Raw genomic sequence first — 144179 nt, 5'->3', positions numbered from 1 at the left:
ACCAGCATGGCTTTGCAGTTTTCGGTGAGCGCCACCACAATCAGTAAGAGACCAGCGCCAGTCACTCCGCTCAAAACCGCGCCGGTAGCCAAGCTGATTACTGTCAACATTCAATAATATTTTGTTAAAATCCTGGGGTAATCCGCCCCAGTAGGGCGGAGTGGTTAGGCAAAACACGAGGTGAAAAGCTAGAGGCCATGATTACAAATTTTTACTCATTATTATTTACTAACATGGGACTTAATCGCGTAAAATTACGCTTGTTAATGACGTTTTGCGTTGTTTTCTCCGATACCACGGGGACGTCGGACATCACCGTCCTCGGAGGTATTAAAACTTAATTTTACGCAATTAAGTCCCGTTTTAGTAAATAGGTAATAATAAGAAGACAATGAATTCAGTTTATCCATGCAAACCGCATGCAAGTTCTTGAACCGTCTAAATGGGGCTTTAAATAATGTATGGAAAGAACCACGTGACTTTTCGTAGCATCTATCATCCCGATACAATAAATAAATGGCCAACAGCGCTTATTAACAAGGATTTTTGTATAAGTGATAAAAACATTATGAACTAACGCTGTGTAGATTGTGTATGGTGAATCTCATCGTATTGCCGACCGTGAGACGATAGTAGCGTCAGCAATACAGCTCCCACAAGTACCTGCCACAGATAATAAATTGCTAACGCATATAAACCGCAACTTTGGGAACAAATCAAATTATTTTATTAAATATTTCGATTTGTGTTTTTTTAAGTAGTCACACTACTATATATAAATTATAAACTGTAATAGATGTCATATATTAAAGAAAAAGTCACGAAGCCCTCCATTGGTGAAGGGCGGATCGCGCGGGCGGGTGGTCAGTGGAGAGCTTCGTCACTTTTTCTTTAATATATGACATCTTGCAATATATTAAAGAAAAAGTGACGAAGCCCTCCAGTGGTGAAGGCCGCATTCGAACCGGCGTCTTTAGCAATCCGGACTAACGTCTTGAACCCCTAGGCTACCCCGCCACGGCGGAACCCGTCCCAATTTCTCGACTATAATTATGCCATCTTACTAAGACTAGGCGTCTTTGACCAACTCTAAGGGCAAGCAGTACGCGCTTGCATCTTCTATACGAATTCCATACGCTAAAGACGCCGGTTTGAATCCGGCCTTCACCACTGGAGGGCTTCGTCACTTTTTCTTTAATATATGACATCTATTTCAGTTTATAACATACGTATAAACCGCTTATTAAATGTGGCAACAGTCCCACACGGGTAAATCGGCCGATTTTTATTTTGTTGTCGAATATTTGACGGTCTGTACAAAATAATCGCAATTTCATGGTAAGTCTTAAAAAATCTTACACTAAGTTACTTACGAAAAAGTATGGCAATTAGGTAACTCAATGGAAAAGTAAGTATATGTACATTTTTGTCGGACAAGCTCTGATCCCTGGCCTAAAAGGGAGAGTATTACCTGGGCAAAGGCGATGAGAAGCACCCCCGGGAACAGGTTGCAGACCCCGCAGCAGCTCTCGAAATGGCAGCCGGGCTTGTGCACGAGGAAGTGAAGAGGCTGCGATTACATTGTAATGTGGTTAGGTTAGGGTATAAAGGGGTCTTCCATGGGTGTGGGACTTTCCATCGGTGTGGGTACTCTGGCGCAAGATAAGGCAGGGCTGCCGGAAGGAGTCACGGTAGAATCTCAGGCATCCCATGGCTCCTTCAAAACGGTAAGACGGGTGACGCCGGAGTGGCTTTTAGTGGGTATACTTCCTCTATTCCTCTCTTTAGGAGAGGATGGCTGCAGGAGGGAGTCCCACATATCCCCCAATGGCTCTTAAAGTCGGAGTTCTTATTAGCTCTAAGTATCTTAGGCTTGGAGCGGTACTAACACTAAATATATTGATAAAGCGTGTTTGTTCCTATCTGAATTAAACTGCTATAATCTAGTTGTCACGAAATCATTTTTTTGGAAAAGGGTTTTGCGAAAGAAGGACTTTAGGCTGCCTTTACATTGAGGCGGAGATGAGAAACGTGCGGGAATTAACTAATAGCATTAGACGTTATTCACATTTCTTCTCCGCTCCGCTGGGTTACAATCACTGTTATTGATTGATTCCCGAACGCTTCCTTTCATTTCCGCTCGTCTCTGGCACAGTGGAAAGGCAGCTTTATACAAAACGGACATAATATGAAAACCAAATATTTCGTAAAGAAGGCATATTGTAGATAGGACGTTTCGCGATATGGCTATTTTAGAAGAGGGGTGTTATGCAAAAAGAATAAAGAGCCCTAAGAGCGTTTTCCGGATGATCCATGAAAAAAAAAACACCTGCTTAAATAATAAGAAATAAATAATAGAGAGTGCCCTGTGGTATTTAAGCCTTCATTGAAAGTTATCTTTTGAACAGTAGGTAAACATATAACCAACTGATAGCAATTAATAAATAAATATAGAAAGGTCCTATGAACGAATCCCCAATGTCTGTCGCACTAATGTGGAAGAACGATAGAGAGAGTACGGAGCGTAAACGATTGACATGTTGGCTAGGCACCCTCCATACCTGAACAGTGCTCTGACTGCTGCTTCTTTTCTTGTCGCTGCTTTTCGATAAAACCTCCGTGGCGCTCTTGTGCATGATGAACTGTTTAATATCTTCTACTGCTAATCACTAAACTGTTAAAATATTATCCTAAAATACTTCACTAAATAAATCACAGGCTGTTTTGACAGCGAATGACGTTTTTGTAAAGTTCTAAGGCAACCTTGGTTTGGGCCAGTATCAAATTAACCATTAACCATGAAGATTGGGTAGAAAATGACATTGTGCGATGGTTATAGTATTGTGGGTATGGAAGGTAATGAATCTTCATGTATCAAAAAGTGACCGTAAAAAACAGTAATTAGGCGGCGCCACCATACACTGAAGTACCTAGACCATACACCTTGTATTTTATATAGATGTGCACCCGTGCGACCGTGAGGGACAGAACCAGAACATACGCAATGCGACAAAATTAAAAACACGTTTTAACATTCCTGACAACATACCAGAAACAACCTACGTAATTTGGGCGGGTTATTTGCTGCCCCTCCCCCATTTCATCTACATTATTATACCTCTATGGTTCATGTCATACAGTCTCCTATACATATATTACAATAGCGCCACCGGAGAGATTAGGAACTATTATTTAAAGCTGAAAGCGGTCACTTTTGCAACAATTCCGCCATAAGAGATTGGCATCCTTTCTATACCATCCCTAATTGTCGGGATGAATTTATATTGACAGCGATGCATTGCGCCCGCCACCCGCAGGCGCAATGAGCCCTTAGAGACACATGTCAAATAGCATATAATCACTATGTTCTACACATGTGTTTTTATTGCTGTTATGTAAAATTGCATTTAAAATAATTTGTATTTTAAATAATTGTTTTGCATTCGCTTTCGCTCCTTTTCCTATTTTGTATAGATGTGTATTGTGCCTAAACTGTTAACTCAATAAATCGGTGTGTACAAAGCAAACGTTTGGTGCCAAATTATTCCTGCATCTGCACCCGCTTACCTCACCTAGCACAGCTTCAAGGCAAGTTACCTTCCACATCTACAGTATGAATTATCTCAAATTATTTTCTCGCCCAAACCCTACGCCGTTAAACAAAAGCCCGCCCGGCCGCTGCCTCCATACAAAATACTACTCCAACCATATATTTTGTATACGGCAACTATCCTAGGAAAACGGACCTTTATAATACGAACTATCTCAAATATTTTTTTCGCCCAAACCCTAAGTTGTTAAACAAAAGGCATTGTTTCTTTTGTGCACCGCGGTGGCTACCTCATTTCTTATTGGTGAAAAGGATCACGCCCGTTTTTAAGGCAATTTTAGCGTGCTACACATAGGGCTCAAATTTATGTAACAATTTTTACATTACCCAAACGTGTTAACTCCGAATGCTGTTATCTGAATTTGAACCATAAAAGTAGAACGCTAAAATTGCCTTTTAAACGGGCGTGATCTTTTTCACTGATGAGAAATGAGGTAGCCACCGCGACGCACAAAAGAAACAATGCCTTTTGTTTAACAACTTAGGGTTTGGGCGAAAAAATCATTTGAGATAGTTCGTATTATAAAGGTCCGTTTTCCTAGGATAGTTGCCGTATACAACATATATGGTTGGAGTAATATTTTGTATGGAGGCGGCCGCTATACGACGTCACCGCTAACCTAGGAAACGAACTTTACGGATTCAAAAGTTACGAGTAGATGGTAGAATAAAGAAACACACTTTACTTACATATATGTTTACAAACGTGAACCTTGAATAAAATACACTCTTTTTAGCCTCTCATGTAAATATAGAATAAAAGGATTCTTTACTTCCTTCTTTTGACATAGTGGTTACAAATAGAGTTTTGAATGATTCACGGTTAGTTTCACTAGACTTATATTGACCGGGATATAGATCGTGATTAGCTTTTGTATTATTTGTGAGCTCCCGATATTTCGACGCAGTTAATCGGGAGCTCACAAATAATACAAAAGGTAATCACGGTCTATATCCCGGTCAATATAAGTCTAGTGGTTACAAAGTTTCTGAATTTAGCATATTTATTTAGGAAATACCTGAACAATTTATATTTGTTCCGTATTTACCTGCACGCAAGTAACATTCAATAACTGATATTGAATATTTTATGCAAGCTCATTAATTTCGGCGTATTAATAGTTATTTGTTATACAAGGGTGCAAAGTTGTATTTTACCCGCGAGTGTGGAATTGAACCACGAGTAAGCGAAAGGATTCTATAGTTGAACCACGAGCGAAGCGAGTGGTTCTAAAATAGAATCCTGAGCGTAGCGAGTGTTTTAACACACGAGAAGTAAAATACATTTGCACCCGTGTGTAACACAAAACTTTTCCCCTCACTATAGCGAGGAAAGTGCAACATCCACAGGCGTTAGATCATCTTCATCAACTGGAATCACTCATTTTTTTACGATATTATAACAAAAAACTCTGGAAATTCTGTACTTTTACGTGAGAAGTTTTAAGTAAAAATTTTGTTGACAATGTTGACATTTCTGACGTATGAAATGTCAATGATGCGTTTTGAAATTGCATCGACTTAACTTGTGCGTGCGTTCTTCCGGTTCGAGCGCCATCTTGATAGTTAGCATCGTGATTAATTACTTTGTTTTTTGCTTATTAATATTGTTTAAAGTGTAATATCGATAGCTTATTATACAGTAAACTAATGTGGTAGTGTGCAGTGAATGGAGAATTAATTTTGAAGCGCGTTTAACCACCATCTTGGAGTCAACGGCCGGTAGTCCACGTGCTTCTTGTAAAGTCTAGCTATCGATTTACAAGAGCTAACAAATCACCGTACACTGTCTTGTACAACCGTACAATTTTTGTCGTTTGTAAACCTCTCAATACCTTGATACTGGCGAAATAGTCCCACTGGGCTGAAGCCATAATTTTAAAAGAAGAAGAAGAACTTGTGCGTTCAGAATTATTATATTTAACATAATTATTAAAAAACAAACGTTTATTATGGAATTTTAAGGTTTATGACTTAAAATCATTAAATAAAGCTAAATCTGGTGTTTTTTATTAGATTCTCAAACCATTTATTTAATGATAATTAATATCGAACGAACCATTATTATGATCGTTTCACAATTTGTTATCTGTCAAGCTACTTAAACACGCTCCATTCAAGGTCAAATTACTTTCCCCACTAGTGGATAAAATGCGTTTTTCCCCGCTTGTTTTAAAGGATAAAAGACGGCTTTCCGAGCTAGTAAGGGGAAAAATCTATTTCAGTCCCTATTATAATAATACTCGGAGTTCCGTTTTCGCACTCTGATATAAAATACGGAGCGAATTCGTAGAATTTAATTTACATATTTATTCGAAAATGGGAAGGATGCCGATGATTCCCTTCCTGTTTTAAAGCGGGTTGCGAATTTCACACATTTACATTCGTAATTTTTTGTCATTACGTTCGAGTTACATAAATTAGTTGGTGATTCTGAGGAAATTTATCATAAGTTATGACTTACGAGCAAATATACAATAAAAATCCAGAGATAAGCTTGAGGTTACAAATCGGGCAGTTTTTGCGGGAAAATTTTGAAGTAAATTATAAGTTTTGACCATGCTACATTAGAAAAAAGTGCACAGTGCACTGTCTTATGTGGGAATATACTCGTAGTATGTTTTTTGGCATAGTATAATATTGGGTTTCCAAAACTGCCGGGAGACATTATTAATAACAATTAAAAAGATTGAGAAAAAAAAACTGATAAAAAAGCATTGGTACATTTTTGTCCCAAACAAACTGCGCTACCTATGTTAATTATTTACCACCATATTAGCGCCACTTGCACCATTTCACTAACCCGAGATTAACCCGTTAAACCTGGAGGCATGGTAACCAGTACAATTTGACACTGATTTAACGGTTACCTAACCTCGGGTACACTAACCTCGGGTTAGTGAGATTGTGCAAGTGGCCCATAAAGTCGTTCAACTGTCCTTAACTACCATTTTCCGCACTAAGCATATCCCTCTACACCATATTTGCATTCCAAAATTCATCCCATTATATAACTTATTGCATGACAATAAGATACACAATTGAACGAGAACAAACAAATACGGATATTCCCCAGAATTACAGGCGTAGGTATTGTTTAGAAAATTACGTACAAATCGTCTGCCTCGTGGATTCGGAAGTGCGGAGCGGACGAAGCTCGAATTACTGTTAATGAGTTCAGTGGGCCTAATTCCTTTCTGTGTAACGGTGATAAGTCCAGTAGGCATGCAGTCCAGTTAGGTATAGTATTAATTATCTCAGATGATTTTTTCGGGCTCGGGCCTTAATCTGTTAAACCTTAGTTTCTTTTAAGAGCGGTCTTCAGCACGTGCCAAAGCAACCATGTCACTTTTAAAAACAACTATCGTGATAGTATTAAGGTTCAAATTTATGTGACAGCTCATTCAGATAACAATTAGGGTGGTATTTTATTTGCAGATAACAAAACGTGTTATCTCCGAATGGGCTCTTTCATGAATTTGAGCCGTATAAATAGGATGGTAAATTTGCTTTTTAAACGGGCTTGTTCCCGTTACTTATGTCTTGGCTATTGGCAGTAAGCAGTGTAACCACTGCATAAAGGAAACGATACCTTTTGTTTAACAGATTAGGGCCCGTGCCCGAAAAAATCATCTGAGATAATTCATAGTATTCATACTATACCTATTGATATAATGGGTGTTCATTAGATTTGGTTAGAATTTGGCTGGCTTGAAGAGCGAGAGAGTTCATCCTGGGAGGAGGAAGGAGGAAAATCACAACTTCTCCCAAAAAAATGTGTGTAATTTTTCGTTGAGTTACGAACATCAGTAATATACCTACCAACCTTTTTCATAACCCAGTCAAAGATTTTGAACATACGGTAAAATTGGGCTTAAAATTGTACAGAATATAATATATGTTCTAGGTCAACAAAAAGTAGCTACCCTATACATGTTGATTCCCTTGAGAGTGTAGAAATATACGTTTTTTGCGGCGGTTTTAATTTCAGCTCTACCTTCACGCATTCCGGAGATAAAGAGTATCGATAGATAGACAGACAGACATCAAATTGATCCTATAAAGGCTTCAGCTCTACCTTCACGCATTCCGGAGATAAAGAGTATCGATAGATAGACAGACAGACATCAAATTGATCCTATAAAGGCTGGCGTCCACTAGACTCGCCGAGGCGAATCGAATCGAATCGCAATAATTCGCCTCCTATATTTTCTAATGCAACTGCGTCCATTGGCGAAGAACCCGTCAACGCCCGCCAGCCTTAATGGTTCCGTTTTTTAACCGACTTCCCAAAATCATCTTCCCAAGGTCATCAACTCGACTGTATATTTATTGCCTTTTAAGGTACGTATACTTACTAAGTTACTATACTCTTTGGTACGTACGGTACGGTACGTACCCTAAAAATGACTCATCTAGTCATCTACCACCTACTGTCTATTGTGTCAATGTTAAATGCAATGAAATTCGAAACGTTGGTGCCGCAGACAGCTACACTGAAGCCAGTAACTAATCCCGCTGATGAACGGTGAACGTGAAACAGAGCCAGAGTTGAATTGAAAAATTACTGGGTTTATTTGCCATTCGAGCATTTAGTATCTTTATGTGGAAATGGTTTTGGGCAAATTTTCAGTTTTGGTACAAGCTTTTATCACTGGCTGTACTTTTCTTTCCACAGGCAACTAATACTCATCGAGACAATTCTAACAAACCGAAATACTGCTGTATTTTGCAACCGGAAATCCTCTATTTATTATAATTTCAGATGAGCAGATGATTTTATAAATAATGTATATTTAATACCATTTAATAAACACTTAATTCAGTCGCCATTGATATAGTAGTCAATTTGATTATTATACCTCGCATTTTAATTTTATGTTTGTGCTATGATGCTAGGAAATGGTTCGGTGCAGTTTAGGTTTATATCGCGTTATTTTTTTCATCTTATATTTAGAAATCATTTTGGCAGCGGAATCTGTAAGTGTTATTTTGTACACTGTAAACATACACGTACCATTTTTAATCGATTAAAAAAGATGTTCTGAGTTTGTCAGAATCTTTTACAATGTTTATTTCAAAAACTTATTTTTAGTCTAATATTTCCCAGGGTCCATACATTTCCACGTTGGTACGAGCGGGGAAATGCAAGAAGCCGCCGACGCCGTACCAAAAAGATTTGTCTATAGATGTGACAGTTCAAATGTTTAATAAGAACAAGAGAACCTATCTACGAGGAAATTATACGGCGTATAAACCTGATCCAAATCTTAAGGTTAGTGAAAGTGGCTTTAGTGTAAAAGCTTGTAGAAATAGAAACCCTTTCGGCCGCGTATGTAACCGAGTTTTGTAACCAGGTACAAAATAAGATTTTTTTCTCTTTTATCGTAAACCAGTTACAAACTAAAATCTTCTCGGCCGCCTTTGTAACTATCTTTTGTAAGCGCTGCGAGGTTACAAAAGAAGAAAGTTTTATCTTTTCTCGTTACCAGTTACTTAAGTAGAAAGAGCCCCGCTTCGCGGGTCTCCTATTTCTAGGCGGTTTGCCCTTCGGGCATCTGAAGCTACCTAACGAGCCTACGCTTTTATCCCCAAAGTGTAATTTTTTCACGGACTTCACACTAAATCAGTAGGTAGGTAGGTTAGGTTCGCTAGGTAGCTTCATATTTCCAAAGGGCAAACCGCCCAGAAATAGGACCCCGGCGAAGCGGGGCTCCGTCTAGTTACTTAAGTTGTGAAGGAAATGTTTTTTGAAAAAAAAACAGTCCAACGAATTTAAAAATATTTCTAAGTCTTTTAATATTTTTACTAGTTTGTAACTGGTTACAGTGGTTAAGAGAAAAGAGAAAATTTTCTTATTTTGTACCTAGTTATTAAACTCGGTTACATATGCGGCCGAAAGGGTAGAAACCATAAAATAAATATATGGAGTATTTTTCTTAATAGAGTTTTTAAATTTAATAGAGATCTTCCCTAATATACACATGTTTGTTGGCATAAATATGACGAAATAGATACAATTTCTGCAAAAGCAAATTTGGAGCACAATCAATGAACCTAACATAATAATGATTGATTATTTTGATAAACCTTTGTCATAGGTGTACAAGGTCCAAAAATAAGCACCACACTGTATAATATAACCACCACTTTATTTACTACATATTTACACTACTACACACAGGGGAAGGGTGGCTCCCTGCCAAGCTCGGTTCTCCATACAAACGTAGTTACGCTCTCATTTTAAAACGAATAGCTAGTTTGCTCTGTAACTTTGTACGTACAATAGGATAAGGTATATCTATGTCTGTAACTAGTTTATTTAGCTTCAGATACCATAGTTAAAAAAATACAGCGAATATAAGTTTTTCATACAAAACTTGTTTTTGCTCTATTTTGGTTGTTTTACAAACTGGAGCTATATACACTAATTACAGACCTAGATATACCTCATGTCATTGTAAGTGCAAAGTTTCATTACAATCCAACACGAGGGAATGCTGCAGGCATCATGGGAACTTTTGAGCCGGGTACGATGCAGGGTGGAGGCGCATATTAGACGTTTAGTTTATTATAAGGTTTAATTATAATGTTATTTATTATTAATACCTATTGTATCTCTAAATATATTCATCATCATCATCATCATCATGTCAGCCGATAGACGTCTTCTGCTGGACATAGGCCTCCCCCAAGGCTCGCTCTAAATATATTCATTTATAGATTAAATTATCTCGTAAATTACATTAATCCAACACGTGGTTTTATAATGAGAACGAAACTTCGTTTGTTTTGAAAGGTAAAATTCAGCCGAGCTTGCCGGGGACTCATAAGGGCAAGCGAATGATGATGATGAGAGTTATGCATGTTTATGCCCTATTAATTGTTTTAGCTGACACTCCATGACTACAATCTGATGAACGGTACCTGGCAGCAAACTTTTCATATCAGCGGCATGAGTTGCCGTGGTCATATCGTGAATATGTTGGGACAGATATTCGGCATCAAGTTTAATAAGAAGACATGCTCCGTTGCGAAAGTAAGCTCAGCCAACTCGGCTACAGTTATGTATATCGAAGCACAACAAAGCCTCTTTTATGTAGACGTTAAAGTGCATGTTCAAATATTTTATAGCACTTTGGCCACAGAATAAGTAATAGTATTATCATACAGAACGGCAACGCACCGCCCCTCCCCGACTCAAATCACCTCGCCCCGCGACAGCAGATTGACGGCCGTTTGCCGGCCGCTCAGTACTATTTTTAAGCAACTTACTCACACTATGACGCATGACGCGTGAGCAGACATACATCAAAATCACTTTCGTTTCTATCTGTGAACGATACGACGCGCGTCATACGTTATTGTGTGAGTAAGTTGCTTAAAAACAGTACTGAGCGGCCGGCAAACGGCCGTCAATCTGCTGTCGCGGGGCGCGGTAATTCGAGTCGGGGCGGGGCGGTGCGTGGCCGTTCTGTATATGTAATACTATTATTTAGTCTGTGCTTCGGTATTGCACGTCCTTCTAGTCTATTATTACACCTTCTAGTATGTCTGTCGTAGTTGTAGTTACAGCTACCTAACCCTAAACTTAAATTTCAGGGTGTCTACGTTTTCAACAATATAGATTACGACATCGTGGATCACGTATTCATGATGAGCAGGGATTACGGCAGAGTGCTGAGGCAAGTGGTGGTCACCAGTAAGACGGAGACTGCGGTGTGCTTAGAATTCGAGTCTGTGATCACCGCGAAAAGCTAATGAATAAAGTGTTGTTAGCTGAGCTCAGTGCCGGCCCGAGTCCTTGATCGGGGTAGAGCGAAATCTGGTTTTGGCGCCCTTCGTTGAAGCTTTTTACCCAAAAGCAAAACGAACCCTATTTTGGCCCCGCGTCACACTCGCGTCTATTAAACCTTTTTTTTCTCATTTGCCATTTTGGCGCCCCCCTTGCCATCCGGCGTCTAGAGCGGCCGCTCCACTCGCTCTACCCTAGATCCGGCCCTGGCTGAACTACTTAAACTGCGTTTGAATTATTATTTTTGAATTTATAAGTTCCTTCAGCATCATTCGGATTTTGGTCGAACTTTGATATTGTACATTTGTAGATCTGTGTGTCAGGGAGTGAGTGTTTTAAATCGACACGAAACACTACATTGTTTAAAAATCACATTAAAATTTAACTTATACTGACGGTTTTCATAAAATATTGTAAGTATGTAACTTGGTGCAAATAAGCGGTAATATTTGCTGTCATAAATAAGTTACTTTTTTCACTGCACTACTACCGCAATATATTAGCGTAATGTATATTTAATAACATATTATTTATTCATTTAATTGAGTTTCTGCCGGCGATCTCGTTTGATTACATACACATAATATTGCGAGAGCTGCCCCACGCTTCTAAATGGTTCGCAGCGAACTATGTATTTTATTATTTTGTGGCATTTATTTCATCGCAGCAGGAAGCATTCTCTCTACGAAATCGGTAAGTAATTTAATTCCTATATTCTGCTTACTTACTTACTTTGCTGGCTCAGCGACCCGAAGTGGATCTTGGTCTCCGATACTATACTCTGTATCTTTAGGTATTTGAATAAAAGTAAACAAGATATACCCTCACATGGCTCCTTAAGCCAGTTGAGGGTAGATGATAACATTACATGATCAAATAATGTAGGTTAAAGTCAGGTTGTTCAGTGACAGATCCAGGCGGTTTTGTATTTGGTTGGTTAACCAATAAATATTATAACTACCCGAAAATGTACAAATTGTTTGTTTACCATTATATAAATACCTAAAGATACAGAGGAAAGCTAGATTTCTCCATTCTTTCCTGTCCTGTGCGATCCGACGCCATTCAGCCGCTCACATCGGGTCACATCCACATTCCACACACTACATTTCACTTCATTCTGCTTACTACTTTAAAATTCTTTTTTGTTTTGCACACTGTTAGTAGATATTTCCTTATTCCTAAATCAACGGGAAACTCAAAGTTTAAATTTTAAATTTCTGTGCTTACTTACCTTGCCGATTGAAAGGTTAGAATTAAATATTAAATATAGTTTGACCCAGGACTGTCTCATTTCAAACATATAGAGAGAAAGTCAGTCTTTGTCTTAGCACCCAAAAGGAAGGGGTGAATAGGGGAGAAGGGGGGAATTGGGAACGGTGGGTAATTAAAAACAGTGAGATATAATTGCTTCTAATTGCACAAAAAAATCTTGAGTATGTTTAACATAAACATAGAGGCCTTCATTTTACATCTTTATAGAGCGTTTGAAGTTAAGTGTTCCCAATTCCCCCACTCTCCCCTATAGTTTTTCTGGTTCTTACTGACTGTCAAATTGTGTTTGCCAGACTATACTTCATATATATGATTTCAGGGTCCTTTTATCTCCACTTTAGTGCGAGCGGAGAAATGCAAGAGTCCGTCGCCACCTTACCAAAAAGACTTGTCTGGAGATGTCTTTTTTGAGTTATATAATACGAGTAAGAAGGCATTTCTACGGGGAAACTATACTGCATACAAGCCAGATCCGGGTCTGAAGGTGAGATCTAAGGCCCTAAGCACACGGCGTCGTAACGTAAGAGATGCGTAAGCGTATCGTAATACGCGCGTAGAACGAGACCGCTACGAGCACGAAAAAGTTCAAAGTTCAAACGCACACGAAACGTCGTCGTAGCGTAGCGTATGAGATTTCTGTCGTCATTACGATAGTCGTAGCGTAATACTGGCGTAAAAAACAAAGCGCAAACTAATGAGATTTCACTTATAAAACGATTACGCTTACGCGACGCTTCGGGCGCAGAACTCTGCGCGTCTCGTACTCGTAACTTTTTTATGATATGCTTCTAAAATTTATAAGCTACTTTCCGTTGATCTATAACTATGAAAGGGTTTATGTCAGACTTTTTATTGCAGCTCACACTCCAAGATTATATTCTGGTGAACGGCGAATGGCAGCAGACCTTCCGTATCAGCAGCATGAGCTGCCGAGGCCGCCTCGTGGCCATGGTGGGACAGATTTTCGACATCAAGTTTGATAAGAAGACCTGCTCTGTCCCGAAAGTAAGCCCTAATTGTTAAGTCCCCGGCAAGCTCGGTTCTCCATACAAACGTAGTTACGCTATCATTTTAAAACGAATTTCTAGATTGCTCTGAAACTTTGTATTTACAATAGGATAAGGTATATCTAGGCCTGTAATTAGTTTAAGTAGCTTCAGATACCATAGTAAAAAAAAACCGGCCAAGTGCGAGTGGAACTCGCGCACCGAGGGTTCCGTACTTTTTTAGTATTTGTTGTTATAGCGGCAACAGAAATACATCATCCGTGAAAATGTCAACTGTCTAGCTATCACGGTTCATGAGATACAGCCTGGTGACAGACAGACAGACAGACGGACAGACGGACAGCGGAGTCTTAGTAATAGGGTCCCGTTTTTATCCTTTGGGTACGGAACCCTAAAAATACAGTGATGAATTTAAGTTTTTCATACAAAACTTGTTTTTGCTCTATTTCGTTTGTTTTATAAACTGTAGCTACATAAACTAATTACAGGCATAGGTACCTCATGTCATTGTATGTGCAAAGTTTCATTAAAATTCAACAATTAGTTTTAAAATGAGAACGAAACTCTGTTTGTATGGGAAGGTGAACTTCGGCCGAGCTTGCCGGGGACTCTTAACGAACTTTTTCAGATCATCCTTTTAAACATTTGGACAAAGTTTTGTCATTTTAGTACAAAAACAGAATAATTGGTTAATAAATTATTAGATATTAGTTATTCTTAACTTCTAAACTAAACTTGATTAAAATAACAATGACCTAAATTATATAGTCCGACAAGAAATTGTGAAACGAATTAATCTAAAAAACCTAAAATAAAATAAAAAATCTCCCCGCGGTAAGGTGCCGTAGATGTTGGCAGCATTACCGCCCGATTGCAAATATTGCGATACAAATGCGCTGTGCGAGGAAACGGTCAAATTAACCAAAATTAGCGAGTATTTGTCCAGTCGAACTATCAGTTTAGTAATATTATCAGTTTACTTCATTCCGGTCGCTAACGAAACGGCTGGACCATGGTGCAACGAGGCCAAAAAGTTGGTCAGGGAGATCGGGCGCCGGTTGAGGGACAGAGGCTGCGACCCCCGTGCTGGATCTTACCTGGTCCAACAAATATCCTTAGCCATTCAGCGTGGCAACGCAGCTGGCATATTTGGAACATTTGGGCCAGGTAGGGAACAGTTCGGGACTTAAAAGGTAATTTTTGACGGGACTAAGTTTGTTTTTATTAAGGTTAAATAAAGAATAAAAAAAAAAGTTTTTATATACTAAGTGTATACAGTTTAGGTTAGTTTTTATTTTATAATATATTGTATAATTATATATATACCTTTTTTGTAATGTTAAAATAAATATACGTTGCGTTTGGATTATATAAACAAAGATATGTCTTTTCAGGGTGTCTACGTTTTCAACAATATAGATTACGACTTTGTGGACCACCTGTTCGTGATGAGCAGGGATTACGGCAGGGTGCTGAGGAACATGATAGTCGCCAGCAAGACGGGGACATCCGTGTGTCTGGAGCTTGAGTCTGTAGTCACCCGCCAGCAAGACGGGGACATCCGTGTGTCTGGCGCTTGAGTCTGTAGTCACCGCTAAGATCCAATAATCCAATTTAGGGTTCTCAAGGGTCGGCAATGCTTAAGTGGCTCCTGTGATGTTGCTTATGTCCATGGGCGACGATGACTGCTTCCCATCAGGCGGCTCGTCTGCTCGTTTGCTATCACATAAAAAAAACCGAAATAGTTATTTACGATACAAGCACGGAAAAGAGGAAATTCGAAACGAGTGGCGATAAATTAAAACACGGCCGCAGGGGAGCGTAAAGTGCATTTTTTGTGCATATGTCGAAAGTTTAAAGGGCCATATGTACTGTAAAACGTTGTTACGTGCGAATAGGTAATTCGCAACTCGTGTCGATTTAAAACACTCCCTGCGGTCGTGTTTTAATTTATCTCCACTCGTTTCGAATTTCCTCTTTTCCGCAATTGTATCGAAAATAACTATTTTCAGATCACCTTTTCGGAATAGGGCTTTTTCTTCCCTACTAGGAGGGATCAAAGTGGCACTTTTCTTCCCTGCTAGGAGGGATCAAAGTTGCACTTTTCTGTTCAAGGAGACTATTTATATGCATACTAGCTTTTGCCCGCGACTTCGTCTGCGTGGACTTAGTAACCGCAGCTAGAGTAAGAATAGCGCCTGGAAAAAATTTCATAGCAATCTAAATTTGAGCATATATTATGCACACAAATTAGCAGGCACATCGTTAATTATCTCAATTCCACCCCGCTTTTTACTTTCTTAAGGGATGATTTTCGGGATAAAAACTATCCTATGTCCTTCTCAGGGACTCAACCTATCTCTATGCAAAATTTCATCTAAATCGATTCAGCGGTGTAAGCGTGAAGAGGGAACACACAGACAGACAGACAGACAGACTTTCGCATTTATAATATTAGTATGGATTTTTTTGACTAAAATAATATTTTGAAACGTAATAATTTCCTCATAGATGATGTGAAAAGCAGTACATGTCACATGGTAGCAAAATTATTTCCACCTTGGGCGTTAACACTTGAATTGAATCCCTCACTAGTTAGGGTGGGTCAAATCTTGTAAGTTAAATTTGACCGGGTAGTGACCCGGTTTCCGATTGAGCTGAAATTTTGCATATGTAAATTGGATGACATATGATGGTGTTGGATGGTTTATGATGACATATATGGAGCTGATCTGATGATGAAGACAGAAGGTAGCCATAGGAACACAGTCATAAAACAACGCAAACTAATTTTGCTTGGGGTTTTTTAGAAGTGTCTAGATGAGGATTAGTTGCCTGTGAAAAGAAAAGTACAGTCAGCGACATAAGCTCGTACCAAAAATGAAATTTTACACAAAAACTTATAAATGTGATAGGTATACTTACCTAAATGACCTTCATAATTAGTTTTAAATTAAACCTTCGTTTATATTTGCGTCATATTTTGTGTACTTTTCTAACCATTGTGTGTAATTAGAACAATAAACGTTTTTTTCTTATAATTACGCCGTTTCTATCATTTTAACTGATGCTTTCGGACTCACAGCCATATTTAAATAGAAATAAGGAACTTTCTCTACCCCTTACTCATACCCAAAGAGAATTGAATGTAATAGAGAGGTAAAGTCTAAAAAAAGAACGTATCCCTTAGATTGACATCCAAAACAGATGGCGCTGTACGGGGCCATATGTTTTGCTGTCACTGAATTGTCAAACGTCAACTTTTGACAATCAGTTACTGCCCCATGTATGGAGCAGTACAGCGCCATGGTTTACCTGTCAAATTCGAAGCACAAATTGTCTTAGATTTTACACATCTCACTCAATAAATGTATCTTTGCTCATACCTTACTCTGTATTTAAGAAGGTCATAATCAGGATATTATGACCTTCTTAAACACAGAATAGTAAGGATACTATTGCAACAAAATGTACTCCCTTTTAAATGGTTAGGTTTTGCGTGTGGGAACAGCAAGAGAAATTTATTTACATAAAATAAAACTATGAAAACGGATTATATCGCGTATATTGAATTTATAATACATCCCGATGATTCAATCAATCATAGAATGATTGTTCATTATTTTAGTATGTGGGTATTTTTGCACTTTGTAATTTTTCCTCAGTCACCCGTTGACCACGAACGCTGTAAAGAGTTCGAAACGTCGGGATGTATTATAAATTCAATATACGCGATATAATCCGTTTTCATAGTTTTATTTCATGAGTAACTATCGCGGTAGACATTATTTACATAAATTTTAAAATTTCGCCGCGACCTTAAAGTCAGAACTCGGGTTATTTTTGGTAGGGATGTCCTTTAGGTTTCGGAGTTTTCGTATAAGTGAGGACATGTTTTAAGTTATTTTAATGACTAGGTAGGTAGGTACAGTCGAAGGCAAAAATATCGATCAAGACAAATGGCTCAAAAATATGTGAACACGACTTTATTGTCTAAGGTGTAAGAGCGTACACATATTTTTAAAACTTTGGAAATGTATAATATATTTAAGCTTTTGACTGTACCTACGACTATAATGAAAAATGTGCGCAATATTGATATCACAATGGCGCGTGTTATCACAAGGAGCCTGATTAACAATTAGACCAATAAATAAGATCATTTATTTCAGGACATGTCTATAATTAGTGCAAATACAAATACCTATCACCGTCAGCAATCTGTAGACTTAAGGATGACTCACGTTAGACCGGGCCGTGTCCGGGCCGGAGCTTCTGGCGCTTACTTTTCTATGACATGACAGGTGATCACGTGATGCCTTCCATAGAAAACGAAGCGCCGGAAGCTCCGGCCCGGACACGGCCCGGTCTAAAGTGAGTCATCCTTTATCCTTGTAAGCTATTTAGAAAGACCCTGACATCTATCTACAGTCTACAATCTATCTGCAATGGTGTTTGGGCTGCCCCGAAACCCTATTTAGCTTAAATGGCCTAAATTATAATATTATGAATAACATATAGGTACCTAAAAGAAAGATCTTTTGTAAGATCCTGGGACCTATCAAGAGAGATAACGGCACGTGGAGGATACTGAAGAATGCCGAAATCGCCGAAGTTGGTGGGTGGACCCAATATGATCGGCGAAACGAAATCCCACAGACTTCGCTGGTTCGGTCACCTATTAAAGATCAAGAAGGAGAGGATCGGGCTGCCAAAAGGGCGTACTTGGGAAGACCGACTGGTGGCCGCCCGGTAGGTCGGCCCAGATACCGCTGGGGGTAGTGTAGAAGCGGATCTGCGACAGCTTCAAGCCGATAATTGGCAGGAAACGGCGCAGGGTCGGGAAAAGTGGAGTGCTCTCGTTTCGGAGGCCAAGACCCTCTTTGGGTCGCTGAGCTGCTAGCTGGGTCTAATCTGGTTTTAGGTTTCAGTCCAAACTGCCGTTATCCGACACTATACCAGCTCATTCTTGGCAAACTGAAATTTGCAACGAAATATTCACCGATTTATGTCATTCTGTCGGACGTATTTATTCCCCGGCTAGTAAAATTTAAAGAATAGAGTTTTGAATGCAAAATGTAGCCGGAAATTCAACGGTGAAAGAAGATTTATGCATCAGTGGTTATTATTAAATAAGTAAATAAATCTTATAGGTATGATATATAATTCTTCCCTATATTAAATGTAAATAAAACAGGCTAACCTACGGTTTAAAAAAAACATGGTTTTTGAGTTACAGATAGCTCCTTCGGGGTCCCGTTTTTACCCTTTGGGTACGGAATAGTTAAGTCAATGCATTGTTTTGTAACTTCCGGTGTATCACCCACTCTTGGCGATGGCGCTCATACGAGTACGTGAGATGGTCTCGCAAACACAATTTGTCGGTGTCTCGGCATTTGCATACATATTGGAGTGTTTCGGTGGCATTGAAAGATTGCCCGTTATCGAGTTACGGGTTTAAAAAAAAACCGGCCAAGTGCGAATCGGACTCGCGTTCCAAGGGTTCCGTACATTACACAATTTAAACAATGTACTCTAAGAACAAATTAAATTATTTTCTATGAAAATATTTTAATTTGTGGTTTTTCAAGTAGACACACTACTATTTAAACTATAAACTGAAATAAATGTCATATACGAAGGAAAAAATGACCAAAGCCTCCAGTGTCCAGAGCTGGAAACGAACCAGCGTACCCCGTTTACCGGACAGGTGCCTGAACCGCTCGGCTATCCGGCCACGGTGGCATGGGTCGAAATTTCCAAGTATATGACAATTCCCGAAGGCTTGTGGCGCCCCCTGGCCATCTCTAAGGTAGAACAGTATGGTTCGACCTTCTAACTGAATCAACTCAGGTGATTACGGGCTAGCGAAGAGAGATGGCGCTGACATTAATACTCTAAGAACAAATTAAATTATTTTCTATGAAAATATTTTAATTTGTGGTTTTTCAAGTAGACACACTACTATTTAAACTATAAACTGAAATAAATGTCATATACGAAGGAAAAAATGACCAAAGCCTCCAGTGTCCAGAGCTGGAACAATGTATTTTTTATGTGAAACGTGAGTGAAATGTCTTTAAAAAACCCGTAGGGGTCGGATTAAAAACTAAGTAATTAAGTCCGACTCAAGCTTGACTGCAATCTCTAATGGGTTTTCCTGTAATCTATAGGTAAAGATCTATTTAGTGTATTTATTTTTTTAATTTTAGAACCAGTAGTTTCGGAGATAAAGGGGGGGGGGAAGGTCAATTTTTGCCTATTTTCTTGAATAACTTCTAAATTGTTTATCCTAAAATTATAAAAAAATATATTTGAGATTCTCACAATAAGCTTTCATTTGTTATATATATAACACGATATAGTTTGAAAAAGACCAAATTTTAACTTAATTGGTCCAGTAATTTCGGAGAAAATAGGCTTTGACGTGACAGACGGACAGGCAGACAGACGCACGAGTGATCTTATAAGGGTTCCGTTTTTTCCTTTTGAGGTACGGAACCCTATATACAGTACTTACTTACTTGAATTTAAAGCAATGGGTAAAATAAAGAACTGAATGCTAAATGAACGCAGTTCATCTTGGGTGTGTTTTAAAAACCCTTTTTCTGGCCGCACCAATCTACAAGGTTTTCCCAAAGATGTATTTCTGAAAGTCCAATCTAATTTGAACCTTAAAACGGATTGCTAAGGTTGAAATCCAATAGAATTAGGTCAATAAACCGTAATAACTGGAAAATTGTTAAAGTATTCAGGTCGCTGTTATAATTTTAACCCGGTCTTATTAAATATGATGGTTTAAACCAAATAGTAATGTTTTCTGCAAAACATTAAACGAAGAATAGAAAATAAATAGGGTTTCGGAAATTGTTTAACATTTTAATAGATTAGATTAGATATATTTATTTCTTAAAGAAAAAGGCACAGTATTTTACAAAAAGGGATAAAAAAAGGCTTTCACTAAAAGATCGTCAACTTAAGATTAGAATAGAAATCAAATAATAGAATATAAAATTAATAAATAAAACTAATGTCACAAAAAAGAGATGTCAATGTATACATAGCTAGGGCCAACCTAGGTATTGTCGTATGTCAAGAACAAGAAAAAAACAACAAAAAACAAAAATATTTAAGTACAAAAAAAATACTAAGTTATAAAATAACTTCATTAGAGTTTGTATCAAAATAAAATAAAAATATATTAAATGTCAACGGTCTTAATAGCTAGAGTATTAATGGCAATGTCAATTCATATCAAATAAAATTAAATGTCACAATAATAAAATATAGGTATAAAATCAATATATGATTATGACATAATAAATTATTTCTGGCTATTATCTTTAACTCAATATAGCGACATTTCTATTTAAAGTTCTTTCAGTTCGTGTGCAAACTTGTCAATGGAGGTTTTGTTTTTGCGGCTGGCTAACCTTAATTATTAAAATATATATTTATTTATTTAACCACATGCAAGTACACAGTGCTGAACCAAAACACTTACACATTAATTACATAAAAAAAAAAATTAAAAATTAAATAACGTCATTAAAAAACAGAGAAAATAATATCATCAAATTAAGCTTATTCTAATACAAATGTCATATGATAAATAAAGATAAAAGTCAACAATAAATAATAGTCAAATACAATATAATTCAAACAATATCATTCTATGTCATTTAATGTCAATCAATAGTATGTGTTAATTGTTAAGATACAGCGCCACAAGCCTCACAAACGTTTAGATCACTACGGTTACACTCACTAGTATTTTTAGTTGGCGCCATGTTACGGACCCGTCGGGAGTCCTTCCTCAGGCTCGCCAATAGCGACTAATAATACTAGTGAGTGTACCCGTAGTGATCTAAATATTTTGAAATATGTCTCACGATAGTTTAATTTCGATTAACCCTAATTATAATGTCGTTGAGATTATATTTCCTGGTTTTAAAGATTTATTTTGTAACTAAGTGTATTCGTTACCCATTTTGTACGAGACGATGCTCTCACGTGAGACGGTCTCGCAAACACAATTTGTCGGTGTCTCGGCATTTGAATACATATTGGAATGTTTCGGGAGCACTGAAAGATTGCCCGTTATAGAGTTACGGTTGCGGGTTTTAAACAAATTCAGTTCTGTGTTCTTTAAATTTAAAGAAATGACCGAGCAATGGGGTCACAGAATTGTATTTCATGCTAACATGGGAAAAAATAACTACATCGGTAAATTTGCATCGACTAGATTAGAATAAAGTGAGGAAGTGCCATATTTTAACCATCATATTTTCATAGAAATTTGACATTAATGATGACATCGCCACACTTCATCATTGCAAATGGCATGCAGAGTTAGCTTGGTCCGACTCTAAGCCCCTACTATAATAGTTATGTAACCTTAGTAGATGCTTGTTACACATTCCCTAGTATACTATTCATCTTTCAGTAACAAATATTAAAACTAAAATAACTATTACAAAGTAAATCCATTGCAAACTGTCGCCTAAATAATGGCCGAATAGGGAACAAGTAGTAATCTTTATTTAGTAAGAACCGAGAACTAATGTAGTGCCATTTATTAATCGGAGTTCCGAACTTGTGCTATTGGAAATGGGGTAGCTTCTGGAGATACACATGGAGAAGGGAACAGTCGGACAAAAAATACATCTTTGCTCTTGTGTAGCTCGACATTCGGCTTGGCATGAAAACGCTCCGCCATCGGACGCTTCGGTATTCGGCACTATACGATGCTCCGCCTTCGGCTTCGCTCTAATTTGGTCATTGGTTCAATTGCAAGTTCTGCTCTCCCGCAACTCAGCCTTCGGTCTCCCAGGTAATCCCAGCCTTGGCCCTTAGGTGGAACACGGCCTCGCCTTATAATGTCACGTCTGACCGAGCTCAGCTTTTCTGAAGGCCTGGTCTCGTATGAAAATGTCCCTTCACTGGAGCGCTGGACCAGCCATATCTAGGCAGGTATTTATTGGCTTAACTTTTTAACACACTTGGCTATCGGTTCATGTACAGTAAGCTGCAGAGTTAATGCAACTCGGTGATGAGTACTGAGGGGACGGCCGTGCTTGCCCGGGAACGCTGATAATTGATATTGTTATTGAATGCTTACTTTTAAAATGTATTTTAACTAAAAAAATAGTTATCGATAAAATAAGATTACTTACGCATTTTTAGAAGCAATGGTAATTAGCTTTTGTGTAGTCAGGTTTCGAATCGATGAACTGTAAAAAGGCCTTAAAATTGCTATTTATATTTTTTGGGAACAAAAGCGCTACGATTTTTTAAAACCTACGCTGCTGGCTGAACGAAGGCCGAGCTTGAACGCTAAAAATGTTTCATACGTTTCAGATCGTTTTGAGGCCGAGTACCTGATATAAATTACCTACTTTTTATGTGAAAAGTCGCCTGTTTAAACTGTCTTCAGTATTCCTTGATTCCTAGTATTCTGAACTAATGTACAGTGTGTCCCAGCTTCCATGAGCCATAAATCGGCTTGTGTAAGTTTCCCTGGTTTATATTCCGCGTGTGCAGCCGTGATAGCATTATTACTTTATAGGAGAGACCTTTAAGGGTTGACCTTGAGTCTTAAGGAAAATTTACGCTTCCATTCTTTACTCTGAATTGAGGGGGGGGGGGGGGGGTGATATTGTTAAATTCATGTTTCTGACCGCAAGAGCTCACCGGGTCATTAACAAATACTATTTAACTCAATTATCATGAAATTATCGTATCTCTTTTTGATTATTACAATTTTCCCTACATGACTTTTGTTACCTATTGACCTTTGTTGCTCAAAAGTCAGTAAGAAGACTTTTGAGCAAATTAAATATGCATCAAAATAAGTTCAATTTAATCTACGTTAGTTAAATATTTAAAAAAATGGTATAAAAATCAAACCTGGTAACCAGAACCGACTTTTAATTAAGTACTTAATATTGTTTTATATTTATAACATACTTGGTCGAACCAAATTGGCAGTAAATAAGAACCAAAAAAACTATACTCATCCTTTTCTTTTGGGTGCTAGTACTAGTGTAAGATAAAGATAGTATGATTATCTGTCTATGTTTGAAATGAGACAGTCCTTTGACAAACTATAATACCTAGTGATATTATAGTAAAAGAGTTTAGCCTAGCCCGAAGTACGAGTAGGTATTTGATGTGGCGCGCTGCGATCGATTCAATGACGGGCGCCGCTTCGGTGCACTCATCCCAAAATTAATATAATTATTAAAGCCGTGTACTAAGCAAGTTACTTTTTATAGTAGGCAATGCAACCGGTATATATATATATAGTACGAGAAACACCGGTAAGTTACCGGTTGTTTCTATGCAACTTTTACCAGGTTGCATTCCCTATTTTTAAGCCCTGCCTAGATCCACTCTCAACATCTGTGTACAGCGTCACGTACCAACTTTATGCGAGAAGTTTTGACTAAAAATTTTACACAAAACATGTGCAGAAACGTGAGTGCTTGCTGCCTCGTTATGGTTTCATACTTTTCAAGTCTTTGTATTCAACATTTTCGCTTAGAATTACGTTGCAATAAAAATTCGTGTTTCTGTGGAAGACATTTTTAGTAGACCACAATAGACCGCGAGCCAGGCGCAAATTTCGTCAGTCATCGCCTTCCGGGTGAAAACTCGGCTATGTACGTGTTACGCGTTTCGGTGGCTGCCATTCCTCAACCCACCAACGGAGCGGCAGCTGACGTTCACGAGGGTTCATCATACATAGCCGTTACCTACTATACGATTTTTCGCCCGGGAGGCGATTGGTCATGGAAATCTGTTCCTGGCCCGCGGTCTACAATTTGACTAAGTAGTAGCCGTAACTGGTAGCCGTCCGGTGGGTCGGCCCAGGTATCGTTGGGAAGACAGTGTGACGGCGGATCTGCTTTAGCTTCGCGTCAGTAACTGGCAGGATCGAGAGTTCGGGACAGGTTCACATCAGGTTCGCACGCTCTCGTTTCGGAGGCCAAGATTCTTTTTGGATCACTGAGCCAAATCCCTTAATTTTAATTCCTTAAAAATTTCAAAATACTACGGTATTAGGCGTCTTTACCTCATTTAAGATTATCCCTAGGTCTGCAGCTAGCATAGCCTCTAGTTTGTAAATTTTTGCAACAGTTACGTACCTACACAATGAAACTCATAAAATTTAGATTCAAATGTAACCTGAAGGCTAACCTCACCTAGCTTAGTAAAGGCCTAATTTGGACAGCACCTATATGTCCTATATACAATGCACTGCGCTGTAATTTGGACCTCATCTACTATTTACGGTACTGCGGTCCCGTACTGTTATTAGCATACCCTCCGGAATTGGGTGCTGAAATAATAAATCTTAAACAACTTTGGGAACAAATAAAATTATTTTATTAAATATTTTGATTTGTCATGAAATAAAACTATGAAAACGGATTATATCGCGTATATTGAATTTATAATACATCCCGACGTTTCGAACCCTTTACAGCGTTCGTGGTCAACGGGTGACTCCGTTAACCACGAATCCGTATAATCCGTTTTCATAGTTTTATTTCATGAGTAACTATCGCGGTAACCGAAGACAATATTATATTTTGATTTGTGTTTTTTAAGTAGTCACACTACTATATATAAATTATAAACTGTAATAGATGTCATATATTAAACAAAATATCATGTCATATATTGAAGAAGAGCTTTTTCTTTAATATATGACATCCTTATTATAGGTAGGTACTTATTACTTGATTTCATATGGTCTATTTATAAGCACACATTTTCAGACAATTAATTAGTGATTTTAAATTTTATCAGTTGGTTAAATATGTATAAATAAAAAATGACAAATATTATCGCAAATTTTTTAATTTATTTTTGCAGTTGATTAGAATTTTCTTCGATTTTAATTATGAACCAAACTACAACTTTAATTAATAATTATCTGCAAACGTATAAGTTAAATTATTTTTTATTGTTTGTTACACGATAACTGATTTTAATGATTTAGCTAAAACTATTCGTTACTAGTTACTAGGTACTAATGATCATGCAGGGGTATATAATAGGGACGCCAACATTTCAGTGTACATTTCAATGAACGTTGGTGTGAAATTTACCTAATTTAATTACGTGAAATGTTGTTTGACAAAATATGTTTCAGACAAAGTATGTAAATACGAATTTATACGAGTATGGTCAAGTGCGTACTAAATATTTTTGTTTCTATGGCAACGTATATTTATGATTTTAACTGTACCCACTACACGACATATTACTACAATAGTGATTTGCCAAGGGAATTGTATGACGAATCACCTCATCAGGGCAACGTAATTTGGAATCACAAAGAGGCCGGGAAAATAAATAACCAAACTCGTTTAATAGGGGCTATTTTCTAAATCAGGGGTGTTTTTGTTGGTTAAGTAAAGTAAATAATAGGGGTTATTGTTGCTTATTTTGGATCGAAACGTACAGTTAGGAGGTACAAAAACGATGATTTTGCGTACTTACAATCATTGTTTGAATCTGAATAATTGATTGAACGCTAACGGAAAATGTTTACCGTAAAATGGGGTGAGTAGGGTTCGCGGGGAGAGTTGGGTTATGAATGGGGAGAGAAGGTTTGAAAGGGGGGTGAGATGGGTTTTTAGGGCTACTGCTACAAAAATAATGTATTCCAATTTAAAATGGAGCTATAGTAATACTCATTAAAAAAAAAACAATTCCAAAATCACCTTTGTATGAAAACCCATCTCACCCCAATTACGAGGGACTACGGGGTGAGGTGGTTTTTCCTGTTTATCGTCAAAATAAAATAAAAACTAAAATACAAACGTCCGGAACACTTATTATATACACCATTCAGTTTGCATATGTAAAAATAAAATGTTATTGAGGTTTGAATGTCAGTTTTGCTCCTACTCACCCCATTTTACGGTATTTTATTAACCTATATAAGAAGAGAAGAAGTATATTTGGTCAAGGACTATATGGCGCGTCGTCACTGGTAGCTTCTCTTAACTTGTATCTTGGCAGCTGTTCATGGGTGAAAATCAGAGTAGCCATCACGAACGAGAATTAAAAAACAAACCGTCTGTTGTAAGCTAAACATTATAACTTCAACCTATTTCTTGTAATCTCACTCTCATTTGAAATTATCCGTTAAAATTCTCATGCTTACACCTGGGGAGCTTTTTGTAATGCTATACCTAAGTAAAAATCAAAGTATAAGCCAAAAGGGTTAGGCTAGGTTAGGAATTGTTGCGCGCCCCTGGCGCTGGGGAATCTTTCGAAGATTTTTCCTGGGCAACAAAAAAAAAGGTTAGGAATTGTAGGACTCCACTTCGTAAAAGGGTTAGAATAAAATCGTAGGCTATTCGGTTGAATATTGATGCTATAAATCATAAATGGCCGGTCGTTAGTCAGGCAACAGATGTGGATTAATGTGCTTGAGCCGCGGTCAAATGAATCTCCATAAAGACGGAGAGCTATACTATACATACCTCGTTTTTAGCATTAGAAAAGAGTACACGATCTTTACGTGTCTTTTTATTGAAAAACGCTATAAAAAATAGTAATTATTACTTATATAATCAAAATAATTTAACATATGTTATGCATTATAATAATTGTTATATGTTTGCTGTGACTTATTTTTCAATAAAGAGATACGTCAAGATCGCGTAGTCTTTTTCTAATGCTAAAAAAAGAACTAGGTATAGTACCGGAAAAAGTGTATTTCTTTTTTTTTAACCCCCTCATCAAAGAAATATTAATAGCAGAAAAAATGTGGGCTGAACACGGCAGCTGAAGTATTTGTCACTGTAAATTAACGTTTGAAAGTCATCTAGTTTAGCTGTCAAACTTGTGGGCCCCAATAGTTTTCTTTTGGAAATTTTATTGAGTTTTAAAACTACAAAAAAAAGGATACAAATTACAATTATTTATAAAAATAAACTGCTCCCTGCCGTTCCCGGTGCAAAGGTGCCCATGATGCAGCATTTCCACGCTGGATTACCACGGACAGCGACAAGCACAAGGAACGACTCGGAGCGGGAGCCCCCCCTTTCTGTCTGAGTCGACGTCCTAAATCGCGTGTGAAGCGTATACCCGCTGTTTCTACTGTGAAAGGGATGATTATAGATAGCAGAGAGGACTTCTTTAGGCGCGACTAGAGGGTAACTCAGATTTTTTTTCTGACGGAAGTAATGCTCAGTAGTAACACACGCACAATAGGACATCCGTCAAAGTGCCAACATAGCGATAAACGTCAAAGAAGTTTTACTTGAATCGCGCAGAAAGATTACACGCACACACTTTTTTTTACACCTTTAGTGTTGTTACAAAACTTTGTACTTAATCAATGTATAATCAATAACTTTTTGCTCAAAGGGGTACTAATAAAATCGTAGGTCGGTTGAATTTTGGCGGTATAAATATATCATAATGGCCGGTTGTTAGTCAGATATTTTTTAATAATATTATTCATTTTGTAGTAAATTTTTATGTTAACACAAACAGAAACATACCCAATATCAGTATCACTACATAGTATAAAATAAAGTCGCTTTCCGCTGCCTGTCCGTCTGTCTGTCCCTATGTATGCTTAGATCTTCAAAACTACGCAACGGATTTTGATGCGTTTTTTTAAATAGATAGAGTGAACAAGTTTGGGAACAAATCAAATTATTTTATTAAATATTTTGATTTGTTTTTTTTTTTTTTTTTTTTTTTTTTTTTTTTTTTTTTTTTTTTAAAGTAGTTCGGTTCGAATCCGGCCTTCACCACTGGAGGGCTTCGTCACTTTTTCTTTAATATATGACATCTATTACAGTTTTTAGATAGAGTGATTTAAGAGGAAGGTTTATATGTATAATTTGTATAGGTTTTGTGTAAATTAGTTGAACTATCCGTGCGAAGCCGGGGCGGGTCGCTAGTTATAGCTTATACCAGCGACCCGCATGGGTGCAATGCTGATGTAATATACATATAAAGCTTCCTCTTGAATCACTCTATCTATTAAAAAAACCGCATCAAAATCCGTTGCGTAGTTTTAGAGATCTAAGCATACATAGGGACAGACAGCAGTAATCGACTTTATTTTATGCTATGTAGTGATTACCATAATTTTAGGGATTAAAGTGCAGAAAATCATTCAAAAGCATTTGTAAATTGTTTAATCTCGAAACAGTAATTTTAACGCCTTTATTGCGGCGCCTGATTACTGCAATCCCGCTCGACAATTAGCCGAGGACATTATCTGGCGGCCATTTTACTTCCTGCCTGTGTATTCATCTTGCTTGGCGAGCGCAGGCAACTATTTCACCAATTTAACAATTGTCATCTGACACTGACAATTTCCTGTACATTCCTGGATCGCTAAGTACCTAGCAAAGTGTCACAGAACGAATGTTTACTTGATGAACCTGCAATGTACATTGCAGTACGGTGAAAGACGGTGAATTGTTAATGTCAGGCGTATGTCAGGCGACAATAGGGAATATTACGCGAAACTCTGCGTAGAGGGCGCCACTACCACAATCTGAGGGTCTATCGCGAAATAAGGAAATCGAAATTTCGTTATCTAACATCTCTGTCACTTTTGCATATTCGAGCGATAAAGAGGCAGATAGCGAAATTTCGTTTCCCGGCAACAAGCCGCCTTGGTTCATCAATGTAATTATGGATGGTATAGAAAGGATGCCAATCTCTTATGGCAAAATTGTTGCAAAAGTGACCGCTTTCAGCTTTAAATAATAGTTCCTAATCTCTCCGGTGGCGCTAGTTAGGCTCTGGGACATGAGTATAACATGAACCATATAAGGCAACAAATAACCCGACCAAATTACGTAGGTTGCTTTTGGTAGTATTTCGGTGTATGGTGGCGCCGCCTAATTACTGTTTTTTGATGGACACTTTTCATACATAGAGATTAGGCTCCTTTATATAGTCTCCATGAATGTAATATTTTGTTGTCTCTGAAAACTTGTCAAAAACTGTTAAAGGCACAGTATGTATAAGTTACTCTATGGTTAAGTAAAGGGGCTAGTACTGCACTCTGGTGGCAGAACAATCCAGTAATACCACCATGCATTGTCAGTTTGGTGTTAACGGGGGCCAGGAGTCGAATGCCACTGTATTGAGATTGCGTCACACAATCCCTACTTAATATTATACAAACACTAGCTTTTGCCCGCGACTTCGTCTGCGCGGACTTACTAACAGCAGCTAAAGCAAGCATAGCGCCTGGAAAAAAATTCATAGCAATTATTCAATTTGAGCATATTTTGCACACAAATTAGCAGACACTTCATTAATTATCTCAATTCCACCCCGCTTTTTACTTTCTTAAGGGATGATTTTCGGGATAAAAACTATCCTATGTCCTGCTCAGGGACTCAACCTATCTCTATGCCAAATTTCATCTAAATCGATTGAGCGGTTTAAGCGTGAAGAGGCAACACACAGACAGACAGACAGACAGACAGACAGACTTTCGCATTTATAATATATATATATGGATGTATATGGATATAAAAAATAATTCAGCCTATATACGTCCCACTGCTGTGGCTATGGCACGGCTATAGTCCCCACGCTAGCCCAATGCGGATTTGGGACTTCAGAGAGAGAGAGAGAGAGAGAGAGAGAGAGAGAGAGAGAGAGAGAGAGAAAAATTTCACATGCACCTTTGAATTCCTTCGCAGATGTATGCAGGTTTCCTCACGATGTTTTCTTGCACCGAATAGCTGTGGTAAATATCAAATGATATTTCGTACATAAGTTCCAAAAAACTCATATTGGTATGAGGTCGGACGTCATATCCACTCGGCCACCAGTCGCCTCAATCAAAAGCGTTTGTAATAACACCAGAACTTTTGGCGCGAACGGAAAATTATTTCCAGTGTTGCCACTCAGCAATAAATTGCCATTATCTAGGTACTCTATGGTCTGTGTTGCTTTGTTGTTAATTAAGCTTTAATTAAATTCTGTTTCGTAAAGCCTAAGACTGCTTTAAAGTAGTACGCGAAGTTATTTTTAATTGGATCTGGATGTAGACAAAGACCGTCTTATATTTTCCGATAAAATAGGTTACCTAGTTACAACTTTGTCGTTTTGTGTCATTATAATTTTAACAAGACATCTATAATAAATTGATAAAGGAATATCGTAAGCAAGGAAATATTCATTTAATTATTTAAAAATACGCACTGCTTGCCCTTAGAGCTGGTCAAAGACGCCTAGTCTTACTAAGATGGCATATAGTCGAGAAATTCGGACGGGCACCGCCGTGGCGAGGTGGCCTAGGGGTTCATGGCGTTAGCCGCGATAGCTAAAGACGCCGGTTCGAATCCGGCCTTCACCGATGGAGGGCTTCGTCACTTTTTCTTTAATATATGACATCTATTACAGTTTTAGTGTGACTACTTTAAAAAAAAACACAAATCAAAATATGTAATAAAATAATTTGATTTGTTCTCAATCTTGTTTATTTGAAAATGATTTCGAGTGATTCGTGAAAATAGAGGGATCGAGTAGAGTTAGACCTAGACCAAGTTTAGTCTGCAGCGATTTTGATAGCTCAAGAATGAGTGTCGTAATTTCTAGATGTTTGACGTTGAAAATAACACTTGCACTGCGTATGCTATTAAAATCGCTGCAGACTTTTCTTGGTCTAACTCTAGTAATTTTATGCGTAAAAAAAATAATTTTTTAACGTAAAATGCTTGAACATGGCAACAATTTAGTATGGAATTTTTTTAGTTCCATTTTATTAATTTCTCATAAATTTTAGGTCTGTGTAAGTGTAAGGCCTGAGTGGACGCTCGAGTTGGGCGTGCAGCGGGGCGGGGCGTGCGGCGTGCATGTTAAACAAATGCAAACGTATAGGAGCGGCCTTAGTGCACGCTGCTCAAATCACTTGTGAGCCCGACGCCACGCTGCACGCCCCGCCGAACGCTCCGCTTCGAGCGTCCACTCAGGCCTTACACAAAGTTCTACTATTTTATGTCGCACTATAACAGCGACACGACGCCCTGCAAAGAGTAAGATAACAAAAAGTAAAATAAGTATATACTACTGTGAACTTGTGAACCTGTTGGATTGATGTTTTGCAATCCTTTAGCCCACTCCACACTCGTGCGCGAATCGCGGCGCGAAGCCGCGAACGCGAGTGTGGAGCGGGCGTCGCAGATCTGCGAAATCGACTCCACACTCGCGTTCGCGGCTTCGCGCCGCGATTCGCGCACGAGTGTGGAAGGGGCTATACATATAAAAGTAGCATGCGCAAAAATACATAAAGAAGTAGGTAAATACCTAGAAATAAATTTAAAGTGGAAAAATTCACTGTCTTGGGTGGGACTTGAACCCACGACCACTGGATCACTAGTACAGTGCTCTACCATGTGAGCCACCAAGGGGTCCACCCAAGACAATGAATTTTTCCACTTTTAATTTATTAGCATTGTTCCCAGACGTTTATGCTTGATACAAAATTAATTGAAGTAGGTATGAGTTGTTCTCGCCTATTGGCTAGTGTGTTATTAATAATTATTTAGTGGAGTAAGGAAATAGGTATTTTAGTTAATATTTTGTCTCCAGCAATATCAAAAAGGTAAAAGAAAAAGAACATTAACTTTTTACTCAAGATGAGTCCCACAGATTTATAAATATAGGACATAAACTCAAAGAGCATATAATCACTACGTTCTACATAAACTATCATTTCGACATCAAAGCGTCAAATTCTGGAATCCCAAATATCTTACAAAATTACAATATAATGCTTAGTCAGAATTTCTTTGAAGTAAATTTTGCGCAGCGCGTCACAGTACCGCAACGAATTGGTGATTCAAAATGTAAAATTACAAATGAGAATTTCCAGCGAAAATGTCCTTACAAAGCTTGTAACAAGGCAGGTTGCCGTAAGTTCTGGCACACGCCCTATGCGGCATATGATCCCGGATTTGTGGGACAGCTATGGCCTACGGTGTTGGCCGTGGGGATAGCTGAGATTTTTTTTGGTGTGATTTTGATATCAATTGTGATCGCTAATAGAGAAAAATATGACAGCATATACGGAGCTGACGCGGCTAAGAGTAAGTGGTTTTGAACGTTTTACTGTTGGGCCTCAGGCCGCAGACTAGACGCAAGCGGCGAGCGGTAAATCAAGAATAGAATAAATTCTTTATTTCGCTTTAAAATGTGGTACAAATGAAGACCTGCAAATAAAGATCTCTATCTCTACAAGAGATGTTATAAAAATATATTGTGGTCACACACATCACACATTCCACCAGAAACAGGCATGCAAAATTTAAAGTACCTAAATATTAAAAGAAAGCATGCAACGGTACGCATTTAGAGTACTTAAAACTAATATTCTAGTGCTCTTAAATCTAGCGTATTACTAAAATGTCAAAATAACAATTATATTACCAATATATGTCATAACTACAATACAGATTCAATAACTAATTATATCATAAAATATCAAGTTTGATGTCTAAATATTGTCTTCGGTTACCGCGATAGTTACTCATGAAATAAAACTATGAAAACGGATTATATCGCGTATATTGAATTTATAATACATCCCGACGTTTCGAACCCTTTACAGCTTTGCAGTTTTTTTATAAATTCAATATACGCGATATAATCCGTTTTCATAGTTTTATTTTTGATGTCTAAAGTTATCGAAATATTCTTCAACAGAGTAAAAACATTCTTGAATGAGCCAGGCCGTTCACACAGCGTTATATAACATGTGCCTTTTGATTTCGCAGTAATAAGTCTTACAAGTATTGTTGGACTGGGGACACTTATGGTGTGTGGGGTGATGCTGCTCGTGGCGCTTATTCTGGATATGCGCAGAATCATGTGGGTAAGTAGGTCTTTAAAAAAATATATTAAAAAGCAGGTGAAATAAAATGAGAACGATAACAAACTCCCGGGTGATCCCGAAATTACTGACGGCTTAGAACCTTTGGAGAGATGATGGCTCTGTAAGCCTGTACCGTCTGTACAATGGGGAATGCTCTGAAAAACTGTTTATCGGTTCCATTGTCTCGCTTTCATCATCGTACCTGCCGCCAAAGGAGCAAAGCTCATTCACACTTCCTTGATATATGACACACCAAGAATGAACAGGCATCTCGCTCGTTTTAGTCCCAGAACGTGCAGAATGTGGAATGAAATCTCCCGAGATTCTTCGTGTTACGACATGGGGTTCTTCAAGGAGCGGAATTAAGGGTTCTCAAGGGTCGGCAACGCATAAGTGGCTCCTTCGATGTTGCTTACTCGTGTGTCCATGGGCGACGATGACCGCTTCCTGTAAGGCAGCTCGTCTGCTCGTTTGCTGACTATCACATTAATAAATACAACTAATGGTATTTATAAAACTTTGTACTCTGTTTCAGATCCGCATTTTGACCTCTACGGGTTTGGGCGGTTTTGTTGTGATACTTTCAGTCCTTAAAATGCATTTCGCTCTTCTTGCCAGTGAACGAGGTAAAATTTAAATTAATTGTCGTCATTATTATTATCCTAAAATCAAAGACGCAACCAAAATTGGAATGATGTCGTAAAATTAAATGTCTACAAATTAATAAGTAATGTATATAGAAACATAATTTAAATACATTCTGTAATTAAGGATATAAACTGTAATTTTGACTGCCTCATATCTATGCAATTAAAATAAATATAAATTGGATGTCTTGTATTCCATATGATTTGATGGTAGTTCAGCCAGTCAAGATACAAAATTGGCTTGGTTTGTAAGTTTTAAGTAATTGTAAAAACGTAAATTTTCTTTTACAATTACTTAAAACTAACAAACCAAGCCAATTTTGTATCTTGACTGGCTGAACTACCATCAAATCATATGGAATACCTATATTTTGGATCTTTCGCGCTAAACTAAAAGTAAAGTACCTATGTCAAATTTGCCTAGGCTAATTAAGTCAATGCTAACAAATTCGAACAAATCAATTTAGTTTTTCTTCATACGTACAGAAACATTGTTACCTATTTCAAATATGCTTGTGATTGCGTAAATTATTTTGCATTTCTAACAGTATAAATATTCCAAGACATAACTAGTAGGTACTGCTCAACAATTTACAACGAATACTACAAGCAGGAGTTGAAAATAGAGTTTCGGTTCATCCGGTTATAATATTAACTGAAAATCGTTGAGCATAGACTTTTCGTTCGTCGCGACATCTATTGTCGAGTAGCAGTACTGATAATTCCGCTACTTAACGCTAGATGTCGACTACGAAAATAATAGTAGTTTTGTTAACAAAACTGATGTATGAAGTGAGCACTCTATATCGTGATATATGAAAGAAACACTCCAGCCCTTTCTCATATATTTATTCCACTAGTCTACTAGGTTAATTTGCGTAAGATTGCCACAAATTTAATAGGTACTTTTTTTCATCTAGATCCTTCTGCATCAACTTCCCAAACAATTATATTGAGCGACGCGAGCATGCTAGAGGTTTTTACTCTACTCGGAGCAGGTAAATTCCCCACTTAAATAGGTCCTCCCCCCCAGTCATCAGACGTAAAACGTTGACTGCTAGCCTCCCAAGGCTACTCGTATCTACAATGTCGACCCTCATCCAGGCAGTCATCGTTATCGGCCACCTATGGCGTAGAACCCACGTAGCAGTGTGGCACCCGCTGCGGAGGCATGGTGTAATTTTTTTTATCATGGTGTAAGTAGGTACGAGTAATACGCTTAGACCGGACACGCGGCGCCGCTGCACCGCGCGAAACGGCGGAGGAGGTGCTGTGGTCTTACACCGCTATTTTTCTTCGCCTATTTCACAAGCTTGAAAGCTGACACTTGATGTATACTTCTGGGTCGGTAAGTAACAACGGTACATATCATGAACATTTGCTTGTTTTTTTACACGACTGCCCAAAAAAAGGAGTGTATTGTTTTCAGGGTTCATGTTTGTATGTGAGTTTCTTTATTCCACCATAATTTCTAAATGCCTTAACCGATTTAGATGTATGATATATCATTAGAATGCTTACGTCATCCCGGGTGACATAGGCTATGTGACGTCATAATAAAATCAACATGGCGGACTTAATACACAATAACGCGCGACATTTGAAAAAAAAAACTTGCAATTTTATCGAGTGGGGTATCAAAATGAAGAGCTTTGAGAGACGATTAAAATTCCGCAGTTGTGTTTTTAATTGTTTAATTATAATTATGTATTTATTTACTGTGCGATAAGTTTAAATAAATAAATAAACAAAAATAAGCATTGAAAGTTTTCCGACTTTCGCATGTTAAGGCCGTTCCATTGGTTTGCCGCTGTCACTGTCACATTTCGCAAGAAAGAACGGGAGAGAGCATGCGTGCGCAATTTTGATCGAATTTTGTTAATTTATATTTATTTTAAAAACGTTACCTTACAATATCGAAATTCAAAAGCTATGAAACTACTATAAAAGTTAAGATTGTTTTTTCTTCTTTTTTTGTTAATAGTATCACATAATAAATAACCGAGTAAAGTTTGATTAAAAGTCCGAGTTAGAGGTTACTTTGGGAATTAATTGTATCGAGCGAAGTGTCATAAGTCGTGTATCGGAAGCTATGTTATTAAAGAGAATATAGTCAAGAACTACATATATATTTCCACCTCAGCAGCTCGAACAAGCCTACTTTCGTCACTCCCTGGAGTGAGGAAAGTGCGACTTTCCTCACTCCAGGGAGTGAAACAATGTAGCTTTTTAATTTAGTGAAGGCCATGAACTTCATACTTTTATTACATTTTTTTTATGGTATGGTACGGTACGGTACGGTACGGTACGGTACGGTACGGTACGGTACGGTACGGTCCGGTACGGTACGGTACGGTACGGTCCGGTCCGGTACGGTACGGTACGGTACGGTACGGTATCGTATCGTATCGTATCTTATCGTATCGTACATATTATAATACATTTTTTTTCTGTTTATTCTGTGTAATTCGAAATACATTTTAACCTTTAATATGTTCTCACTACTGAGGTGAAAAATTATGTGTGCAACACGAGAGCAAAGTTATTTTACATCTCGTGTTTTTGAGTCCCTCGCTACGCTCAAGATTCTACCTTAGAATCACTCGCTTCGCTCGTGATTCAATTATAGAATCTTTCGCTTTCTCGGGACTCAAAATAAACACTCGCAAGAAAAACCAACTTTCCTCTCTTGTTGCACAAATAACTATTTCCACGTCTACGAATATCAACGCCTCTTAGAAAAAGAGCTTTCTGGCTCAGGGTACCGCCTTAACGCTTGAATCAGTAAATTATGTTAATAAAATAATATGATTTGACAATGAATAATTCAAGTGCCTACAGGTGATTTTGGCTCCTTTGCGCTAATAACGAAGTGTATTTTTTTATTTTTCCTTTGGCGTTCAAATGGTCACAAATCGATCCAAAAAATACAATAGTGTATTTGACTACTATTTAGTCCAATCAGTTTCTTTTTTCGAACTGTCAAAACTATTTTGCTACTATGGAATTTATATGAAACACTAGCATGTGACGTCACAATCAAATTACTTACTCTTTATAGGTTTATACGGGTTTTAAAATAGAAATTATGTCTATATGTAGATTTTTACAATAAACGTTTTCTATTCTATTCTATTCTATTCTATTCTAAAAATAACTGCTGTCTACGTTTCTCTATTAATCTTCTGGTGCTTTATTTCATGCATGGTGTAAAATCATTTATTTTAAATACCGTCAAATACCCTGTCCCTATCTAGTAACGGCTAACAATACTGGAGCATACGTAATGCGGTGTCGCAAACGTGTGATGCAAGTATAATAAGGGTTAATGTCGCTATATTATGTAAATGTTATACTATGTTAATGCATTCGAAACCGCAATGCCTAACGGATAAGTTTTTGAAGTAAAATTTCTTTAGGCGCGACTAGAGGGTAACTCAGATTTTTTGACGTGATAACGTCTTATAAATAAATAAAAATAAAATAAAATAAAAATAAAAATAATAAAAATAATCAGACTTTAAAAAAACCCATATTTTGTTAGTAATACTTAAACTAGGGAACCTATAAAAGGGAACCTATAAATCGATGAACACAGGTAGCATGCACGAAAGTGTCACGTTGTGGACAGATCTCCATGGTAACGTTGTGGACAGATCTCCATGGTAACGTTGTGGACAGATCTCCATGGTAACGTGACAAATTCAATTCATAAATAAAAGTATGCAATTTGTCATCAATGTTTTCTTATGAGTTATGACGTTATCACGCAAAATTATCGTCCGTAAACCGACTTACAGACCATTTTTTTTCTGACGGAAGTAACACTCAGTAGTAGTAGTGCGGAAGTCACACACGTCACACACAATAGGACACACGTCAGTGCCAACATAGCGAAAAACGTCATCGTCAAAGAAGTTTTACTTCAATCGCGCGTAAAGCTTACACGCTCACACTTTTTTTTTCTATTATTACGCCTTTTTTTTTAGAGAGGGGAAAATGCTTTTCGCATACCACCCAGGCGCGGGGACGGGCCTGGGATGGTTATGTGGGACTCCCATATAGGCTCATGAGACCCACGGTTTACACACTAAAAACCCCTCTTGACCGCCTCAGGGCTATATTAAGGCGATATATTATATTACGCCTACCTCAAAAGATAGGGATATTAAAAATAAGGCCTCTAAATAAAATAAATAAAATAAAAATACGTTTATTACCAGACACAATTTAAAATGGTACAGCGATGGAAAAAAAAACACAGAAACATAGAAACATTATGGTGTAGGTAACTTAAACTATAGATTTTTTAGTGTTTGGTAAAAGGATACCAGTCTCAACATATGCTAGGTCAGCTGGTGACGCCCAGCGTTGATTTTCACTGTTCCCTCTGCCAAGCATTATCCTAGTATTACAATTTAATTAGTTGGAAAATTATGGTGCCATTTATTATGCATGTGCGGTATGCATGCAGCATCTAGTAGTGTGTAGTGTGTGTGTGTGTGTGTGTGTGTGTGTGTGTGTGTGTGTGTGTGTGTGTGTGTGTGTGTGTGTGTGTGTGTGTGTGTGTGTGTGTGTGTGTGTGTGTGTGTGTGTGTGTGTGTGTGTGTGTGTGTGTGTGTGTGTGTGTGTGTGTGTGTGTGTGTGTGTGTGTGTGTGTGTGTGTGTGTGTGTGTGTGTGTGTGTGTGTGTGTGTGTGTGTGTGTGTGTGTGTGTGTGTGTGTGTGTGTGTGTGTGTGTGTGTGTGGAAATTTTAACTGTCTAGCTATCACGGTTCATGAGATACAGCCTGGTGAGAGACAGACAGACAGACGGACAGACGGACAGCGGAGTCTTAGTAATAGGGTCCCGTTTTTACCCTTTGGGTACGGAACCCTAACAATGAAGTAGAATAAAATAACTTTCCAAAAATATTACCCTCCATTTTGTGCCTGTTCTACTCGTAGTCTTAGCAACACATATGTGCCATATTCAATCAAAAGGGTACTTATTGTCGGTAGTTAATAAGGCGCTATTTCCATATAGCTTCAATTTGAAATCAACCTTATCGACAACTGACAATGTGGTACCTTTTGGTTGCAAACGTCACATATAAGTACATTATGATTTTGTAACGATGCATGTATAACTAGGGTTAATGTCATGATATTGTTAATATGCTGATTAGTTGCATTCATAACAGCAATGCTACAGATATTGGGATTAGATACGAGTACTTTACAAACAAATAAACATTACAAGTCAAATAAAAGCTTGTAATAAAAATGCAAAGAGACGGTCAAAGGTTTCGTATAACGGTAATTGAAGGATTGTTTTCAGTTAAAATTTAATAATTTTACGGTTTAGACTGTGTTTTAGTCACTCGCGCACGCGCACATGTTAAAAAAACCGAACCGTAAAATTATTTTATGTTAGTATGTCTCACAACATCTCCAATTCGATTGTTTTCAGTTCTCCATTTCTTTGGCGACATTGCAGTATTCACCTACTACAACCTGAGGTACCTGCAACCAACGTTGTTCTACACTGGACAAGTTGAACATATTTGATCGATGAGGTTAAATAAAGGCATATTGATAGAAAATAGGTAAACGTACGTAATTAAAAAAATACCTATTTTGGAGTTGGTCCCATAGTAAAAGTTGCTCAGTATAATCCCAAAACTTCCCTGGCAACGGGAATGCATTTATTTTTAGCCAACCTGTATAAATGGCCCTAAATTATATAAGAGTTGAAAGCAAAGGAAAATTATTCGATAGCAGCAATTAATAGATAAACAGAAACAGATATATTTTACAAATAAGTGTAGCATCCTTTAAAATGATACATTATTTAATTACAATGTAATTTTAAATTAGCTCGCGATCTTAAATTGAACAATCTCCGTGGCTTTAACTTTGAAATTTTTGTGTATTTTGTTAACTGTTGTTGTTGTGACTGTTATTTCTACATTCCAAAAATATACGTTCTCAAACCTAAGAATCAACTTTTTTTTCTTCAAGCATGAGCTCATTTACTTACACTCTTATCTTACCTAATCATATGCCTAGTCTACCTTCTCTCATTGTAAAAGTCTTTGGGTGACAAGTACATTAAAAGTTTTGAATGATTCACGGTTAGTTTATATGGACCGTGATTACCTTACAAACCGAACCGTGGTTACGAATGAGGGTAGACTGAGCGCGGTGTACACCCGCTATCTTCAGTCACCCGTGAACAAGATGCACGAAACTGCGTCGAAATATCGGGAGTTCAAACAATACAAAAGGTAATCACGGTCCATATCTCGGTCAATATAAGTCTAGTGACCCTCCAGACATCTCCAAACTGGATTGGGGAATTTCTTCGCAGATGTAAGTATGTTTTCATCAGCCACTGAAAATCAGCGTCGTTATACTACGTGCTCCGATACATGGTGAGTGGTTTCCTCTTTCAAATTTTAAATCATTTATTTCTTGTAACCGTACCACATACCGTGAGGTCGGGGTACTTTAGCCAAGTACAAGGTAGTACAAGGTTACTTTGCACACCCATGAAAACCCATTTATTGAATTAATAAATTCTTAAAAACGACACTAAACGCTTACACAAAAACAGATTAATCACATCCCATCGAGGCATATGTCTCCAAACAAGTTAACTTTCAAACTAAAGTTATCTAAAGTTATACCAAGAAAAACTGTACTATCAACCAATTCCAATTCCTCGTCCTTCACAATGACACTTGTTTGCACATGCCTTACGTTACTACTAGTGACAAACTTAATACATTTGGTCTTTTTCTCATTTAACAACTACTACTACTTCTGAAATAGCATCGTTTACATCACTGTAAGCTTGTTGCTGTCGTTTGACTTTAAAAATAATCAGATCAGATCTTTTTGAGCGCCTAAACTACTCCTTTACTACCACGCCTCATCTCTCCCTTTCCTCGTATCTCCGGTACGGTGCATACTCTAAAATACATTATACTTTACAAACAGTGTATGTATGTATGTCTTCGATTTATTGGTTAAACTTGTTAAAACTTTAGCTCGCGAATTACATGGGCTACAACTTGTACTAAACTTTAGTCCCGGGAGACAAACCACAACTTTAGGAAAGTAACTGTGGATTCCCCCATTTTGGTTTCGTGTGCTGTTAAATTTAACATTATTGGAACATACATCGTTGGTTTTTCTACTTCATACTTTTCACTTCAGGCTCATAGAGGTTTTTTATGATATAGGAGGCAAACGAGCAGACGTGACGTGACTTAGTGTGTGTTGTTTTAATGAATTTGTGATTAATTTATTAAGTTATCTATTTTTAATGATGTTTGTAATTAAGTTATGTATATAATATGGACTACTTGTCTGAAATGAATGATACAATAGATTACAATACAATAATGTATTCAAAAGGTACCTTAATACCAAATGTAGTACGTAGCGCCCGTAGCGGCCCCGTTTTTTGAATATCTATCGTTTGATTTAAATAATCACAATTATTTACCAGTGGCGCTAGTGAGCACATTGATGTGCTGCTCTTAAGTAGCACCATTAAAGTAACTTATACTAGAGCGGTACTGTCATAGTAAATTTTGTAACCCCAGTAAATTCACTGCCATCTGTCGACACACTTTAAAACTAAAAATAAATATTTATAAAAATACGATAAAATGTATTTAAATATGGATAAATGATTTTTTTATTTGCATTAATTATTTTTATATGATTTTGACCCATATTCTTTCACTGGTATGAGTTAAAATTATAAATAACAAACGAAACAGTCAACGCCCTCTATAGGAGTGTAGGCCAAAACTAGTGGCGCCATCTGATCGAGAATCAAATTTTCGTGATTTTCGAGGCACGTTTTTTCCTTAGACTGTATCCATCTATTACGGAGTTATATCTATCTTTGGTAGCACCGACCACTGAATGAATCTGGATCTCATTTTGGTCCAATATGTATGCCCCCAATACAAAATAGGGGCCTTTTCCTGTCTCCAATTAGAGCGATGATCAAAGAACGTCCCTTTCTGTTTCGGTGCGGTATAATTAGCAAACCTGTGATAACTCGGGGCACATTTGATATCGATAAAAAAAAACGATATGTAATAATATATGTTCTCATTGAAAATTCTCGATTATTAATAAAAGTAAGAAATAATAAATAACAATAATAAATTATTAGACAAACATTTACTCGTAGTGCCAATGTGGAAATACTGGCCTGGTGTAAAAATAAAATAAATTCTTCGAAAAAACTATGAAATCTTGTATATTGAATTTATAATTCATCCCGTTTCGAACCCATTACAGCGTCGGAATGTATTATAAATCCAATATACGCGATATAATCCGTTTTCATAGTTTTATTTCATGAGTAACTATCGCGGTAACCGAAGATAATATTATATTTACTTTGTAGAACATTTAGATGTTGACCGTAACATCGATATATTTAATTGTCGATAAAATATTTTGCTACGTCAGTTTAGTATAAGTGCCCCAAGTTATCCCAGGTTTGATAATTAGTCGAGAGCCTGTGGTCCGCTGTATTTACATTATGCGGTTATCATCAGACCTCGGAATTTTGGGGGCAAAATTTGATTACGGGTAAGGAGTTCCTATATATAAATATAAACTCAATTATCCTGTAGCCACTCTGTTACAACAATAATTTTAGGGGTCTGAAATACTTAATATCTGTAGAAAGGAAACTAATACAGTCGAAGGCAAAAATATCGATACAGACAAATGGCTCAAAAATATGTGAACACGACTTTATTGTCTAAGGTGTAAAAGCGTACACATATTTTTGAAACTTTGGGAATGTATATATATTTATGCCCTTGGCTGTACACTTCATTTACAACACTTTTTATTGGGAAAATGATAAATTAACCGAGATCTGGAGCGCTATAAGAGCCCCTAATAATATAATTACTATATTGAAATTGCACTCGGCTAGCTAATTCGGGTTTAGCGGGCTACACTTACTTATGGCATAGAGTAACTTATACTAGAGCGGTACTGTCATAGTAAATTTTGTAACCCCAGTAAATTCACTGCCATCTGCCGACACACTTTTAAACTAAAAATGAAGATTTATAAAAATACGATAAAATGTATTTAAATATAGATAAATGTTTTTTTTATTAGCATTAATTATTTTTATGATTTTGACCCATGTTCTATCACTGATATGCGTTAAAATTGTTAAATAACAAACGAAACCGTCAACGCCATCTATACGACAGTAGGTCAAAACTAGTAGCGTCCTCTGAACGAGAATCAAATTTTCTTGATTTTCGAGGCACGTTTTTTCCTTAGACTGTATCCATCTATTACGGAGTTATATGTATCTTTGCTTATGGTTAGGTACTGAGGACGGTACAGGGCTAATAAGGAGGATTATTTAAAGTACAGTCAAGGGCATAAATATATCATATATGTATAAGGGTATAAATATCCATAAGGGTATAAATATCCTAGTTTCAAAAATATGTGTACGCTCTTACGCCTTACACAATAAAGTCGTGCTCACATATTTTTGGCCATTTGTCTGGATCGATATTTTTGCCTTCGACAGTTGGGTGCCGTTAGAGACTACAATAAATTGGTTGTCTCTGACCTTTTAAGTATCGTTAGAAGGAAGGTATCACTGCCGACACGCTAGCAGAGACTCGTGTCGCAGTACCTCTCATATACAGATCACTCCAAGTTTCGTCTGTAAAAATATATTATATGCATGAAAGTACAAAATAATAATTCCCTTCTTATCTACTCTAAAACGTTAGATTTTGAAAAAAAATGTAGGTATTTCCAAAATTTAACACTTACAGGCTTATAAATTATACACGCATATTTGGAAAACGTATCGATAGTTAGGATTATCGATATATTAGGAACTCCCTAGCTGTCATTAAATTTTGCATCCAATATTCCGACGTCTGGTTATCACAACAAATGCGAATCCGCACGCCGCTCCGATATGTGATATACGATGTCGTATATTGCGATGTCCCTATCAGCGGCGTCATGTATCCTATTCTGTACCCTTAGTATAAATTTCTATATATCTATTTCTGTACCCTTAGTATAAATTTCTATATATTTATTTCTGTACCCTTAGTATAAATTTCTATAACTCTATTTCTGTACCCTTAGTATAAATTTCTATATATCTATTTCTGTACCCTTAGTATAAATTTTTATATATCTATTTTTGTACCGTTAGTATAAATTTCATTCGATAACGTGACGTGACGCGCTTCCGTTAAGTCTCATTTTGTATGGAATTTTGAGTTTTCAAAACGTACCGCTTGGCGCGCTGCACGCTGTGTCCTGTCACGCGTCCTGGCTACGGTCAGCCACCAATTACATGAATGAATGATCAAAGGCCCTTCCGTTGTTTTGAATTATACGGGACCCGATATAATGAGTAGCCGAGAAAATGTGGTCTGTTTGTTTTGCAATGGAAAATACAGCTATGTTGCTTTTCAACGTGAAACGAAGGCAATTTACTTCACAATATATTAGTACCTATTGTGAAATAGTTATTTGTTATACAAGGGTGCAAAGTTGTATTTTACCCGCGAGTGTTTCAACACACGAGAAGTAAAATACATTTGCGCCCGTGTGTAACACAAAACTTTTCACCTCACTATAGCGAGGAAAGTGCAACATCCACAGGCGTTAGATCATCTTCATCACTGGAATCACTCATTTCTTTACGATATTATAACAGAAAACTCTGGAAGTTGTGTATTTTTACGCGAGTCGGTAAGAAAAGGTTTTAAGTAAAAAAATTGTTGACAATGTTGACATTTCTGTGATGTATGAAATGTCAACGATGCGTTTTGAAATTGCATCGACTCAACTTGTGCGTTCAGAATTATATTTAACATCATTATAAAATAAAAAAAATAAACGTTTCTTATGGAATTTTAAGGTTTATGACTTAAAATCATTAAATAAAGCTAAATTTGGTATTTTTTATTAGATTCTCAAACCATTTATTTAATGATAATTAATATCGAACGAACCATTATTATGAGCGTTTTACGTTTTGTTATCTGTCAAGCTACTTAAACACGCTCCATCCAAGGTCAAATTACTTTCCCCACTTGTGGATAAAACGCGTTTTTCCCCGCTTGTATTGAAGGATCAACGACAACTTTCCGAGCTAGTGAGGGGAAAATATGTTTATCTATTTGACATTCCTCTAAATGCAGAAAACTTATTTTTGTGTTTTTGTATTTAAGATCAATGTTGGTAACACCGTCTAGAAGCTGTTCGTCGCTTCTATAGTCTGTCAAGCTATTTCCGTCAGTAGAAAAAAACCGGCCAAGTGCGAGTCGGACTCGCGCACCGAGGGTTCCGTTCTTTTTAGTATTTGTTGTTATAGCGGCAACAGAAACACATCATCTGTGAAAATTTCAACTGGCTAGCTATCATTTTTTTTTTTTTTTTGTCGGAGTGGGAATGCACTTACGCACGGTGTGTGGGACTCGCCGCTCCTTTTCCCTCTCTTGGCGAGAGGGGGGGAGAACTGGCCCTACCCACTAAACCCACTCCGGCGTTTCAACCTCTTGGCCGTTCGTGAGGGCGCACTGGGATCGATAGCATTCCACCACGGTACCTGGGCCGACCCACCGGACGGCTACCAGTCGGTCGTCCTAAGAACGCCTTGACAGCCCGATACTCTCCCAGTCTGAGTAGGTGACCAAACCAGAGAAGAAGAAACTTTTTCTTTGTGACTGTGTCTTAGCGAAGTACGTGTTCAAATACGTGTCATGTCATATCCCGGTCTTCTTTCACATTCACCTCAGTTAGGAAACTAAGGTTTTCCTTTTTGCAAAAAAAAACGCACATTTTTCGTAGGTTTTAGGTACCCATAACTCACAGGGACGAGTAGGTAGTAATTCTATCATTTCACCCTTATCTTTTGCAATTGAATCCGCCAGCTAGGCCTCATATATCACTAATAGCTAATAATACGTCAGAAAGTTGCGAGAAAAATCTTCTCTATTTTAGGAGTATTGTCGTGAAATTGTCTAAATTTGCCATAAAGCGCAAATATCGCCACCCATCAGTGTGCTTTTCATTTGTCCATGATTATATTTTCATCGCTTATAATAATTAAATAATATGTTGCTTCTAAGGCTAGTTGCGATGGCTATGTGCGAAGTATATGTATGGCTTCGGGGAACTGTATTTTCACCCTTTAACCATTTGACTTTCCTTTCTAGTCATTCGATTTTGAACCGTAACTTTTATAGTAGAGATGCGTTTTTGTATTAAGTAAGTATGATAGCAAATGTGTTGCCATAAATTTTAGGTCTGTGGTGTTGCCGCTACGGACTAAAGGGTTTGTAGGTTTATGTCTACATGTAGATATAATAATTTCTCAAAGGGCACTTTTCCTTTCGTCCAAATCTATATCAAGCCTTTCTAAACATAACCTTAACCGTCAAAACACCACATGGGCATGGTACAGTCGAGTTCATAAATATGTGTGCATTTCTTCGCCTTAATCCATTGCAATAAGGTGAAAAAATGTATATATTTATGAATGAATGAATAGTATTTATTTCAGGACAGATCCCATATTGTGACATACAATTACAATTATAAATATATCAAGAAATAAAGTTAGGTACATAATATAAACAAGTCAACCTTAAAAAAACTTACCTACGAAACTAATAACCTACCTACGTGGAGCGCGAGACATGGAGCTGCGTCCAACGACGCATCAGCGCGGAATCCCAGCGGTCCGCGAACGTTATGAACTCGACTGTACCATTATCCAGCGAAAAAAAAAACCATCTAGTTTTATGAAGACTATTAGAATAATACCAATGGCTAAGCCGCGCGATCCTTGCGGTGTCACACTTATTATTATTTATGGGCCCTTGAGGTCTGCGGGGTCTGCCAGTGGGAGAAACAATAAGGATGGGAAAACGAGTCGAGCTGAGAATGGTCTCGAGACCAACGAATTCTTGACTAGAGCTTAAGTGACCCCACGGGAAATATGCCGTGAGCGACTCAATGCTGCGCGCATGTTGACAATTTTAACTTTTCTTTAATTCAATTCAATTCAATTATTTATTTCAGGCAAATGCCCATATAATTTGTTAGTAATACAATTAAATTAATCTTTAAATGTGGGAAATAGTACTTAGAGCGTTTAGGAACTGGAGACGCCTTTCTGTACAAAACAGTCTGCTGATATTGCGGGGGAGGGGCACGTCAAATGTGTACAAATAGCCATGTCAGATAAACACCAGTCCATACAAAAATATGCACAATTGTGCAAGTTTTTCGGCAAAGGGGTAAGCTCTTAAAGGCTACTCAGGTTATTAAATGCTCTCAGAAATGGTGTAATAGGGCATTTTCACTCGAACTTGGATTTTAAAGCGCGATTTTAAGTCGTTTCAGTAACGTCTTACCGTCACATACCTGACAAACTTTCTTAGGGTTTGACATTGACCGTCAGTTTTGTGACGATTGTTAACCGGCCGTTAATGATACACAGTTAAGTAAAAATGCCTATTGCGTACATGCAAATGGTGTTACGGTTATGAATGACACTTATCTGGCACGTGTCACTTATAACTAGTAGTCATGTGGACCGTTGTTTGAAGTAAAAAAATGTACGAACAGTTTAAACTGTTGTGAGACTTAACATTAAATAATTTTACGGTTTAGACTAACTTGTTTTAGTCAGTCGCGCGTCGTGACCGCTGTTACACCTGAGAATGGAGACCTAGGCTCTCCGAAATATGTCGCGCGAGTGACTAACACAGGTGAGTCTAAACCGTAAAATTATTTAATGCTCTTCTCTATTTAAAAGCTCTTCGTGCTTCATCTATTTATATTCTGCCTCAAATCCACGGATTTCACATTATATTGTGGTTATTGGAAGTTTTTGAGACATTCTCGAGTTTCAGAGCAGCTTGAGCTTTACCCCATCCCTTTAAGTAACGTGATTTGTTTGTAAAGGGAGCGGTTTTTCGGACGGTTAAGTTGTGCTTAACATATTTTTCTCTCTCGTTTCGCTTAGTAATCGGGTTTTGGAGCCAATGATTTTCTATTCAAGTACCTACAACGATGGTGGCGAATAAAGGCACAGCCATTATGATGGTAAGCTGTTATTTTAGCCAAAGATAGATATAACTCCGTAATAGATGGATACAGTCTAAGGAAAAAACGTGCCTCGAAAATCAAGAAAATTTGATTCTCGTTTAGAGGGCGCTACTAGTTTTGGCCTACAGTCGTATAGATGGCGTTGACGGTTTCGTTTGTTATTTAACAATTTTAACGCATATCAGTAAAAGAACATGGGTCAAAATCATAAAAATAATTAATGCAAATTAAAAAATCATTTATCTATATTTAAATACATTCTATCGTATTTTTATAAATCTTCATTTTTAGTTTTAAAGTGTGTCGACAGATGGCAGTGAATTTACTGGGGTTACAAAATTTACTATGACAGTACCGCTCTAGTATAAGTTACTCTATGTTTTAGCGTACAACAACAATTGAAAGACCAGGGTTATCACTTTATATAAAAATCCAAGATGTCAAGATGTCTACGACAATAGATTGCGAGATAAAAAGAAATTAACTGTTTATTTCAGAGAAAGAAATTACAAATTTAACTACTTACAGACTTAGCCTAATCTACATGATATAATGATCTAGATGATATAATGTATAGCGATCCATAATCTGGAATTAAGCGAATTGTTATCAAGCAAAGCCATATAAATCAACGTACCCCAATCAATGAGGAATGTTTTCACGAAGGTATTTTCCTGGAGTTTCCTTAGGTTCGCTGTTTATTTTTGTTTCTTGGTAAATATTCCCAATATTGAAAAATATAAAGTAGTGAACACCTTGTAATAAAATGGCGTATATTTATAAAAATACAAATGTATAGGCACAGATGGCTCATTTTATGCTGCACTAGAGGACAAAAAAATGTCCAGTGACTTGTCCGCCACATGTCAAGCGAAGTCGATCGATTTCGCTTGACATCTTTGGTGACATTGTTCGATTTTGTGGATCGCGATGTCAGGCAAAACGCTTCGCACTTCGCAGAACTTCGCCTGACATACTGCTGTGAGCGATTTATGACACACACTGGCGATATGTCACGCGCTGTCGCCACATTTGTAGAGCGTCTGGCAACGTTGTGCCTATGGATGGTACAGAAAGGATGCCAATCTCTTATGGCAGAATCGTTGCAAAAGTGACCGCTTTCAGCTTTAAATAATAGTTCCTAATCTCTCCGGTGGCGCTAGTTAGGCTCTGGGACATGAGTATAACATGAACCATATAAGGCAACAAATAACCCGACCAAATTACGTAGGTTGTTTTTGGTAGTATTTCGGTGTATGGTGGCGCCGCCTAATTACTGTTTTTTGATGGACACTTTTCATACATAGAGATTTGGCTCCTTTATATAGTCTCCATGGTTGTGCCTCTTCACCCGACGTCGCTGGCGACAAATGTCGCGCGGTGTCGCCAGACATATCGAGCGAAGTCCGCCAACATCACGCCGTTCGCGCGTGTCGCAGGGCATTTGTCTCCTGGTGTATCCCTGGCTTAATAGAATAGAATAGGATTTGTATTCTGTCGCTGTCTGACTCTGATTTATCTCTTAACGCGACAATGGTCTGTTAATACAGTATCAACGGATGCAATACATTATTGCACGCCGCGATTTATGCACCGTTTCAATGAAAATAAACAATGAGTTCAATATAATGATCATATACAGGGTGGGCACAGGGATTCCGACACACTTTAACCATGAATTCTAGTGCCTATTTGGATAAAAAAAAAGTAATATAACAATGCCATAGAAAGCCTAATTTACGAGATATTCAATTATTTAAGTAATTTCGAAGTTAAAAAAACTCAAGGCTAACACGCCCTTATGTGACGTAATCATACATACCAAGACACAAACAATCACACATGCAAAGCAGAAGTGTTAAAAATAGTAAACTTACCTGTCACCTGCTATAAACTAGACTATAAAGTGTCATATTGGTGTCGCATGTTGTCTTTTACACTCTTTCAAACTAAAGATACGTTCACAAGTTAGTACTATCGTTAATTGATTTATTTTGTTCCAGAAATTAAGTAAATTAATTAGGCAATTTTGGACCCATGTTGATATAACATTTTTCTTTCGTAACACTGCCAGGAATCCACGGTTAAAGTCTGTCGGAATCCCTGTGCCCACCCTGTATATGGTTGATTTTTATTATTCACAGTAAATAATGAAACACACCCTACTTGTGAGTAGGAAAATGCGCGACATTAAAATTTTGTATGGGAAGTCAACTCTTCGCGCCCAATTTATTTTAATTTGTAGCCTTTTCTACTAATCGCTGTGCCATAGTATAGTATAATAAAAATTGACTACTTCCGAGGAGACGGATTAAAAAAAATGACATCCTAAAGCTTAAGCCCAAATGATGGATATAGTTTTTATGGGGTTCTGTACCCAAAGGGTAAACACGGGACCCTTTTACTAAAACGCCACTGTCCGTCTGTCTGTATGTCACCAGGCTGTATCTTATGAACCGTGATAGCTAGACAGTTGAAATTTTCACAGATGATGTATTTCGTTTGCCGCTATAACAACAAATACTAAAACAATGGATAATGGTACGGAATCCTTCGTGCGCGAGTCCAACTCGCACCTGGCCGGTTTTTCTTTTACCATAGCGCACATAGCAAAATGTTTGTGATGGAGTACACAAGTATTTTAATATAATTATACTTTTTTTTTATAAATATTATAGGACTTTCTTACACAGATTGACTAAGTCCCACGGTAAGCCCAAGGAGGCTTGTATTATGGCAAAGATAGATATAACTCCGTAATAGATGGATACAGTCTAAGGAAAAAACGTGCCTCGAAAATCAAGAAAATTTGATTCTCGTTCAGAGGGCGCTACTAGTTTTGGCCTACAGTCGTATAGATGGCGTTGACGGTTTCGTTTGTTATTTAACAATTTTAGCGCATATCAGTGAAAGAACATGGGTCAAAATCATAAAAATAATTAATGCAAATAAAAAAAATCATTTATCTATATTTAAATACATTCTATCGTATTTTTATAAATCTTTATTTTTAGTTTTAAAGTGTGTCGATAGATGGCAGTGAATTTACTGGGGTTACAAAATTTACTATGACAGTACCGCTCTAGTATAAGTTACTCTATGATTATGGGTACTCAGACAACGATATATGTAATATATAAATACTTAAATGCATAGAAAACATCCATGACTCAGGAACAAATATCTGTGCTCATCACACAAATAAATGCCCTTACCGGGATTCGAACCCAGGACCATCGGCTTCTCAGGTAGGGCCACTATCCACTAGGCCAGACCGGTCGTCGATATACTTCCATTTTGACATTTTCTATTAATGAAGCAAGCACAATATGAGAGAAACATAAATTGAGCTAAAATAAACGAAAAAATATATATATATACCATCGTTATTACAAAACCGCCAGACTCCAGGGCTTAATAAATATTCCCTAAAACGTAAAAAACTCACCTAAAATTTTGGCGAAATTTTTAAAAACCACGTAAATCTCCCCGGAATTCAAGTTTGACAATATCAGCCGACATTAAGAGTGGGAGGGTTTTAATTAAACGTGTAAAACGGAAGAAACTGTGCGTAGACGACTCTCGTACACGCACTGTGGTTGTGCAGCTTTAATATTCTTCCTTAATATAATACCATATTGTGTTTTGTTTACATTTTGTTAAATACCTAATTAAATACTTCACGTAACTACAGACAGAACAGTTTTTTGATACGCGCTAGTAAATGCCTAAATGGGGCATTTTCTATGAAAAGGGACCTTATTGTCGATGGCGCTTACGCCGCACAGTGCCGCGCGGCATTGTATTTATATCGGAGCATCGTTAAAAATGGCGTAAGCGCCATCGACAGTTAGGTCCCTTTTTATAGAAAATACCACAAATAAACTTACGAGGGAGCAGGACATTGATATTTTCAACAGCAACATCCAAACTGTGCAGCGTATCCTGACGGAGCAGTTCTTTAAGTGAGCATGCCTTATTGACATTTCATTGTGCTGTATTTTTTCTTTTGTGTATCTTCTTTAGTTAATTTCGAATTATAGGTTAAAAGTTTGGCGTTAAAATGTAGGTATCGTGCCACCAATTGTTTTTGTTAATATGTAGCTACTGGTGAGAACCTGTAATTCGCTTTTTGTGTCATATTTATAAAACCTATAGACATGTTAACAGCTGTTGGATCTCCAAATAATAATAAATAAATAAATACACTGTAGCATATATCACATCGCGGCACGCACGCCTGTACCTATAGTTTTTTTTTTAATTTGTTGTTGAATTTTTGATTATTAGGTGCAATTTATGGTAACTAATTTACTATTTGTTTGATTATTGATCTCACCTACGACTCCTATGCGTCTGATTTGTAATAAAGCAGAAAAATGAAAATAACATGGTGTTTCATGGAACTTTCAAAATTCCTCGAGATACTCGAGAAACTCGAGAAATCCTGGTCGAGAATTCCCGTGCCTCGGGAAATAAAAAAGGTCGAGAAATCAGAAACCCCAGAAATGATATCTGTAAGATTAATTTAGTTGATTATTTTTGTAGTAGACATTTAGACTCTAAAATTGAGCGGTTAAAGAACGCCACAAAAATCCGCCCGTCTCCCCGCTCAGTGCGTACGCCTAATAATTGCGATTCAGGTTTAAGAGGTTATTTTCGCACAGCCGTGCTTCAACAAATTTATGACGCTTCATAAAACGCTGAGCCGTCTTGCAGTGCGTCTGTATTACACATAAATAATGTTCATATTAGGTATTAGGCTTTATTAAAGCAAGTTCTACGTGTAATTATTACATTACATTCGTACCATACTAGTATTTGCTATAAATTTAATAAAAAATAGTATTGTCAAATAGAATACTCGTATATAGGATAGAAGGTTACTGTCATAGTAAATTTTGTAGCCTCAGTAAATTTACTGCCATCTATTGACACACGATTAAAACTAAAAATGAAGTGTATAAAAATACCCAAAAAATTATATATATGGATAAATGATTTTTTTTATGTTTTATTATTATTTTTATATGATTTTGACCCATTTTCTTTCTGTGTTAAAAAATAAACCAAACCGTCAACGTCATCTAGCCGAGAATAGGCCAAAGGTGTAGGCGCCATCTGTCTAACAATGAATTTTTCTTGATTTCCGAAGCACGTTTTTTCCTTAGACTGTATTCATCTTATATATAGTTATATAGGTTTTTTGCGTTATTTGTAAAAGAGTTTTTAAGACTGTGATTTTTTTGCTATTAAATATAAAACAATTACAAACCCCGAAAAAAACCCCCAAAATCACATACTAAAAATCATCAACTTCTGGGTTCTTCCAAGTTTTTCGACATTTCGTATTAAAACAACTGTAATTTTTATAAATTAAAATACTGCGTAAATTTAAGTAAAAAATCGAAAAATGCCTTAGTGCTTAAAGTTGACGGCCTTAAAAATAAATATCAATCACCTCTAAAAGTACCTTTAATTCATAGGATAATGTTATGATGGAAATTTCCATTACCATGAAAAGAAGGGTTAATATGCCAAGTCCCTCTATATTAAATATATACGTTCACATCGAGCTGATAGATGTTATTATGATCATTTTTTCAGAACGAGCACCCCATTAAGTTTATCTCGCGGATGTGCTATCTCGGCGGATCTCGAGTTCCGCCGCGGTTCCACCTGCAGCGCGTTTCCATTGTCTCCTTTACCAAAATTTACAAGTGCCCAAATGTACCCAGGGCCAGCTTTTCCTTTTATACTCTGGACCGCATCCAATGGAGAGCGATTTCAAATGTTGAATGCCAGCATATTTCATATCTCCTTGGCGCTGCGTAGAGATGTAACCGTACTCTACATTTTATATCGTATATGTACCTATAATTGGTCCTCCAAAGAATTAATTGGATTAATCCCTTCTTTCCGCCATCGCTCTACGCTAAAGCATTTCCATTTCATACCACTTATGTAGATACGAGTTGGTTGGCACTTGGTAGTTCTCAACGCTGCATTTAAACTGTCGCCCGTGGACCAATACGAACTTTCAAAATCCTTTGCAACAAATCTGGTTTTGTAGGTGTCGGCGGTGTATAGGTGTAGGTATGGTGATTGCTTACCATTAGGCGGTTTTTCTGCTCGTTTGTCCCTTATATCATAAACAAAAAAATCGGCCAAGTGCGAGTCGGACTCGCGTTCCAAGGGTTTTGTACATTACACAATTTAAACAATGTATTTTTATGTGAAACGTGAGTGAAATGTCTTTAAAAAACCCGTAGGGGTCAGATCAAAAATCAAGTCCGACTAACGCTTGACTGCACATATTTTCTAATAGGTTTTCCTGTGATCTATGTAAATAACTATTTTTGTGTATTTTTTTCAAATTTTTTGACCCAGTAGTTTCGGAGATAAGGGGGAGGGGGGGTTTGTAATTTTTTTGCCTATTTTCTTGAACAACTTCTAAACAGTTCATCCTAAAATTATAAAAAAAATATATTAATTCGCGATTCTTACAATGAGCTCTTTCAAACACGATATAGTTAGAAAAGCTTAATTTTTTAATTTACCCCCCAAAAGTGGCCTCGATGTTAAAAATTCATTTGTTTACGTTACATGTCCGTCTTTGGCTCACAAATAACTAACATATGTATACCAAATTTCAACTTAATTGGTCCAGTAGTTTCGGAGAACATTATTTTATTTTTTTATTTTATTTTTTATTCATTACATTTCACAGCATAACAGTGATCCAAAGCACTGTGAAACCAATAGACATTTCATACACATAGTACACAAATCTAAATTAACATATAACAGAAGAAGGCCGTTCATTCCTCGTCTCGCAGAACCTCAAGCATTCATAACACGCGTCCAACCATCCACTCGCAAACACATCACAGTTTGGTGCTGATTCGAGGAGCGAGTTTAGCAGGTGCAAGGCTTGAACAAGCGGTGATTTACGGCGGGAAAATAGGCTGTGACAGACGGATAGACAGACAGACAGACGTAGTGATCCTATAAGGGTTTCGTTTTTTCCTTTTGAGGTACGGAACCCTGAAAATAATTAGTAGCAGCCGTCATTGAGAAATCCGGGAAAATACAATAAAAAAAATAGATGATTCCGACAAATTAAAAACCTTATACTTTTGATGTTTTTTTAATAAACACATAACTTTACGCTGTATAGTGGAAACACGCCATGTTAAAATAACTTGCAGAAATAGAGCACATTCCATATTTTCTGCTAGACGTCGGCTTCTCATGAAATTCAAGCTAACATTTTTAAGAAGTTTCTAGCAATGACCGAATTTTCATAAGAATTTTATGGCTGTTAAGTCCTTTCGAAATAATTGCGGCTGTTTAAATATTTCTATCTTACCAAATGAATGAATGATGTTTACCGTACGAATGTTACGTTTTTGCAAATGTACAAAATGCATGCAAGAAGTATGAAATTACTTTCATAATTTTTTTCGCTTTTAAGTGCTAACTTGCACTCTTTTTACACGACTGCCCAAAAAAAGGAGTGTATTGTTTTAACTGGATGTCGTTTAGCAAAAATGTATCAACCCACATTCATTTGTGGCTTTCCATCAAAGAAGGGTCCTTAATTCTCTATGTGCATAAGGACTGATTAAAGAGCCCTTATGCTTATGAATCATAATATCCCTTCTCTGACGGAAAGCCACATTTTTTCAGTTGAAATCCCTTCATACAGTAGACGTAAAAGTAAATTTTAAATAGAACAGCTAGTAATACAGCCGAGGAAACTGACGAGCAACTTTTAAACCGAAGTTTAATAAAAACCGAACCGAACCGTTTTAACCGAAGTTTAGTTGTATTTTTAATGTGATTATTTCAAGTGTTTAATGTATGTACTCATTTTATATGCATGAATTAATATTCGACACAATGTATATTGTTAAGAATAAAAAAAAAAGTTTATTTTCAGAGTAATAAAGGTAAAAACCCGTGCTACGGCTATACTTTTAGTCGCAAGCTTCGCGCGGCGCGCTATATCTTCTGTTTCCTTCAAACCTGGGGCCCTATCCAAGAGGAGCATCGTTGATATGATAGAAACACCAATAGAAACTTAAATGATAGGTACGTGACTTTTCATAGCATCTGTCTTTCCGATACATTTTTAGGGTTCCATACCCCAAGGGTAAAAACGGGACCCTATTACTAAGAATCCAACTGTTCGTCTGTCCGTCTGTCTGTCACCGGGCTGTATCTCATGAACCGTGATTGCTAGACAGTTGAAATTTTCACAGATAGTGTATTTCTGTTGCCGCTATAACAACAAATAAAAAGTACGGAATCCTCCACGAATCCTCGGTGGGCGAGTTCGACTCGCACTTGTCCGGTTTTTTTCATTTAGTTTGGCGCTTTTTGATGTACGAATTGTTATCTTGACTAGGCCTCCAGCTTTACCTCCCCTCTTAACTTCGGCGCAAGGCTTAGAGGATATAAACAAACGGAGTAGCTATTAACAGGCTTTCCCCTCTGTCGAAAATAGTCTGCCAATGGTCATACGCAATGTATGGACTGACGTTTATCTGACGGCTATTTTGACGTTACGTATACATTTGACGTTCCCCTCCCCCGCAAAAGTTGACTTTTTTGGGGTTCCGTACCTCAAAAGGAAAAAACGGAACCCTTATAGGATCACTCTTGCGTCTGTCTGTCTGTCTGTCCGTCTGTCACAGCCTATTTTCTCCGAAACTACTGGACCAATTAAGTTGAAATTTGGTACACATGTGTAAGTTTCTGACCCAAAGCCAGACATGTAACGTAAACAAATGAATTTTAAACACGGGGGCCACTTTTGGGGGGTAAATGAGAAAAATTAATAAATAAAGTTTTTCAAACTATATCGTGTTACATATTAAATTAAATGAAAGAGAGCTCATTATGAGAATATCAAATATATTTTTTTTTAATAATTTTAGGATATTTTAGGATAGAAGCCCAAGTCAACAAGGAGACGACCCAGGACCGAGCTGCCTGGAGACGCATGATACGGAGGGCCGACCCCAAATAAAATGGGAAAGGGCCAGGCAAATAAGAAGAAGAATTTTAGGATAGACAGTTTAGAAGTTATTCAAGAAAATAGGCAAAAAATTACCATTTCCCCCTTTATCTCCGAAACTACTGCGTCAAAACTTTTGAAAATAAAAAAGATCTTTACCTATAGATCACAGGGAAACCTATTAGAAATGTGCAGTCAAGCGTGAGTCGGACTTAATTATTTAGTTTTTGATCCGACCCCTACGGGTTTTTTAAAGAAATTTCACTCACCTTTCACATAAAAACTACATTGTTTAAACTATACAAGGAGATCCAACAGCTGTGACATTAACATAAAAATTTATTGACAAAATTACTTTGAAAGAATCTTATTTTATAATACAAGAAATATAAAAAATTGTTTAAACTGTGTAATGTACGGAACCCTTGGAACGCGAGTCCGACTCGCACTTGGCCGGTTTTTGTACAGCAAATTCCAGCCGTCTCCGTTGGTTATATCATTCAAGGCGCAACGCCGTGTTTCCGCCAAGCTTTCATCTTCCGACTCGAGGGCTGTACAGTTAACTTCAGACCTTTCAGTAGGAACTTGGGAACTCGCTCCGGAAGTCCGGAAGGGTGTTGCCAAAGTGTAACTGAAATTTATGGGTGTACCCTGTTCCGGGGTAAACGGCATTGCAACGTATGTTCTGTTTGTAGGGTTACAAAAAACGGTAATTAAAACACTTTTGAACTCGCGCGTTTTGTACACATAATTAATGTCATTACCGGGTCTAAAGCGATTGAATTTCATTATTTTACCTTTAATAATGAAATTTAATTACGTTAGACCCGGTAATGACATTAATTATGGTAATTAATAGTACATTACGTTACAAGTAAGTCGACACGAGTTGCGAATTACCTATTCGCACAAGTTAAACTTATCTTGCATTCGAAATAATCTTTGCCTTCTGTATTACTGTAACACTGAAATTAAATTCTATTAATCCCTACTCCCCGGACCCCGGTGCTCCGGGACTAAAACGTAATAATTAATGAACGAAGTCATTAACACCTATGTCATTAACTTTCGTATATCTATTTATTCCGCTTACGTATGCGGCGAGTGTATTATAATTAATTAGATTAATTCATGTCTCTCTTTTCAATGTTAACGAACTTTCATACATTTATTAAGTACGTACTTACGCGAGCGTGTTTTCGAAGCATTATTTAACTGATGGGCCACCGCGAAGCAAAGCGGCCCACGGCGTTCGCGTTCGCAACGAGATCGCCTACGTAGGACACTTCTAAAGGTATCGAAGGATTGGTTCACCCCGCGCCGCATCGTTCTTCTTCGCGTTATATATGGTGTCGTTCGCCTACTAATTACAGGGCGGACACACTATACATCAAAAATCACTTACGTTTCTATGTGTGAACGGCACGTCTGTACACGCGGCATGCGTAATAGTATACTAATAGTGTAAGTTGCTTAAAAATAGTACTGAGCGGCCGGCAAACGGCCATCAATCTGCTGTCGCGGGGCGAGGTAATTCGAGTCGGAGCGGGGCGGTGCGTGGCCGTTCTGTATGATGATACTATTACTCATTCTGTGGTAGTACGCTGCGTAAGGGTACAAGTCTCTGGCAGCGAGTTCCACTGGAACTTATGGCCCTTTTACAAGGGAAATAATATTAGTTATAGGTCTACCTTCTAACTGAGGCTGTTGGTAAGAAGTTAGGGATGACTCACGCTACACCGGGCCGGGGCCGGACCGGAGCTTCCGGCGCTTCGTTTTATATATAGGTAGAAAGCACCACGTGATCACCGATCAGCCGTCATAGAAAATGACATGTCGGACGCCTCGGCTGAGTCTAACGTGAGTCATCCTTTATGACCAGCTACTGGCTGAAGGCTTGGCTTCATGAAGTTTATTTGAAATATCACAGTGTATAATTAATAGTACTAGGTATAGGAGCAGGCGCAGGCAGATCCGCTCCACACTGTCTCCCCAGCGCAGCGGTATCTTGGCCGACCTCTCGGGCGGCCACCAGTCGGTCTTCCCAAGTACGCCCTCTTGGCAGGCCGATCCTCTCCCATCCAGCGAAGTCTGTGGGATGTCGTTTCGCCGATGATATTGGGTCCGCCCACCAACTCTTTGATTATACAAAATTTATTCCAAATTCTAAATGTATACGCCCTTGAATCTTATGATACAATTTATAGTAATAATAAAAAAAAATGAAGAGAGAGAGAGAGAAAAAGCGAAGTGATTTACTAAAGATGAATGTACTTAGGGTATTCTTTTTGCCAATCCTTATTTTCTATGAACTGCAACATTGTTAATGGGGTTTGATAACAATACACCTACCGGTCAATTCGAACAATGTGATAATTACTAGATACGAGAACAATATGAGATCTAATAGATACGTTATAGTTTATTTCTCAACTAGTTATCTTTTGCAGTTCGATTCGCAAAACCAATTGTCATTTCACGCTACAATTATTATGACGTTTTGAGATATCCTTTAGATATCCATTGGATGTCTAAAGTAATATTAAATCTTCAAAAGATCGTTCAGGAGGATATTCGGCATCGCGGAAATGTCAAATTTGACATGACTTTCTTAAATATCTCGTTATCGTTTCTGTTTCATATCTAGTTGATATAGATATCAACTGGATATCAGCTAGATCTAGAGATCATTGTTCGAATTGACCCGCTCTTCCTAAGAATATTGAAAGGCTTCAATGCGTTCCAAACTATTATGGTTTATGATTCCATTTAGCTAGGCTTAGCCATAATCCTATGATTGTGTTGGACCTAAGCCTAAATAGAGGCTTAGACCGGCATTCAAGAACGGTAGAAGACTAGTTTTAAGTGCTTATCGTAGCAAAGCATTAAAATACGAGTATGGAATTATGAAACGAGCTGAAAGCGAGTTTTATAAAAATATCTTAGTTATCCCGTATTTTGTTTTTCTTTAATGAGCTATTAAGTGGTGGCAACTGTCCTGGTTTATGAATTATGTATAAGACACTAGTTATAAGAAACATGTACCGTTTGTGCCCAAATAAACATTAAAACATTAAAACATTGAAACATTAAAACATTGAAACATTGAAACATTGAAACATTGAAACATTGAAACATTGAAACATTGAAACATTGAAACATTGAAACATTGAAACATTAAAACATATCTCACTTAACGTGTTCCAAATTATTATGGTTCATGGTTCCATTTAGTTAGGCTTAGCAATAATCCTATGATTGTGTTGGACCTAGACCTAGGTCGAGGCTCAGACCGGTCATTAAAAACGGTACAAGACTTAATTATAATATTGTGTTAGAAATAGATTTTATACCAACTCGCTTATTATTACTAAAAAAAATTGACATCCGTTTCCGTCCGATGTTTCCCGTCTTACAATAGGGAATATTACGCGAAACTCTGCGTAGAGTGCGCTACTACCGCAATCTGAGGGTCTATCGCGAAACTAGAAAATCGAAATCTCTGTCACTCTTGTATATTCGAGCGATAAAGAGGCAGATATCGAAATTTCGGATGAATCCGAAATTTAAAAAAAATCGGCAAATTCGCGTTTCCCGGTAGATCTTCTGTAAACAAACCGCCTTCATGCATCAATGACATATTTTATTGTCTCTGTAAACTTGTCAAAAAACTGTTAAAGGCACAGTATGTATAAGTTACTCTATGGTTTACTAAAAAGGCTAGTGCTGCGCTCTGGTGACAGAACATTGCAGTAATACCCCCTATTGAAACAAATCGCTACTAATTTTATAAAGGAAAAAAGAAACCCTGCGTCTTTCTGTCTTGTTTGTCTATCTGTCTGTATGTTACCTCTTCACCGATTTATATGAAATTTGATTTGGAGATAGCGAGGGCCCGAATATCATCATTGTTCCACGCAGACGAAGTAAGTAGAATATAGTACAAAATATCTACAAATATACAAACCCCACATACTGATGTGCCGTCTAAGCGTGCTGTCTGAAACTTTCCAAAATTGCGAAGAAATATGGTGAAATTCGCCATATTCAAATATGTGTGGTGGTACAAAACTGTGGGTTCAATCCTCGATTGTGCTGAATAGAGCAGCAATATCGAAAAAAATATATCAAAAAGATGACTAAATTTCGGTCAATATCCTTAACATACACAGACAAGAGGTTAAGTCATATAAAACTATTGTTTTAAGGGGCCCACAGACTATCAGTCCGCCGGACGATATCGGCCTGTCAGTTGTTCGGAGCTGTCAAATTTTGGTTCTTACTGACAGGCCGATATCGTCCGGCGGACTGATAGTCAGTGGGCCCCTTTAAATACACGCCCGCAACTGTCAAATTATTATTTCCCATTATGGATACGAGTATAATTTTCTTGTCCATTTTCGCATACCACTTGCATACCACACACATCATACTTTTAATATTTTTTTCTCAAAAAACACTTTTATACTCGCAATTCTCGCAAGTCCTTACGGAATATTTTGAAAATATACGTGTTCTATGGCGGTAATGTAGGCGCCGGGGGTCAGGGGTTCCCATCCAGGTGGAGTACTGAAAACACCTGCTTTGCATACAATGCCGAGGACCGTATAATGTCACTGTGATATTGGTGGATAAGGATTTGGTTAAATTTTCTAGTTTTTTATAAAGTGACTGCGAGGTATAGTTATTTGCCACTCCATCACTATTACTATTAATTGGCCACTCTTAACAACAAGACTTCTATTGCCTTGTTTCTTTCTGATTTGTTAAGTGTGCCCAATTATTATGGAGGGGCCAATAACTATAGTGCGCAGTCACCCTACTAACATATATCACAGCTTGATTAATTGGTTGCAAGGCTCAAACAAGCAGTGATTTTCATCAGGGGCCCATTTCTCAAACGGAATTAGACTAATATTATTGGTCCACAAACTGTCAAATCGTATTGGTTTCCATGACAACACACTAATAATATTAGCCTAATATGGCGCGAGAAATGGGCCCCAGGACAATTCGTACTGGTGGCACCGCTAGAGTTAGACCAAGCTAAGTTGGCAGCGATTTTAATAGCCCACTGTGCAAGTGTTATTGAAACGTCATAATTTCATAGAAGGTAGACGTTTAATAACACTTGCACAGTCTGGGCTATCAAAATCGCTGCCAACTTAGCTTGGTCTAACTAACAAACGGCGGCAACTCGGTCGAAAAAGAAATCTAGTCGCGTAGCGTTTATATGCACTAGCAACTGATACGAATGTTTAAATTATTTGTTATGAGTAACGCATCAGCATTCAAAGTCAAAGTCAAAGTCAAAATATTATTTATTCAAATAGGCCTAGCAACAAGCACTTTTATATGAGGGCTATCGTTTTTTTGCTCACCAGTTGGCGCCTCTGTTGATGGTGGTCCAAAAGACTAAAGAACAGCTGTCAGTTTTTGAAGTGACAAGTGACATTTGACATTTCGAACTATGGAAAAGACCATATTTAATCTGTTCATGGACAGTAGTTTGCATGATTTGAGAAATGATGAATGTGGGCTGAGAATGAGTGGGCTACCCGTCAAATGTCTTCTTTACGCTGATGACCTGGTATTGCTAGTTGCAGGAGATGGTAACTAGAATGCATGGATCTTTTGAAAGGAAAGGAATGAAAATAAATGTAAGTAAGACGAAAGTTATGGTATTTGAAAAGGAGGAATATATGACAAACTGTGGAATTTTGATTGGTCAAGAAAGAGTAGAACAAGTGAAAGAGTTTGTGTATCTGGGAACATTATTCACTAGGGACGGTAAGCATGATAAAGATATTGAAAGGAGAGTGAGTGCTGGAAATCGCGTGAATGGGGCACTTAACGCTTTTATGAGCAGCCAGAGTGTCGCAAAAGGCACGTTTGGCTGTGCATAGAGGGGTGCTGGTGCCTACACTTATGTATGGTAGCGAAAGTTGGGTATGGCAGAAGAGGCATCAGAGCCAAGTGAATGCAGTGGAAATGAGAGCGTTGAGAAGTGTGTGTGGTGTGAGATTACAAGATAGAATTAGGAACAGTGTGATAAGGGAAAAGTGTGGACTGAGCGAAGAAGTAGTGACAAAAATTGAGAAAGGTATGTTGAGATGGTTTGGACACGTGGAAAGAATGAGTGAAAGAAGGCTAACAAAGAGAGTGTATATGGGAGAGGTAGAAACGGGAGTTGGAAGGGGCAGACCTCGGCGGACTTTCTCTGATCAGATCGGGGAAATCTTAAAGAAAGGCCAGGTCAAGAGCACCCTAAACCGGCGAGCGTGTATGAGGAATGTTATGAAAGTGAAGGAAGCGAAAGAGGTATGTCAGGATCGTAGCAAGTGGAAATCCGTGGTCTCTGCCTATCCCTCCGGGAAATAGGCGTGATTATATGTATATGTATGTATGGAAAAGACCACCATCTACACTAGCGCCCCTAGCGGCGAATTCATACGCGTTAGCCCGCATTCAGAAGGAGGCTATGCAGAACTCGTTCCGGTCTTGCTACTAATGAGTTTTACGCTTCATTTCAAGTTTCAGGGTTTGGACTTCAATCCATCAACATTTGATTCAACTTAACGAAGAAGACAAATCGACAAACGGGAAGTAACTGTTCAGGGGCTCAACCAGCAGATAAGTTTTAGTCGTGTGAGTGGTTTTTTTAAGTCAAAAATGTACTAAAGAGCTTCGTCTACATATACTATTTATGTTCTGTCGCTGTTATCAATTTAGAATTTTAGCCATTTCATAAAAACACTAAAATTGTTAGCAACTGTAACATACAACTTGAAATCCAGCCTGAAGTGAACACAAACAGGAGGTTCATTTATTTTGGAGTTTTGTGAAAGTGTTAATGAACTTCAAAAATATAATAATGTATCAAAATAAGATTTAAACCGTGCAAGTTGTTAAATCTTAATCGAGCTCTATGACGCTTTAGTTCGAGATTGCTAATCCGTCTTCGGGGTGTCGTGTCACGTTTAGCGGTATCAGTATTAGTTTAAAATTTCTGAAGACATGTTACTTTAAAATAAGTAGTAGCTTTGCCAAAGCCTGATAAGCCTTCCCTTTCAATTAGTTTGTAAGCATTATCGTGTACTTTTATTATGTACCTATGTACAAACTTTTTGAATAAACGTCTTTTATTATTATTATTTATTATAAGTGTCGCTACAACTAGCATACATACGGAAATAAAGTATTTGACTACCAGTCAAATCAGTTTCTTTGTTCGAACTGTCAAAACGATTTTGCTACTATGGAATTTATATGAAACACTAGCATGTGACGTCACAATCAAATTACCTTCTCTTTATAGTTTTATACGGGTTTTTTCAATATAAATTGTGTCTAAAAATAACTGCTGTCTACGTTTCTCTATTAATCTTCTGGTGATTTTTTTCATGCATGGTGTAAAATAATTTATTTTCAAAACTGTCAAATACCCTATAATGTGCGTAGGTACGTCATGTGTATAAAATTTCAGTACCGGTCATGTCAACGACTAATTTCAAATAAAAATACTAACTTTATTAATAACGCCAAGTAACATGTCAGGTACATTCTATATCGAATTTAAAATTAATTGGAACATTATTTGATTTCTTCACCCATTTTAATAACAAAACTTCCGTGAGGCACTGACATATTAAATATATTAAACCCAACGTCCCTGCGTCGGGCCACCAACGCGAGCGCTCATTAAAAATGCTCCTCGTTATGGAGCGAAACATTTTTAAACGTGAGTGACCCGGTTTATATATTTAATATTTCTTCACCCATCTTTTTGAGGTGGCCAAAAGCCAGCGGAGACGATGCGCTTTGGTCTCACCTATTATTTTTGGCAGCCAAAAGGGCCTACTTGGGTCGACCAACTGGACGCCGTCCTGTTGGTCGTCCTAGATATCGTTGGGCGGATGGAGTGGAGGCGGATCTCCGAGAGCTCGGCGTCGGCGAAAGCTGGCGTGATATCGCTCTGGACCGGGCAAAGTGGTGTGCTCTTGTGACAAGTCCGACAAGAAAAAGTCGGTCCAAAACGCGATCATATCCGTACCAACAGCAAAGTTTGAACTATGTGATTCCATCGGCATTGTTTACAAATCAACCTGTATGTAAATCTTTTTTAATTGTCCGTTTTATAAACATCGTCGTGCGGTGCCATCAGTCAGACGATTAGTGGGTGCCTGCCGGTGTCCACGTCCAAGGTTCAGTTCCAGTTCAGTTCTGTGAAAGTTTTTTGTGATTTTATAAGGTTGGTTTTATATTTAGCTTTAAGGAGTGTAGTCTAATATAAAATTTACGTGTAGTCGTTGAAAATTCAACCCCGTTTTCATCCCTTAAAGGGTTGATTTTAAGATCCTACCGTCAATCGTTTAGACTGTACGTTGTATAGCCATATATATTATTATACCTTTCTAAGGCCCATCATTTGAAATCAATAGTGAAGGAAGTATAGTAAAATTTCTTTTGACGTTAGAAAGAAATTAAAAGTGTAAAAATTTACTGTCTCGTGTGAGAATCGAACTGACCACACTGGATCACTAATTTTGTATGTAGCCGGTTAAGAAGTGTAACAGTCTTACAATAGATGTCGCTAGGGGCCTCTCTAAGGCGCATATGATGGAAATATTCGCTGTCCTCGGGTGTGGTCTCGGTAGCTCTGATGGCAGAGCATGGGCTAGTTATCCAGTGTCGTGAGTTCGAGTCTCACCCGAGACAGTGATTTTTTTTCCACTTAATATATTTCTATCGTTTGCAGATGTTTTCTGCTTAATACAATATTGAATTTCTTTCGTTTTTTAAATCGAACGAAACAAAAAATCAATGCGATAAATGAATGAAATGATGATGTGTGTTACATGTGTTGCAAACTGTGTACGGAGCTACAGAGAGTGGCGTGGCGATATTACCCGAAATAATTCTCCTAATGTGATACCTAATTATTGCAAAGAAAATGGATACCTGTATAGAATCAGAAGCTGCAAGCGATGGATTCAACCTACTTGGTACTTACACCTGTACAGTTACTGTCTTTGTATAACAAATTGAAAGCAATAAAAATACTTACTTCACTATTATGTTTTTGTTATTTTTCATTCCACTTTAAAATCTTTAAGATTCAGTTAAGTGCCTACAATCCGAAAAAAATAACTGCTAGTAATTAATTTATTTTAGTTTAACATTAAATTGTTAATTTATTTGTTAGTTAACTGATTTTCATAACATAAAAACTGCAGTTGAGAATTAGCGGTTTGGTTTTTGCCCATCCGGATTTGCGAGGTTCTACTGTTATATTATACTTGTATATACATATGTGCTAGGCAGAGAAAATTTTCTCACTTTCAAGAGAAATGTTTCTGTTTCAAATAAGAAATATAGTACTAAATTAATTAAGTAATATATTATTATTCTCGACAACACTTCCCTAAAAATTGCATGGCCACTTTATTAATGAATTCATCCATCATGTGTCTAAAATAGAACAAAGTTATAGAAATGTGACATAAATGATGACATTGCCATACTTTTTCATTCCAAACGACATGCAGAGTTATAAACTGAAATATATCATACAAGAAAAAAAGTGACCAAGTCCACCGGTGGCCGAGGCGGGAATCGAACCCGCGTCTTCAGCTTACGCGTAACAGCCTGACTACTAGACCACCCGGCCAATGCAGTTAGCTTGATCAGACTATATCTATGCGATCATTAAAATGAATATAGCTGACGTACTTTCTGGGCACTTTTTTGCACCTTAGTCTGAAAATGCCTTTGTCCCGTGCTCTTAATCTAAAAGTGCCTCCAGCCTTTGAATACAAACGTTCTTGCCGTTTGTTCTTTTCGTAGCCTGAAAGCCTTTATTTTCGAGACACTTCGCACCTCTTCTTAACAAATTATAAATGAACTAAAAACATTAGTAGTTTATTCGATTGTATCACTTATGGTAGATTCTTTAGAGTTGATATTTGTTTAAATATTTTGATACAGTTGTGTTATCTTTCGACAATAATTCGTTAGGTAAGTAGCTTTTTGCTTATGAAGGCTTTTTCGTAGATTGTTCATAGCAAAAATTTGCTTTCGTTGTTTGGAAAATACACTTTTAATGATTAATTTATTTGAAAATAGAATGGAAGTTTTTATAAAAAGGCACAGCTTCATACACTTCCTAAATAGCATTGGGTAAATATATTAATAATGTATGGCTAGACCCATGATTGTTTTTATACGATTTAAATAAAACCAAGGAGTTTTAATTAATTAAATGGATCTGACGTCAGAGGTCATTGACGTGTATGGTCCGAGAGTTGGTAGACATTTTGGAGTACCTAGGGGTCATCCATTAATTACATCACACGTTTAGGGGGGAGGGGGTCAAGAAAATGTGACATGTTGTGACAAGGGGGAGGGGAGAGTCACAAACTTTGTGACGTCACTTTAACATATTTAAATTATTTTATTACTGAACAGTTAAATAACAAGTTTTTTGAACGATAATCATTTTGAATATTTTCTTTTCTAATCTGTTTTGGGTTATAAAATTACTAATATTTCTTTTGTCAAAAATATTTTCATAAAATATTAATAATACTTGATTCGATTTGCCGAGTTAATTGAAAAAATGTGACCTCACACCAGGGGGGAGAGGTTTGCCAAATATGACCAAGTGTGACAAGGAGTAGGAGTATATGTATGTAAGTATGTATTTTTTTATTTAATAATAAACATTGTTACGCCTTGTTCCAACCGCCCCTCCCGCCCCTGTAACGCATCGTAACGCTTTACAAGAAAAAATTGCGTTACGTAACATTTGAGTGCCTCCTTCATAGGTTTTCAAATGTATTCTAATTCTATGTCCATATTTAACTGCCAGAAGCAAATGAATCCAATTAGAATTATACTTTGATTAGTTGCAGTAAGGACTAAATTACAGCTTTGTGCCTAGCAATGAAACTTACGCTATATACGACCTCAGGGTTAAAAAACGTGAACATGTTTTAATTATTCGATTACATCTACATTGATTACTGGTGTGCATATTCCATTGTGTTAATACGTTCTTTATTGATTTAATTTTTGTTGGGAACAATAAAATAACAAGCAGTACAAGTACAGTTTGAGGTATTTTAAGCTGAGTTAAGGAAAGCAACACTGTGAATTTACCAGGCGCAGAGGCGTGAGGTACCTACCTACATAACAAGTAAGGTTGTCAAAAGAAATAATGGAATATTCTGTCAAAAACGGACGGTAATTTCTTCCGAAAGGTTTACCTTCCTAATTTTGTGATCTCTTTTTTAAATCTTTTAATTTTATTAAGCCGTCGTTTTTGCCATGATATGGCGATAAAGTTATTCTAAAACCTTTCGTGAGTTTTGTGGTAAACCAGCCTCTTAACTCGTCAATATGTTGTATTTTGGGTAGATTCTAGTGGTAAGTCGAGGTTTCTAAAAACCCACTCGCCAAGTCCCCCCGCAATCCTGATAAAGAACCAAAAATCCTGACATGTCAGGGGAAATCCTGACATTCCTGACTTATAGCAACACTAGGTGCAAGCGAAGTTCATTTAATTCCTCGAAATTCATGCGTGAGCTGTAGGTACAGTCAAGGGCATAAATATATATACATTCCCAAAGTTTCAAAAATATGTGTACGCTTTGACACCTTCGACAATAAAGGCGTGTTCACATATTTTTGAGCCATTTGGCGGTTCGATATTTTTGCCTTCGACTGTACACGTCTTCAACTAGATTAGACGGGCATCATAGTCGCGCACAAGCCGCTATATTAGTATGTATAAACAAATGTATTCATTCTTTACATACTTACCTAATTATTTTTACTACCTCTCACTATTTTATTTCATAATGTGCTTTCCCAATAGCTTCTAATTTTACTCCACAGATGGCGCCGACCACCAAAGTCGAAGATCGCCTTGAGTCCGGACATCGGCTGTCGCACCCTCCCCCCGGCGATGAGGTCCTAATAACTGGAGTGTCCGGATACTTTCCGGATTCAGACTCCGTTGTGGAACTGCAGGAGAACTTGTTTAACAAGGTATGTGGCTAACATCTGTCGCCCCCTCCCCGGTGATGATCCTCATTACTGGAGTGTCCGGATACTTTCCGGATTCAGACTTCGTTGTGGAACTGCAGGAGAACGTGTTTAACAAGTTATGTGGCTAACATCTGTCGCCCCCTCCCCGGCGATGATCCTCATTACTGGAGTGTCCGGATTCTTTCCGGATTCAGACTCCGTTGTGGAACTGCAGGAGAACTTGTTTAACAAGGTATGTGGCTAACATCTGTCGCCCCCTCCCCGGCGATGATCCTCATTACTGGAGTGTCGGGATATCTTCCAGATTAAGACTCCATTGTGGACCTGCTAAAGAACTTGTTTAAGAAGGTATGTGGCTAACATCTGTCGCACCCTCTCCCTGGCGATGATCCTCATTACTAGAGTGTCCGGATATTTTCCGGATTCAGACTACATTGTTCACCTGCAGAAGAATTTATTTAGGGGCATTCCACAAAAAAGGTCTACTGTAAAAAGTAAAAAAGGTGACGTGTTGCGTATTGCAGCTACATACCTTAATAATCTGTATTATATACCGCTGAATTTAAAGCTATGATATCAAACGTTATCATGCTTCTTCTTCAGTCGGTCCCTCAATACTGAGGATCGTGACATCATGTCCTTCTGCTGAAGACCAGGTTCCTCCATAGGGTTCTGTTCCTCGACAAGCGCATGGCCTCGTGCAGTTTTAGTTGCATAGGTGCCGTAATTTGAGCACACCAAATCATGCTAAATATCAGCTTTTTAGCTTTCTCAGATGTGTTAAAAAAATAGCGTCACTTACCCGACCCTTTTCTGTAATCAGAATACTGACTAGACAACACTAATGTTCAATGACTCCTAAAATTTTGAATAAACTCATTCCATTGCTTCTTTTCCACCCTAAGGTGGATCTGATCTCAGGCGACCCCCGCCGTTGGAAGCTAGCCCACCCCGAAATCCCGCAGCGCACAGGGAAGATCAACCATGTCAACAAGTTCGATGCCTCGTTCTTCGGGGTCCACTATAAGCAGGCCCACACTATGGACCCCATGTGCAGGATCTTGCTTGAGAAGGCGTATGAAGCTGTAATCGATGCTGGTGAGTTTTTTACTGCTTCAAACTCTATAAAATGACGTATAAGCGCGCTTCTTTACTTAGCCGCTGGCGGGGCAGCGCTAACAGTATCATGATGGCGTTGTTGGATAGGTGGGACTCCCCTCTGCTGCAGCAGTGGACAAAACTCCACACTGCAGTAAAATAGGTTAATTGTAATTCTACTAACACTATTTTATAAGTTAAATATTTATTATTTTATAAGTTAAGTATGTAACTAACAACTATGGATTTATGTCCGAAATAAAATTCTTTTATTTTATTTTATAAGCGGTTTTTACCGCTTATAAAATGGCGACCCGTTTATCCTTAGCCTTTTCTAGGATCAATTATATGTTCTTATTTGAATGAAATTTAAATATTTGTCATTTAAGCGACGTATCAGTAAAGGCATGTAAGGTAACAAAGACGAATTAAACTTCTTTATTTAATTTATTTATTTAACCACATGCAAGTATACAGTGCTGAACCAAAACAATAAAAAAATAACATTATTAAAAACAAAGAAGCAAATAATATCAAATCAAGCTTATTCTAATACAAATGTCTTATGATAAATAAAGATAAAAGTTAACAATAAATAATAGTCAAATACAATAAAGCGTCATTATAATTCAATCAATACCATTCTATGTCATTTAATGTCAATCATGTCATTCTAATGTAGAGCAATTGTTAAGATACAGCGCCACAAGCCTCACAAACGTCCCTATACTGTCTGCGAACACGTTGACCTCTGGGAGGTGCTGGACCATGTCCTTAAGGGTCCCCGGCAAGCTCGGTTCTCCATACAAACGTAGTTCCGCTCTCATTTTAAAACTACTAGCTGGATTGCTCTGGAACTTTGTACTTACTCGTACAATAAGGAAGTCGGAGGGATATATCTGTAATTCGTTCGTCTGTGTCTGTAATGTCTGTAATTAGTTTAAATTTTAATTTAGCGAATTTAAATTTTTCATACAAAACTTGTTTTTGCTCTATTTTCAATTTTTTTATATACTAGAGCTATATAAACTAATTTCAGACCTAGATATACCTATCATTGTATGTGCAAAGTTTTATTCCAATCCAACACGTAGTTTTAAAATGAGAACGGAACTCCGTTTGTATGGGAAGGTAAAAACGCCCGGCGGATCCGCGATTTGGACCTTATAAAGATCTTATGAACTATTTTTAGAAAGAAAATATCTGTTTGCAGACCAAAAGGTATTTAACCAAGTCCATAAAATACTATCAAAAGCTGCCGCTATTCATCTTCTAAACACAAAAAAACAATTATTATTGTCTGCTTCTTGCTACAAATTTTTCCGCGTAGTTGGTATATGCCAAATTCTTTCCAAATCTGTTTTATTTTTACGAGATTGAGTAACAAAAACCATACATCTAACAGTAGGTAAGTAGACGTTTTAGTAAGATTTTAAAAGTTAGACCAAAAACTCTTCGCGATATTACTTAGTTGACTTGGTTCAACGTCTCATATAAAGGCACAGTTATTAAAGGCACTCTTCACTTTGTACCAACTGAAGTGAACTTTAAGGTGAAGTTTCGGAGGTTGCCTTGTGACCCAGTTGCAATGTTAACGTAATACAGTCAGCATCAAGAGAATGAAATAACGCGCCAAAAGTCTCTGCCACATTGGATAACTTTTCCAAAATATTTATTTTATGAAACTTACATTATAATGTCACAATAAATAAAACAGTAAATAGAAAGTCCATGCATAGATCGTGATCGGCAACGCAGGTTTCGTCGAGTGGACACAAAAGCAAATCAGCAACAGGCTTCGTCATCTACTTACGAATGATGTAATCCGCAACAGGCTTTATCAATCTTTTCCAAATCGAGATAAATATCTACGGTTTGCGTATAAAAAATATCAGGCAACCTAGCCAAGGTAAAGATCGCTTGCGCTTCGCCATCGAATCGCTTTGTGTCTCTCTATCACTCTTGCATATTAGTGTGACAGTGACAGTTGCATTTTGTTCGCTACGTAGCGTTAGCGATTGGCATGTTGTCTACGGGACCTGTCCAGAGAAAATGTGCTAGATACGTAGAGATATAAGTTTAGTTGAGGTAAGAGAAACGCTGGGGCAAGAGAAATAATTGTAGGAAAAATAAACAGTTAGAGATATTAAAAGGTATTAAAGGTAAGGTATTAAAAGCTAACTGAAAAATACTTACGTAGAAGGACTTTTCTTATGGTGCGGCCAGACATGCAGGGATTCGGCGAATATTCGTGATGGCGTCTCTTTCATTCCCCTTGGACAGCTAGAGACGCTATCGCGAATATTCGCCGAATCCCGGTATGTGTGGCCGCACCCATACTGTTCCTCTTGCCCCGAGCAAAATAAACTAAAAACAACACGCAAAAAGCAAAACGTTCAAGCTGATAAACAAGACCAAGTGCGGGTAGTTCGAAAAACTCGCGCGGCTAGAAGATGTTGATGTCAACTTTAGCCAGTCTTCCCCGAGCCCACGGGGACAACGCCGTCCACGAAACGTCGCAGGTAAATGTTAAAACCTAAATACAAGATTAACATATTGAATTATTTTAAACCGGGTCACTCACGTATTATTAAGTCGAATAGCTCGACATGTTTGAGTCTCATGGGAGTTTTATAGTTAAAATACAAGATTAAGTCCCGTTTTACAATTTAATAAAATAAACTATGTTCTGTATGTTCTTTTACTCCACCTGACCTGACCTTTTCTCTTTTTGATACTGTTTGAAAATGGTAGATTTAACGACAGGAGATCGGGTGACAATAGAAAACTTGACGCGTAGTTTTGATCCGCTACTTATGTTGCTGACTTTACAAACTTCCTGTTTACCAGTAAATATTTTCAAGTGTATCCGGATTTGTACGGTTCTATTGGATTTCTTGTTAGTTTCCGGCGTTTCCGCCCCAATTTACAGTACCTACGCACTTCGTACCTATTGTACCGAAAGAGGTTTATTATTCGGTTAGGACATTTAATATCCTATAAAAACTTATATGACATCTGTATTTCTAAATTAATTCCTGCCTTATTATCCATAATATTATTATAAATGCGAATGTAATGCTTAAACCGCTGAATCGATTAGGTAGAAATTTGGTACAGAGATATTTTAAGGCCCGAGGAAGGTAGGAAGGTAGGAATTAAGTTAGAAATATCCATCAATACCATCATCATCATCTTACTACTTAGACGAAGTCACGGGCAGAAGCTAGTTCGTAATACTTTGTATTCACTATGAGCACAAATTAAATATATTTAATTAATTAACTAGTAATCAGCTTTAGTGGTTAAAATACCAACCACGCTTCATTTCATGCACTGCTCAAGCATCACTTAAATTGCAAAACCAATCTTGCATCAACCACATAAGGTTTATAGTTCAATACAAAGCTAAGACAGAATTTAAATAATTCTGCCCTGTTTATTCAAAATGGCGCATATTGATATGTAAAAAGGTAGAGTTACCACTTTTTGGAAATGAAGTGAATATGGATGTTCAACTTTCTGTGAGCTTATAAATCAGCGTAAGCCCCGAATTAATATGATTGGAAGCCATGTTGAATCAACTTTTATAATTAAATTGTGCGAGATGTGTTTAAAAGTTTGTGATGTGCGGTCAGATCAGCCGTGCAAGGAGGAATTAATTAACAATTGCTAAGCAGTTTTGACTTTAGTGAATGAATATCACGCTAGAGTCATCTTGGCTAGGCTCCCAGATCAACTGAAGTAGCTGAAATTCATAATAATATGTATTTTAACCGAACTACCGAAGGAGGATTATGTTATTCAACGATTACGCATGTACCAAAGTAAGTATGTTATTTCTTCAAGCGAAACCGCAGTCGGTTTTTTAGGGTTCCGTACCCAAAGGGTAAATACGGGACCCCATTACTAAGACTTCGCTGTCTGTCTGTCCGTCTGTCACCAGGCTGTATCTCGTAAACCGTGATAGCTAGACAGTTAAGATTTTCACAGATGATGTATTTCTGTTGCCGCTATCACAAAAAATACTAAAAACAGAATAATATAAATATTTAGGTGTGGCTATACATCAAACGTGATTTTTTGCCGTTTTTTGCGTAATGGTACGGAACCCTTCGTGCGCGAGTCCGACTCGCACTTGGCCGGTTTTGTTTTTTGTTTTGTCATGTTATTATTCGGTGCACATACCCACGATAGCTGGATAACTCGGTTATTTAAAAAAATATAGCCATCCTCACGTGTCGAGCCCGTTATAAAATTTCATCACCCGCCCGCCCATTACGGTTTTTTATGAAATTCCTCGTTCATTCCTACGCAAATTGTTTTACGGGTAACGTGGCTTTTTTGTGCGCTTTCAAAATATAGAATTTTTCGAGTAAGTTTCGGCTTTAAATATTTACACAGAAGCTGTAAAGTAATACAAAGACAACGCATAAAATTGTTTTTTTTTGTACACAGCGTTTTCTAAAATAAATATTGAAACCCTGATTCTCACAGATCCTGGTGTTTTTGGGTTCTTTCGACTCAGATTCACTAGCATATTCAATCCTGATGATAAAAAAATGTCCCAAAAATTCTTATGAAAATTGTACATTCCACTTGTAAAACTACCTATTTATCATCTAGCACATAATTAAAATAGCTTGTTAATTAATTTTAACCAAAATCGTTTTTTTTATTTCTTCCATTCGCCTGATTTGTTTTATTATTATGTACTATTCAAAGAATTACCTCTATCTGCAACCAGGTAAAAAGGCAAAAGCAGAAATCCAGGGTTCATCGTTCCGTAAGAAGGGTTCCGTAACTTATGTACGGAACCCTGAACTGGCCCAATTAAAGTGTCGTTTGCGGTCTAATTTAGTGCTCCCTGAACGAATGGAACGAACGGGTGAATGGATGAGAATGGTTTCGTTATTGTCTTGCGAAGCAATTGAAAGTATTTCAATTACGTCCTTTTGTAAGGTTTTACTTTGATTAAAGTGAGTGTTTTGAGCAGTTTAAATGGTAAAGTGCCTGAGAGTCATAGGTAATTAACATTCGTTTGAAAAAACAAAAAAGTTTCTTTTTCAAAAAAAAACTTTTTACTAACTGTAGGTAGGTAATTACGTACTTTTGTGGAGAGTACCCTAATATTACAAAAAATGAGAAAATGCCTTTTGTATTAGTGTTTTTATGATGTTACATTATTTTCGACATACCTACCTAACAATTTATAAATTGAATTTAGTAATTATTATTTCTTTATTGAGGAGATAACACAGAAAACATACATGGGATGAACAAAAAACTTAGCATAAATATCTTTAAATAGGGGGAAGCGGGCAGATAGGCACAAGGGGCGGTTTTGAACACCTATACTCTTAACTAATAACTTATATGTTCACCTTCTGCAACACTAAAACGTAGCCACGTTGTAGGTGTGAGGTGTGAGTGAGGTACCAGCTTCGGCATAGCTGGTCTGCCAGCCGTTGCCGCTAGTCAATACGTGTTTCCGCGGTCGCATAGGTAGTAAATAAATTACGATTTTTTTATCGAGTTTTGGAACGAAATTATAGACTTTACCGGATGAACATTATAATAAGAGCTAAGTACGTTTATTCAATGATAAAGTTAGCTTATCATTTTTAAGTAATACTTAACATTATATTTTTAATAAATGATTTTTAATTTATTTGACCATTAGGGTACTTTCGAATTTAAACTATCGTGCGAGTGACTAAAAATACGTGAGTGAAACCGCTAAGGTAGTTAAATTAGGGTACTTTGGTACAAGTAGGTATGATATATATATACCGGGTTATAGTAGACCATCACATAACTATCATGTTGTAATAAATAAAATGACCTCTATGCTTCGGTGTGATAGAGTGCCCATTTATAAGATTACAGAACAAATGATGTACTCGACGGACGCGGACTTTTCCAATAATTAAGATCGGACGTGGGGCGACTATTGTCTTGAAATACTGTTATAGTTATTACAGCCTGCCTTCTAATCATTAGCTATATATACTCACTCGTTATCATAATAGGTTTCTTTGCGTATAATTTAATGAACATAACCCGTTTCTATTACAATCCTACTTCTTGTCCTAAGCCTTTAGTACAGTCCATTAACTCTCAGAATGACCTTCGGATTTTAGAAAGATAACACGCGAAGGTGATACTGCTGTTCTGCTTTCTTATTAAATCACAAAAAGTTTTAAACTTACTGCAAAAAGTCACCACCTGCTTACCATCAGGCGGGCCGTATGCTTGATTGCCACCGACGTGGTATAAAAAAAAAGTTAAGGATACCTATTGTCTCAATGTAAAATAAACCCTAATCTAATGACATTATGTTTAATATTCGGTTGATGACTATATTGCGATTTGACTTTTTGGCCTAATCTAAATAAAATAGAATCAGAATTTGAAATTCGAAAACAAATTTGAAATTATATAGAGTTGATAATACCAGTCACATATTTCAATTCATATGGTAAAATTATACAATTGGAAAATTGTGATATTATTGTTATGGTGGTATTAACTAGGTACTCTTATATAAATAGTTTGAGGCTGAAAAGACGACTGCACTCTTTGGGTGTTGGATTGCAACTAAATCAGTAAGAGACTGTCATTTTCTATTACGTGATTACATCCGATTTTACCCGAAAAACGAATGTCGTTCTGAGAGTTAACGGACTGTATATTATTGAGATTTGGAAATGATGTCGTTTGAATCAAGATCAGTCCTCTGCTGGAAAATAAAGACAATAACATACATAAGATTAAAAATTAATTGTAACGATGTTAAATGAAAATAATATGTTAAATGTAAAACAAAAGTAAAAGTGTACTTAAAACTAAAGTTATAACTTAGGTACATTCAAAATGTGTCTAATAAATATTCCAATGTCAAATTACAAAAGCAAACAATTTACGTAATTTATTATTTCTGAATTCAATTCTTCGATCACCAGCACACCCCACTAACACCACTTGACATCATTCAGATTTATATTTTTTGTAAATTAAAAATACCTACGCAATATTTATAATTCTTTATAGGTGGAGGTATATTGTTCCAGCACTTCTAGGCAGAGTATTTAAGACTGCCACGGAATGCTGCGGTGCTGTGCCTAGGGCAAAGTAGACAAATAGCCCCACTAATATGGCGTGAAAAAGTTAACTTCATAAAGGTAGAGGGGGTATTTGAAAGACTGCCAATCTTGTAGATCCGTGGAACCTGCGTAGAATCTTTGATGCCGATTCTACATATTCGTATGTAACGCCTCACCTGCACACATACTGAATCCCTTATTGAAACCTCCATCCATAATGAGGGCAATCTGTTTGATCCTTCGATTGAATTCTCGGTTATTGGGCGGCAATTCCTTTCCAGCCTTAAGTTCTTTCACATTAACCCCCCATTGAGAGTAGCAAGTGGTTTTTGTATTTAGAAATGGCGACGGCGGGAATACGAATCGACATTTCACAAATGTAATTGGGTAATTTACTGGGGATTTTCAGCATTTCTCTTTTGGCGTTTCTTTTCTTTTATTTAACGTGTTTAGGAGTGTGATTTTTAGGAAACTGTTTACGCGTATTTCTTTTATATTTAGGGATAGGAAGCAAACAATAACAGGGGGCATAGTCACGATGAAAGTCTCTCATCGTACATCGACAAACGCTAAATGAAAAGAAAAAAACATATCGTGATGACAGATGCTACGAAAAGTCGCGTGACTAAGATATAAGAGCTAAGATAAAATTTATTATTTTGAAAAATACCCAAAAATTCAAACAATCATAATACGCTTAAATAGTATGTACTATACCTACTATAAATGTACAAACATGGCTTAGAAAAGTAAACATAAAATATAAGATCTTGTAAGGAAATATTGTAACTGGCTCTAACATATTTATACTAGACTATTATTTCCATGAATTATTTAAGCTTCAATTGGCGTTTTATATCAACGATTGTCATCTTTGCTAGGCCCCCTTAGCATCTCCTAAAACTATAACTTTTTAAAACTAAACATAAACCCGTCATAAACCCACCCATCCAATAGAATCTTTACATTGAAACTTACAAGCGTCACTAAATGGAGCACGCTCTAAAAATAAAACCTCATCACTGACACAAACAAACTCTGAAGTAAAATTTGCATCCCCATTTTTCCATAAAACCCCAAAGTTATACGCAGCCTTATCTCCGAATCCATTAGAGATATAACTGGTTATATAACTTTGTATAACTGGTGATTATAACTCAATATTGCCGGCCACTCGGCTTACCATTCAAATTTCTTCATTTTATATTCGGTGGCTGGGGTACGATTTTCGCTAGCTTTGTTTAATAAGTTTAATAAAGTCCTTTAACCGACTTTGCAGAATGGGACTTGATACAACGAACTTGAAGTAGTATTCTGGATGTTCTAGATAAATACCTGATTACACGTAATATTTCATACAAAGTGAATCTATTTTGTCTATTAGATATGTTAGTTTTCAGAAGTTACCCCCACGCACTTTATTGCGGTAACTTTGAAAACGGGGTAATTTTGACAATCACTAATGTCTACTAAACCAGAAAATCTTCATACTATGGCAACACTAAGAGCGTTTTCACATCGTCCAATCCGATATCGGATGTAGGATCCGCGTAGTCAGGCCGCGGGGGCGCGCCCGGGCGCCGTCTTTAGTGGTCACGCACACTACTAGGAAATGCTTCTTGTTTAGTAGATATTTGTTGTTTTCAAAATTATCCCTTGATTGAAGTTGCCCCAATAAGGTGCGTGGGAATAACTTCAACTTCAAAACTAGGTAAATAAATGCAGATGAAACAAACAATATATAATTAGATATAAATATAATTAGATATATACTTTGGTACATTTTTTTGTAAAAGTCAATAGATAGACAATAGAATACATAATGAATTTAAAAAAAAACAATTTGCACCTAACAAAACAAACCTTAAATTATATATATATATATATATATATATATATACATATATATAATCTCTACAGTTAATCCAAATAAAACTTAACCTACACTAAGCCTAAAATGACCTACCAGTGCATCGTACCTGGCTCAAAAGTCCCCATAACGCCTGCAGCATTCCCCCGCTGAACTGCTATGGAGACCTGTTGAACCAAGTACGATCCAGAGCGAGGATCACTACCTCTTTCCCGCAAACGCCGGCCTATTTCCCAAAAAAGTCGGCGAGCTTCCACTCCCTACGGCCCCGCTGTGTGATACTAGAGACTACTAGATAGTTAGATACATAAAAAGTCACGGGCCGTCATAGCTATTTGACGAATTTTGAATACCTACACTATCATTTACCTACTGCCTAATTACGACTACGAATATTACACGATAAAAACATTATATTTTATGTTATCGAAGCAATAATATACACCCTACTTTATTATGACTATTCTTATTAGCTAACTTATTTGTTTTGTGTCCAAAAATAGAATCCGAATTTAATTGCCCCAAAATCAAGCATTCCTTCAGCTAGGGACGCGATAAGTCGAGATTCGAATTCAAAGTTTCGAGATCGTTTGTACTTCGATGTTACTTCGTAACTTCTTTAAGTTTTTAGCTGTTTCATTCTGCACCTTTATTTGAAACTTTGTAGCTCGTTAATCAGTATTAAGTAAGTTTATTACGTTGTACAGTCGGTTTGTTGAGTTTCGTAGCGAAATTTGAAAAAATGTATCAGATTCCAGATCATATAAAAGTCAAACGAACCTAGCTACCACCATACAATCGGATTTACTCTCTCATTATAAAACGACATGTTTAAGAGTCCCCGGCAAGCTCGGCCGAATTGCACCTTCCCATACAAACGGAGTTCCGTTCTCATTTTAAAACTACGTGTTGGATTGTAATGAAACTTGGCACATACATGATATGAGGTATGTCTAGGTCTGAAATTAGTTTATATAGCTCTAGTATATAAAATAATCGAAATAGAGCAAAAACAAGTTTTGTATGAAAAACTTAAATTCCCTTTATTTTTATATTATGGTATCTGAAGCTACATAAACTAATTACAGACATAGATACACCTTATCCTATTGTAAGTACTAAGTTTCAGAGCAATCTAGCTAGTCGTTTTAATATGAGAGCGTAACTACGTTTTTATGGAGAACCGTGCTTGCCGGGGACTCTTAAATGACTTAAATCACATAAAACTTGGCATGAACATTAACATAACGTATGCATATGTCTGGTACTAGTTTTCGTTACTATAGATAGTTATACAAAGAAAATAGCGCAAGTAGAAGTTTTGTATGTAAATGTCCTCGTCAAAATATGTCGAGCAATTTCGACTTCAAAGATTAAAGATAAAGAGTATTTATTTCCTTCCAAGAATAAAGGTTACAGAAAGTAGTTTCCGGTTAAAGAAACTTAAACCTAAATAGATGTGCAAACATATTGAAAAATATTAATACTAAAGTGCATTACATATTAAATATATTAATAACGGGTCACTCACCCCGACCCCCCGACGGGTCCGTCACCGTCGACGCAAGCTCCTGATGACGCTCCTCGGTTCGGAGTGAAACATGTCGAGCGTTTTCGACTTAAAACACGTGAGTGACCCGTTATTAATATATTTAATATGTCTGTGTCTCACGGAAGTTTTGTTATTAAAACTAAAGTGCATTATCTAAAATACATTCTGGTCAAGAATTTGAATAGGAGTTTCATTTCTTCTATGGTTGTGCTAGATTTAATATAGTATGGTTTTATGGGTTGTCAATGCGATTTCCGAACAGTTTTCCAAAGACGGTGTGTACTAAATATGAGTATAAATACAAATAGTTGATTATAAATATTATTATATTTATTTTAAAATATTTAATAGAATGTCCCAACCCTACACAATCATGAAAGCGCTCAAATATTGTTGCCTGTGTTAGCAGATTATCATTTCCCTGGAATATTTTGGGCGCCGCCAGCGAAATGATAATCTGATGTAATGTGTCAGCTAATGGAATACTGAAACGGAAGAGATGAACGTCATCTGTCAGAATTTAAACGAAATTTCGATATTCTACAGAATTAATATCGTATTCTGGGTAGATTAGAAATTCAATTTTGAGATAATGTTAGCTAGCTTGTTTATTTTCGGAGGGAAATTTGCGTACGTAATTGATATTTGATGTTGTTTTGATAAGGTCTTTTGGGTGAGGTACAATGAGTAAATTGTAGGTATACCTACTTAAGCGTTCTTTTTTGGTGCAAATTTCAATAAAACCTTAAGTAACTATACTTTTCCGTTTAGGTTTTAGATGTATATCCCATCAAACTTAAAAATTGTATTTTCGTTAAAAAAAATTTTGCATAACAGTAACAAAATATGTTGTTACTATTTACACAAAAACTGGGCCTTGTGAACTATGTTACCTGTTTTCACTTATGTTCAATTATTTTTTTGTTAGATACGAGTTCGTCTAATATATTTTTTTCGTGCATCTGAATTGTGTTTCTGCAAAATTTTATGAATATCGAATAATGAATACAAACATGAAAAACCCAATATTTCTCTTGTCGAATAATGTTGATTATCTAGGGATTCTAGGGATAATAGGGATAGGGACAATTTAAATATTTTTAGTTATCATTTTTATACAGAGTAGCATTTAGTTATACGTTAAATGTTTTGACACATTTTTTTGGAAGAGTAGCATTATTTTACATATTTAGAAATGTAACATTTAAGCACTAAAAATACAGTAAAAACTTAATTCTTCAATTGTTTTTCAATTACTTCCAACCAAAAGAGACTTGCAGCAACTCATAGGGACCAACATTCACTGCGAGAAGTATTGTTGATCTTAAGACCTCACTTCACTCTGTCATTAATGTGTGTTGTTTTGTCCTCAGGTGTGAACCCCAAAGAGCTAAAGAACAAGAAAGTGGGCGTATTCGTTGGCGCCTGCTTCTCCGAATCGGAGAAAACATGGTTCTACGAGAAGATGCAGGTCAACGGATTCGGTATCACAGGGTAAGTATTCTACTATAATAGGGTAGTTGACATATGGGGCATTTTCTATGAAAAGGGACCTTATTGTCGATGGCGCTTGCGCCACACAGCGCCGCGCGGCATTGTATTTATATCGGAGCATCGTTAATAATGGTCCCTTTTTATAGAAAATACCACATATGTTGAATTTTATAACTAAATCTAGTCAAATAGACAGAAAATTAGCAATATATCACAATAAATTAGAACCTTAAAAAATATATGGGAATAATAAAAAATACCTCGTTTTGAAAAAAATTTTTTTTTTTTAAACTTAAATAGGAAAAAAATAACAATACCATTCGATTCCTTACATTTTATTTAAAAAATGTTGTACAGCCACAATATAACATTTCACCGCTCAAATCGCAATTTCCATGTTTTCTATACATCGAAACGGCTTCTAAGCAAAGCGGCTTGTAGGCAAAGTGACACAGTGACGTCACGATGTGTTGCCATTTTGTTAGAGCGTTTGCTGAGTAAAGTGCGGGTGCCAGATTTTGACTATTATTTGTGACTTGTATTGCTTTAAGACAATGGGTCCCATACAGACATTTGATCCTCAAAACAAACCTGATCGACTGACACCATTAAAAAAAATGTCAACTACCCTATTCTAAGTACTCCGATACTCCGAGTCTCCAGCAATTATATTTTTCCAAGATTGAACTGCAGCCCAACTTTTCTGCCCCGCTTGACCGGCTTGACATTATTGGAAGCTACGGGCGTTCCGGCTTCGATTCAAGTTAAAAACTTTAAACTGACGGTCTGGCCTAGTTGGTAGTTATCCTGCCTGTGAAGCCGATGGTCCTGGGTTCGAATCCCGGTATGGGCATTTATTTGTGTGATGAACACAAATATTTGTTCCTGAGTCATGTCATGGGTGTTTATAACGTATAAATAACACTTGCATTGCGTATGCTATCAAAATCGTTGCAATCGTCTTGGTCTAACTACTAATTTTAAAATTTATTTATCCTCGTAAAACCCAATGTGCAATACAATGCACACTCTGTTTCAATCTAATTTGAACCTTACACAAACTGAATTAATTAGCATTTCTTTTGTTTCAATATTTTCTAAAACAAACGAAAGTCACCTTAATCTTCTATACAACAAGGCTCAAATTAAAAATAGGGAAACTTTGTATGGTCGGCCTTACGAGGTTATATGTATAAGGTTCAGTATCACACTACTCCGCTCTGATGGTAGCTTCTTACACCATTTTCTCCCCTTGGCTGAGTCGTGGTTATTTGAGAAAATCTTTGTTGATGTTGTGCAACCTTATTGACCGATTTTAATTATTTTTGGCATATAATATTTTTTTATCACTGCAAACCAGAATTCGAGCGAAGTCAGATGAAAATCGAAAAGTCGTAAAAATGAAACACCCCAATGCATTATCATCTTCATTTCAATTCTCGTTATTCGCTTTATTCAATTAGATTAATTAACCAAACCGACTACAAATCACATTTTCGCTGTAACTACTAATGCATTTGCACTGAAATTCTTACCCAACACCTTTTGTTTCCACTGCACTCAAATATCAACTTAATCCCATTAAACTAATATCCATTTTCCAAACACGAAGTAAGTATAAGTTTGAATTGAATTGCCTGAGCCTTTGCCTTCAGAGTTGTAGATTAGTTAAAATGCTTTTATAACTCAATATGAGACGCTACAATAGAACAGAGAAACTATGAATCGAAAAGTTATATGAAAAGCATTTAGCTTTCGTTTCAGTAATATTATAGTTACTAAATACGTGTTGTTTATGAGAAGCAAAAACATTATGCAGGTTTTTTTGGGAAATTTAAACGTTCTGAATTTTGTAAATCGTTAATTTGATGGAATTATACGGATTTTTCCAAATTTTACCTGACATTCTAAAATATTTATAATTACCCGAATACACGTTTCTTTTATATCGAAAGTAAAATTTTTGTACCATATCCATTTTTGAGCAAAATCGTTTTTTAATGATTCCTAAAATAACAAAAATATGCTATAGTTGACACTAATCGGTTTGTGAATATTTTTTTTAAATCAGCCATATCCGCATTTTACTATAGGATAATTACACAAAAAAGTGACATATCCAAACCTTTTGTGTCATGTCATACATTGTGCGTTTAACATTTACTCATCAAAAACGGATATGGCAATAATAAAAATGCTTTTATTTCATGATTACCACTATATTCAAAATATTTGTATGGTACCATAAATAGTAAACATATGTGCCTAAATGATAAATAAGTTCAAAATTTACGAAATATAAAACTTTTCGTAAAAAAATTTTTTTGCTTCTTATCGCTCTCCTACAAACCAATGTAAGTGGCGTGTGGCACAAAAGTATTTATTACTTATAAGTTATTTTAATTTAAAGGGAAGATTTAAGTAGGAATTTGTATCTAAAATTATTGTAAACACAGTGTCTTCGCCGGAGCAAAAGAAACTGAATCACTTTCCAGCCAGAAAAGTTATAGGTTTGCTGGAGTGCTCATAATAGTTATTTGTTATACAAGGGTGCAAAGTTGTAGTTTACCCGCGAGTGTGGAACTGAAACACGAGCAAGCGAAAGGATTCTATAGTTGAACCACGAGCGAAGCGAGTGGTTCTAAAATAGAATCCTGAGCGTAGCTAGTGTTTTAACACACGAGAAGTAAAATACATTTGCACCCGTGTGTAACACAAAACTTTTCCCCTCACTATAGCGAGGAAAGTGCAACATCCACAGGCGTTAGATCATCTTCATCACTAGAATCACTCATTTTTTTACGATAATACGATATTATAACAGAAAACTGGAAGTTGTGTACTTTTATGTGTCGGTGAGAAATTTTTTGTTGACAATGTTGACAATGACATTTCTGACGATGCGTTTTGAAATTGCATCGACTCAACTTGTGGTTCAGAATTACATTCAACATCATTAAAAAAAACAAATGTTTCTTATGGAATTTAAGGTTAATGACTTAAAATCATTAAATAAAGCTAAATTTGGATTTTTTTTATTAAATTCTCAAACCATTTATTTAATGATAATTAATATCGAACGAATCATTATTATGAGCGTTTTACGTTTTGTTATCTGTCAAAAGCTACTTAAACACGCTCCATCCAAGGTCAAATTACTTTCCCCACTAGTGGATAAAATGCGTTTTTCCCCGCTTGTTTTAAAGGATAAAAGACTGCTTTCCGAGCTAGTGAGGGGAAAAATACTTTTCCACACCTGTCGAAACTATCTTACCCAAAAATTAACAATCACCTTTTTCCACAGTTGCTCCCGCGCTATGCTGGCCAACCGCATCTCCTACTGGCTCGGCGTCACCGGTCCGTCTTACACGGTGGACTCAGCTTGCTCAAGCTCCCTCTACGCCTTGGAACACGCCTTCAGAGCTATCAGAGATGGTCACTGCGACTCCGCCATCGTCGGTGGTTCCAATCTCTGCCTTCATCCTTACGTCTCACTTCAATTTTCGAGGTAATTTCGGCCCATCTTACATGCTGGACTCAGTTTGCTCTAGCTGCCTCTACGCTTTCAGAGCTATCAGAGATGGTCACTGTGAGTCTGCCATCGTCGGTGGTTCCAATCTCTGCCTTCAACCCTACGTCTCACTTCAATTTTCAAGGTAATTTCGGTCCATCTTACACGGTGGACTCAGTTTGCTCTAGCTGCCTCTACGCTTTCAGAGCTATCAGAGATGGTCACTGTGACTCTGCCATCGTCGGTGGTTCCAATCTCTGCCTTCATCCCTACGTCTCACTTCAATTTTCAAGGTAATTTCGGTCCATCTTACACGGTGGACTCAGTTTGCTCTAGCTGCCTCTACGCTTTCAGAGCTATCAGAGATGCTCACTGTGACTCTGCCATCGTCGGTGGTTCCAATCTCTGCCCTCATCCTTACGTCTCACTTCAATTTTCAAGGTAATTTCAGTCCATCTTACATGGTGGAATCAGCTTGCTTTAGCTGCCTCTACGCTATCAGAGATAATTGACTCCGCCGTCGTCGGTGGTTCCGATCTCAGCCTTTATCCTTACGTGTCACTTCAGTTTTCTAGGTAAATAATCAATTTATTTTAGAACCTCTAAACTAAAGTTTCCCTTATGATAGCAGAACGAAAGGATCAGCCACAACGATGCTCATAATACGTCGACGCACTGTAAACACAGCGATGTGACATGCACCACGTTTTACTTTACCAACCGGCTCGCGTGGTCGCGTAGTCGCGTACAATGCAACACCTGTATATATACGCTTGTTTGATACATTCATTCATTCATTCAAAAGGTCGCTTTTTAATCACTTCTTACGCCAGCTTTGCGTCAACGTATTTTAAGCACCGATGTGGTCACCTTGGCTTGGATTTAGCTAAGAATGTCATACGCTTTTCGCTGCGCCTTGGAATACCCCTTCAGATCTCCTGACACTCTTGTCACCACCCATGACATGACATGATGATATTCTACCATATCTCATTTATGAGCACTAGGGTTACTTGAAATACTGAGAACGCAAGGAAACAGACATTATTATCGGTTCGACATTAATGTAACTTAAGGGGCCCACTGACTATCAGTCCGCCAAACGATATCGGTCTGTCAGTTGTTCGGAACTGTAAATTTTTTGTTTTAACTGACCGGCCGATATCGTCCGGCGGACTGATTAGTCAGTGGGCCCTTTTATGCTTTTACTGCCGTAAAAACAAATCGAAACCCTTACTGCGTAAAATATTTTACAAATCAATAAGAATTTGGACGACCGGTCTGGCCTAGTGACCCTGCCTATGAAGCCGATGGTCCCGGGTTCGAATCCCTGTAAGGGCATTTATTTGTGCGATGACACAGATATTTGTTCCTTACTCATGGATGTTTTTATATATGTTATTTATTTATTTATTTGTTTCTATGTATTTGTATATTATATACATTGTTGTCTGATTACCCACAACACAAGCCTTCTTGAGCTTACCGTGGGGCTTAGTCAATTTGTGTAAAAATGTCCTATAATATTTATTTATTTATTATTTATTATTATTCGGAGATCCAACAGCTGTTAACATGTCTATGTTAGGTTTTATAAATATGATACAAAAAGCCAATTACAGGTTCTCACCAGTAGCTACATATTAACAAAAACAATTGGTGGTTAGCACTATTGCACGATTCCTACATTTACACGCCAAAGCTATACATAGTAAACTTATAATTCGAAATTAACTAAAGAAGATACACAAAGAAAAAGAAAAAATACAGCACAATGAAATTACAATAAGGTATGCTCACTTAAAGAACTCCTCCGTCAGGATACGCCGCACAGTTTGGATGTTGCTGTTGAAAATATCAATGTCCTGCTCCCTCGTAAGTTTATTTAGGCATTTACTAGCACGTATCAAAAAACTGTTCTGTTTGTAGTTACGCGAAGCATTAGGAACAGCAAGGGGTCGAAAATCTCTTGTGGAATTGGATGGAATACTGAAAGAGAGTTTAGCCAGCAATTCAGGGCAATTAACATTTCCGTTTAAGATATACTGAGCTTTTATTTATTTATTTATTGTTTTTTGAGCTCTATAATATTAATTTGAGACCTAAATTTGGCCGTGCTTTTATTTATTATGTCTACAACTTACACAATTCACCATTTGATCGTTTCCAATACTAAATAAAACTTTTCCTTTTGATAGATTGGGAGTATTATCACCTGACGGCCGTTGCAAGAGTTTCGACAACAGTGCCAACGGTTATGCGCGTTCAGAAGCCATCGTCGTCGTCTTCCTACAAAAAGCCAAAGATTCTAGAAGGTAAGCCCATTATTCACACACACACACACACACACACAGACACAACACACACAATAACACACAGACAACATCAGTGACAAACGCCACACTGCATGCTAGCATGCACTGGGTCCAAGACAGAGCGGCCTGGAGAGCACTGGTGAAGAGTGTCCACACTCGTCACGTCCCTTAGCCATGAGGTTACGACAAAGAAGAAGAGAGAGAAGCCCATTATTAGGGTTCCGTACCCAAAGGGTAAAAACGGGACCCTATTAGGACTCCACTGTCTGTCTGTATGTATCACCAGGATATATCTCATGAACCGTGATAGTTGATATTTCTGATGCCGCTTTACCAACAAATACTAAAAAGCATGGAACCCTCGGTGGGCGAGTCCGACTCGTACTTGTCCGGTTTTTAGATAAGATTTTACAACATATACTTAATGTGCAACGAGTGGATAGTTCCAAAAATCTGTCGATTTATTTGTAGGTATGGGTATACTCGTATGTATGTTTACAAAACATCTCTCTGAGACACAGACATTATAAACATCTAAACACACGTCACTCACGTATTTTAAGACGCCGTAGGTTTAGAGGGCGAAGTTTTCGAAAAATCGTACCGCTAGATTGAGGATTTTCTCTAGTGACTTCGTCGATTAGAATCCTGATTTTGTGACTTACGCTCGATTAAAAAAAAACAAACATAGGTCTAAAACGCACTTAAAAAACTGGATGACAAGTATAAAATGACTGGTCTGTGGTTTAATATGGGGGCGCGGCAGGGCCCCCGTCAAGTCGATCAATAGATACTCGTACAGCTCAATAATTGTTAGTGTTTAGAAAAAATGTCAACTAAAATATATACAAAAGGTTGAAAAAATGGCACATTTAGACGTTAAAATACCTCTGTGTATATTAGAACGTATTTCTTTTATAAAAATAAGCATAGAAGAATTCTGAGATCTCTTTTTCTGGACCTACATCTACAGTGGCGCCAACTGGTGAGCACAAAAACGGTAGCCATCATTGCAATAACAACATTAGCTAGCGCAGACAAACGTATCATTTTTAGGTTTCTGTAGGCACACTGCGCTACATTTCTTAAGGTCATTTTATAATGAAAACGTTGCAACTAATCCTTTATGAACTTCAAGTTGGATCCTTATGTGGATAAAATTAAGGTTGATATTCCTCGGTATTCACCATTCAGTTGTGACGTTTTCTGACTAGATACGTAAGTTCAACACCCGTCTTACCTGTCATCTTGAATTCAACTATTCTCGTGGAAATGTCTCATCTTGAGAATGAGAACAACATTGCTGTTCTGAGGAAAATGTAGACTATATAAGAAGCTTATCTACTCGTATTGTAGTCGCTATCTACTTTAGTCATATTTTCTCTACGTAGGCTTGAACTTTCTTGGATAGTATTACCATAAAACAGAATGCAATATAAATTTATATTGCTACAAACAAAGGAGTAGTTTATTTTGGTAAGCCTTTTAAATTTAAATGTCTAAGAGTGTGTCTATAGGTATACTTAACCAAAGAGGATATAATAGGATAGAACGGTACTGTCATAGTAAATTTTGTCCCACAGTAAATTCACTGCCATCTATCAACACACTTTAAAACTAAAAATGAAGATTTATAAAAATACGGTATTTATATATGGATAAATGATTTTTTTTTATTTGCATTAATTATTTTTATATGATTTTGACGCGATGTTCTTTCACTGATATTGCTAAAATTGTTAAATAACAAACGAAACCGTCAACGCCATCTATCTGAGAGTAGGCCAAAGGTAGTGGCGCGATCTGATCGAGAATCAAATTTTCTTGATTTTTCGAGACACGTTTTTGTCCTTAGACTGTATCCATCTATTACGGAGTTCTATCTTTGGTCTAAGGGAAGGGTCAAAATCATATAAAAATAATTAATGCAAATAAAAAAAATCATTTATCCATATTTAAATACATTTTAACGTATTTTTATAAATCTTCATTTTTAGTTTTAAAGTATGTCGATAGATGGCAGTGAATTTACAGTGGTTACAAAATGCTAAGGCCTACGTAACTGTGTAACTGCCCTTAAAATATCTAAGACCATGTATATGCAATTTTTTCTTATAGAGTATACGCTCAACTGCTGCACGCCAAGACAAACTGCGACGGCTACAAAGAACAGGGTATCACGTACCCCGCCGGGCATATCCAGAAGATGTTGCTTCGAGAGTTCTATGAGGAGTGCTCAGTGCCTCCACAGAGCATGGAGTTTGTTGAGGCCCATGGAACTGGTAAGAATTGTATTTTGTAAACTGTGATGGCTACAGAAACAGGGTATCACGTACCCTGCCGGACATATCCTGCAGATGTTGCTTCGAGAGTTTTATGAAGAGCGCTCAGTGCCTCCACAGAGCATGGAGTTTGTTGAGGCCCATGGAACTGGTAAGACTTATATTCTGTAAACTGTGGCCGCTACAAAAAGCGGGGTATCACGTACCCCGCCGGGCATATACAGAAGATGTTGCTTCGAGAGTTCTATGAAGAGTGCTCAGTGCCTCCACAGAGCATGGAGTTTGTTGAGGCCCATGGAACTGGTAAGACTCTTGTATTCTGTAAACTGTGACGGATACAGAAACAGGGTATCACGTACCCCGCCGGGCATATCCAGATGTTGTTTCGGGAGTTCTAAGAAGACTGCTCAGTACCTCCGCAGAGCATGGAGTTTGTTGTGGCCCATGGACTGGTAAGACTTGTATTTTGTAAACTGTAATGGCCACAGAAACAGGGTATCACGTACCCCGCCGGGCATATCCAGATGTTGTTTCGGGAGTTCTAAGAAGACTGCTCAGTACCTCCGCAGAGCATGGAGTTTGTTGAGGCCCATGGACTGGTAAGACTTGTATTTTGTGAACTGTTATGGCCACAGAAACAGGGTATCACGTACCCCGACGGGCATATACAGAAGATGTTGCTTCAAGAGCTTTATGAAGAATGCAACACCTAATCGCTTTTGTAAACTCTTCTCGAAGATACTACTTTAGATCCACTGCACTATATGTGCCATTTTCAACCAAAAGGGTACTTATTGTCGCTTGTCAGTAAGGCGATGTTTTCATATAGCTTCAATTAGAAATTAACCTTATCAACAAGCGACAATGTGGTACCTTTTGGTTGAAAACGTCACATATATTTATGACTGATGCATACTGTGATTGACCGCAAAAGCAATATCTCAGAACCCCGGATATATCACGAAATTAACATTTGCAAATCCATCTCGAATCTAGGTTAGCCATGCAGCCGCTCGTTTTAATTAAGGTGCAAATATAGCAGATGTACACAAGTACCGTTCGAATTCAGACTATACCAGACCGACCGCATTACTGCGGCTGCAATCAGCAATGATGTCGCGCTGCAATACTGCTGTTTTAATTCTGTCAACTAGGTATATTACTGCAGGAAACTTCAAATTCAATCTAAATTTTATATTATAGGAAAAAAATGCATTTTAACCGAGCCTGCCGGGGACTCTTAATATATAATTTGCAGTATCACTCGCAAGACGTATCTTCTTGATAAAAAATATGGTTGTCTGTAAAGTCGGTTTACGCACGATAATTTTGCGTGATAACGTCATAAGAAAACATTGATGAAAAGGCCATAACGTTACCATGGAGATCTGTCCACAACGTTACCATATAGATCTGTCCACAACGTGACACTTTGTCGTGCATGCTACCGGTGTTCATAGATTTATAAGACGTTATTATAAAATTCTTTTAAATCTAAATTTCTCGGGAAAATGACCTTTTTGAAATCTTAGAATCTTTAATTTGCTCGGGTATCAATATTATCACGATGTTAAGCAACAACTTTGCCCCCTTCTAAAACAAGTTGTTGATACCATGCGTAAAGCGATTTCTTTATTTTTCAAAAAGAAAATTGTGACTGAAAATTCAATTTGCCTCACCCAGTAAACCTAGATAAATAATTAAAAGCAACAAATCTGCAACGCTAAACCCAGTTTGTCACGGCCATTGTTTATTCACGTCGAAAACAGCAATACGCTTCTCGAACTGACAAAAGGCTTTATTCAATCTACAAATTGGACTTTCTTGAATCTAAGACCAGCCGGGCTAGCACATGATTGACGCGAGAGTATCTCGCCACGACATAGACTACCCGTCCCCCTTTAATTCACACAGTAGAAGACGGGTAGTCTATCTAGATCACGGAGTAGGATGGAGATGGCAAGTGGGCGTTCCCGTCTATCCGACAGTTAGTAGCGACCGACTCACTTTATGCACAGACTATGCTCAGTTGTTGTGTAAACTTCATGCTCGAATGACATTCACGTCGTACGTACGCTCGTCTAACAAAAATTGATACTTAAATTTAAAATGCCGTATTGTGCAGTATTAAGCTGCAGAAATCACAGCGGTTTAAAAAATCTTTCACGTGGAGGTATTTCCTATCACCGGTGGTTATTTATTTAAATATAATCCGATAAATACGAAAAATCGGTTTCTATTGCATTATTTACGAATGTTCGTTAAGTAAATCTATATTTTATCAGTTAGAACTTAGAGTTCACAATCCTTTGTCACTATTCTTTACGTTTATCTGGAATATTCGCTATCCTAAATGTCAAATAACTTCGCTACTCAGATGCTGCGCAATGTCGATATTTATATCGATAAAGTTAAAGTTACGATATTTCAAGTTTGATGTTTGGTAGTTCGGTAATAAATTATTATTTTAGACACGTTTCTAATTATTATTTGGGATAATCAATGTCTTAGTAAATATGGCAGCTCTGGTCATCAAGCACTAAGTTAAGTCGGGGTCATTTCATGGCAACCTTTCAAACCTTCGTATTCCTTTACATACGTCTTTGTTTTTTACACCCATCATATTTTCATCGTTAATATAATTAGACTAGGTACTTAATGCACTTATGCGTACAATGCATGCAATGTGCCATGAATAAACGTTTTATATTTTCTATTTCTTTATTATTAATTATTGTAGGTTACCACAAGATGCCGATATTAAAAATAAATGGGTCAATGCTACTGGGCAAGAAAATTAGTTTCCGCAAAAATATAGCACCATTTGCTAGGAGCATTTCTTAGAGAAAGATTTCTGGAGATAAAATTGCCATACATCTCATCTAGCGTCCACACGCCTAAAACTTAGTTACTAATTTAGTAATTATTAGTGACATTCGGGCTCACTTAATTAATAAAAAGTTTTCCGTACCACGCAAACTAGCGTGAAATATTGGAATTTTGCCGCCCCCCTTCCTGATTTGATAGGTCACAATCTTACAATCAAATCAAGTGGGATCGATGAGCCAGTTTCATGTATGCTTTCACACCATACAATTAATTTGACAATTTAATCAGGTTGTCCCGTCTAGATTGGCCTTAAATGCTGCTACAAGTAAATATATTGTTAAAGACGAATACTTACCTATGTAAGTAATTGCAGATTTGTGATCACAAAATAACAGCAATACCGAGTTAATAGACCTTTAAAGAACTATGATTTTATCTGTTTGACTTTAAGATATATTTAATGTTCACCTTAACAACCTAGTTGGTCAATTAATAAGAAACAAATTTCTAGTTAGATATTTGTTGTACTGTACTACATATTATTTTTCATACAATCACGATTATCACTACCTATATTATAATCATAAATAAAGTATCATCTAAATGTGTTAAAACATACGGTAATGAAATATCAATACCTAACTGAACACACAAATATCGATAAAACACTCCGATTACACTGTCCCCTCCCTATATCGTCGAATGGAAAGAAGTTCCAACGGTTAGCTACTCGCAGGCGTGTAGAGGTCTCGAAAACACCAGTGTAACGTGACCGTGAGATCCGTAACAAACCATGCGTAATTAGACCTTACTTATACTGGTTTTTTAGCCCTTTTCGCCTGTAATAAGTAAGTGATTTTAAAATTATATAAAATAACGCCATCTGGTGTTGAGTAGTTGTATTAGGTGAACGTTGAGCGAGCTTTTGTGAGATGAATGAGATAATGAAAGAGTCGTATGTCATATAGCTTTGACATTATATTTTAAACCGTCACTCATGTAGCCTACAGTTGATATTCGTTCGAGAAATGTACACCGGTAATAACTTTTTGGTATGGAAAGTTGCTACGAATCAGAGCAATTTTGTAAGTGTGTGACGTATTTTAACGTGGCTATGAATGTGTGAGTTTAGCGACACTGGTTTTCATACTAAATAGGAGTCATTTCACATCCACTAGTTTATTAATTCGTGATCTAGATAGATATAAAATAGATGAAGCTCTGCATTTTTTGACTTAAAAAAAAACGGTTTGCATGACCGACACTTACCTGGCACGTACCTGAAAGGCCGCGTAGCCAACATGCCAGTCGCTTACGCTCCGTAGCGAACGAAATGCAACTGTCACTGTCGTACTAATATGGTAGAGTGATAGAGACACAATGCGTTTCGTTGTCGTAGCGCAAACGATTGTCATTCATCCATTTTCATTCATCAATTATTTCCGATGCGCACACGATATATGCGTCGACTTTTTAGAGTACCTTAAGAACGCCACAAGGAAGGTGCATACTCGAATTTCCAGCTTATTATCCATCATTCCGAGGTGAAACAATGAGGGCTATCGTTTTTTTGCTCACCAGTTGGCGCCTCTGTTAATGGTGGTCCAAAAGACTAAAGAACAGCTGTCAGTCATTGAAGTGACAAGTGACATTTGACATTTCGAACTTTGCGAAGACCACCATCTACACTAGCGCCCCTAGCGGCGAATTCATACGCGTTAGCCCTCATACATTTTTCACCTCAGCAGCTCAAACAAGCCTACTTTCGTCACTCCCTGGAGTGAGGAAAGTCGCACTTTCCTCACTCACTCACTTTAATTTAGTGAAGGCCATGAACTGCCACTTCATACTTTTATTAATTTTTTTTTGTATTAACCTTTAATATGTTCTCACTACTGAGGTGAAAAATTATATGTGCAACACGAGAGCAAAGTTATTTTACATCTCGTGTTTTTAGTCCCTCGCTACGCTCAAGATTCTACCTTAGAATCTTTCGCTTTCTCGGGTCTCAAAATAAACACGCAAGAAAAACCAACTTTCCTCTCTTGTTGCACAAATAACTATTTCTGCATCATAGTTATTCTAGTTCGTTGCTACCTTAGATCGTAGAAAGTATAAGCTCAACACGCTGTTTGGCTTTGGTATAGCACAATCTACTTATACAATCACAGTAAGCACAGATTGCGAATAAATGGAAACCGCAGTACCAAAATTCTAAGATCCTATTCGCAAACACAAGTGAAAAAGAACGTTATGCGGTTTGCGAGAGAGTCGAAAATCAAATAGCGTTCGCTCGTATTTGTAAGGCTGCTAAATGCACTGCGATACCTAATTCCCTAGCCAGGTTGTTCGGGGTTTTCGGCATTGCAAATTAATTTTCTTTGGTGGCAGTATACAACTAAATAGGTAACAAACAGCTTATGTAGATTGTTATATTTTTGTAAGAATTTTAAACTGCAACCTCAAGTTGGAAACCGGCAAGTTTTATTCCCCACCATCATTAGTCATAAATAATAATATATCGTTTGAAATTAAATATTAGGTCAATAAAACCACAACGACGTTAAGAACTTCTAAAGAGGAATCGGAAAGGGAAGTCTCTTACTCTTATACCCGCCGTATATACAATTGAAAATCCATTCAATTATGTAACTTATTGCTTTCCGATAAGTTCTACAATTGAATCACTTTTCAAATGTAGATAAATCCGTTTATAGTTAGGAAGGTGAGCTGCACTATCGATACTCGAAGCGTTCAGAAACTCAAGACTTTTATAAGAACTCTAAAAGGTTTTTAAAGCAGTCCTGACCATTAAAAATATGAATTTTTATTTTAAAGGAATGAATGGAAAAATTCATCGCTTCGGGCAAGTTTTGCGATTTTTCGGAACACCGGTCCGATAGCTCTTAATCAACTGAGCTACCCAAGTTTACCAGAAGCGCCCGAATCTTTCCCTTTCTTTACGGCTACAACCAGTTTGACACTGAGATATTCGCTAGCGTGTGCGTAACTTACTTTCTATGCATCTCGCTCGTACTCGCATATTAGTGCGAGCGAGGTGTATAGAAAGTAAGTTACGCTGACGTTAGCGAATATGTCAGTTTGACACTGATAAGGGAGTCGTGGTAAGGCTACCTACTTATTGTTTTAGGGAGGTCATGGCCAAATCGGTGAATTGTTCCATTTATCCTTCAATATAAACATTTGCAGTATGGCTTGCAGACGTAGGTATCTGCTTGATAAAAAGTTGTTTAGAGTTAGACCAGGAAAAGTCTGCAGAGATTTTGACAGCACACGATGTGCGAGTGTTATTTATACGTCATAATTTCATAGAAGTTTGACGTTAAAAATAACACCTACACTGCATGTGCTGTCTAAATCTCTGCAGACTTTTCTTGGTTTAACTCTAAAAATGTGAATTTCCACGCGATAGTTTCCGGGACATTTCCCGTTAAAATGTACGGCTCCATTTAAACGGGGAAGCTAAACATAAACTAATTGTGTGGGCTTTGTGCTAAAGGGAAAATGGAAGGCAAAATGGGAACGCGTAGCTGTTTTATTGTCTATGCATGAGAATAGCGAAAATAGAGATAGGGCACAATAATTGTGCCCTATCTGTATCGTGAAATTATTTCACTCGGAAAAGTGACATGTGATGTAGCCACATTTTGACAATAATTGCTACTCTTGTGAAAGAAAAAAATTATGCTACGAAAAGTTTCGATTGACGTTTTCTTTCAACTTGTTTCAACGATTATCATCTTGGCTGCCCCCCAGTGATATGAACAAGATTGAAGGTGCTTTTTTTATAATTTTGTAGTAATTTAATAAACCATTTTAAGGTATCTAAGGTATTTTTTGAAGGTGTTGAATTGTTATCTTTTGACTAGTATAGTATAGTTGGCACAAAAACTAGGCTACTCTAAAGGAGCCCACTGACTATCAGTCCGCCGGACGATTTTGGCCTGTCAGTTGTTCGGAACTGTCAAATTTTTGTTCTAACTGACAGGCCAATATCGTCCGGCGGACTGATAGTCAGTGGGCCCCTTAACTCTCTAAACTTCGTTAGCGCTCAAGTCTAACCATGATGTTAAAAAGCCTTTGTTAAAACTACGCTTGATGCAAGACGAAAATAACTAGAAGATGCAAAGTTTAAAGAGCAAAGTGTGGCCAATTTGGCTCGTTTGTGATGAAAGTACAACATTGTTGTACAAAGTATAACATCTAAACATAGACTACTAAGTGCAGACTCCGTATTTTGAAGCGTTTTAGAAGGCGCACGCATAGGCACTCTTGCACTTGTAAAAATAACGTAGCGAGCCGCTTGATTAATCTTACATCTTACTAGAGATGAGAGCATCAGCTCCATATTATACTACAATATTTTTAAATCTAAATTTTATCTTTAAATCAAAAATTTTGTTGATATTTGTAACCTACTGGGGTCCATATTTTAAAAATAATACCTATTAGCGAATTTTTGAACCACTTTCTTCTACTGAGAAACTTTAGCGTTTTAAAAGTTACAAGGCGTTGTAAAACGGGCCCAGGTACAGTCAAGTGTAAAAATATGGGTGTAGACAACTTACTCAAAAATATGCCCCATAGTTCTTAATTCGCTGACATAAGAGCTATGGGACATATTTTTGAATATAATTTGTGCACCCATATTTTTACACTTGACTGTAAACTTAGACTTTACTGAAATGAGCAGCAGCGTTCACTGCTTTTTCACTGAGGCAGAGATAAGAGGAGACGTGACGTGAGAGAATTAACCAATATTATTGGTAGTGATCAAGCGGAGAAGAGATGTGGTGTCTTCATCTCTTCTCCGATCATTTTTTCGTCAGTGGAAAAGCAGACTAAGTTAGTGTGGAAGTCCCAATGAGTGGTGATCGCGAGCCATCTGTAGCCATACGAGTATAATGATTTGATGCTACATCTAGTAAGTTAGTCATCTGTGTGTCCAAACGCTAACCTAATAATGCTCACCTCACACGGTAAGATGCGATGCATGCAGGGTGTTTGTGGTTTTTAAATTGACTCGTGTAGAAAATGTAGCTAGTTTTAGCATTACTCTTACTTTAAAAATACTATTCGTATGAGATGCGATAGAAATATTAGGTAATTTCTTTCAGAGTTTACAAAAGCGAGGGTGCTGGAATAAAAGCATTATTCATTTTGTTGAATTGTTTTTAATTAAAAGTAAAATTCATTAAATAGGTATCAATTTGCAATTTCCATAGGATTAATTGGATAAATTACTTTGTTTACTAGGTTAAACAATCAATATAAGAGAGAGTTAAGTAAATTTTTTTTGCAGGACGAATGACATTCATAAAACTAAAAAAATATAACTCCTCATTTTCCTAGCGCTGTCCAGGCATTGTACCACGACTTACTTGGGGAGTCTAGAGTCCGTTCGGCAACCAAATCCCAAGAACTGGGAGTTCTAAACAAAAATACACCTTTGATAACCATATTATTTTCCACATAGGTACTAAAGTCGGTGATCCCGAGGAGCTGGTCGCGATAGACGAGATCTTCTGCACTGGTCGAGACAAGCCCCTCCTCATCGGCTCCATCAAGTCCAATCTTGGACACAGTGAGCCCGCTTCTGGTCTCTGCTCCGTAGCCAAGGTAACCACATGAAGATACAGATGAACTGGTCGCGATCGACGAGATCTTGTGCAGTGGTCGAAATCGAGACAAGCCACTCCTCATCGGCTCCATCAAGTCTTTATCTTGGACACAGCGAGCCCGCTTCTGGTCTCTGCTCCGTAGCTAAAACCACATAAAGATACAGATGAACTGGTCGCAATCGACGAGATCTTCTGCACTGATCGAGACAAGCCCCCTAATTGGTTTCATCAAATTGAAAAGGGGGGCACTCCACAAGAAGATCTATTTTGTCGAGGACATCACACGTATGCAGCTATATAAATGACCTGCAGAAATCTGCATTGTATACTGTTGAACTTAAGGCTGTTTTCAAACGTTATCATTTCAAATATTGTCTTTGTTAGCTTTATCAGAAGTGTTAAAAAAGCGTTACATAGTCGACCTTTCTAGAATACTCCGAAGATAAAAATAGACGTAGGAATTTATGAGGTAGGTATTATGCGCTGGACACGACCAAATTTCTTTGGTCGTCTATTATTCAGCTACTATTAGCTCGGGTTTAGTGAAAGCCCCTAGCGTCTGCGTTGTTACCAAGGTGATATTTTTTGCACCAGTTGACAAAAACAACTAAGTGTTCTTTGGGTCTATCTATTATGCACTAGTTGTCGCAAGCTGGGGGCTCATCTCTTCATTTTTCTAAGTTTTGTATTGATTTTTTCAACTTTTTAAATGAGCTTTCAATCTGTTTTCAAAACAAATTACAAAAATTTTATACTGAAATTTCCCTTTGGGTTTCTCATAATAAATTGGCAATACAAATAATTCGCATTCACTCTGAGCAAGCTTTATTAAATAAAATCAGTTGAGTTTTCACATTTGACTCCGCCACTTTTCCATTATTTGCTCCAGCGAATAAACCTTATAGAGCGCCCCAAACAGAGCTCCAGCGAATTTCACAGTAATATATTAAGGACTTAAAGCTTTTGTAGAAGCTGGCCATTGTACGTCTTTACAGAATAATTTAATACGGTTTCGGACCAAAACGCTGTATAAAAGTGGAAAAAAGTGCACTTAGTTTCTTATTTCACGGACAGAGGATACGTTAGTGAGCCAAATAGAAATAGATAAATAAAATCTTAACGCATTGCACTAGGATTTGGTGAAAATTGTGTACACAAAGAAAATACTTAAGCTCTGGCGTGCTTTTTTATTTTTGCTTTCTTGGATTATATTTTGCACTTATGCAAAGCTATGGTAAATCTGCATAAATGTAGGCAAACATTTATTTATACTTCCAACATTTTTCACATCTTTGTCTCCTTCTTTACCTACACAATTAGTAAAGCTATGTTACGAAACAGTTTAACACAATTTTTAAATAATAAATAAATAATGTAGTTTTTTCAAATTCTGAATCATAGCAAATATGAAATAAAAATGGCTATGCTAATAAGCCTTTCCATCAAAAGCAAAATTTTACGGCCTTTGATATGAATTATTTACAATATTGTCAAAATTTTTGTTCATTTAATATATTTATTCTTATTTCTGTCTCCCAGATGTGCATCGCCTACACCAGCGGCTTCATCCCCCCCAATCTAAACTTCCACACCCCCCGAGAGGGCGTGGAGGCCCTTGTTAACGGCCACCTCCAGGTGGTCACGGAGAAGCACCCCTGGAACAAGGGGATGTGCTCCATCAACAGCTTTGGATTTGGTGGTGCCAACGCTCACGTGCTGCTAAAGAATGTGGCAAGGCCTAAGGTAAATTAATTAAAATTATATGAGCTCGATTGACCATGACAGCGCCTTTCTGGATTTTAGAAAGTCAAATTTATCCAATAAATTCATTTTTGTCTATTACTAAACTTTGCTGTAGGTACTTGTAGTTGGTTCAAAAATTTATGACACGAAATCTTTACATGTTTTTTTGTTTGACACTGATCCCTCAAAGTGCCTAAATTTACTACCGCAGTTTATGAGCATTTGTTTTGATGATTGCCCAAAGACTACCTCATTTAAGAACGGTATTTTACTTTACCTACACAAACACGCCCTGCACAACTTCAACATTATTAGCATAAACGTATGAGTAATTTGTGGGATTAATTATTGGCAGACCCATCTGAAAGTGTAACTCACCAATAATTACTAACACAATTTCGGAGCTATATTGCACTGTGTTAGTACCAAAACAAGGTAAATTTTTGTCTAATATTTTATTTTGTAATTAGCTGATTTTGGTTGTCACCTGATGTTCTCTCATCAGATCAACAACGGCCTACCAAAAGACGACCTACCCCGCCTTGTCTGCGTATCCGGCCGAACAGAGTCCGCCGTAGTCAAGATCCTGGACGACTTGGAGTCGAGGACGGTGGATGCTGAACAAGTGAGACTGTGGCACTCTATCCATGATGAGGATATTGGTGGACATGTTGTTAGGGGATACACTTTGTTGCGTAAGTCTTTTCTTTAACTTGAGCTTTATACTCTTTTTTTTACTCTGCTTATCATGAGCCACTAACATAATATAGAATATTGCCGGAAATGATTCCTAAAATTATACCATAGTTCATAGCAAAGTTGCTCCTGCCGCCACTCTAAATGTTGTAATGAAAAACCACCTTTGATGTTAACCTCTGACAGTGGTATGAGCATAATGAGCATGAGCAAAAAGGTGTTCACTTTTTGTCGCTTTTTCCTTGTGCCTCTGAAGGTATTTATTGTTGAAAACGTTTTTCACCTTTTTATCCTATCTTTGCGTATTAATCATATTGTAGTGTCATAAAAGGTACAGAACTATATCAATTACTTAGTAAAGTTGCTTAACAAACGTATTTGTGCAGGCTCAACCCCCACAAAGAGCCAGTCAATGGCGCGCAGCATGGAGTACTTCCCCGGCTTGAAGCGGCCGGTCTGGTTCGTGTACTCCGGCATGGGATCGCAATGGGCCGGCATGGCCACGCAGCTTATGAGGATTCCCATCTTCGCTGCTGCTATTCACAAGTAAGTAGATACACCATATTTTACAAATTTCGAGTGGATTTACCCTTTTTTAAGCAACAATGTTACCTCTAACTGCGTTATTACAATAACATTTTTCAACTCTTGACTTTCCTCATCGTCCTATAACCATGATCGTAGAAAACCTGGATTGTGGCAGCGTACAGTACAACCAGTTATTTTGGATATTATTACAAAGTGGATGTATTGCGGTTCATCAGATAAAGATTACTTTTTTCATATACTAAGTTAGCCGTCCTTCCCACTAACAATTCTCATTTTTCTTGCCAGATGCCACAAAGCCCTTGAGCCCAAAAACATCAACCTAACCAGAATCATCACGGAACCCGACCCAAAGATCTACGACAACATTCTCCACTCATTCATCGGCATTGCCGCTGTTCAGATCGGTCTCACTGATCTGTTGAAGTCACTTGGCATTGAGCCTGATCACATCATTGGTAAGTAAGCAGTTTAATTAAGTAATGAAATGACGTGTAATTGTATATATTATGTTTCTTTTACCAATAAATTACTGTATCACTGTATCACTAAGAATGTAGATTCTTGTAAACAGTAAACATACGTCATTCTGTGATGATAGACATTCTAAAAACCTCATACAATGATCAATGACGAGTAAGGAATGTAATAATTTAGAAAGTGCCATAAGTTCGGACTACAAATTTCAAGACTGATTCACAAAATCAGTTTTTAACTAATTTATGCCAATATTATTCACCAATTTTCTAATACTTCTTGTGGCGTTTTAGTGCCAATCTCTAGTTGCAGTTCAGTGTCCTTTTTCTTTTCACCTTTTTTGACATCCCAGTGAATCATTTGAGAGTATGTTTTAAGTCCGTGGGTCTCTGAATTCCGGCTTAGCATTCTTTGCTCTTTCTTCTACAAGCCTACATCAAGATGTATCTCCATCTCAGGTCACAGCGTAGGCGAGCTCGGTTGCGCATACGCAGACGGCTGCTTCACGGCGGAACAGATGATCCTGGCCGCGTACTACCGCGGCAAGGCCTCAGTTGAGACTCCCTTCATCAAAGGATCCATGGCTGCTGTCGGTCTTGGATACAAGCAGGTTAGATTAAAAAAGTACATTAATTCATTCGTTAAAAAAAAATAGTGTTAAGTGCTGGCTGGAAGTTGCGATGCATTCCACAAAAGAGGATGTAAAAGAAAAAGACCGTTCTAAATAAGAAGGAATTGTGGAACAGCGGACCTCCGAAGTAGAGATAAAGAGAGAGAGATCTGGATAAGGAGTGAGTGAGATGAAAAAGAAGATACTACTTCACTGTTTTGCATCATGGGATTCAATTTCACATGTAAGTAACTTATGGTTAGATTGCTCTTTTAGATGCTTAACGGACCTCAACTTAAATGAGGTGTTCACAGTAGATTAAGCGATGTTTGATAATATTATTTCCATCTACATTTAGTGTTGTACACAAATCTTAGGTCCTTTTCGTTGCTGATCATTCATTCAGTTATCATTTGATTTTTTCCTAACGCAACACTAAAGACACCACAACTAATATCAACTATCCTTACCAGATGAAGACCATGTGCCCCCACGAGATCGAAGTAGCCTGCCGCAATGGCCCTGAGTCCAGCACCATCTCCGGCCCAGCTGATGCCATGAAGGAATTCGTCGGCAAACTGACTGCCAAGGGCATCTTCGCCAAGGAAGTGCCTTGCTCCAACATCGCTTATCACTCCAGATATATTGCTGAGGCTGGTAAGTCATCATTATTGGCTTGCCCTTACACTATTCACTTGCGTTCGTTTCATATCATCTCTCATACAGTCCATCCACCTTTTCCTCAGTTTTCCTTTCCTAGTACGTAAAATGCTTAAAAGTTAAAATTATTTTCAACTTTTTGGAATCAATTTTTATTATCCGCCACTGGAGTGCTTCGTCACTTTTTATTTTACCGGAACATGACAAATAGGTGAGATGATCAAAGCTTGGATGCTATATAGTGTAATATGGACATAACTACTAGGACTATATTATGTATAACTTACTATGGACTGCAAAAATAGAATTTTATTAATCACTTTTATGCCTTGTGATATTATGCGATATAAATACATAGGTACATACTTTTAAAGCTATTTTATGTAGTCCATACACACCCATAAAATCATTAGCACAATCAACTCTTTCTTCTAAACAGTACTTAGTACCTAGTCATAAATCTTCAAAGGATCGATGGGTATGAGTAAAATTTTGCTTAATTTTCAACTTTTTCTTCTTCTCTTCTACTTCCTACTACTATTTAGAATATTTTCTTCAATTTTGTAATTTTCTCAAGGTCCTACCCTCCTGAAGTACCTCAAAAAGGTGATCCCCGACCCTAAACCTCGTTCGGAGAAGTGGGTGTCCACGTCAGTACCCCAACAGTTCTGGAACGACAAAAAGGCAGAGTTCTCTTCCGCTGAGTACCACACCAACAATCTTCTGGTAAGTTTAAATGTCTGGTCAATGCAGAATGTCAGCAATTATGAGTGTCTGCAATTTGAATAGGAATTTTGAAAAAAAAAAAACTATGAAACGGCAGAAATACTAGTTGATCACTAGTTATCTGTGGTCAAATGTTTTTACATCAAACGGATTTAATGGATCAGTGAACGTAAAATAGCTTGTGGAAAGAAATACCAACAATTATCAAAAATCTGCGACCAGAAGCAAGGTCAATTATTAAAACATACTACCTATGACTCCAAATGTTGACAACCCAACTCTAAGAGCCTCTTGCAACAAATCGTCAGTCATCGTCAAAATGTTTTTTGTTAGTTTCCATTTGAATCCTGCAACCTGTCTATTTTTGACATTAAACTGGAGTTTAAGAATGTTGAGGAGTTGAGCGTGGTGCGATATTCTTGATACGCCCATCAATTTCATAATAATCTTAGGAGGAGGACTTATGTTAGTCAGTCTGTCAATGGTGCTTGGTGCAACCCACACTAACGTGTTCTGGCTTTTTCAGAGCCCAGTCCTCTTCGAAGAAGCCTCCCGCCTGATCCACCCCAACGCCATCACCATTGAGATCGCGCCCCACGGACTGCTACAAGCCATTCTGAGACGCTCTCTGAAGAAGGACGTCGTTAATGTACCGCTCACGCAGAAAGGACATGAGGACAATGTCCAGGTGTTCCTTACTGCTTTAGGAAAGTGAGTATTCTCAATTTGATCCATCGAAGTTCGGCTAAAGAAAACTAAAGTTGTACCTACGAGTATGTTAACAAAAAGCCAAAGCAAATTTTAACACTCCAACTGGCTCTACAACGAATGGTTGTCAAAAGACATTATAATTGTTAAAATTTCTTAGTAAATTGTTTTTACCCGGTTCCCGAGATACAGGCTGCGCCTAGTTTGGGGCCGATGGATATTAGCTTAATTGTAAAATCTAATTTTTTGTTAAGTTCAATCTGTGATGTCAATTTGTAAAATATTTGGTAAATAAACGATTTGTGTTTGTATTTGTAATTTGTCAGTTTCTATTAAAATGCCAATAAATGTCCGTACTTGGACATCACTTTAATCCACTTTTTAGATTATTCCGGTCACGTAACAGCTATTAAAACGGCATTTATAAGTAGCGGTTCTTGTAGCAAAATAATATAATTCCTGTTTCATATACATTTTAAACAAGTAAAGTTTTGTGCATTACTTTAAAATAAACTTTCTTTCAGATTGTACGAGGCCGGTTTGAACCCGCACCTGGCCGAAATCTACCCGCACATCCAATTCCCAGTGTCTTTGGGAACCCCAATGATGGCTCACTTGGTGGAGTGGGAGCACAGCGAAGACTGGTAAGAAAATTAATTACTCGCTCGCACCTATACCCAGCGAAGGCCGAAGGCCGAGCACAGAAGGGCATAAGGCCCAGTGCGTCGCACAGGTCCGCCCAAGCAAGCGATGCCGAAGGCCGAGCTGCCGGAGTGCAGAAGTAGAACCTTTACTCTTTGGAGAACAAATTATCCCACCAAAAACATTTTGTTTATCCAAACCCAAGTAATGAGGGTTCAAAAAACGACGAAGCGCTTCGAGAAAAGGTAGGTATTGCCCTTGCGCTTCGCTTTGCTCGTCTTGGCGGGGGAACCTTTTTAACAGAGTCATCAGCGTCTTATTATCGGAGATTCCTTAAGTCACTCGGATAGGAGCCAAATGCCATAGTCTGCGTATGTAGTTTCAATAACACTAGTGGTTCTTTGAGCTGTAGACCTCTTGAACCCCCAAGGCTTCATCATTATGCCTGCCATCTCCAAAAAATCGAATCTGAATCGATAAAAACATTCTAGAGGTACCTATAGAACCTGCTCACAGAATTTGACCAGAGTCGGTTGAGAAATACGATCTGTGGAAGAGAACAGCCAAACAGCCACGCGAAAGCATTTTTTCCGAAACTGAAACCGAAACTGTTCACTCGTGCTTCACCCTCGCTAGGATCAGCCATAGAGATAGAGATTGAAATCTTTATTTGCATCCAATGTACATATTTATATTACATAGTAACATATAGGCACATGGACCCTGGTAGGGTATCGCAAAAATATTAGTTAGTAATACCTGCTAAAAAGAACAATCAAATATGTTTTTTATATGTGACAAGCATAACATAACTTAAAATAAATATTAAGGGTAGGTAACAATTAGGAACAATCAATTTAATAGAGTTAGACAAAGAAAAGTGTGATTCTGTCCGATTTTGATAGCACACGCAGTGCAAGTGTTATTTTAAACGTCATTCTATGAAATTATGACGTATAAATAACACTTACACTACGTGTGCCATCAAAATCGTTGCAGACTTGTCTTGGTCTAACTCTACTTATGTGATAACCAACCCTTTGTTTGACATAATTATTGAAAGTCATAATGTAGGTACCTAATGATTGTCAGATTATCATTATATCATTAATCATAATTCTAAAACCGTTAACTTTTCAGGATTTTCGTAAGGTTATCCTATAGATAGGTTAGGTTAGGTTTGTTTTATGGCAATAAAAGTTACGCGTTTCTGAGAAAAACCAAACTATGACTAACGAAAATGCGGACAAACAATACGTTATGACTATGACTTACAACTTTATGGGAAACAATAGTGACCCCCAACCTAGAAATCATAAAAAAGAGCCATCTTTTATTAGCGATTTCGAAATGACTTATCAAAGTAAAATATTTACTGGCTGTTTTGTTTTCATTTTGCGTCGAATGCTGAAAATAAACGCTTGTTTATTTAGCTAAAAGCTGCAAATTAAATTGTATTTTATCAAAGTGCTGTAAATAAATGTTGATTCAATCAAAAGTTCTTTAATCCAGGGCAAAGATAAGGCTTTTAACGAAAATATTTCTTTAAACCAATCCTTAATGTACAAAAAAGGAGACTCAAGTGAATCAGCAACGAGGATCTTTAATTAATCCTTTTACTAATTTTCTTTTCAATGTATAAAAAATATCTTTGAATACTTATTTATTTTCTCTTTCCCCATTTTGATTAAGAACCTTAATGACGAATTAGCATTTATGCAGCTGATTATGATTAATTTATACTTTTAAACCAACTGTCAATCAGTGTTTACCACTTTATTGACCTCTCCCTTGAGTAGGGAACTATGAAAATACCCATGAGGCTGACATGTTCACCTAGAGTGTCCAAAGCCTCAATAAAAACTAGACAAAAAAAACCGGCCAAGTGCGAGTCGGACTCGCGTTCCAAGGGTTCCGTACATTACACAATTTAAACAATGTATTTTTTATGTGAAATGTCTAAAAACCCTTCTGGGTGGGTCTGATCAAAAACTAAGTAATTAAGTCCGACTCACGCTTAACTGCACATTTCTAATAGGTTTTCCGGTGATCTATAGGTAAAGATCTATTTTGTATTTTTTTCAAAATTTTTGACCCAGTAGTTTCGGAGATAAAGGGTGGGGGGGATGGTCATTTTTTTGCCTATTTTCTTTATTCACTTCTAAACTATTTATCTTAAAATTATAAAAAATATATATTTGAGATTCTCATAATGAGCTCTTTCATTTGATATGTAACACGATATAGTTTGACAAACTTTATTTTTTAATTTTCTCATTTACCCCCCCCCCCCCCCCAAAGTGGCCCCCGTGGGTAAAATTAATTTGTTTACGTTACATGTCCATCTTTGGGTCACACACTTACATATGTGTACCAAACTTCAAGTAGTTTCGGAGAAAATAGGCTGTGACTGACGGACAGACAGACAGACAGACAGACGGACAGACACACGAGTAATCCTATAAGGGTTCCGTTTTTTCCTTTTGAGGTACGGAACCCTAAAAACCAACTGTATTGGTTTGTTGTTATTTCTCGAAGTCAAAAGTGCCGCGAGCTTCATCTGGATAACCTACTATATTCCTGGTCTTAAATAACGCTCCAACAACGCCAAAAACTGAAATATCAAGAGTCCTATTGAGAGGGCCGTCCTTTGTATAACAGGGCCCCTGTTATACAAAGGACAGTCAAGCCCTAGCAACTAAAATAAGAGGGCACAAGAATTAATCACAATTAAGATGTCAATCAGTTAAGGCTAAAATGAAAAGCTTAGCCTGTCAGCAACAAATAAATTTATAGATAATTAATTTCAGTCTTGGCAGATGCGATAATAGAGATAACTTTTTAAATATAACCCTGGGCTCTTCCCGTGTCTTCGTTTGCGTATAAGTTAAGATGAAAGGGAACGACCGCTTTTCCATACAAACGTTGTCCCCATCTTCCTCCCTGGATATTAACATTATTAAAAATATTTTAACATAATTTGATGTAGGTATATATCCATCACAGCTATGCCCCTTCGTTTTTTTTTTTAAATATATATAAGAATGAAACACCTCATGAAGGGAGACCTACCTCTATCACTCAAACGTAGGCTCATGGACATGTGCATACTTCCAGTCCTCACCTACGGTGCTCAGACTTGGTCTTTGACGGAAGCTCAGAAGTCCAAACTCGGGGTTTGTCAGAGAGGTATGGAGCGCAGCATATTAGGTGTGAAACTCGGGGATCGCATCTGGAACACCACGCTGCGCTCTAAAACCCAAATAATAGATGTAGCTCGGAAAGCGGACAAGTTAAAGTGGGACTGGGCTGGTCATGTCTGCCGCATGCCGAATGACTTGTGGGCCAAAATAACCACAGAGTGGGTGCCCCATGAGTCAAACCGGGGATCCGGCAGACCTCGTCGGCGATGGCGGGATAACTTGGACTCCTTTTTGAGCGACTGGCCAGATGTAGCTCAAAACCGGGAGGAGTGGAAGAAGAGGGGGGAGGCCTTTGCCCAGCAGTGGGACACAATAGGCTCGTAATAATAATATAAGAATTAGAAGCGAAAAACTACTTCCACACACAGTTTCAATGCTTCAGTCTTATACTTATAATAATGAAAAAATCTAAATAAAATCACACGAAGGGGCATATCTGTGGTGGATATACCTACATCAAATTGTTGAAATATTTTCAATACTTAATTAATGTTAATATCCAAAGATAAATGAGGATCCGATTGCGTTTGTGAGGCGATTTTGCGCAGTCGTTCCCTTTTCGTCTTAAGCATGCCCCACTTTCTCTTTAATAATATCGTACAAAATTGCATTTGCTATTGCATTTCCTTAGAAAATATTTTTTTGGATAAGAGTACCTATATGCCCTATGTCTGTTTCCAGGTTTTAAATTAGCTGTGTATCACATTTACTTAAAATCTACCAAAAAAAATTTGCGTGATAGAGGAACATACAAATTTTCCCATTTATAATATTATAGCATACCTAAGCGATTTACTATTAAGTAGGTACACTTAAGGAAGATGAAATCGGGACGCTTTTGTATAGAATAGACAATTCAGAGCTGTAATTTAAAAAACATGAATCAGAAAAATGGCTACCAATGTTAATGAGTTGATGAAGTATTTTTTAGAACAGTAGTAGAGACAAGTATTTTTTGTCGTCAAATTTCATATTTATCTTCAATCTAGGATTTCAAAATATATAGATCAGTACGGTTTTTACTCACTATTATTTTTAGTCGCTCTTGGCGACATGTTTCGGATTCTTTAGGAATCCTTTCCAATTTTTCTTTTTTTTTAAATATGTCTCACGATAGTTTAAGTGCGAATCTACGATTTTTTTAAATGTTGACGCTACATTTTCCCTTATTTTGTGGCAAGTGCAAAAAGATTCTAGTGTTGTACTTAAATATGATCAGATGTCAGATGGTAACTGACAGTCAATGCGTGATCATGATTAATTTAGTGGTAAATATTAAAAGATGGTTTTAATGGGTCTCAAACTGTCTCAAACTGAAAAACTAAAAATTTAACTTAAATTAAAGTTTACTAAGATATATCTGCATTATATACCCTGCCTTGCTCTAAATTACCATGTATAAATTTAAAGTATATGTGCGTCTAAAACTAAAATGTTTTCTAACAGTGATGGTATATCTCTCACTATCTTAGTGGCTATTTATTTAGGCCATAAACTGAGCACATTTTAAGTCACAACCCAGTTCCATTGGCAATTCACCAAATAGCACGCATTGTCTTTATGAGCTGTGAGTGTTGTAGTGAGGAGGAGTATTTTTGTTTTTCTAGGAATATTTAACAAATTTAATAACAAAACTTCCGTGAGACACAGACATATTAAACATATTAATAACATGTACGGAGTGAAACATGTCGAGCGTTTGCTACTTAAAATACGTGAGTGACCCGTTATTAATATATTTAATATATTTAATTAACTAGGGAAAACAAATAGGACGCAAATGTATTAGCTTATAAAATGTTGTTGCCACTGTTGGTGATCCTTAATAATAAAATAAAATAAGGTTGGATCAAGGGTCAGATGCAGAAGGCGGTGGTCTTGGACACGACGCGGATTGTCCGTCGGTTCCTCTCTCTGTGGCCCTGACCACCGGCATTTGGGCCCTGCCCCGCTGCTGGCGGCACCCTTACGTTAGGTTTTTTACGTGTTTATATTTTTTGTGTTGTTTTGTACGTGTTTTTATATTTTACTTTTATATGCATCTTTCATATACTTCATTGTAATTTCCCATTATTCGTTTGATTTTTCCCAAAGAAAGAACATCACTAGTGGTGTCACATCGTAAATACGGCCACTATAATATTGTCCACTCTACTAACGAGTCTAGAGTCTAGCTCCAATAAGTCAGATGTATTAGGTACCCTAACTTACTAAGCCACTGTTGGCTCATACATTACATTTTACCACTATTATATGAAACAACTTCGTACTTAATTGTATTTTATGCGGTAGTATCATAAAGGAGAAATAGGTACGGTGAGAATATAAAAAAACCGGCCAAGTGCGAGTGGACACGCGCACGAAGGGTTCCGTACCATTAAGCAAAAAACTGCAAATCACGTTTGTTGTATGGGAGCCCCACTTATATTATTCCATATTTATTTTATTCTGTTTTAGTATTTGTTGTTATAACGGCAACAGAAATACATCATCTGTAAAAATTTCAACTGTCTAGCTATCACGGTTCATGACATACAGCCTGGTGACAGACGGACAGACAGACAGACAGACGGACGGACAGCGGAGTCTTAATAATAGGGTCCCGTTTTTACCCTTTGGGTACGGAACCCTAAAAAGCAACTGCGTATTAATTATGAAGTAGGGAGTGCTTCCGGTAGTGGTTTACTATACAAATAAATACCGGTACCGGGAATTCCCGGTTCTCGCCATATAAACTTAATACCGGAAGTATTCCCTAATTGAAGTAATATGCTTTAGACACAAATATATTTTATTTTTAACCTTTCATTATCTTACAGTTTATAAGATAATTTAATAAGATAAGATACCCTAAGAAACCACAATGAGTTTTAAACACCTGTAAAAGTGATGCTTGTGTAGACTTTTTCATCTGTGTAAATTGGTATATGTAGATAGAGTCTGGCTAATGAAAATTTTACCTGAGAAAACGCGGCAATTTCAAAAAATCGGTAGCAGGCGGCTCTTTGATTATAAGTATTGCATACTTTTTATAATTTATATGATTTCTAGAATATGAAAATTATAAAAAGTATACAAGTTATGCAATCCTTGTAATCAAAGAGCCGCCACCTACAGATTTTTTGAAATTGTCGCTTTTTTTCAGGTTCAACTTTCATTAGCCAGGCTACGTATTATAAAATAGAATCTTTGGTTTTACCGCGTAGGTACGTAATTTCTAGGTGATTGAATTAGTAATTAGTAATTACCTACATAATATTTACAACTTTCATTGTGAATAACAAGATTATAATACTGTTTTCACTAGACATTATTTTACTCATATTTCCAGCTGCAATTTTTCCTAAAATGTATTGGAATTTTAAGATTGCTCAGTTCCTTAGTGCCAAACTACAACCAAAGTAAGTTAACAGTCTGTCTTGGAAACCGAACCAATCCGTCAGTTTCTTTTAATTAAAACTAGCAAGTCGGGGAGTTCACCCTTACGACCGGGTCTCTACCGACCGCACATCTTGGCCCTATTTTATGATGTCAAAATTCGTAGAACCGTTCATAAGTATATTAAATATATTAATAACATCACTCACGTTTAAGTAGAAAAATCCTCGACATGTTTCACTCCGTACCGAGGAGTATATTCCCGTTTATATCTAATATTATATGTCTGTGTCTCACTGAAGTTTTGTTTTTAACATCGTTCATAAGTATGTTAGTTATCCATACTAATGAATACATGTAACATACTTAATGTTAAATGTAATGTGTTAACGTTAGATGTAATTTAAGGCGGTTCCCTGAGCCAGAAGGCGAAAAATCTCTTTATGTGATCATGTTTTTCTAAGAAGCGTTGATATTCGTAGACGTGGAAAAAATATAAGTAGTTTTTGACTATATTATCTTTAATAACATAGCTTCCGATACACGAATTATGACACTTCGCTCGGTACAATTAATTCCCAAAGTAACCTCTAACTCGGACTTTTAATCAAACTTTACTCGGTTATTTATTATGTGATACTATAAACAAGTAAAGAAGAAAAAACAATCTTAACTTAAATAGTAATTTCATAGCTTTCGAATTTCGATATTGTAAGGTAACGTTTTTAAAATAGATAAAAATCGACAAAATTCGATCAAAATTGACACTTTGCGCGCATGGTCTTTCCCGTTCTTTCTTGCGAAATGTGACAGGGACAAACGGAGCGGCAAACCGATGGAACGGTGGGCTCTTCTCCCTAAAATTCTCCATTTCTTTTCAGAAAAGTTCTGGGGGCCTAGCCAAGATGACAATCAAACGATACGAAACGCTACCAGTTTCATACATTATTTACGTTGATCTTAGCGTTTCTTTTCGTCTTGTGCAAACAATTGTTATCTTGGCTAAGCCCCTCGTAGTTCACACAAAGTGAATGTTAGGTAATTAGTGTAATTACTCTCGAGCGTATATCAGCCACATCCTTACTGTGGCAATTTTTTTACTATATGTGACATCGCAAACCTTATCAAATTGATGCCATCAAACGTTCTTTTAAATTATTTTCTAATCCGCATAAGATTTTATAGTGTCATGTTAAGTATATCAAGTAAACAAATCAAATTTGTGACATAAGTGAGGTAGGTACGTTCGCGACTAATAACGAGCGACTAATATTAATCGCAGCGCATCCGTCAGTCGCCGCAAACAAATCGCTGCCGGTGATCCGTCGCGCACTCACACATTGACACACGCACATTGCCGGTTGTATGGAACCCAATATATTGATGGTTTAGGCTTTGAAAGAGTTGATGTTTGTAAAATGTATTCAGTAAGATACGAGTATTAAATTCAATTCAATATTGAGGTAAATACCTACAGTCCGCGACGGAATGTTTTTTTCATTTTCTTGCATTCCTGAGCTTACATCCATACCTCTTACATTAAAATCCATCAAGCCGTTTAGGCTACAGGAGGCCACAAAGAAACAGACATACATACATACTTACATACACTCGAAAAACATTACCCTCCTTTGGCAGTCGGGTAATAAGATAAATAAATGGAAACTTTACTATGCTGCCAAACCACCAATAACATCGGTAACAGCCTTTACACCTGTTATGGCCAGTGGAAGAAGAACATACCATAAATAATAGGAAATAAGTAAACTAAATGCTTATTAAATCACATTTATATTCGGGTCTATCGCGAATTTATTTTGTTACCTTTATTTACCGACGTTTCGACACTGGTTTCACTGGTCGTGGTCACGGCTAACTGACGTCCCAGCAAAATGTTACAACAGAGATTTGTATGACTACCCGACGAAATGTGTATTTAAAGTTTGGGATAGACATCACATTTTCAAACCCCCTACTACACATAAATGTTAACTACTCGTATTGTCAATAGTCCGACACGCAACACACAACATCCTGAACTAAAATGTTGATTCTATTACAGGTACGTGACATCATACAAAGCTCAAGAAAAGATGAAGTCTGGAGAGCGTACGGTGAGGATGTCCATCGTGGATGAGGACAGCGAGTACATGGCTGGACACGTTGTGGATGGTAAGATTATTACAACATGATATGACATGACGCAGTAGTCTTTACCGCCCTTGGTCATGGAAAGATAACATAGTATGCATACGTGCCTTGTTTGATGATAAAGAAAGGCTCGAAGGTGTTTTGCTTTTGTTTTTGCATCATCAGCGACTTTTATTTCCTTGTCCCCTTCTGGTTTAATACAATGTACAACGTCCCTTAAAACACAAGCAAGTATTCCGCAGTAAAAGCACTCGTTTCGCGGAACCTATTAGCGACCACTGGCTACACTGCTTTGATAATACACTGCCACCACTACCTACTTATTATCGATTCATATCACAAAATAAACCCCACTCTAATATTTATACCAAGGAAACGCAAGGATCATGAATCACGACTAACATTTGTTTTATTTAAATTTAAATAGGTAGGTACGTAGGTAATGTGTCACGTGAGTGTTAACTCTATGGAGATTTGGAGATTCTAGGACTAATTATATCTATATAGGAATTAATATGTTTGTCACGAAGGGATGTAGGTAACAATCTTGAAATTGTTGACGACTTATCGCCGAATAAACTAGAGTAGACAAAAAATGTGACGTTTTCAAGAAAAAAGTAAGGTTTGCTTGTATCTTTATACGAATAACCTGTTAGAGCGTCCTTATGGCAAGCGACAAAGTGGTACCTTTTGCTTGAAAACGTCACATATATAGGTGCTTCTGTAGCTGTGGAATGTTATCAAAATTGCAAATCAATCACTGTTAAATTAATTATATTTATACCTTAGGTGCCTTTGGTTTTAAAAAAAGTTTGGTTTTTCGGTAGGTTATATATTAGCTTTAGGTATATATTTTATAAGTTCGAATATCTCAATACATTATTATTTAAGTACATAATTGAATCGGACCATACTCATACGAGTTATAAAAATTACTCGTATCTGACATGTCAGATAAGAAATACAATTAACGAATCCAAATTGAATTTAGGTTTCAATATGGCGTGTCGCAGCCATTTCAATTACGAGCCAGATTAGTTGCGGTCCGGTTCAATTATTACGGACCGAGTTTCATTTGAACTTTGAGCACTTTATCTAGTTGGTATTTCTGTCTGTTCTATTTTCGGTGTCCGCTCCATTTAATGAAGCATGTGTTGTGGGTTGTGGGACGTTTAAATTCCTGTATAGGTGCCGGAAAATCACACAGCTATACTTACGGGTTAATTAATGATCTAGATATCAACTAGATATCCACTAGATATGAAACAGAAACCATAACGAGATGTTTAAGAAAGTCATGTCAAATTTGACATTTCCGCGATTCCGAATATCCTCTTGAACGATCTAATGGATATCTAATACATCAACATTGCACCCGTGACCCGTGCAAAGCCGGGGCAGGTCGCTAGTAGTGTATACTTTGTCATGTTTTTTTTTTCAATACACATGTATACTTTCCTCTTGTTTAACTCGGGTGAAATGCGCCATTTTAGTCTCGGACTATTGGCGCTCTTACTGCGTTCGAGCGCCAAACTACTTCGACTGAAGTGGGTGCCTTTCATCCCTTGGTTAACAATATGCTATTGTAAGTACTCATTTTCTAAAGAACTCTAAAGATACTGTACTCGCTTGAGAAAATCTCGGCCGGGACTACATTTTTCTCTTCTTCCAGGACGCAACCTGTACCCCGCCACCGGCTACCTGGTGCTGGTCTGGGAGACCCTCGGCATGATGATGGGAGAACTCTTCACTGAAGTATCCGTGGTCTTCGAAAACGTGCGGTTCCAGCGCGCCACCAACATCCCGAAGGACGGGAACCTGGAGTTCATCATCATGATTCAGAAGGGCAGCGGTAACTTTGAGGTTAGTTAACTTTCGGTTTAAAATCTTTTGAAAAAGAAGTACTATATTTTTGTAGGTCTGCTTCTTCTTGAAGAAGTGCTATTTTCGTAGGCCAGATTCCTTTATATGCTACTGTTTGTCATAATTGCATGATTACTATAACTTTAGAGCTCCATATAGCGGAGGGTATCCTTTAGTTTGTAAAGTTTTCTTCTTTCTTATTGTCAAGGATGCGCGGGAACGGGGCGCATCTAGCACCTAATTGTAACATCACATCGACTTAAGAACCTCCTCCGTTTTTTTTCGGTGGCTACAAAGGTCGTTAAACAAAGACAATATGAAAATCAAGTTTGTTTTTTGTTTGTAGATCGTCGAAAGCGGAGCATCTATCGTGACAGGCCGCATTTACGCTCAGAAGGACGTTGGCCAGAACTACAGAGTGTTGCCAGCATTACCAGAGCTCAGTGGACCTAACATCAAACATATGCTGACAAAGGACTTCTACAAGGAACTCAGGCTTAGAGGATACCAATACAGGTAAGAATCTTGATGCAGCTCATCAGTCAACATATAGTCCATCTATCTACTGCTGAATATCCTTTATGCTACACCATGATTCCTTCATTTATGTTAATGATTTTAATGACTACTCTGGGCATATTTTTTTCTCTTGATTATGAAGTCGCGAGTAAATCACTACAGCTATTTTGTATGCTAAATGTATTCAAAACGGTCACAGCAGTAGCCAAAACTTGTAAATTTTTTCTCCAGCGGTCTCTTCCGAGGCGTCGTCGGCTGCAACATCGAGGGCACCCGCGGCCGTCTGGCCTGGGTCAACAACTGGGTCACATTCATGGACTGCATGCTCCAACTGAAGATCATCGGCCACGACACGCGCGGTCTCTTCGTCCCCACCAGAATCGAGAGGCTGTCCATCGACGCTTCCATGCATTATAACGCTATTTCCAAAATGAACCCTGAGTCGACTAGGCAATCGTTTGAAGTTCGAGTTTATCCTGACGTAGGAGTGATCAGGTTAGTTAAATATCAAATGTTTACATTAAGAGTTATTATCATGACATTTTCTTCTTTCTGTTGCTTTATCATGTATGCCATATCCAAATATCCATATCGTACGCCATGCATAATGTAGGACTAACAGAGTACGTATAGCTTTGAGGTTGTCTGCAGCTAGTGCAAAAAGAAAGTAGAGGGGGCAGAGCCGAAACATATGTTCTGACCAAAATTGTATAACCAATTTTTTTTCTCATATTTAGATCTGGTGGCGTAGAAATCCGTGGTCTCCATGCCACCCCAATTTCAAAGAGAGTTCCGCTTGGAGTGCCTGTGCTCGAAAAGTATGAGTTTGTCCCGAATTACGGCAAGAACAAAATGAAGACTGAAGATATCTTAAGATCCAACATCCAAATCATCCTCGAAAACATTCAGACCTTCAAAGTAAAGAGCATTGAGCTGGTCGATGACGAATACAAGAACAACAGCCTGGAACCCTTGATCACCCAAGTTAGTGACGTACTTGGTGACATGCCGCTGATGCAAGCTGAACTGCTGGTTATATCTGAGGAAACTATGGAGATGCCGAGCAACATTACTGTGGAGAATAAAAAGATTTCAGGAGAAACGAACACGGTGCTGTTTGTAGGAGCTAATCTTTTATCAAGGCCTGATGTAAGTAAACAGTCTTGTATATAAAGGTAGTGATATAAATAGGATTTGTTTCATAGCAAGTACTAACGTTTTATATTTATTTCACAGACGCTACAGCAAGCCGCTTCAACTCTAAGAGACAAGTGCTTTATCATTAGCCGTGAAAAGGAACGTCCCAACCCCAAGGAATACGCTGAGAAATACGACATGATCACCATCCACGACACAGGCTGCGAATATCTGGTCCTCTTCAGAAAGAGAGTTGGCGCCAAACCAGCCAAATTCATCAAGATTGTTGCTGCTGATGACTCTTATTCCTGGATTGAGCAAGTCAAAGAGGAAGTCAAAGAAGGCCAGAAAGTGGTACTTTACGGCCAAAATGAGAACATTAACGGGCTTCTTGGATTGGTAAATTGTTTGAGAAGAGAGCCCGGCGGTGAAATTATTTATGGATTTTTGATTTCTGACCCGTCAGCGCCTGAGTTCAATTCGGATTTGGAGCTGTATGAGGAACAGTTGGATAAGGATTTGGCTATTAACATTTTCCAAGATGTAAGTGTTAACATACGTGTACCATTTATTATTTTTTGCTGGAAAATGAATCCTTTGTTTAAGAACAATATGTTATCTGCCTGTTGAATTTTAAGGCAAGGTAAAATAATATCACTGTAAAAATTTATGTTTGTCACCTACAGTCGCCATCCTTTCTTTCCTCGTTATCTAATACTTAACTACTCATCGGCACCATACGAATAAACCAAAAATCAGTTGCGTTTGCGTCCGTTTTACGTTTTGGTTGTGTAATTGCAGCTTTATTTTCATTATCTTCTTTCACGTATACATGATCAAGATCATTATCAACACTACACTGGCTATAAATTTGTTTTTTTTTGTCCAGGGCCAATGGGGCACATACCGCCACTTACTCCTCGGAGATTTGGAGACCACACGAACTGAACATGCGTTCGTGAATACCCTCACCATCGGAGACTTGTCCTCGCTGCGATGGCTGGAGGGGCCACTAAAGCATAACACTGTATTTAAGGATAATGAGAGAGTTTTAATTCACGTGAGTAACCCTTAAGTTGGTCATAAAATTAGGCGTCCTCTCCCACTAAAAATTAAGCCTGACAAGATCCGATTTCAAAACGTTGTTTATTAGATATAATATTGTTTGACATTTTTGTGGTAAGGTACAAGGTATAAGACTGTCACTTCTATGGAATCCTTATAAGTACTGTTTGTCTAGCCCCGAGGAAAATAAACTATGTTAGTCTTACCTTACCTTAATTCGTTTATGTCGGTGACTTTCGATGATTTTCAACGTCTGTTCTTAAAGATCTTTGTCGTTTGCTACGTAGGTGCAAAACTGCTTGGATTGATTCCAAAAAGGTGATGAGGTGGTAAAATCCTTGTAATAAAATAAAAATTTGGGGAGCCTTAGTCACGACTACGGTTGTAAGAGCTCCGTAAGAAGGCGTATGCGTCGTTATGATGCATTTGCCTGGCAAAGACAAATATTAATCTTGTTTTTTCTATTCAGGTGTACTGCGCAGCGTTGAACTTCCGTGACGTCATGACGGCGACGGGTCGCGTGACAGTAGACGCTGTCGCCAGAGGCAGGATTGCGCAGGAGTGCGTACAAGGATTTGAGATCGTCGGAAAGACTAGCAAGTAAGTATAATTATTACCTCCCGCGGGCTGTCCCGTATAAATGCTTTTTATTTCGTGTATTAGAACTCGTTTTCGGTGTTTTAAACCGGTAATATGATTTCCCTAGCGACTTTATTGGTTTATAGGACTGCAGCTAAATTTTGAGTATCCCACTAAAGGATCACTCACGTTAGACCGGGCCGTGACCGGGCCGGAGCTTCCGGCGCTTCGTTTTCTATGGAAAGCATCACGTGATCACCTGTCATGTCATAGAAAAGTAAGTGCCGGAAGCTCCGGTCCGGTCACGGCCCGGTCTAACGTGAGTCATCCTTAAAATGGTGGCAGATTACAATGTATCGATGCTATCACATAGTACATATAACACGTTTGGATTACGGTAACATACCGCTTTCCGATACGGCCGTCCTGCATGACACACGTCCTTGCGTGTTATTTTAAAACAAATCACATACAAATCTATCTCATGGGTCGGTTATTTCTGACCCAACACATGTGGCTTGAGACCTATCAAATTATGCATATTGAAAGAACCAGATATAGAAAGAAAGAAAGATATACATGAAGGTCTTTTCGTGGTCTTGGTTTCCGCAACTCGAACGATGTAAATTGCGCCTACAATGCGTGATGGGTTGTCGGCGCTACTCTTGCTAACCTAACTCTACCAAGTAGCCTAGCAGACCCTTAATGTTGCCGATGACTTCTGGGAGAGACCTCGGAGAATCGAGGTGTTCCCGGTATTCTGCCAAAGAACTAGATATTTATATCCTAACGTTTCACAGTGGTTCCCGTGTTATGGCTATGGTAAAGAATAGCGGTATGGCAAACTTGGTGCAAGGCGACAGGGCGTTGATGTGGAGCATCCCTGACGACTGGACCTTTGAGGAGGCGGCCACAGTGCCGGTCGCTTACGGCACTGTGTATTATGCTGTGGTGAGTCTCATTTCCAGATGTTAAATACAAATATCGCTCGGAGACATTTCTGCTTGATAAAAATTAGTTTACAAATAGCATGATTTTCACGATTTACCTTTCATATGTTTGTGGTGGTCAAAAGTTAGATTAAAGTGACCATAGTCGAACAAAACCATCAGCACTGTAAGAGAAATCTACATAATAACTACGTTGTTCTAGGTCATGGTTGGTCAGATCCAACCCGGCGAATCCATTCTCATCCACGCCGGTTCTGGAGGTGTAGGTCAAGCTGCCATCAGCGTAGCGCTTCATAATGGCTGCGAAGTATTCACCACCGTCGGTACAGCTGAGAAGCGGGCGTTTATCAAGAAGCTGTTCCCACAGCTTAAAGGTACGCTGTCTCTTTGTAGTCATGATCGGTTGAATTCAGCCAGGTGAGGTCATCTTGATCCACATCTGGAGTGGTGGGACAAATACCTTGTTAGATGTTGGTGCATTTCTGGGTGACAAACTTCAACGATTAAAAGGAACAGACCCCTCAAAAGCATACCACCCTAGTAATTACCTTTTCGTGATGAAAATAACACTCAAATGCTACTGTTTCATTAGGAAATTTAGAAAAAGATGCGCAATATTTTATTAGAATTTTACTAGTAAACACCTCAGAAGTTCAATATCATTAATTATACTCAAGTGTAATCCATTAGATCCTAAAGAGGTATAATAGTTTCCAGTTTCTTATCATTTAATCGTATTCTAACAATTGTTTCTTGTACTACAGACAGCCATATTGGAAACTCTCGTGACACATCGTTTGAAGACATGATCAGAAGAGAGACCAACGGCAAGGGTGTCGATATGGTTCTCAACTCTTTGGCTGATGAAAAACTGCAGGTAAGAGTCAATAGTAATATCATTTCCGTATTTATATGAAAACGAAACATGAAAGTCAATTTAATTTTGTAACTTCTTGCCCAAATTCTTTAAATTCGGATGTCATGTACCTTCATCACGCAGGTCGTTTTTCTACTAGAATCTTCAATTGTAACATGTCATATTATTATAAGAAAAACACATGTACAAAGGAAAAAAGACGAAAAATGTTACACAGCAGCTAAAGAGCGATTACTTCTAAAAGATTCAGATAATCTTTACCTTGACTTCGTAAGGTGTCACTACACATTTAAACTCTTACTTAACACATATTATTCCCTACAGGCCTCAGTACGCTGTCTCGGCTACCGCGGGCGCTTCCTCGAGATCGGCAAATTCGACATCAGCCAGAACACGCCCATAGGCATGTACTTCTTCTTGAAGGAGACTTCCTTCCACGGCATCATGTTGGATTACATCTTCGATCAGAGCTTCGAGTTCAGAAGGGTTAGTGTTTTCTGCTGTGTCTTTATCTTTATCATTTACTGCAATAACAACTTTTTGTCTCAAGGCTATGCTTGAGACAAAGTCTTGTTCGTAGTTGATACTCTTATCTATTTAAGTTCTTTCAAAGAGGTTTCGATTCGTTAAAATTTATTTCTAGATGTGTACAGGTAAACCTGTAAATTATCAGATATTTCGACTAAAACGTAATTAAATTCAAAATTTGTGTCTGATTTTTGGATGAGACCATGTCCGTTTTCTCTTGGCATTCCAGTTATCTATAAAGATGATTCGTTCGCCTATCCTCTGTTGGTTTGTTTTTAATAGGTTTGTTTATCTACATTTTAGGGACAAATAATTTCTATCGCCACGAGTTCCTACTTCGTAGGAACTTACAAGGGAACCTTGCAAATCTTGCAATGATAAAGCATTTCGAGAGATTTTGTGGTAAATCTAATATTTTGTTACAGAAACTGCAAGACCTCCTAATTGCTGGTATCGAGAGCGGAGCTGTACGTCCGTTGACATACTGTACGTTCGAGAAACAGGAAATAGAGACAGCCTTCCGTTACATGGCGGCCGGAAAACATATTGGCAAGGTACGATAAGCTCTTACTGGCAATATTATTTCTATTGGTCCTACTATTGTAGTATGTAATATTGTCATTGTGCAGTCACTCACTCACTAACCACTTTAATATTTTAGCGTATCTAAGTTACGTTACGTCTTTATCTAAAACTTTAAACCCAGCTCCTGTTTTTTTTTCTCTTTCTATATATTTTTCGATTGTTTAAATAAAAAAATGGATTCATTTTGGATCGAAATATTCATAGCTATTCTATTTCTCTTGCGCAGGTGATAATCAAGGTGCGTGAAGATGAGCGCAGCCACAGGACCGTGAAACCAGCGGCCATGCACGTTGATGCTATTCCAAGGTAAGAATAAAAGTATCTAAAGATCAGCACAACACAAGCCTTCTTGAGCTTACTGTGGGACTTGGTCAATCTGTGTAAGAATGTCCTATAATATTTATTTATTTATTTATTTATTTATCAGCCAAAAATTCTCGAGAATTTCGATTTAGTAGGTACTAGATTCAAGGGTACTGGATTCAAATCATATTTGACAACGTTAAGCAAGTGCATCACAAGATTTACGATGCATGTACGCAGCATCAATAAGACTGTGGATTTCAGCACTTCGACCTGTTCGGGTTAAAATTGCCTCTTTATCACTTTGTTATAAAATATTTTTGGAAAGTGATAAAGAGGTAGGATGATTAGATAACCAAAACTTATTGACCCTGAATCATTATTTAACAAAAATCTTCACTGATGGTAGGTTATAATTTTATTAGTGTTCTTAATGCTCTGAAAACAGCTCCACGCCATTTAGTATTAAAAAAAAACCGGCCAAGTGCGAGTCGGACTCACACACGAAGGGTTCCGTACCATTAACTATAAAAACGGTCACCCATCCAAGTACTGACCCCACCCGACGTTGCTTAACATCGGTCAAAAATCACGTTTGTTGTATGGGAGCCCCACTTAAATCTCTATTTTATTCTGTTTTTAGTATTTGTTGTTATAGTGGCAACCGAAATACATCATCTGTGAAAATTTCAGTTATCACAGATCACGAGATACAGCCTGGTGACAGACAGACAGACGGACAGACGGACAGACGGACGGACACACGGACAGACGGATAGCGGAGTCTTAGTAATAGGGTCCCGTTTTTACCCTTTTGGTACGGAACCCTAAAAGCATTTCTAAGCTAAGATTTGTTTTCAGATACATGTGCGACGCAGAGAAGGCATACGTAATTATCGGAGGCCTTGGCGGTTTTGGTCTCGAGCTGGCTGACTGGCTGATCATGCGTGGTGCCAGGAAGGTGCTGCTAACCTCACGCCGTGGCATTACCAATGGCTACCAGTCTTCGAGACTTCGGTGAGTCATCATCCCCAGTCATCTTCATCTGATCAACTAAAATACGTATGTTGGGCATATGTTATGCAGAGAAGGCGTCCTCGGAGGTCGGGTCTTAAGTTAACCGACTCATGCGTGGTGCTAGGCTAGCCTCAAGGGCTCTTTTCATAACTCAATACAACATTTTATAAGTACAGTGACATCATATAGAGACATAAAAATACATAGAAATACAACAGTCAATACCTGAGTATAAATCGCCAAAAGCGACTAAAAAAAATAGTGAGTAGTCACGATAGTTTAATTTCGGCTAACAGTCTTATTTGCTCAGTTTTTAATGTTATGCAGATTATCTTCTATTTTATTTTATTTTTTTGGGGCTACTGAATAACTAAATATGCGACCCAGAGAAAATATACCTACACGATGATCGGACGCTCACACCACGAGATTTCGGTGATTATTATTATCCTCACTATCACCCAAAATACGTTGATATCTGCACTTGTGCAACGGTGAAACCAGGAGTAGGCTTGATCCTACATATTTTGGTTACTTAGTTTGATATTCATTCTTTTAAGTAAAGACTTTTTCTTGTTTTTGTACATTTAACATCTTGACATCTCCTTCTAACAGCGCATGGGCAGGATACGGAGCCGACATCCAAATCTCCACCCACGACGTCACCACCGAAGCGGGTTGCGAAGAAATGCTAAGGATGGCGATGAAAATGGGTCCCGTGCAAGCAGTTTTCAACCTTGCCGTCGTGCTCAAAGATTCTATTTTCCAAAATCAGACCCCGGAGACTTTCAAGACTTCCTTCGCGCCTAAAGCCTTGGCGACGATGAACTTAGATAAATTGACTAAGAAACTCTGCCCTGGATTGAAGTAAGTTTTATTTCTCTTCTATTTAAAACGGTTTTACACCCTCCTGCCGGGCTAGCACATGATTGGCGCGAGAGTATCTCGCCGCGACATAGACTACCCGTCCCTCTTTAACACATACAGTTAGTAAAAGACGGGTAGTCTATCTCGCGGCGAGATACTGTCGCGCCAATCATGTGCTCGGCCTACTGCTCTCCCTTTTTTCTATTTTCCATCATTTTTAGCAATATCGTACACTATCATGAGAAATGCCCACAATCAATTATTAAATTGATTTCTGTTCCACTTTGTACCTTGGTAACAAGCTAACAAGCAATATGAATGCCGCTACTGTTGTCACTGTTACAGATATGTAGTGGCATAGAAATCTAATTCCGTACGTTTTCATTATTAGAAAGTGATGATCCTATTCCTTGTCTGTGTTTTCATTCTTCTTCACTAGCCATCATCACAGTTCGCGTCAAGTTATGTCAGAAAGTGTAGCCAACCTTACCTTTCACAGGGACTTCGTGGTATTCTCATCTGTATCCTGCGGCCGAGGGAACGCGGGTCAGACCAACTATGGTCTCTCCAACTCTGTGATGGAGCGCATCTGCGAGTGGAGACGGAAGCTCGGATTTCCCGCTCTCGCTGTTCAGTGGGGAGCCGTTGGTGATGTGAGTATCTTAGTCTAAAAATTCTTCCGACAAAATTCGAGGATTAGGCTGGCGCCCAAACATCGAGAAAAAAGAATTTGTGAACCTGTTACTGATACTATGTCATATGCTTGATATGAAACAGATACATAATTCAAGCTGTACAAAAAACATTCAATTACTGGTAAACCCACGCACTGTTAGCTGAAGATACTGGGCATAAATACCGGCTAGTACCAATGAATGTCCCTAGCCATTGGACACAGCCGAAATGTACATATGCATTAAGGTATATAATTTATTACGCATATTTACACTTACAAAATATGATTTTCAGCATTCTAATATTCCTTGCTGTGGTAAAAACATAACAACATCCCTATTGAATCCGCTGTTCCGATATTCCATATCTAACCCCAATTATTAATCCAGGTGGGCCTAGTAGCGGACATGCAAGACGAAGACATGCAGCTCGAGATCGGAGGCACCCTGCAGCAGAGGATCTCCTCGTGTCTCCTGGCGCTGGACAAGTTCCTAAAGCAGGACCAGGCGGCTATCGTGTCATCCATAGTGGTCGCCGAGAAGAAGGCGGGAGGATCTGGATGCGGGAACCTGGTTGACGCTATTGCGCAGATCATGGGTAAATATACTCATTATAGGACTAGTGGCTCTGTGAGCTGTAGACCTCGCGACCCATGGCTCTGCCATTTTGATAAATTTCCGAAAACTGATTCGACAAAATTTTTACTAAAGTCGGTTAACTGTAGACGAGAACATCCGGAACATATGAAAGCATTTTTGTCGAAGCTGAAACGGAGACCTTCGCTAACACTCGGTCAATTATAGGAATGCATTTGAATGTAAATATAAGTTACATTTTAATCAAGACTAGCAATTAGCGAGAAACTGCACAGGAACTGGACCGTGTTGGATGCCAAGACACACTATGGGTCGCTGCGCCAGAGGAGTAAGTAAGTAAGTAACTGCATTACTTGTGTGCTGAGACTACAACTTCGCTCAAATTACCTTAAACTTTAAACTAAATTCCTTCTGGTTTTTTTCTAGTGTTAGGTAGGTATGAAAACAATGTCAGTTGTTACCAGTGTGCAGCCATGAAGAAGCAGTAACGGGAACGGCCCTAAATTTTACTTGCATTCTATAACTCTGCATACCTAGTAACTAACCTAATGTTGTATCACAGGCATCAAGGACCTGAAGACAGTATCTCAGCAAGTGTCCCTGGCCGAGCTTGGTATGGACAGTATGATGGCGGTGGAAATCAAGCAGACTTTGGAGAGAGAGTTTGAGATCTTCCTCACTGCGCAGGACATTAGGACACTCACATTCGCCAAGTAAGTATACCAATCCTGCTAAAATCGATTATTCGGGTGATTCCCAATAATTTCCACTGTTCCATTTCGAAAATGGACAATAAAACGATAGAATAAAGGGTGATTTTCTGTAAAAAAAAATATATAAGTTCTTTATTTAACAATATATTACAAGGTATTTATATATTGTTAAATAAAGAAGAGAAAAAAGATTTTCTCTAATATACAACCTTCGGGAATGATTCCAAGCTACCCGAATAAACTTTCAATATACAGAAACTTCAGAATAATCGGGAGATAAGAAGATACCTGTAAGGTTGTTGCAAGACTAATTAGAATCATTAACTCTATCGTTTTAGGCTAAGCAAAAAGAAAACTGAGAACCAAAAATATAAATTGGCGGTAAAATAGTAAATAGCGGTAAATAGTAGTATTTTGAGGTGAGCCTGAACAACAGACTTAAATCTTAAATTAATTTTTAATAAGCAGAAACGTCTGCCAACGATGCTATTAAGCTTAGAATAAATTTAAAAGTGGAAGTCTATATGATCGAAATATTCGCTGACTATGGATGAGTCTTGGTGGCTCAGTTGGCAGAGCGCTGGAGTATCGATCCAGAGGCCGTGAGTTCAAGTTCTCACCCAAGGCAGTAATTTATCCACTTTTAAATTTAGACTTAAATCTTTTCATAACTACCCTGTCTTTCATAGGTTGGTAGAACTCACAGCGCAACGCGAGGCAGAATCTTCAACCACGGCCGCTCGTCCCAACACGGCTGAAGGCGCGGCTGGTCTCAGGGTACTCATGAGAAACTTTGGTGAAGAGCGATTGGTGTCTGAGCCTTTCATCTACATGCCGACCATGGTCACCGACGGCACTGAGGTGAGAATCTTTGACAAATTGTCCGAACAGTGACTTGGTGACTCATGACGAACTAGGTGTTATCGTGGTGACCGATGGCACTGAGGAGGGATAAAAGCACTTACTGTTATTTCTTTCGTAAATCTACATACTTAAGGCCCAGCACTTCTGAAGGCGCAGTTGGACTCAGGGGTCAGGGTAGTTGCAAAGCGGACCCCAGACTCCCATGAATCGTGGTAAAATGGCGGGATAACGCGAGGAAGATGAGTTGGGCTTAGGGTACTCATGAGGAACTTAGGCGAAGAGCGATTGGTAGGCGATCTACATGCCGACAATGGTCAATGATGGCACTGAGCCAAACTTCACTAAGTTTGTATGATTACGCGAGTCCACAGATTGAGCCACCTCGCCAGGGAATTGCGAAGCTCGAACTGTGAAGATGTGCCTCGCCTGAGGCTTTGAGTCCGCGTGTGCTTTTGCGTCGGGCGAGGTAGAGTCAAGGGCATAAATATATATACATTCCCAAAGATTCAAAAATATGTGTACGCTCTTACACCTTAGACAATAAAGTCGTGTTCGCATATTTTTGAGCCATTTGTCTGGATCGATATTTTTGCCTTCGACTGTACATCTATCTAGACCGAGCTGCTTCGCAAAGAAATTGCCTCGCAAATCGGCTCATTATGTGTGAACCGACCTATTTAGAAATAGTACATTACGATACAAGTGCGAAAAATAGGAAAAGGAAGTGGCGATAAATTAAAGCACGATTGAAGGGACATGTATCGTACAACGTTTTACAGTACATACGGCTCTTTAAATTTTCGACATAGTTACTTAATGTGCTAATTATCGCACTAGTGCGGTAAAGTTGCACCATATGTACTGTAAAAAATTTAAAATCTCACAAATAAACGTTATAATAAACAAAATCAATGAGGCGGAAGTTTTACCTAAACGCATTTTGATTTTAAGTCACATAAATCTGATTAATATATTAATTCTTCAACCTCATCGCCATCGGTTGTGGAGTTCCGTATCAATTTTAATGACTATTACCCGTAATACCGTTTCTGAATGATAATTTACATACATCAGAGTGAAAGGCACTCAAATATGCGTTCTCACGAATTTATGCTAAATTTATTCCCAAAAATAGCTTGTCCCTATGTTTGAAAATTTACTCCCACACAATATTTTTAAGGAGAGGAAAAAAACATGATTTTGTTCCACTTATTTTTTAGGCGCCTGAAAATACTACATTAGTCAAATTCAATTCAATAAACTATAAATTTAGCTATGTAGGTACCTATATATTTTTAGGGTTCCGTACCCAAAGGGTAAAAACGGGACCCTATTACTAAGCCTCCGCTGTCCGTCTGTCCGTCTGTCACCAGTCTGTATATCTCATGAACCGTGATAGCAAGACACTTGAAATTTTCACAGATAATGTATTTCTGTTGCCGCTATAACAACAAATACTAAAAAGTACGGAACCCTCGGTGCGAGAGTCCGACTCGCACTTGGCCGTTTTTTTTAAGTAGATACAATTTTTTTAATTGTACCTATCTATTTGACTAAAAAGCAACGCCTTTTCGTATAATGTGCACAACTAAAGTTCAGTGCAGTGTTAGGAAGTGTATCATATGCCTCGATTAACTCTATGCTTCACGGTATATATGGGTGTTAGCATTGGACTAACTTAGTAACTTAGCCGAAACTTGTGTCATAAGCAGGAGGATTCGGTCAACCATAATAGACGTGCCCGAAACGTGCATTTGCTTTAATTGTAATTACGAAATTGCACTTGAATTAGTAGTGGAAAGCGTGAGTCAAATAAATTGGGGAAAAAATAGAGTCCTTGCTTTTGGTAGCTCCAGTTACTAGCGGTTTCCCGTATTACCTAGGGAATAGGGAGTAGGCCGTATTACCTAGGGGTGGAAGGGTTCATCGCAAAGCATGAAGCATATACTATGTGGGTCAATAAGCCACATATTGACGTTATCTGAACAAAAACGTTAACATTTTTTTACATGTAGTGTCAAGTTTTTTTTTTTAACATCGTATTTGGGAAATTCCCCTACCTATGTTGGCTTAGAAAACACACCTAAAATTCATGTTTCATTAAAATACCTATATACCTTATAGTTTCTGTTGCTGTAATATACGGAAAGACGAACATGATAAAACTACTTAAGGTTAGATGGGGTAAGAGAAACATTGGGGCAAGAGACCAGTTATTCATCTCTTGCCCCGAGAAACAGTATGAGGATTTCCCGAGAAAGGTTAACTATTTATGTTTGTCTTACCCCAAATGATCTTACTTGCTTTTGGTTACTGTAGTTACCATTCGTCGCCCACTGCCGTATTTTAAAAGGGTACATTAATTCTACCAATGACAGATTACTAAACCTGCACATGTTTCAGGGTCACGAAGCCATTCACGACACGGAGAACCCGCCCATGTTCATCTTGCCTGGTCTGGAAGGCGCCGCGTCCGTCATGGAGCCGCTCTGCAAAAGGCTCAAGTGTAAGGTCTGCGTGCTGCAGCTGGGTGTGGAGAACCTGAATGAGGACATTGAGGCTATGGTCAACAGGCTATATTTGGTAAGTTGATGTGCTTTTCCATGACATATAGAACCCCATGTTCATACTGCCTTAACTGCCTGATCTGGAAGGCGCCGCGTCCGTCATGGAGCCGCTGTGTAGGAAGGAGGATGAAGTGCAAAGTCTGCGTGCTGCAGCTGGGCGTGGAGAACCTGAATGAGGACATTGAGGCTATGGTCCACATACTGTATTTGGTAAGTTTCTATCTGCAGTCAAATAATTGTATGTAAAACCTTTAGCATTTATTATAGTTAGTGATGTGAGTTAAGCGTATAGCCTTCAGTAGTAGATGGAAAGCTAATTTCGTTGAAAGCTTAAAATTTTGCTGTAATCTAAATGGACTCAATAGGTAATATAAGTAAGGAAAGAGTGGTATCTAACATCAGTTCTCTTACCAAAACGCGAGTGATTTCGTAGAAGACATCTAACCTCAAGTAGTGGATTTATCAGTACCGGTACTTGACACCAGATGTCACAAGTGTCGCTACTGACGAAAAATGTACTGCTAAAACAATTAACAACTAATTTTACATGCAGAAGGAGTTGAAAATATAGTTCCAGTTAATCCGGTTCAATTCCGGTTACAATATTAGCTAAAAATTGTTGAACATTAGACTTCTTTTTCGTCTAAGACAGTAATCTGTTAAACAAAATCCATTGTTCCTTTTATACGAGCGGTCGCCCATTGTTTACCATTGTCGCTGACAATGGCACGCGCCGTAGCACTCGCTCAGACTCAATGGTACACAAGGGCGACCGCTCCCAGAAAAAGAATAATGGCTTTTGTTTAATAGATTACCGTCTTAGACGAAAAAGTCATTTGAGAAGATGCAGACTATACCTAAATGCGATTAAAGAGCGAAGTGGTAAATTAGACTGCTCAGTGAGATAATCAAGGATTTAATTTCAGTAATGAAACCAAAACCGCGGGACTATTTAAATACATTTATTGATTGAGCTAAGCCAGTACCTGTCATTAGTATGAAGCCGTGCCAAAAAGAATGTTTAAAGACCGTATTTGTCTGTATTTACTTTAACCAACTTGTATTTCAGACGGTGCGGACTCGGCTGGCCCCTGGAGGACCCTTCACGCTGCTCGGCTACAGTTTTGGCTGCCAGTTGATGCTGGAGTTGGCTGCTAAGCTTGAGGCCGAAGGTTAGTGGCCCATCATTAATTTGCACTTTTATTAGTTTATTAACGACGACTGTTCCTGAGAACAGAAAATTTGCTGATGGGCCGAGTTTTATTTTGTTGCAGTTTTTTTTAGACAGAATTTGATAAAGTTTGATTCCCTGGTATGGATAATATAAACGCAACGTACGTCCTACAAAATTTATCCGGCCTTCACCACTGGAGGGCTTCGTCACTTTTTCTTTAATATATGACTTCTATTTCTGTTTATAATTTCGTAACTCAATTACATTCATTTTTTGTCCCAAATGGGATTTCATATTTATTCCGCGCAGAATGAGAAGCCTTTCAAAATTACCAAATTTTATCAAATCTGACAAAATAAAACTACAATACAAAATAAAAATCGGTTTGGATACAGAGGTAAACAGTAAACGTTAGGCCCAAGCTGTATAGTAGGTACTGGCCTTACAGTTAAAAAGACAATAAGGTTTTTCCAGCTTAAATATGTATATATGTGAGAAAATACTTTAAAAAACTGAAATTAACATGTTTTTTGTAATTATAAAATCTCCTTCTGGATTCCCCCAGGGGAGTAACAAGACATTTATGTATCTAATTCGATATTGAGCTGTCTCGACTTCACTCTGTCTGCGAAACGTCAGTGATAGGAAAGTTAGTTAGTTAGTTAGTTGAACTAATAATGAACGGACTAAAGTTTAACGCCATTGTTCTCGAAACAGTCCGTAATTCTAAAGGATAGTTGCAGTTTTTTTTTTCAGAAAGATACTTTTAATTAGCTAACTACCGTTTGTTTATTACGAAATTTTTAAGGTACATAAGGATAGCTTTGAAAGCACGGTAATTTAGAAAAAGTTTTGTACTTTACCGGTACGATTTATCAACCACATACGCGCCAATATAATTTCAACTTTAGCATTCCGATTTAAGGTTCAAATTAGATTGGACCTTTAGGAAATATGACTTGTTTTCAAATGAATCTCCAAGCTTCTGCTATTGCACGAGCTGGATTAATTAACATTCTATATAACGTCGCAAAACTCAAAGCGTAAACTTTTTTATAATCTGCACACATGGTAGGAGAGAGTATAATTCATTATTTATTTTATTAGGTATCAGTAACCTGTAATTTCTTTCAACAGGTCACAAGAACGGTTTAGTGTTCTGCGTCGACGGAGCCCCAGATTTCCTCCAAGCCATCCTCACCACCGTCATCTGCTTTAAGAGCGATGCCCAACTCCAGAACGCTCTCATCTGCCACACCATTGACATCGTCGCCCCCAACAATGAAATCTCCACCGCCCTCATTGAAAAACTCAGTCAAATCGAAAACTTCGAAGAAAAAGTCCAAACTGCCATCAAAATGTCACCAGTCCAATCCAGATATACACCTAAATTCATTGGTTCAGTCGCAGCCGTCACTTATGATAGAGTAAAAGTTGTTCTCAACTACAACTCTAAAGATGTCAAGAAAATCCAAGCGCCAATAGTTCTTCTACGTCCTAAAGAAAACCTTCCTAACTTAGTGTGTGATGAGAACTATGGTCTCGATAAGTTTACGCATAGCAACGTAACTGTGCACTATTTGGAAGGCACTCACGTAACTATTATTGAAAATAAGGACTGTGCCAATATTATTAATAAGGTTTTGATCGAGAGGGACGGACAGACGGGCAAGCAAATGCAGACTGTTACTGCGATGGTCCAAAGTCACAGGCAATTTATTTGCAGTTAGATTTAAGCAGAATTCCTATAACGTTTCCTTTCTATTTGTGACCATAGTACTTTTACTTGAATATTTTAAAGAATTGTTTGTGTTGATCGTTTTACGTAATTTATTGCGTTTGGTATTTTTAATCAAGAAATTCCTGTAGTAATTAGTTATATAATTAAATATTTATTGTTTTGGGGGTAATTTAATATACTACCTAATATTTAAGTGGCAGTACGTTTTTTAATTTGAGTATAAGACAATTGTTTAAGTCAATTCGTTCCTTTAGGTTAGCACTGTCCAAAGAGACGCCAGTACCAAAAAAATATTCACTAATTAAGATTTAATCTTTTATAGCATATTGTTTTAAATATTGGAATAGGTGAATTTTAGGTGCAATAATCAATAGCAATTATTCGATGTTAAAAAAGGGACTATTAAATTAAATATTATAATAAATTACAGATTTTCTTTTACCTTCCTAGTGACCTTCGCTGTTAAGTTTTAAATTAAAAAGATTTTTTTTTTCGATAACATAAAAGTATTAAGAATGACTCAATGTCTATTAGTCTGTACGCTTTTTTAAGATCAAGTAGGCCATAGTAAATCTATGACGAACTTGATCTTAGAAATCGAACAGACTATATTTGTGTTATTAAAAAAATGAATACAGAATATACCTACAATATTAAATAAATAGGTAAACATGAAAAATATTTTTCCCCTCACTAGCTCGGAAAGCCGTCTTTTATCCTTTAAAACTAGCGGGGAAAAACGCATTTTATCCACTAGTGGGGAAAGTAATTTGACCTTGGATGGAGCGTGTTTAAGTAGCTTGACAGATAACAAAACGTAAAACGCTCATGATAATGGTTCGTTCGATATTAAATATCATTAAATAAATGGTTTGAGAATCTAATAAAAAATACCAAATTTAGCTTTATTTAATAATTTTATGTCATAAACCTTAAAATTCCATAAGAAACGTTAGATTTTTTATAATGATGTTAAATATAATTCTGAACGCACAAGTTGAGTCGATGCAATTTCAAAACGCATCGTTGACATTTCATACGTCAGAACAGAAATGTCAACATTGTCAACAAAATTTTTACTGTTCTTCTCACCGGCTCACGTAAAAATCAGAATATCTAGTCTTTTCTGTTATAATATCGTAAAAAAATTAGTGATTCCAGTGATGAAGATGATCTAACGCCTGTGGATGTTGCACTTTCCTCGCTATAGTGAGGGGAAAAGTTTTGTGTTACACACGGGTGCAAATGTATTTTACTTCTCGTGTGTTGAAACACTCGCTACGCACAGGATTCTATTTTAGAACCACTCGCTTCGCTCATGGTTCAACTATAGAATCCTTTCGCTTGCTCGTGTTTCAATTCCACACTCGCGATTAAAATACAACTTTGCACCCTTGTATAACAAATAACTATTTTATTTTTATTTATTTATTCAGGTAAATACACATAATATACAACTTAATTACAAAAGTACCGTTAAACCAGTAAGGTTTCTCTCGGTACACCATCCGCAGGAGATTTGATACAATAATATAAATGGTTTAGCTTTTCAGACGAAAAAGCACTACTCTGTGATATTTTTGTATCTAAGTAAATAAAATAGAATAGAACAGAATTAAAAAGATAAAAGTAGCTCTGAAAGTAGCTGAAAATGTAAAACTTTCATTATTGTAGTCTACAAAAGTGAATGTATACGATTAAATATTAATTTCAACTTAATTGGTCCAGTAGTTTCAGAGAAAATAGGCTGTGACAGACGGACAGACAGACAGACAGACAGGCGCACGAGTGATCCTATAAGGGTTCCGTTTTTTCCTTTTGAGGTACGGAACCCTAAAAAACCGGCCAAGTGCGAGTCGGACTCGCGTTGCAAGGGTTCCGTACATTACACAATTTAAACAATGTATTTTTTATGTGAAACGTAACATCCCTCGTTCCGTGGTGCTAGAGAGTCGTGAAAAGCTTGTGTCGGATATTGAGGGCACTCTATCCAGAGTTTCGGTGTGGGGCCGGGACAATTTAGTGCGATTCAATCCCACCAAGACACAAGTTTGCGCGTTCACCGCTAAGAAAACCCCATATTTCATATTTCATATTTATTTATTGCAACCATGGTTTTATAGGTATTACAAATTCTTGGTAGTTCCACATGGACCCCGTGGGGGTATAGCAATATTACATGCATACTTAGGATCTAATCTTAAATCTATGTGTATAATATAAAAGTAAGTCAATTTAGTAGTTTCTATACATATAAGCCGAATTGAATCAGATAATTGTCAGTGTATTAAATACAGAAATAAACGGGCAAATAATTATTATTAAGTGATGTCAAATTATATAAGTATTAAAATAATGAGAATGTAAATGTTTTAGAAATAGGATTAATATTAGAGTGCAATATGTCAATAATTTGATTCAATTTAACCTTATCTACAATATTATCCAAATTTAAAATTTAAAATTAGTGCACAAAAATAGTGGTGTGGTCCCACAGTTCGAAGGCACAGCCCTTACCATGTCAGGGAGTATTGGGATCCTCGGTGTCGACATCTCCAGTGACGTCCATTTCCGTAGCCACCTGGAAGGGAAGGCTGATCTGGCATCCAAAAAACTCGTTGTGCTCAATAAATCTGCTGCTATATAAATCGCAAGTCAGACCCCATATGGAGTACTGCTGTCACCTTTAGGCAGGAGCACCTGGATGCCAGCTTGGACCCTTCGACTCAGTCCAAAGGCGCGCTGTACGAATCGTCGACGATCCCAAACTCACAAGCGGTATTGAACCTTTAAGTCTAAGGAGAGACTTCGCCTCCTTATGCATGTTCTACCGCAAGTACAATGGGCTGTGCTCTGAAGAACTGGTTGACATGATGCCAACGGCCGCTTTCTATCACCGCACCGCTCGCCATCGGCAGGGTGTTCATCCTCACACCCTAGCACCTAAATGGTCGCGTACTGTGCGGTTTAAGAGGAATTTCCTCCCGCGTACGCTTCGGCTGTGGAATGAGCTCCCTGCCGAGGTTTTCCCGAGGGGCTACAGTATGGGGTTCTTCAAAAAAGGAGTGTACAGGTTTTTAAAGGGTCGGCAACGTGCGTGTAATATCTCCAGTGTTGCAGGCGTCCATAGGCTACGGTAACTGCTTACCATCAGGCGGGCCGTATGCTTGATTGCCACACCGACGTGGTATAAAAAAAAGAGAGTGAAATGTAAAAAACCCGTGGGGGTCGGATCAAAAACTAAGTAATTAAGTCCGACTCACGCTTGACTGTAATTTCTAATAGGTTTTCCTGTAATCTATAGGTAAAGATCTATTTTGTGTATTTTATTCAAAATTTTAGAACCAGTAGTTTCGTAGATAAAGGGGGAATGGTCATTTTTTGCCTATTTTCTTGAATAACTTCTAAATTGTTTATCCCAAAATTATAAAAAAAAATATATTTGAGATTCTCACAATGAGCTCTTTCATTTGATATATAACACGATATAGTTTGAAATTTTTTATTTTTTTTATTTTCTCATTCATTCACATCAAAAGTGGCCCCCATGTATAAAATTAATTTGTTTACTATACATGTCCGTCTTTGGGTCACAAACGTACATATGTGTAGCAAATTTCAACTTAATTTGTCCAGTAGTTTCGGAGAAAATAGGCTGTGACAGACGGACAGACAGACGCACGAGTGATCCTATAAAGGGTTCCGTTTTTTTCCTTTTGAGGTACGGAACCCTAAAAATAGACAAAATATGAAAAAATGCCTAACTCCCAAAATATTTTACAGTACATATGGTGCTACTTTTTCGCACTAGTGCGTAAAGAGCACTTTTCGTGCATATATCGAAAGTTTAAAGGGCTATATGTACTGTCAAACGTTGTACGATACACGTGCAAAAAGGTAATTCGCAACTCGTGTCGATTTAAAACACTCCCTGCGGTCGTGTTTTAATTTATTCGAATTTCCTCTTTTCCGCACTTGTATCGTAAATAACTATTTCCAAATTGTCTTCTTACCCTATAATTTCGAATATCACTTTCGGCCTGTAACATAATAACATAGTTTCGTTTGTTTTAATGCCAACATTCCGACACACGCCCTCATTGTTCAAGACACAAAACCTTATGAAATTCCACTGAAATGAACGTTTCGGAGGCTCGTTCCGTCCCTGACTCTATCCGACACGTGTAAAGCTATATGATGTGTGTTTTGTTTCAATATTGTGACAGTTTATTGGCAGATAATAAAGGTGACATTCGAATGACGACTGTCGTCATGTTCGAATCGCGTTTGTTATATGGGAGCCCCACTTGAATTTTATTTTGTTTTGCGGAACAGAAAAATACATCGTGAAAATTTCAACTGTCTACCTTTTCATGAGATACAGCCTGGTGACAGACGGAAATACGGCGGAGTCTTATTAATAGGGTCCCGTTTTTACCCTTTGGGTACGGAACCCTAAAAATCAATACGATTACAATTCACTCCAATCTTTGTATACTTACAAAGATTTACATACTGAATGTATCCAGTATGTATTGGCATTTAAGATTCTATTAAATTTAGTGGCCGATAATCGAATCACCACAGCTAGAAATTCGCTACCGTTTCGAGACATCCGACGAAGCTATTTTATTTTACTTAAAACCTGCTGCTGCCGTTTTTCAGCCAACAGTCAGCATTAGATTATCTGGGCCGAGCCACTAGCTTGTATTCCTATTGCTTTAGCGAGCGCGAGCTTAGTCATTATGGCAAACCACAGACGACGCTAAGACGCTGTGAGACGCTGTGTGTTAGAGTAAGACGCTGCGTAAAACAATTTTTATAGACATTTAAAATTGCAGGTCATAAACGTGGGCGTATCTGAAATAAATTTGATCACAATTACATACATATATACAAAGGTTAACTGGAAGAGATCCCTTAAGGGAAAAGTTCGCCTTTGTACAAATGATGCGTTTTTCTCGTGTTTTATGTTTATTTTGTACAATAAAGAGTTTTACTACTTTTACTACTACTACTACTACATACATACTAAATTATCTGTTTTATAATGCTCCATCAGTGGCAGTGATTTGAATAGGAATCCATAAAAACTATGCTTTTAGTCAAAGAGCGATCTCTACTGATTTATAAAAATATTTAAACACATGTTTAAGAAATATTGCGACATACACAACAGAAATACAAGAAACAAAGAGAAACTTGTACCTACTACAACTAGACTTCAGAAGATAAGTAAATCTTTCATTGGCCAATGTGTTCGTTTTTACAACAAATTCCTTTGGATATTCAGTTTGCCATTAAGTGAATTTAAATCGGTCATTAAACGAAAGTTGTGCAAAGATGGATATTATAAAATATCAGACTATTTAGAAGACGTTAACCCTTGGAGTTAATAAGTATGTGCATAGTGTAACATAGATAATGTTATTTAATATTTAATTTTTAAGTAAATACAATTGTTTGACGTCATAAAGAGATTGTAAAATCCTATTATGAAAATAAACGATACGATATGATATGATTTAACTTGTCCTTGTTCAGCGCTTAGTGCCTTTTGCAGTGCAGTATTTCTCGCACATGAGACGAGGTCTTAGGGCCTACCGCGAACACCGAAGTACACAAATTGCCGGCATATTTCTCTTCTACTCCAATTAAGCCGTAATTAGAGTGACAGTGAAAGACGCTCGGAATTTGCGAACCAGTTTTCGCGGTAGGTCTTCTGTGCCCAGCAATAAGACGTGAATTAGTAAGCAATTGGAATAAGAACTGGTCGTAACGAACTACGATCAGCTACGAAGATAAATTGGTTTGGCAGCCATTTTGAAGATTTAAAACTGGAAATCAAAAAGGGTGTCTAATGCAATTATATTTGGCAAAAAATGTTTTAATAGGTACTTTTACATTAATGTAATCTTGTAAACCACTCTAACATGGGGCTTAACATAACCCACATACGTTACAATACGAGCATGCGAGAGTGACACGATGGTATAGTAACAACTTGCTTTGCTTTGCAACATGCTTTTAATTATGCACTATACATATGGTACTTAGTCTGTAGTCACCCGGTACTTATGTAGGGTTTTTATGTAAAAACAATATTTTAATTCATGTTATCTCAAGAATTTCGTAGCTCCATAGTGACGTTAAATAAAGCGCCGACGGCCGGAGCTCTTTAAGTTCATTGAGTAACTAATAAGGCAAATATAACTCCAGATTGGTCTAACTAGCTATTTAAGCTATTGGATCTGGCGCTTAAAGTTTTTTATCTTCAATTCTTGAAGCAGCGTCGGAAGATAAGACGAAGCTCTTGTAGTACATTTTTGACTACAAAAAACGATCCACATGACTGACACTTATCTCATCTTAAAAAGATCGGGACTTAGGAGGATATACTCATTTTTAATTGATGTCCTACCTAACACTAGTCTTTTTGATTTGACATAATGGTTTGTCAATAAAAAAAGTGGTTTTCAAAACCCCTACTCTATTTTATGGACCGCTTTCAGCTTTAAATAATAGTTCCTAATCTCTCCGGTGGCGCTAGTTAGGCTCTGGGACATGATTATAACATGAACCATATAAGGCAACAAATAACCCGACCAAATTACGTAGGTTGTTTTTGGTAGTATTTCGGTGTATGGTGGCGCCGCCTAATTACTGTTTTTTAATGGACACTTTTCATACATTGAGATTTGGCTCCTTTATATAGTCTCCATGCTCTATTTATTATAGAAGGCAAGCAGTAAAATAATGCAAGTAGGTACTTATTTCGGCGGTTTTGTGGGAATCTGCTGAAACCTACACCAAAACAGGTGACACATCAAAAAATTGTGGTCTCGTCCACCGTTAAATAAAATGACCCAAATAAACAATAAAACATTAATTTATTCATTTAATAATTTGTTCATTCAGTTATTCTTTCATTCATTTTATTTCCGTTCGAATAAATCTCGTTATCTAAGTGAGTTGAAATGTCATTCGATCCGCTAGGGAATGCACCAATTATTTATTTATTTTGAACTAACAGAGGTAAAGAGATAAAAGTAATGTGACTTGCTCTCCTTAGGGAACATTATATCCTCGCTTGTGAGCAAGATACCTATTTTGATTTGCTAATTTGTTAAAGTTTTAATCTTGTTATGATAATACCTTGACAGTGCATTTCGCGCACCTATCAAGTAAGTGATCGTAAAGGTAATATCATAACAAAATCGAAACCATGGTCTCCAATACGATTCGTTTAGAGCCCGTCTAACTAAGTAAACTAAATTTAACTGTCGAAACCACATTAGTTAAATTAGTTATTTATTTAATAACTTAGTTAAGAATTAGGTTTAAGTTTTATGGTTGGGGATGGGGACTGAAAATCAGCGGTCTCGCTGAGTCTCATCCATTTTACTGCACAAATAATTTTGTAAATTCTACCTGATTTTTTATTGTACTTGACGTCCCTGCAAACAAATTTCTATACTTCTATAATTTCTATATTTGTGAAATAACAAAAACCCTTTTAAAAACCCTTAGAATTTTTCCTTATTTTACGATAACTTAAACTTATGTTCAAAAAGGTTGTCATTACAAAAGGCTTACACGTTATTTCATTATGTGAGAATTTTCCAAACTTTAGTAAAGTGCAATTTAGACTTAAAAGTATACCGCAAAGGTTGAATTTGAAATATTTTAGGTGTCCCGTGTGTGGGTAAGAAGATTACACGCCTTGTCCGAATAATCTGGGGTGGTAGGAATGTTTTGTCCCTTTTGACATTTAATTAATTCAAGGCTCAGTTGTATTTAGTTGGAACCCTCGAAATTATTTCGACCTCCGATTTTATTACGGAACGATGAACAGATGTTGTGGACCTTTATAATATAAATATTTTACCTATACTTTTATTATATTAATATTTTTGACGACCCAGTGGGTAGTGACCCTGCCTGTGAAGCCGATGGTCCTGGGTTCGAGTCCCGGTAAGTATTTATTTGTGTGATGATAACAAATATTTGTTCCCGAGTCATGGGTGTTATCTATGTATTTAAGTAATTATATATTATATAAGAGTACCCATAACACAAGCCTCCTTGGGCTTACCGTGGGACTTAGTCAATCTGTGTAAGAATGTCCTATAATATTTTTTTTTATTTTTTTTAAGAGAACTATTACGAATTAAATTTGAAGTAAATACTTATTTCGACTAATTAGCAGCATGAACTGTAACAGATGAATATGCGAAATAATAAGTTTTTGACAAAAAAAAATTTTGGGTACCTACAAGAAAGCTGGAAGATACTCCACCGACAAGAGTATAACTTTTAAGTTAATGATGATGATGACAAGCTTTTATCGAGACAATTCTAATAAAAACCCCAAGCACAATTAGTTTGCGTTGTTTTATCGCAGACGTTCGTAGGTTACGAAACCAGCTCACAATTTTTTAAAGTCAAACAGACGGGGCTGATTTTCTAAGCGCCTTTCCAACCTTAATTAGTTTAATTACTAACAAATACCTTAATTTACATACAGGGAACGAACTCTCTTAATTATTCAACATCTCGAAAGTCATTAACTTTGTGTTGTAAAACACACAATCTTGTTTAAAGTCATTTATTAATATATTTTAAAACATATATGGTGCTACTTTCTCGCACTAGTGCATAAAAGAGCACTTTTCGTGCATATGTCGAGTTTAAAGGGCCATATGTACTGTAAAACGTTGTACGATACACGTGCGAATAGGTAATTCGCAACTCGCGTCGATTTAAAACACTACCTGCGGTCGTGTTTTTATTTATCGCCAACCTTTTAGAATTTTTCTCTTTTCCGCACTTGTATCGTAAATAACTATTGAACACTCAATGGAAGAAGTTCTGTCTTAGTGTTCCCCGATTTCTCTTAGATGGTTGGACCGTTTGGGAATAGTTATTTACGATACAAGTGCGGAAAAGAGGAAAATCGACACGAGTTGCGAATTACCTATTTGCACGTGTATCGTACAACGTTTTACAGTACATACGGCTATTTAAACTTTCGACATATGCACGAAAAGTGCTCTTTTACGCACTAGTGCGAGAAAGTAGCACCATATGTACTGTAAAATATTTTCGAACACACCGGGGCTGATTTTTGAATTTCAAACGCTCGACTTCGTGTCTTGGATACTAAGTTAGTAAATTCTACTAGATCTACTAGAGTTAGACCAAGATAAGTCTGCAGAAATTTTGACAGCACACGCAGTGCCAGTGTTATTTATACGTCATAATTTCATAGAAGTTTAACGTTTAAAATAACACCTGCACTGCGTGTGCTGCCAAAATATCTGCAGACTTTTCTTGGTTTAACAAATAAAAACCGGCCAAGTGCGAGTCGGACTCACACACGAAGGGTTCCGTACCATTAACTATAAAAACGGTCACCCATCCAAGTACTGACCCCGCCCGACGTTGCTTAACTTCGGTCAAAAATCACGTCTGTTGTATGGGAGCCCCACTTAAATCTCTATTTTATTCTGTTTTTAGTATTTGTTGTTACAGCGGCAACTGAAATACATCATCTGTGAAAATTTCAGCTGTCTAGCTATCACAGATCACGAGATACAGCCTGGTGACAGACAGACAGACGGACAGACGGACAGCGGAGTCTTAGTAATAGGGTCCCGTTTTTACCCTTTGGGTACGGAACCCTAAAAATGGAAAACGAGTGGTCAGTGTCAGTACCACTAGATTTCCAATATCTATCGGTAATATTAAAAAAATTGGCATTTCGCCGTTTTCCACCGATTGATGAAATCGAGCTATCGTAAAAGCTCTCTTTATTCTTCAAAAACTGTTGAAGAAGTTGCATTTTATTCACAAAAGTGGTAACGTATTGTCGATATGTCAGAATCTGACGGGAATCCCTGTGGAATCGAAATAATTCTGGGCACAGCTATGTTGATATGATTATAAATGGTGCATTTATTCTCGGCAAGCACATTTTGATAACTGTAGATGAAGACCTACTTAATGTAATTTTAGGAGTTTGAAGAGTCAATTCTTTTTCGTTAAGATTTTTATCATAAATAACAAAAATAGGTAAGTATTTGTTTCTACTTACAAAAAGGAAGCGAACGAAAATAACAAGCTAGAGAAAAACCGTAGACCACATAAATTTCTAAATGCAGACGAAAACATTTGTACAAAGGAAACGCAACCTCCGAGGAAGGTTCAAAATCTAAAATTGGCGTGCACCACAGACATATTATATTTAAGTAATGAAAGAATTAAAGCAGGGATAAACTGTGCTAGCCAACCAAGCCAAACCAAACCACCAAGACCAAAGAGAAGTTTCCAAAGTTCCGGCCAAAAATATCACCTTGAGGTTTAAAAAGGTTTGCCGATAAACCTAAAGGTGATATATTTTTGGCCGGTACTGTAGGTAAATCGTAAGTGAAAGAGTTTACCAGCGTGTAGTAAAAAGATAACGCCTTGACGTGGTCAGTGCACAAATATTGTAAAGCAACCGTCAAGTCAGACACATTTTTTTGTATATATTTTTTTTATAACTGGCAAAGGAATTTCTATGGAATGGTTAAAATATTTATTTATTTATTTTTTATTTATTTAAACTTGATTGCACATAAAATTATAAGTACAAATGGCGGACTTAATGCAATAAGGCATTCTCTACCAGTCAACCACTGGGCTAAAAAGAGATGGTTGTTAGGTGCAGGATTAATGCTCGAAAAATTAAAACGATAATCGCTACCTACTATTTACAAAATAAATATTTACAAAATAAGTATTTACAAAGTAAATACAAAAAAATAGCCTATAGATATCAGATAAAATACCATTCAAGCATTAGCTCCGTTTATTTTTCAAACAAATCGCATATTTGTATGC

General features: G+C 37.5%; 3 protein-coding genes across 6 annotated transcripts in view; 2 read left to right on the top strand and 1 right to left on the bottom strand.

Annotated features, from left to right (window-relative positions):
- Window positions 1–2655, bottom strand: part of LOC134749949 (uncharacterized) — a 12640-nt gene extending 9985 nt beyond the window's left edge. Inside the window, exons 1-4 of the mRNA XM_063684983.1 lie at window positions 2562–2655; window positions 1472–1570; window positions 579–663; window positions 3–100 (exon numbers count right to left, since the gene is read on the bottom strand). Of these exons, the coding sequence (XP_063541053.1) occupies window positions 3–100; window positions 579–663; window positions 1472–1570; window positions 2562–2636 (357 nt within the window). The 5' untranslated portion in view covers window positions 2637–2655. The remainder of the gene's footprint in view (window positions 1–2; window positions 101–578; window positions 664–1471; window positions 1571–2561) is intronic.
- A 29816-nt stretch (window positions 2656–32471) lies between these two features.
- LOC134750370 (uncharacterized) lies at window positions 32472–39768 on the top strand. The gene is made up of 5 exons (XM_063685530.1): window positions 32472–32613; window positions 33475–33572; window positions 34108–34198; window positions 35140–35217; window positions 39671–39768. Exons 1-5 carry the CDS (start codon window positions 32472–32474, stop codon window positions 39766–39768), a joined length of 507 nt encoding a protein of 168 aa, XP_063541600.1.
- A 25774-nt stretch (window positions 39769–65542) lies between these two features.
- On the top strand, window positions 65543–133713 carry LOC134750225 (fatty acid synthase-like). Of its 4 annotated transcripts, XM_063685367.1 has the most exons (40): window positions 65543–65636; window positions 69284–69436; window positions 70342–70534; window positions 82436–82556; window positions 85861–86064; window positions 88266–88382; window positions 90501–90664; window positions 98991–99133; window positions 100675–100878; window positions 101384–101573; window positions 101961–102120; window positions 102409–102578; window positions 103056–103207; window positions 103681–103864; window positions 104445–104593; window positions 105120–105304; window positions 105826–105945; window positions 114587–114696; window positions 116348–116538; window positions 116885–117054; window positions 117289–117552; window positions 117795–118206; window positions 118294–118737; window positions 119084–119254; window positions 119729–119859; window positions 120639–120789; window positions 120991–121162; window positions 121553–121665; window positions 121990–122151; window positions 122619–122747; window positions 123005–123084; window positions 123943–124098; window positions 124714–124965; window positions 125465–125618; window positions 126030–126237; window positions 126799–126949; window positions 127639–127810; window positions 130217–130396; window positions 131450–131552; window positions 132692–133713. In XM_063685367.1, exons 2-40 carry the CDS (start codon window positions 69284–69286, stop codon window positions 133282–133284), a joined length of 7278 nt encoding a protein of 2425 aa, XP_063541437.1. In that variant the 5' UTR covers window positions 65543–65636; the 3' UTR covers window positions 133285–133713. The 4 variants fall into 4 exon arrangements, with proteins under 4 accessions (XP_063541437.1, XP_063541439.1, XP_063541440.1 ...); XM_063685369.1 differs by lacking the exons at window positions 65543–65636; window positions 69284–69436; window positions 70342–70534; window positions 82436–82556; window positions 85861–86064 and adding an exon at window positions 86418–86508; XM_063685370.1 differs by lacking the exons at window positions 65543–65636; window positions 69284–69436; window positions 70342–70534; window positions 82436–82556; window positions 85861–86064 and adding an exon at window positions 86593–86642.
- The last annotated feature ends 10466 nt before the right edge of the window (window positions 133714–144179 follow it).

Source organism: Cydia strobilella, chromosome 19 (genome assembly GCF_947568885.1).
Source record: "Cydia strobilella chromosome 19, ilCydStro3.1, whole genome shotgun sequence".
Lineage (NCBI taxonomy): Eukaryota > Metazoa > Arthropoda > Insecta > Lepidoptera > Tortricidae > Cydia > Cydia strobilella.
The sequence above is the reverse complement of the archived record's forward strand: the minus strand, read 5'-3'. Positions and strand labels throughout refer to the sequence as shown.

Excerpts from the sequence above, each read along its gene's own strand:
- LOC134750370 (XM_063685530.1), top strand. The coding sequence starts at position 32,472 with ATGCTTAGTCAGAATTTCTTTGAAGTAAATTTTGCGCAGCGCGTCACA. Across the intron at positions 34,199-35,139 it reads TCTTCTTGCCAGTGAACGAG|ATCCTTCTGCATCAACTTCC; the intron begins GTAAAATTTAAA and ends TTTTTCATCTAG. Across the intron at positions 35,218-39,670 it reads TTTTACTCTACTCGGAGCAG|TTCTCCATTTCTTTGGCGAC; the intron begins GTAAATTCCCCA and ends GATTGTTTTCAG.
- LOC134750225 (XM_063685367.1), top strand. The coding sequence starts at position 69,284 with ATGGCGCCGACCACCAAAGTCGAAGATCGCCTTGAGTCCGGACATCGG. Across the intron at positions 116,539-116,884 it reads AGGGCAGCGGTAACTTTGAG|ATCGTCGAAAGCGGAGCATC; the intron begins GTTAGTTAACTT and ends TTTTGTTTGTAG. Across the intron at positions 122,748-123,004 it reads CCGGAAAACATATTGGCAAG|GTGATAATCAAGGTGCGTGA; the intron begins GTACGATAAGCT and ends TCTCTTGCGCAG.